This window comes from Punica granatum, chromosome 5 (assembly GCF_007655135.1).
Source record: "Punica granatum isolate Tunisia-2019 chromosome 5, ASM765513v2, whole genome shotgun sequence".
Taxonomy (NCBI): domain Eukaryota; kingdom Viridiplantae; phylum Streptophyta; class Magnoliopsida; order Myrtales; family Lythraceae; genus Punica; species Punica granatum.
This window is the reverse complement of record NC_045131.1, coordinates 24,411,493-24,516,440: the sequence shown is the minus strand read 5'-3', so window position 1 is coordinate 24,516,440 and position 104,948 is coordinate 24,411,493. Positions and strand designations below refer to the sequence as shown.

The window sequence follows — 104,948 nt, the reverse complement described above, 5'->3', positions numbered from 1 at the left end:
ATTCAATGTTCAACTCCCTAAAAATTCTATACATACAGTTATCATTTATAAGTTAAGTATAATAAAATTAGTTTTGTCAACCCATCACTTTCACTCAATAAAATATTCTCCATCCTTCCGAGCCCAATTCAACCTATTATTTTATCCAATGTGTCATCCTCAATGTGTATATGAATTTATAACTATATATATATATATATGGTTGTATATAACTATTCTCTTTATAAGTTCTATTAAATGGAATGCAATTGTTGTGTGATGAAGCTAATTTATATTTATTTAAGTATATTTTTATTTAGTTTATATATATGTTGAAAACAAATAATATCTAAATATTAATTTATGTGTAGTTTCAATAGATACAACATATGCACTTGTGCTACGTACGGAAAATTTAATACATAGTAAGACTATCATGAACATATATTAATAAATTAAAATTTACCTTTAGATAAAGTTTGATGTTTCAAAATTGAGAGATTTTCAGCCCTATTAATCTCTTTTATAAAAGTTAATTAGATATATTGTAGCAAAAATATTATAAATTTTAAACTAAAAAGAAAATAGAAAAAAGGATTGCCGGGTTGCATTATGTGAGAGCGGAAGCTTATCTGGCCACACCTTGTACTGTTCGGAGGCCCAAATGAACATAGTTGACCACAAAAGTGCAACAAAGTCGACTACACCCTAAAACCCTTGGCTCCAGTCAACTGTGTTGCATTTTACAGTCGACTGTGTTCATTTGGTCTATCCCCGGACGGTATAAGGTGGATAAATTTCCAAATAGGAATAGAAGAAAGAGTGTGATTTCTAGAGAAAATTTATGAGTAGTTTCCCATGTAAATTTACAATTATCATCATAATTTAATTAATTGATATCAGTGCATCATGCGGTAACTCTTTGTCAATTGTCATATTATATTGAAAATAGATAGAAACAATGACGTACATACAATATTTTCTACCAAGTACGTACATAATAAATATTACAAATTGTGAATGAGAATCAAGGAATTAGATATCTTGATTGATGACAAATAAGGACGCGTAATAAGCCTTATGGAAATGAAATAACATATATAGTAAAGGATAATAAACATGCAATATATAAGTACATACGAAGAGCAGGCTAACCTCTCTAGGATATAGCGAAAGACTATCGGGAACAGAAAGATGATGTATAAAACGATGTTTCATGTCTTTCATTTATAAGATATTTAGTGCATTAAACTTGAAACATATCACATATCATAAGGAGCGGTAACTCTTTGTCAATTGTCATATTATATTGAAAATAGATAGAAACAATGACGTACATACAATATTTTCTACCAAGTACGTACATAATAAATATTACAAATTGTGAATGAGAATCAAGGAATTAGATATCTTGATTGATGACAAATAAGGACGCGTAATAAGCCTTATGGAAATGAAATAACATATATAGTAAAGGATAATAAACATTGCAATATATAAGTACATACGAAGAGCAGGCTCTAACCTCTTAGGATATAGCGAAAGACTATCGGAAAGGGGAACAGAAAGATGATGTATAAAAAACGATGTTTCATGTCTTTCATTTATAAGATATTTAGTGCATTAAACTTGAAAACATATCACATATCATAAGGAGTCTTTTCAATTATCGAGAAAACTTTTAATTTTTCAAAAATTTCCATAAATATACATTATTACACAAAGAACACAAACAAATATTCGAAATATGTTTAACATAAAACAAATGAAATGCAGGAAAGTTCATTGAATTGAAATTAATCAATAGATGTGGAGCAGAGGATCTTGTAATTTGGCTTGCATGGCGCAAACACAACTCACGCCTCAGCTTTTATACATTATAATTGATTGATTGATGGTTGCTACTAATAAGTATTTTACTCATAATTTTTGAAAAACTCAAAATTACACTAAAAATGAATTTTCCTTTTATATTGGTACATGTTAATGGTTTTAAGTGAAAATTAATGATGGGATTAAAATCTCACCTTCCCAGAATGTTAAACATAAGTTTCAGCGCAAAATAGGACTTAAGATGAAACTTCAAAAAGACGCTTGAGATTGAGAATGAAAAGTTACATTTTCCACAATAGTTTTTTGACAAGGAAAAAAAAAAAGCATATCATATCCCCGATCATTAAGTATACTGGGTGCAGGCCCGCACATTTGTGAAAAGTTAATAAAATTTTTTTTGACTTGATATTTGTTTGATGAATTTCTTTCATTTATCGAGACAATTCTATTTAAGATTATTGTTAATATTAATTTATTAATCGAGAAAAATTTCCATTTTAAGAAAATATTTAATATTTATTTGTGAATTGAGAAGTCTTTTTCATTTTCCTATTTAATAATTAAATGTAACCATAAATTTGTTGATGATATTAACCAGTCAAGCAATTGAGCAAAACAATCGACCGTAAATTGAGGATCATGAAATTTGGCTAAGGTGGCGAAACTATATCTCACGCCTTGACTTTTATATATTATAGTTGATGATTGATTGGTATTCCTTTTAAAGTTAATAAATCTATTATTTCTAGTTGCAAGGTGAAATAATATACTAGCTTTGCATTATTAATTTTATTAGTATTCTTATAATTTTAAAAATACAATTCTACTTTATACTTGCACCAAATCTTCCATGCAATGCACGAATTGTCACCAACTATATAGTAAAATTGTATACTAAAAGTTTGATAGGGTCATAATTGATAAGGTTATGATCGTCAATTTACTTCAAATATAAGTTAATTCTTTCTAAAACTTTCTTATGTTATTATTTCAAAAAATAATAAAAAAGAAATTTAGATGTTGTTATTAGTTTAACTATTATAATTGATTTGTTATTCAATAAAGATTCTAGATGCAATAAACTAGGAAGTATTTCAATAATAATAATAATATCATCATCCTCATCATCATCATTGATCATCATCAAATCATAATTGAAATTAGATAAAATTGCGCTAGATTAAAAATTGACAGCGCTATTAGACAAAGAAAAAGAAAACCCACAATGAAAATGGTTAGAGTTCCGTATTTAATTTCAATAAATATCTTTGATAATAAAATTAAAATAATTAATTATGTATATTCAAATTTTATGATAAATTCCAAGTCCGTAATATTTATGAGTGAATATAATGTTGAGAGACTTTCTTAACGTAAAATAATGCTTTGGTTGTGGAAGCCGATTACTTATTAGAGTTTGTTTGGGAGTGCGGAGGGAGGTTCCATAATCACTTTTTCATTTAATTTTAAGCAAATTTGGTATTTACCGATAGTTTTTGAAATTATGATTTGGGCAAAAATTGCGGTTACAGACGTGATTTTCTCAAGCAGGTTAATAAATACTTATGAAATTTGCTTTCACTTATTCTGTTTTAATTATTAATAATTACATTTCTTACTTTCAGCAATTTTAAATTAATTTTTTCAAAACACTTTAACTTAATCTGAAATCAAAACTTATTTTTGGTAATTTTATTTCAGTACTTCTCCATTAGCAACAACACTCCTAAACCAAGCCTAAATACTCCCAAACCAGGCCTAAATAAGAGTGAGCTTGGGGATGCCTTTGAGGTGAAAAGATTGCTTTTCCACCCACAATTTTGACAGCGGTAGCGTTTGGTAGACAATCTTGAGAAAAGTACTTCTTCAAATATTTGTGGTTTCAATATCGTTACGAACTTTCTACATTAATATTGGTGAGTGCCGGACTCCGAAAAACTGGAGTTTTTTTTTTACCAAATTAGACTCCGAAAAATTGGAGTTTCTTTAAATGGCTGGTTGACACTCTCCTTTAGCATAAAGAAGGAGATTTTCTGTTTCTTATTATTTATTTATAATAAAAAATAAAACTCTCACTGCTATTCACTTGAACTAACGTGGACGATTGTGGGGTTCCTTAGAACTCTACATTTGCTTATAAGAGGTAGATCCTCCATCATAATATTGCAAGTGCCCTTGTCACTTATTTGGTATCTTTCTCTTGGACGTTGTCCAGTCAAAACAACTCATAGATTTAGGAAGGGTACGTAGCTTTTCCATGTCCAGATAAATAGGAAATCTCAAATTGCATGTAATGCGTATGCTATCAGATAAAGCTAAAGATTTGGTTTTTGTCTTATTTTTTCCTTCCTAAATTATCCCTAACTCAAATTCGGCTGAACGGAGAATTATATACATTACATATAGATATATATTATTACAGACATTTGTACATCAAACGTATAAATTGATCAATATTTTACGTGTGTGTCACAGGTCATTAGCGATATTTTTCAATTGTAAATCATCTTTTCTTCTACTATCGTTTCCATGTAGGGCGGGCGCATTCATCTATCTAGTCTCATATGGAGCCCAAACACCAGCAAAATTGCCTTCTTCATTTAACCCAACCCCACCACAAGCTGATCCTCGGTGAAGGGATTTTCAACTATATAAATCAATGTCACAGTTCTCCTGTATGGACATATTTGGTCAAACTGAGGTCTGAAGACTATCAATGATCAGAGATCTCAAACCTAAATTAGAGCTCCAACAAAGTATAGGGCTAGCTGTTCTCCAAATAAAGAAATGTCAATTGAGGTAAAAATAATTCCCTAAAATCGAAGTTACCTGGACTTTGTTTTTCGAAGTGAAGCACGGTTGCCAGTGCATGATTTGGCCACAGCTAGGAGCAATGCTCTTGGTGATTTGAAAGAGGCCGGGGGAGTTGCTACGAGTTTAAAGCAGAGAAGAAGAAGAAATTGATGAGGGCATTTACTTGTTTACGTTTAACATTTGGTAGCACACATAGGACGGACAACATCAAATGACCCAGAGAGTTTTTTTTTTATTAAAAAAGTATTAATCCACCTTTAGGAATTATTAAATCCTCTAAATGATTGTTCTGGTGTATCATGGAAATTCTTTGAAATGCAAGAATCAAATTTTAAATACTTATAAAAAAAAGTAAAAAATTTTGGGGGCAACTAGTCACCCCATAAGAATCTCTCTCTTGATAAACTAGATTGTCACTTTGGTGGCCATCTAGATAAATGCCACATGAAATAAGTAATAGAAGGTATATTAAAAATGCAATGTTAGTAGCAATATAGATAGATTAGTTCGTACCAAACACGAACCAATATAATCGAAATTTGTGATTCTTTTAAGGTAATGAATTAAACATTTTTTCGGTTATAAGGAGGTCATGAACCTTATACAAGAAGTAAAAATTATAAATATCTAATAAAGGGCACGTGCAGTTTCACTTGAGTATTGAATGTGGAACTTTTTGGTCATCAGATGAGAACGTGCGCCAATGAATTAAACATTTTCAATATCTAGCCTATTATATATGGAAAGAAACATTTATCACAGATTTTGAATTCTAGCAAGTAGCAAGTACATATTGAAGATCTAAATACAATCTTGGACTTCGACCCCTAACTCGCCTTAAAAAAAAAGAAAAAAAAAAAGAGATCCACGCACAATCGCTTACGGCAAGGGCCTGATCATGCCTCATTGAATACGTAACTTTCAAATGATAAGGCCCTTTGAGACACTTGGGAAACTGAGTAATTAATCGATAAAGTCGAATCTCTCTTGGCTTGGCAACGAAAATATTAAATTTATTGGTATCATTATATTTATTTTCTTTATTTAACATTTGGTGGGAAAGATTAGTTGTTGTAGGTAAGTTGAGAGAGTCAGAGCGGATCTTTTCACCAAATCAGTGGAACCGGCGGAGGGACCGATGATCTTGATTTTTTTTTTAATCCGGGTATCCGAGTTTTGCATAATGATTCCCGGGCTCCGTGAATTTCGGGCAACGCACGGAGCTGTTAATCACACAAAAAACACTTCGATAGTTCTAAGGAGTTTTAAATCCAGGATCAAATTGATATATAAATTCCTTTTTAATCATTAAACCAAACCCCTCGAAGTTATGGATGGTTTTGATTAATTTGAAATGAAAATAAGGACAAAGATGTCAGCAAATCACTAATCAGCGCATTACAGCATCTCACTGAGCAAGAAGATAGTGCAAACTCCTTGGCACTGAATGAAATCAAACAAAGTAAAGGATGGAGTTTACGAACTTGTCTACCACAATTGAGATGAAAGGTTTTATTGCAAAGTGTATATGTATATATACACAAGCAGGAGGTGGTGTAAGTTGCATGACATCTATCGGAGAAATGATCCCCAGTTGACAACCTTGCTACAAGGAGAAATACTCGAGTGCAGCAAAAGAAGGGCCACCAGGGATTTATCATTCTATCTTCTTCATTTCTCATTTGCTTTACATATATCTATCTCATGTTTATTTTTTTCCTTCATGAATTTTATTTGTATTCCATTCTCCAAAAAAAAAAAAAGAATCTTCAAGGAAATTCCGAGCATGCATATCTTTTTTTTTTCAATATTCGTCATGTTTCCTTTTAATCGAAGGATAAAATGGTGGGGCTCGAACCTTAAAATAATAAACTACTCGATATATTCGGTGGAGGATTTGCTCGATGTCAATTATCTTGGCGCATTTTCTATATATTTATTATGCATCGAAATATATATATATATATACATACATATATATATATATATATATTTTGCATCAAACACAATGAATTAAATATTTTTTTCGGTTCCTGAAGGAGTAACCGATGATTTTGATTTTTTTTTAATCTGGATATCCGAGTTTTATCCGACTAATTTCCAAAGTTCCGTAAACTCCTAAAGGCGCACGGAATGGATAATCACGTGAAATGCGCTTCGGTGACTCCAAGAGATTTTGAATCCAAAATTGAATGAATATATGAGCTCATATTTAACTATTAGACTAAATCCATTGGATTTGCCAATGATTTTGATTCATTTGAAAAGAAAATAAGGAAAAGGATTTCAGCAAATCACTAATCAGCAACACCTCTCTGAGCAAGAAGATAGTGCAAACCCCTTGGCTCGGTCAGTTTATCCTGTTCTTTCTACGTGTAAAGGGCGGGTACAGGTCCATAAAGTTTAGTAGGACGAAGTCTAGATACTCGTCCTGTGTCATAAAAAAAAAAAACAAGAGTACGCTACCAATACATGCACGAAACTTGCATATATGTTCAAAACTCATGAAAAACGTCCAATCCAAGCCTCGAACGAGTATCGGTGAATGGATCGGGAATACAGTGAAAAAGAGATTGATACAACACTTATCCTCCTAATATCTTATGGCCGGTTTAAATTATAAAATTTTTAATTTAATTTTAACTCAACACACTATACAATAAAAATATACATTTTTCAACTAAAAAATTTTAACTTTAATTTTAACTCAACAACACTATACAATATTTATCATTTTCTCACCCTCAAGCCCTTCCCCCACCAAGACGAGAAGTTCAAGAATTTGGTGTGCTCTCTCTCTCTCTCTCTCTAGCCCCAAGTCCTCACCTAATATTTATGATATTAATCAATATATTTTTCTTGTGACACCATGACATTCTTCCTCTATCAGTCGAGACGATGTTTGATGCAGTATAGACTCTCTCGCCTGAATAGAGGCGTTTTCAGTGAATTTTGAATCTCGATAGTACAAAGTAAGTGGTAATTTCACCTCATAAAAGCGCAATTTATTCAAAAAAAAAAGATACGTAATGTAATAAAACACGTCATTTTAAAAATTAACTAAAAAAAATAAAGAAAGTTTGTCGTTCGCCTGTAAAAGTCAAGACTATTTTATGCTCATTTATTTTAGATTTTTTATTTATCCATGTAATATAATATTTTTCATTTCTCCCACCAAACCTCTACTCTCACCAAACCTCACTTCTCAGGGGGCAGAGAGAGAGAGAGAGAGAGGAGGAAGAGAGGGAGAATCAATCAATCAATCCACAGCATCTCCCTCTCTATCGCCCCCGCCCTCTCTTCCAATGGCTTCCTCCACCTCCCTCCCCATCTCACGGTCCCTCATCGCCAGCTCCGGCGCCCGTAGTCCCACCCCCAACTCTTCCCCCTCTGCCTTCTCCCTTCCCGCGTCCTTCAACGGCTTAAAACTCTCCCCACTCCTCTCCGCCTCCCGCCTCCGGGCTGCCCTCCCCTGCCGCCGGCCCCGCCCCTCCTCTGCTATTCGGGCTGCAGCCGTAGAGACACTCGGGGCAGCCGTCGCTGACACCGCCCTGGTGGAGAAGTCGATCAACACGATCAGGTTCCTTGCCATAGACGCGGTGGAGAAGGCCAACTCCGGCCACCCAGGGCTGCCCATGGGGTGCGCCCCGATGGGCCACATACTGTACGATGAGGTGATGAGGTACAACCCCAAGAACCCTTACTGGTTCAACCGGGATCGCTTCGTCTTGTCCGCCGGTCATGGCTGCATGCTCCAGTATGCTCTGTCGCATCTCGCCGGGTACGACAGCGTCAAGGTATCTCATTTCCCATATCATCGATGCCCATTTCCCGTTTCATGTCTCTGCATGAGATCGATGTTCGAATTGAATTTTCGGGCATTAGTTATCGCAAGAGACAATTTCGCCTTCCGGCATTGTGGACTTTCGGAATGCAGGGTATCTTGTTAGTTCGGAAAAGAATGTTGGATAAGCCTATATGATTTATCTGTTGATTATGAATGGGAATTGTTACATGGCCCGTGATCCTTCATGAGAAATGGTTCTAGTTTGACCTTTAGCTGAGAAGTGGATGTTGTTGTTCATGGCACGGTTGCTTACTAGGAAGAAGACTTGAAGCAATTCCGCCAGTGGGGGAGCAAAACTCCAGGACACCCCGAGAACTTCGAGACCCCTGGAGTTGAAGTTACCACGGGTTAGTTAGACCCATTGCCCTTGAACTGCTTTCTGCTTCCCGATGTTCATTTATATGCTTAAGCTATTGGATTTCCTCTTCTGTCTTGTAGGTCCTCTGGGCCAGGGAGTTGCCAATGCCGTTGGTTTGGCCCTTGCTGAGAAGCACTTGGCTGCTCGCTTCAACAAACCTGACAACGAAATTGTTGATCACTACACGTAATGCTACTCTTTCTCCTTTCATCTTCTTAATTTTGACCTTGAATTCGGGTTTATTTTGTTCTGAGAAGTTGGGGCGAAATTTTATGTTGCTTTTTGTAACTTAAAATTAGATGAATGAAAGGTGTGTCAACTTGCATTTGGATTTTGTTTGTAAGGTGTAGAACCTATCGAGAAGTGCAATTTGATTCCTTCTGATCTATTTATTCCTCATTTTCTAGATGAGGAAAAATAAAATCTGGAGAACCGAGAACAGATCTTGGCTACTGCTCCTTATCTGTTTTTATATAGTATGCTTGTTTTCGTCAATATTACAGCTATGTGGTCCTCGGAGATGGTTGTCAAATGGAGGGCATTGCCAATGAGGCTTGTTCACTTGCTGGGCACTGGGGGCTTGGGAAGCTTATTGCTTTCTATGATGACAATCACATCTCAATCGATGGTGACACAGAAATTGCATTTACCGAGAGTGTGGATACACGTTTCGAAGGGCTCGGGTGGCATGTTATCTGGGTGAAAAATGGGAATACGGGCTATGATGATATTCGTGCTGCCATCAAGGAAGCAAAGGCAGTCAAGGATAAACCCACTCTTATTAAGGTTAGATATCCCTTCCACTGATTATGTCCACGCTACGTATTTGAAAACCCCGTTTGGTGTGTGCGCTCATGGAAAATAGTTTCTCTTTGTAATTTATTCGGTAAATATATATTTCGTATTTCCATATGTGAGAGGATGATTATTTCCTACTCTCCAGTCTTGTTCTTCCCAGATTACATAATTGAGTTTTTAATACTTGAAATTGCTAGTGTAATCTAATACATCCTTTTGTACTATTACAATAAGAAGAGTAACAAGGGAAGTGTTTTGTCATATATCGTGAAGTAAATTATTAAGCTTAGAATCGATAATTTTTCTCATGCTTACCCTGATCATTTTTGGTACTTGAGAAAAGGCAAAAAAAAGAGAGAAGCAAAAGGGAAACTCATTTTTGGAGAAGCTAGAAGCAGTTTCTATGCAAAAAATTCGTCCTACTGCTGTAAAACCGTGAATCTACTGCTTCAATCTTAAATTTGTCTTAGACTATCACTGGAGCTAATCCTCTGGGAAAAGTTACAATGGACTATTTTTGTATCATTGAAAGTGAAAAGAAGAGTATTCTCTTAAAAGTCGCATTATTGGTTATTTTGAATTGAAAGAACTTCTAATGAATGTGCGCTCACTGCAGATAACTACAACCATTGGTTTTGGTTCACCAAACAAGGCTAACAGCTATAGTGTACATGGTAGTGCACTTGGTGCCAAAGAAGTTGATGCTACCAGGAAGAACCTCGGATGGCCCTATGAGCCCTTCCATGTACCCGAGGATGTTAAGAAGTGGGCTCATTTCAGAATAACTTTACTCTCTCTTCTAGGTTATGTGAATTAATACGATCCTGATACATCTGTATTGTCCTCAATAGACACTGGAGTCGCCACATTCCTGATGGTGCGGCTTACGAAGCTGAATGGAATGCGAAGTTTGCTGAATACGAGAAGAAATACAAGGAGGAAGCTGGTGAACTTAAATCGATTATTAATGGTGAACTGCCTGCTGGTTGGGAGAAAGCACTTCCAGTGGGTTTTCTGCCATTTATTATATTAATCTCCTAAGGGCTGCTTAATTCTTACATAAGCGTTTGAAGGATATATTAAGTGAAGAGTTTGTTGAGCAAATCCATATTTCTTCTTTTCCTCAGTTATATTAAAATTCCTCTTCCTTTATTTTTCCCTTGATTAGCTTTAAGTTGGATTATTCCGACTGCAAATCATTGTTGTTATTCCACTTATTGGAAATTGCTTGCTTACCTTTGTTTACGTTTCCCTGCAGACGTACACTCCAGAGAGCCCTGCTGATGCTACGAGGAATCTTTCCCAGCAAAACCTTAATGCACTTGCAAAGGTTATTCCTGGCCTCCTTGGTGGTAGTGCAGATCTTGCATCCTCCAACATGACCCTCCTCAAGATGTTTGGTGACTTCCAGAAGGACACCCCTGAGGAGCGAAATGTTAGGTACCTCTATCAACAAATTCATGTCTGCCTAAAATTTTGATCATTGAAGGACAACTGGGGTAAAGTGACACATATTGGGTTCGACTCCTAAAAACCTCTTTAGAGCGGCATGGCTATCACTACAAGATTGCACCTAATCTCAAATTGGCTTGTCATAAGTCCATGGAATTATAGGTCCAACTGAAAGTTTGACAGGTCGAACTGGAGTTTGATCAGTCCAACCATTTATTTTAAATTACATGTAGGGGAAATCTCACAAAATGAGTATCTAAAGGCAAAAGTATATTGAACATTGAATATTTTGATGATCATTTCGGCCATGCAAAAACCGGGCAGTTCATTCGTGCTTCTGGCTGGACCTGCCACTTCTTTATAGTTTTCACCATTTGACATGTTGGGTCAATCCATTGTTGTCAGAACCGGACCGGACCGGGAACCGGCACCATGTCCGGTCCGATCGCCTGAAAACCGAAATTGCAGCTTTGAATTGTCGGGTCCATTGAACCAGCCAGATTTAAGCAAAATTTTATTAAACCGGTCGATTCTATGGGTTTTCTGTTTAATGTAAAAATTACTTGGTTGTGTAGGGATTTGAACTTATGACCTCTTGCTTCTCACACTAGCATACTACCAATCAAGCCACCATCACTTTTTTGTTCTTTTAATTCTACTTTTAATTACTTATTAAAATCAAATATTTATTTTGAAGTAAGAAATATTAAATATAGATACTTTCTTATACTATTGTTATATTTCTTTAAAATCATCATACTTTTATCTTAATTATCATAATTTTTTTAATAATATGAATATTTATTTTATTATAATTAAACGTGCGGTCTGACCCATCGAATTCCCGGTTGGATCCCATAAACCCATGAACCCGTACCCTTTCCATTTCATCATCCGGTCCGGTTCTGATAACACTGGGTCAATCCATTATGATACTTAGAGTGTACGGAAGGCCAGTTCTGCTTGAACTTGCTGATGTGGTCCTAATTTGATAACTGTGGGTGTATGTGGCATACAGAGTTATACTTGAATATATAGGCTTGTAGGATTGTTATGGGCTTTGAGGTGGCTCTCTTATTAAAAATCTCTAATAGATTTATCCAAAAAAAAAATCTCTAATAGAAAAAAAAAAGGGAATTATGATTGATTCTGATTGGCTTATGAAATTTCATAGGTTTGGTGTTCGTGAGCATGGTATGGGAGCAATTTGCAACGGTATCGCCCTCCACAGTCCAGGCCTCATCCCCTACTGTGCAACTTTCTTTGTCTTCACTGATTACATGAGAGCTGCGATGCGTATTTCAGCCCTGTGCGAAGCGGGAGTCATCTATGTTATGACACACGACTCAATTGGGCTCGGTGAAGATGGGCCCACCCACCAGCCCATTGAGCACCTTGCAAGCTTCCGAGCCATGCCCAACATCCTGATGCTTCGTCCGGCTGATGGCAATGAGACTGCTGGGGCTTATAAAGTTGCAGTCGTCGACAGGAAGAGGCCCTCCGTGCTTGCCCTCTCAAGGCAGAAGCTACCCCAGCTCCCTGGAACATCAATTGAGGGGGTTGAGAAGGGCGGTTACATAATCTCCGACAACTCCTCCGGTAACAAGCCTGACGTGATCCTGATTGGGACGGGTTCTGAGCTCGAGATCGCTGCAAAAGCTGGGGACGAGCTGAGGAAGGAAGGGAAGGCTGTGAGGGTGGTGTCATTCGTGTCCTGGGAGCTCTTTGATGAGCAGACGGAAGAGTACAAGGAGAGCGTCCTTCCCAAAGCAGTGACTGCTAGGGTTAGCATTGAGGCAGGTTCCACTTTTGGGTGGCAGAAGATTGTCGGGAGCCAAGGGAAGGCTATCGGTATTGACCGGTTCGGGGCAAGCGCTCCAGCTGGGAAGATATACAAGGAGTTCGGGATCACTGCTGAGGCAGTCATAGCAGCGGTCAAGGAACTCATCTAGAGCTTGGAGTTGTACTCATGAAAGGAACCGTTATCTGGGGTTTCAGTTTTCAGTTGGGATGATTTAGGAATGGTTCGACCCAGTGCAGGATGATGCTGCCCCCAAGCGAATCATTAAGATGAAGAGAAGTTATTAGGTCGAGGCAAGACTAGTTCGGGAGAGAAGACGGGAGAAGAGAGGATACTTATTTTGTCGCTGGATGAATTTGTTTTTACATTACAAGCACATGATTTTTAAATCATATAAGCAGTGGGTGCTAGTTCGATTCTCACCGGTGGGATATTTCACGTCTCACTGTTTCTACTCTCTATGTATCCTGTTAGGTCTGTAGGCTCTCCTTATTTTTCTAAATTCCGATTTTCCCGTGCCTGAGGTAGGGATTTTAAGGTTTATGCTTCATGTGCCGTGCCCGTCTTGTGCATGAACATGGTTTGTGTTTTGCCCGTTTTGTATCATATGCATGACCATGGTTTTTGTTTGTGACCGTAGCCCTGGCCACGCTAATGGGAAAATGGTGATGGATGAATGCATATGCAGAATGTACGGTGAAGCTATATGACACTCCTCTGGCCTATATAATTTGACTTCGCTAATCATAGGTGGGAAAATAATAATACCCCTATGTGGAGCATACTTGATTTTAGTTGTAACAACAATAAATTGGGATGATATTTGAATGCTATCAGAGGTTAGTAGGCCTTCAAGAGAAGTGGATGCGTATGGTTGATTGGTAATTAACTTGGGAAAATCAATAAAATTGGCAAGTACAGTAAATACCAAAATGACAGGTTATTGACTTGTAAGCCTCCAATCTCATAATAAAACCCCCAAATCGAGCTCTTTGGACCGTAACGGTAAAACTCTAGGTGGATAGTATCACGTTCCACGTAGGTGATATAGGTTTCTAGTTAGCCTCAATTAACTAGTGACGAATCCATGATTTCCAAATCCGATTTCAAATGTGCCCTTATATATCTATTCGGGTTTCACCTCCGACAAGCACTTCATCACTAGATTCCCCGTAATGCTTTGGGCTTCAGCTGCAGCTACCTCAGCATGTTCTTCACTTTGAGTTGGCAGATCTGTGGCTTCCACAGATTCTGTGTTCCTTCTATTCTGGTTGGTCTCCACAAACTAATCATTGGCATCCTCACTCATTAAGTCTTCTTCATTGTTCAACACCTCCTTAGGATCAACCAAATATTGATCGTCACCATCCTACCATCAATGGCATTGTCAAGCATACTATCACCCACAACCTCACTCCCAACAAAAGTATCTACCAATCCTTGTTTACCCTCATATCAGTCATTCTGTAGATATCAGCATCATGTTGATTTGTTTTCCACACGCAGGGATATCCTCATGACCAAATAAGGAAGATACATGGAAGGAAATTTAACAAAGAATATCCATACATTGCCAAATGGATGTGAACGTGCTACATGATATAATACATGGAAAATATCTTACTCACCTCCTCCATTTCTCAAGGCAAAAGACTCCAAGATGGGAATGAATATTTCCTGGACATGGAAATGAAAATGAACATGCACTTGGATTTCCCTTTTATTTTTTATTCTCTTTCCTTGCATTTGCTTTGCTTAACTACAAATAAGTGGAAGATATTTTCCACTTAGTCCTAGGGTTTGTTAGTCGCTTGTTTTTCTAGATTATTTCTCGATTTCCTAGTCTTAGGCGGCACGCTAGTGTCTAGCCTATTTAAGTCAAATCCGTCTATTGTTATTCCTCTCTCGGCATATCAATCAAACACACATTTATCTTTCTATCTTTACATTCCTTGCATTTGCACCTTCAATATCTACTTTTTTGCACCCTTTACTTATCATGCAATACCCTTCCGAGGCAATCCTATCGATTCGTCGGCATATCCTTATACTTGTCTTGGTTCCTCGATCAAGGAGATTTCCATGAGCTATGGCTCCAGACAAAGCTCACCCTTTTCGGCTTCTAATAGCTGAGACCCCTTCACGCCACTTCCGGCTAACTAAGCCACGAAGTCATACCACTCTCTCGCGAGCCTACTAAAGTCGTGAGCTCGCACATCCAAGACTGGCTTCTAGCTGTCTCTTGATGTCATCCGATTGTTAGCGCTCATATTTGGGGAGAATTCTTGCAGCCAAATCCTCGGGCTACGTGATCGTCTAACCATCATTGACAACCATTCCAATAACATTTCCCCTAAACCCAGCTGTCGACTAGACTTATGGACCTCTGGGGCTATGGGCTACTCACATTTCACTTGCCGCTACTGCGAGAATCGCTACACCATGCTCAATTTCGGTGAGGCCTGTTGGTGGTTTTGCTACCAATCCTTAGGACTGCTCTATAGCACGCCTGACAACCTTAATCTCGTAAGAGATTCACCTAGCTGCCGCTAAAAGTGAGATTACGTGATTCTACGCGAAACAACTTTTGGCATGCCTGGTAGGACCCCACCAAGGTAGTGCTGACATCGACCTCAACAACTACGGTTATTTATTGTCGCTATCGACTGGCGTTTCAACGCCGTCATTTTTTTTTAATTATTATTCATCAACCGGCAATTCTCCGTTGATTCAATCGACCGACAACTCTCTGCTATCTAGTTAATCGTCGTTTCGATGAATCATTTGACATCACCAACATATTACTAGCCATCACAGTCGCAGTCGGCTAGTAATTCAGCATAGCCAATTGTTCATTCGACATGGCCGGCTAGTTATTCGACACGACCAACTAGATATTCACATCCGTAGTTGGCTGGTTGCTTGACAACTCCGAAGAATGACTCGCAACAAGCGTCGGCTGGATACTCAAAACCACCAGTGAGTTATTTCATACCATCAGTGAGTTACTCTTTACTACAATTGATCAATCATTGGCAATCATCAACAACACAGCAAGAGATATAAAGGCTGGTCGATTCCTATCGGCCACCTTCATCGAGTTCTCTAGCAATGTCAAAGGGGTAATCATCGACGTCATCAAGTCATTCCTCATCATTGCCGACTCGTTCAACTAAATTTGAGGAAGAACAATATATCTTCGAGCAAATGCAAGCAGGTCAGTGTTCTTGCGATCACTCGTGCTTACACCAGAGCGGGCTCAATCATCATCATTTGCGAGGACCAGGTTGAGCAGCCGCTTTCGTCTTTGCAAGCAAGTGCAACCACTTCCATCACCACACGAGGGGGAAGCGTGAGGGTTCTCGATTCAACCGTGAAGGAGAAAGTTAGGTCGACTAGTAAATCGCGTAAAACCTTTACTAGCGTAAAAGTCCCCAAACCTTCGGCCACCTAAGCTATCTGTGTGGCCAAGACATCGGCTGCCCAATTCACTGCCCAAGAGGAATGTACTGTGCAACCTGTAGATTTAGCAGTTGAAGAGCATATGAGGCCGGCTACTCCGCCGCCTCAACCAAAACCAGTAGCTCCACATCCTCAATCACAAGTGGAAGATGCATTGCTGCGTTCTCAACTCCCAAAATCCAAGAAGTTCGAGGATTCCACATATGCCGATCTTGACTGAAACTGTTGCTTGATAATCTCTAGCATGTACTACATCATTGTAGCTAAATTGGAACGAAGAGAAGAAGCCCATGAAGAAAGATGCATCTTCAACCTCCTTAGCTCCATCAAATTTTAAGGTTAAGGAGAAGGCTTAGGATTACGTGCACAACGAGTCGACGAAGGGATTCGATGAGTTTCTTCGTAACTTGAAAGATGAGTGTAAAGTTTGCTTGTCTTACTTGAAACGTTTATGGCCAAATCAAGGGCCACAAATTCTGTAAGCACGACCATTAGAAAGTTGGCCACTAATTTGATCAATCCAACTCAGCTACAAGACAATAGCTTAGTTGGACTGGCTAACACTTTCACCGGTGTAGTCACTAAACTTACTAGCTCGGCTAGACTAGAAGCCGAGAGAGCTCACTTGAGGCGAAAGCAAGTTAAGCTTCCAGCCTCAACTTTGAAGTACGAATGGCGGAAAGTCACCCATCCAAGGAACTATAGGCCATTAACGTGGACTTAAAAGCGTCGTGGAGTAGACAAGCTGAAAGCGCTTTAGTTGCACAGATTGCTAACTCCTAGCGAAGGCATTCCCATTTCACGAGTGCAGTTGAGAGCTCTAACACGACCACAAAATGCTTTCAGCCGAGCGTCCATAATGCTCCGGAGGTAGAGGCCAACCCACTGGCCTTTACCAAATACAAGCAGTCGAGTGTCAAGAACGCTCGGGGGGTGGCATGCTATAGCCTCAACCAAGGTGAAGCAACCGAGCATTAAGAACACTCGAGGGGTGGCGGCCAGTCTCGTAGCTGTTACCAAAGACAAGCATCCGAGCGGTCATAAGGCTTGAGGGGTCGAGCTCAACATGGGGATCAAGCCTAAGCAGTCCCAGCTGAGTCCTGAGCGCTTGAGGAGATGCTCTGCTATTCGTCATCATTTGACTAGGATCGAAAAGTGCGCCTAGAGCAATGCTGCTGGCGAGATCAAAGGCTAGCGACTGCCTAATCAAATGTGATCGCTAGCCCGATGGGTCCTACCTTCACTTAAATTCATGTGGCTATGCATAAGTCTATAAGCAGCAACAAATCCTAAAACCTATATATGAGGCAATCGTGCCATTTTAGCTCTAAGGACTACATACAACAGTATAGTCTAGATAATGTTTATTGACAATAGTGAATATACCATGTGAACAATATCTATGCGTCACGTTTGACCCACTTATCATATAAGTGTCCACTAATCATATATTATGTTTCTCGCATTTAGTTAATACATTAAAATTGAAATTTAAATTATAATTGAACTCGTCTTGCCAGATAAATTCATTAATTATTATTTTTACCATATCTAAGCATCTATTAATATTTTCGGCAAATTTTCATGCCTGGTAGTTAATGGATGCCAAGTGGCAAAATGATGACTCACATAGCAGAGTTATATCACGAAAAACTACTTAAAATTGAAAAAACTTTAAATGACCCAAATAATTATGAACCTTTTCCTTTTTTAAAAAAAATTTAGCACCAATTTTTTAATTTAAATTCACTAATTATTATTCATTAGAAAAAGTATTTGAGGCGGCACAACTCTAGCCTTTTGTTTTTGTCTAATTTGACACGACCTTTAAAAATTACATTATATAATATAATATTTCATTTTAGCATCAAACATGGCACGCCTTGAATTTTCCATAAAAAAAAAACTAATGGGTTTGACGACGTGGCATACACGCGGAGGAAACGTGAGACCTTATCAGTGCCATATGGATAACAACCTAGTTATCTCACCTGGCCAAATGACCAAATGCCGACCCCATTACCCTTTCCCACCTCTCTTTCTCTCTCTTCTGCATATCTCTCTCTCCCCTCCATGTCGAGCTCAATCTCAGAAGTTTGAGATCATCAGCGGATGCCACCCCTTAGGATGAGGTCTTCGGCACCTCATAATATTCCTGAACCCAAATCAGACTCCATTTGGGTCTTAATTTTCGCATGCAGTGGGTGTCTCCACCAGCGACTATTGGCCCCATCGAGGTTGTCGGGGGACCTTTAAGGTAGCCGGCGACCCTGATGTGGGTGCGATTTTGACTAGCCAAGAGGCCCGCATTGCCCCACTTCCCCTTGCTTATAGTTTGAAGTCTTTTAGGGTCATTTTGAAAATAAGAGTAAAAACTGGGCTGGCTTTCTTGAAAGTATGGGCCAGCCATGCTCAGCTCCGGTCATTTGGGTAACCCAAATTTGATTTTGGGTATCGTAGAAGCCCCCATAACTTAAACATAAAGGTACTACTTACCAGAAAAAAGAAAAAGAAAAAACATAAATACGAAGGTAAAAATAATTACTATATTCTTTTAGAGTACATGTAAACTAAACGCATGCGTATCGCGATCGCTATTCATTGTGAACAGGCCAGTTGCTCATCTATATAATTTGCTGCAACTTAACTCCAGCTTGAGCATAAAATCATGAGAGGTGCCCAGCTAAATCAGTCCATTAGGGCTTTTCCAGGCCGTAAAGAATCCCTTAAACGAGATTTGAGGGCACATGTTGGCTAAGAGTTCGGATCCCATCACCATATTCTGTAGACATCTCCCCGCCGAAATCGCATCATCCAACGGCAAATAGAAGCATGATCACTTGCGGATCTCAGGGAAAAGTCAACAGGATCAACGTCCAAGATCCAATCACATCTTACCTGGTCACTTGATCTGATCTCTAAACCCCTCTGACTAGTATAATCAATATATTAATTTATTCAAAATCAAGCTAAATAATCACCATTATATGACTAAAGATATACCATTGAGTTTTTGATAGGCAGACTTTGCCAGCAATGTAGAGGTCTAAAACAGACTAGAAGCTCTTTCTGACAATGATCAAGCCTACGTCTACGCGGGAATTAGATTTACCGAATAAAATGGGAACATGGGTCGGTGGGAGAATTGTGTAGCTTGGTCAGATAGTTGAAGAGTAGGGCTTAGTGAAGCGTAAAACAAACTGAGACGTAGACCAACATCCTTGTTAAGCCATACCCACGTGGTCTATTAAATAGTAAGTCGTAGGATTGCTGCGTTAAAGGTTGAGTGTGCGGGGAACACGAGTTAGATCATGCATGCAGGTGATCCCATCAAGAGCTTCGCAGTTCGTGTGGCATGCATGGAAGTTTCGTAAATTTCTTTTGGGCATGGTATTAAGTATTTCTGAATCTACGAAATAAATATTATACGAGCTCCGTCGAGGATCGAAAGAAACATATAATATTTTAGGTCATATTGATCTGTTATGATTAGTTTTGTTTAGAATAAATGACTAATTTCTTAGAGCACAGCTTGTTTTAATTTCAAATAATATAATCCAAAGATACTCGAAAAGAAAATAAATTAAATATATCTTGGAAGTCGGCCCTCCTAAATCATAATTAATTAACACGTACGTACCAGGTGAAAATTAATCCCAAACAACTAAATGTATGTACAAGTAAAATTTGAAACCAGCTAATGCTCTGTTGAAAACCGGAAAAAAAAAGAGAGAAAAAAGCAGTATCAGTATGGAATAATGTAATATCAAAATAGAGGGCAATATGTTCGGAATAACATGTAAAACTAGCTATAAGAACAAGAAAAAAATTAATATGTTAGATTTACTATATATATACAAAATATATAATTTGGGTTAATCATGCTTACTACTTTTTGTACTTGCAATAAGTTCCTCCCACAAGGTATATGTATTTGAAATTCTGATACTATTGACCACCTTTGTCAATCATAACCAAATTTCACAAAAAAAAAATTGTGTATTTATAAAACTCAATATCGGTAAAATAGTCGTTGTCCAGCGTATTATATGTACATATATAATTGAATATACGCATATATAGAATGCCACCAACTCGTTGTTACTCGCAAGATAGATCAAATCCATCACTAGCAATAAATTGTGATTATGTGATATTTATTTATTTATATTTATTAAGACGAAGAGATGAATAAATCTGGCATTATTACATGAAGGGACGATGAGATACTGTAGACTTGCGTTTTCTAGGGACGGTCTTAACCTCTTTGACTAAAATAATTGACTAATTTAATTTCTTCCCGGAAGATACACACAGATATATATATATATATATATATATATTTGGGTGGAATATGTGTATATATATTTATTAAATATTTTGGACTACTTCACGTACAGGCTACAGCACGTTAAAGCTAGCAAGACCCCCAAGAAATAAAAAGAAAAATTTGCATGCATACCATGCACAAGAACTCCATCCTTCTATATAAGCTCCCTACCCCATGAAAATTCCCACAAACAAATCCTCATATCACTGCGTCTAATCAAATATAGTGTCTCATCAACTACCCCGATAACAGAATCTGACATTGATCTTCCAAACAAATACTTATAGTAGCACCTCATGGCGCGACAAAAGCTCAACTTACTATTGTTGCTATCCATGATTTGTGTTTCTGGTTTGCTATCCGAGCCCGTTTTGGCTAGAACTAGTAGGAGCTCGCGCTCTAGATCGAGGGCCTACATCATGGCAGCTTGCAAGCGCACCCGCTACCCTTCCTTATGTTATCAATGCCTCTCGGGCATGGCTAGCAGAGGCAGGATCGAGACGCCCCACCAGGTGGCCCAGGCAGCCTTGAGCGTGGCTTTGTACAAGGCCATGTACACGAGGGCATACATGATGAAGGTGGCTAAGGTGCTGAAGGCCATGAATCCAAAGGGCCGTGATTATCAGTCCATCCAAGACTGCACCAACCAGTTAAGTAGTGGGATATACCAGATGACTCAGTCCATTAACGAGCTACGTCGACTGGGTCATGGGCCCGTTGGAAATGACTTCTACTTTCACATGAGCAACATCGAGACATGGATCAGTACTACCATCACCGATGCCATGATGTGCGTTGAGGAATTTCCAGGACATAGGATGGGAAAGGTAAAGGCTACGATCAAAGGGAAGGTTTTGAATGTGGCCATGACTGCAAGCAATGCACTGTATCTGTTCCATTCGTTTGCCCAAAAATATGTGGCTGCAAGAGCCCTACATAAGCCCTGATAGGCAAATCACATCCTCTTAAGTACATTAGGGTTCGCTCTTTCTAGTTTTTCATTTGTTAAATCCCTTTTTCAAATGTAATAAACAAATCTAAGTTTGTTCAGATGGTCAATGTAATTGAAAAACATATACATAAAGTCATACATGTTAATGTGAAAATGGAAAGTTCTATTACTCTTATGTTGTTAAGATTCAATTCGGAAATTTCATCGTATTAGGCTCATAGGTCTCCCTTTAACCGATTACATTATTGAGATGTTACAGCGGTTGCCATCCAAACACAACCACCACGGTTGTTTTATTCTTGGTTGTCGGATTACCTGACTTAAGATCATGACCGTACAAATGTCATGTATTTTTTATCTTGAAAACCCACCCCTAATATTTTGACTATCTATAATTTCGGCAATGTATCTTGTTGTTGACATTCGGTTTCACTAGTGAACTACCGAATCCGGTTTGATATAAAACTGATCAAATTGTACCGGTTTAACCAAATTAAAAATAATTTAATTACTTAAAAAATTAAACAATCGAACAAAGGGGTGAAAATTGTGACAACGTTTCTGCAGAGACGAAGGTCATGCTCCCGTCAACAACGTTTCTGCTGGCTTTGATAATGGTGGTCAACCTGCTATCTCCCACGAACATGACGCTCAGCAAATGAGGGGAAATGGTTTACTTGTTCCCTTCTTTCTCTTTTTTGGCAAAGGATCTCTTTCCTATATATCGTGGCAGAGTAGTCTGGTTGGATGGAAATATTTTCAGCGAGAATGTGGAGGTCCCTCGGAAGACCAGCCTCATGTACGTGGGAGACGGCCGATTGACCACCATAATCAAAGCCAACAGAAACGTTGTCAACTGGAGCACAACCTTCGACTCTGCAGAAAAATTGTCACAATTTTCACCCATTTGTTCAATTGTTTATTTTTTTAAGCAATTAAATTATCTTTAATTTGGTTGAACTAGTGCAATTCGGTCGTTAACGGGCGAGACCGAATGTCGACGACAAGATATGTGGCCAAAGTTATAGATAGTAAAAATATCAGGAGTGAATCTTTAAAATAAAAAAAATATATGACACTTGTACGGTCATAATCTTAAGTCAGAGAATTCGAAGGCAAAAAATAAAAATAAAAATCGTGGTGGTTATTTTTGTGTACCAATCTTTATAGCATCACCCATTACATTATTAGATGAAAGAATTTATAAGTTTGACAACAAAATTGGTAGGCTGCGACTAAATTTTCTATCTCGATAAAAGTTAATTTCTTTTCCCGCTCGGAATATAAATTGATTTATTTGTCCTTAGGAGCTTTGGGGATCAATTAATTCGTTGTTACTATCTCCAAATATACTGTTTATGTGAGAAAAGGGATGTACGTCTGTAAACACGCCCTCGCCTGAAAACAAGTGATTTTGGAGAATTTAATAATACATTCTGTATGGTGCAATTACTTTCTAAATCGTTACGATCACACTTCCAAAACTAGATGTTCCCGGTTTCTTTTGTTTTTGTTTTTGTTTTTGTTTTTTCTAGTTACCCATTTTCATTTTTTTTACTAGGCATATGGATCTTTCTAATAACAAAAAAAAAAAAACCAACATGCATACATGTCCTATGGTAATGACTTGCTTTTGGATTCACATTCTAAAAAATAAATTGCACATCTACGTGGGCGACCCGCTAAGGAAGCATAGATCATATCACATGTGACCATTAAATATCTAGGATAACATGGAATCCTTAATTGATTAATAGATTTCGGAGTCAACTATACATTTTGCTATGTTGTTTGGAAAGTTGTATTTATCATTTTGTTTTCTAATGTATTTTCAGCGTGGAATTTAAAATAAATTGTAGAACTTGAAAACAAAGCTAAACGTGTACTTACGTTTATGAATGGTTTTTCTTGTAACCATTCCATCTCGAGTGGACTTATCCCAGCTTGCGGTTGTTGGATTTTATCCAATAATATAGTCCAACTGTCCAACATATATACTAATTAGTTATGTATTACGTGTTATCTTTGTTGTTGGTCCAATTAAATGATCTGATTAAGTTTCAAGTAATGGGTTTTCATGACATCTCGGTAGACTATGCGGTCTAATGTACATATATCAAAAATGTAATTTTTGATTCTATGATGGATTAAAATTAAAAATTACAATAACATCAGGCACCTAGATGCAATTGAGTAGTGATAGTCCGCAAGTTTTACGTTAAATAGATGCTTTCCTGAGACCCTATAACTCAGATAGGGAAACATCCCAACGTATTGATTTGTAAGACCATAAACCCGTCTCTTGCTCCTCTCTTGCTTCCACAATTAGTTCAAGTATGCTTTCGATTACTCAATCGATTTGATAATTTCAACATGTAAGATTTCTGGATTGTAATGGCCCGTTTGTTTTCAGGGTTAAAATCACAAAAATTTTAACTTTAACTTTAACTCAACTCATTACACAACAAAAATACACATTTCCCAAGTCAAAAATTTTAACTTTAACTTTAACTCAACACACTATACAACATTTTGTCATTTTCCACAATCAAAATCAAAGTTACTTTAACTCTGAAACCAAACGCACCATAAGATTTTCTAACAGCGGTCACTACAACAAAAAGGTCCTATGGTTAGGGATGGACATAGAAGGGGACTGAAGGTAGCAGTTGTCTCCCTTAGAATTTTCACTCTTCAAGAAGGTTTCCACATAATTCTTTAAAATTTGATGAAATTTCATATATTCGTCCACCTAATGAAAAAAAAAACTATCTTAAGATTTGCCCTCTCAAAGATCTCACCCTACTAAGTCCAAATATTGGGTTTGTCCTTGTCTATAGTGACGCGACAGAGGGACTATAGAGACGAGTTAGTGATGTCGCCAAACTTTGATGACATAATCGGTGATGCTAAGATCAATGTCACCATTGATGGTGTCGTCTTGAAACTGACAATGCACAAAAGGTCTTGTTGCCACAGTACGTCCTTTGGAGACAAGACAAACTTTGTCGCTAGAGTAATAATAAGGGTGTCGAGCAGCCTTCGCCACAGTAGACCGTCAAATGTGATGCTCAACCCGTCACCCTAAATTGTGTCACATGTGACACTTGGCCCCCGTCACTACATACTATATTAAACGTGAAGCGTGGCTCTCATCTCTGTAGATTCAAACATAGTCGATGCATCCTGATGCTTCCTTAGATATTGCAATGGCGACACTTTACCAGTGTCACTAAAGGATGTATATAAAGCTTCACACTTTCTCGCATCTCCTCCGGAGAATATGTGCGTATTTCTATGGATATATAAATACATACATACTAGCAAGGGCCAGAAGTACCTTCCCTAGTGCGGGCTATATGTTGCATAATTAATTATAAAAAGTGATTATAGATGATGATGATGATACTATAGTAGTAGTAGTGGTGGACCGGGACCATTGAGCACGGTGCGCTGCGAGCAACCGTGTGTATCTCATCACGGTGGATCAAGCATCATGGTAACAATGGGGAATCATAACCTTACATGTTCCCACATACGGGTGCCAATTATGTTGTTTTTTCTGATAATAAGTCTACAGAGAATCTCACTTCTTCGTGGCTGTCTTCCTCCTTTTACATTCGTTGGTCTACGAGTAGTTACTCCGTCAATTTCAGTTAGTAGGTAACTATTTGTGCTAGAAATCTGGGTGCGGCCTTTGCATCATGGGCCTTACTACATCTTTGATTATTGGGCCCGTGTGAAGAATGGGCTCCCGAATGCCGGGGTGCATGGGTTCTCAGACCTGAGTCCGTGACACTAGCCATAAAGTCGAGCTTCTTCTAATAAATATAATCTGACCATGAGGACACGTAGGATCGAAAGAATAGGCTCTATATGAACACTTATTTACTCAAATAAAGAAGGATAAATAAGTCGATCAAAACCAAAATGCTTAATTAGATCTCGTAAGTTTTGAGTTGTGATGTCTTCTATTCGAACATCACCTTTAAGAAGAAGTAGATATAACAGTTTATGGTAGACATTTTGACTATGAGTCTACCTGGAATATCATCATCCTATTTGTGCATTTGAGGAAGGAAGCACATATATCTCTCTCGCTCTTTAGCCTGCACAACGTAAAAATGTGTAATCATCACAATTTATTCAGGTATACGTATGTACTTCCACACTATTGACTAGTGTCCTCAAACTACGCGGATTATGCCCACACCGTGGACCGCCCTCGGCATAGAATTAAAATATTTCAATGTTCAATTCTCATAAACTAGACTTTCTATACATCGTAAATTCGCTTGCCCTATACTATACTATCCTATTATTAAATTCATCGTTCTCCTCTGTAAAAATAAAAAGATGCGGTCACAACTGTAATAATCGGAACTAAGGATGTATTATGCTTATTAAATAAATAAATTTTTTTTTTAAAAAAAAAAAAGGAAAAGCCGAAAGCGTTGGAAAAGTACGTACCAGTGGCTTTACGGCAGATGGAGAGAGAGACCACTAAAACAGCAAGACCGGCGACCGAGCCGACGATAATGGCCACTGCCTTTCCCACTTGATCATTGCTGGTGGTGGAGGAATCTGCACCATATCCTCATCAGACATCAGTCATCATCCCCCAATTCTTTTGAAGAATTAGCTCTGATTCTGTGGTTTAAGAATTGTTTATTTTTCTTTTGTTTGTGCTTCAAAAATGGATATCAACAAAGTATTCGATTCCCCCTCTCTATTTTTTTTTTAATTTTCTTTTCCTTTCGGCGAAAGATTCTCATTTTTTTTCGGTTACAAAAGAAGGCTCATTAACCTAGTATAATGAAATATAAATCATAATAATATCTAAAAATGGCATATGTAATTCCATCACGAAAGTCGAACTCGCAATCTTTTGGTTGACTCTTGAAAGATTCTTAGTTTAGTCTATATGTGTGTGCTAAATCTGATTATATGGAAAATTTGGATCCAAAACTTATCTAATGAATTATTGCCGTAAGCTTTGCTTATGCATTAAGGTGGCGGGGATCCCTTGGTAGGTCATCTAGCCTTAGGCATGTCTCTCTAGAATGCTTTTCCTATATAGGGCAATACCTAAAATCCTAACAAATATCAAACTTGTGAATGAGAAAAATTTATGATTGAGAGTGTTACCCATTTAATAGGCTGGTCCATCTCAAACTAGATTAGTTGGAAATTGTTGGATTTTTGAATATCAAAGTCCACATAAAAAAAATATAGTAATGAAAGAGGAATATTATTTCATTGATGCAATGCGATACTGCTGACTGCTGGGTATTCTATTATTATATCTAATATACCATGGTAGGGTATCAAGCAACCTAGGCCGGGTTGTGTCTCCAAAGACTATCGAAGATATACATATTCTCCTAAAAAATGACTTTATATGTGAAATTCTTGCTCAGGGAAAATGAGTATCACTGCATTCTTTTTTATGAGAATTGTTAATGTTAAGTGAGAAAAATAGCCTTCCTCTGTCATAGAAAACCAAAATAGTTAAATGATAAAAACAATAGGAAATGATCGATCTTCCCATGTTAAAATTTTCATTTTTTATTTTTAGAAATTATAAAAATAATAAAATATAAAATTCGGAGTCAAAATAGAAATAAACAAAATGCTGGACTACAAATGAATATACCATTAAAGAACTTTAATTTTTGCCTTCTTGTGAATTGACTTAACCAATTAATAACTTAATTTTAAGTGTTTAATTTTAAATCCAAACAAGCACATATTTAGCAGGCATAAGATAAAATGAAATTATGAGACAAAATCACACCCTCTTTGTGCTGTATCCATACATATTAGATTAAGCAATTGCTATGATTTGGGTTATGAGAAAGTGGGCTACAAAAATCTAAACCAAAGATTTAAATAAAAAAAAAGATGGAACAATGGTTTGTGGGCCTAATTGTTTTTTGCTTTTCGCTTTATAAAAAGCATGAACTCCCCTAGTTTGATGTATGTTGACCTTTGTCTTTTGAAAATTTCCTACCCTTCTTCTTGCTTTTCTCTCCTCTCAACACTCTGGCCACAGACTGAGCATGTAAAGTGATTAAGAGGTGAGAAACGGGATGATTGCAGCGCCACTCGTTCTCAATTAAGAAGCATTAGAATTCAATTTTCATAAATGAAAATTCATGTAGCTATCTATTTCGTTCTCCCATCGAGCTGAAAAAAGAAAATATATTTCCTTCTCCCTTATTCCTATACCCTCTATATAGGGGTAGTCAAAAGGGTTTTTAACATGACAATTTTGTTCAAATTGAAATTATGAAGGGCTCGAGTTATATGATGGGGGGATTCATAACAATTTAGTAATTAGAATTATTACCGTTTATCAAAGAAAAAATGATTTAGTATAGTGGCGTTCACTCTCATTAGTAGAATTCTGAATTTAATTCTCATCTCTAATACTTCTTTAACAGCTTTATTTAATTTCTCATTTCTATATCTCGTGTTAAAATATAGACTTCCCCAGTTGCGCGAAGGTAATTATATAAAATAAAGAGCTCGAAAAGGTTTAAGGCAAAGTTTTACCTTTAGAGAAATCATAGTAACCAGATGCCCAATACCGGCCATAACACTGACCCAGGAAGACATCACCGGCAGCAGCCAATCCACACATTGTCTTCAGCTGCCCGACCACTTCCGACAGGCAGGACGAGCAGTCCGCTGGGCTGAGATCCCACAAACACTGCACAAAACCCTCGACCGTACCCGAGCTGCTGACCCGGAACCCATTTGCTGCTTTTAGGTCCGCCAGGACACCGTCTCTCCTCCTAAAGAACTCTATATCGTTCTCTGAACTCTTACTGCACCTCTTATACCTGTAGTTGATCACTTATCCTAACATAATTCCCGAGCTCTAGTTCGAATTTAACAAAGCCAAATTAAGTACTGATCTGTACGTACCTTAGACTCGTGTCGAGCTGTCCTAAAAAGTTGACGTGTTCGTACCTAACATAACAGCCTTCGAGCTGCAGAGCCGCCCCATAACTATAGGGACACACTAAACTGATCTGGTTAACAGCGCTCCGGATGCATCCCGTGCAGTCAGGCACTTTCAAGTCGCCCCGGCACTGGTATAAGCCATAGATGGCGGCTTCAGGTGGGATCGAGGTCCCATTCCCGATGGCAAAGCTGTTGTACAAAGCCTGTGAGGATGAGCTCACCACCGACGCGAGGAACGAGTTGAGGTTGGATACCATGGGGGAGTTCGGGCCGGGTTGGTACTTCTCTTGGGAGCAACCTCCATAGATGAAGACATTATAAGCTTGTGAGAGCCGGGCATGGTGATAGATGGAGATGAGAATAAAGAGAGAAGAGGGGACATTGAAGATGGAAGTGGAGAGCAGTAGTGAAAGGGCTCTTGGCATTGTTTTTTCTTTATTTTGGGGTTCCTTAATTCCACATATATGATATATTAATTGATATGGGTTGCGGTGTGGGTGCCTTCTTTCTTTCTATTAGAATTTGAATTGTCAATGGTGCTTTTGGGTTGATGCCTTTTATTCTTTTATTTATGCTCCCTAAGTGAACACTTTATGCCAGTTGATCATATATTCTTTGCCTTTAGAGAGACCTATTGTTGCTTTCTACAAGATCAAGTTGACTGTGCTCGGTGCGGTGGTAGCACGTTTTCGTAGATAACCCTCGCTACCAGAAAAATATCTCATGCATTACAGCGGGTTTATGTTAATTACATTACGATAATTTCAAAATCGTTATAATTTTTCATACTTGTTGTAATCATATTATTTGTAGTGAAACGTCCATATAGATTATATTTCTTATTTATGATCATTGTACGTGTGAGGTACATCATACTATTATAACAATAAAATGATGCTGGATTAATAAAAATAGATATTGCATGGAATTAAAATAATGTAAATGTAGTTATTCATAAATACATATTATTGAATTAGCGAAGAAATATTACTTTGATCATTGTTTTACAAATCAAAATTTTAAGACATATTTGAGAATTTTTTGACTAAAGATTTCAAATGCCTACAAAATACAATTGGATTAGATTTTGAAAGAAAAAATGAAGAAAAATAAAAGTGAAAAAGCGAGGAGCAATAATCCTTGTTGGTCTATTTGTCAAACTAAGGACAAATTCCGCTTTGAATCCTCCCTAAAATTTAGTATATAGATATAGATATGTGAACTACATATATTACTATTCATCTTAATCACTTAGATATGGTCAATTGCCACTATAGTACTATATGGCTCATTCCCTCACGCCAGGTTAATCTGACATCCAGAACAACCAAAGAATTCTCTAACTTCACACCGAGTCAAGACTTGATTCAAAATATTTTGGCTAGTATTCTAGTCTCTACAAAATCGGTATTAGATACAAATTGGTATATGCTTTTCAGCAGCTTCATACGCTGACAAGTCGTGTTGTCTCATTTGAAGGTTCTTTCTAGTATATGATAATCTGTCACGGTGACAAATTGATCATCTGTGATAATATTAGATACAAATTGGTATGCTCTTCAGCAACTTTATACGCTGGCAAAGTCTTCTAGCCTCAGCAGGCTTTTTTATACTTAAATCCATGAGCCATAAAATGCATGAATCATTATCAGTTATTTATTTATTTACTTACTTACTTACTTACTTACTTATTTTTATAACTTACAATGAATGATCCATGAACCTATAATTTGCATAAAGTCAGTTTATTGAATAACTACTTGATTTCAGAGTAAGAGTTAATGCCATTGTAATAAATCCTTAAAACAATGTCTTATTAAAAAAAAAAAGGGAATTTGCCATCGATTTACGACTATTCCTTGTAACTTGCACTCTTTTATGTCCGCGGTGTCGTATCGTGTCGAATATTGCCGATTAGTGACTAATTTTACGAGATAGAGGAGGAAAAGGCAAGTGGGCTTCAATTATGGGCTTCTTTGATTTTTCCATCGGGCCCATTGTTTGAACGGCCCAAGCCGACTGTTCGTTCCAACCAACGGATCGTCTAAGATGGAGGAGGGGATATGAAGAAGTGAACAGAGGGAGGAAGACTACTCTTTCTGAAGCCATTTCATGCTGAATTTGAAAGCTCAACTGAAGCCTCTCCGATCGATCGCCGGCAGCAAGACGACGGAGTGATATAGAGGGCGGAGTGGGGGGATCTGGATCTCGAGATCCGAAATGGCGGATTCGAGCCTGGAGCTGCAGGAATCGGGCTGGGAGGAGCTGCGGAAGGAGGCGAGAAAGATCGAGGGCGATCTCGACGTCAAGCTGTCTTCCTACGCTAAGCTCGGCACCCGTTACTCCCAAGGAGGTAGGAGCTAGTGCTCTTCTTCCTCCTATGCTCCGCGTTCTGCCTTTGCTTCATCCACTTTCGCTGATTTCGCCATCTTCCGATTTTCCCGAACTCGCATTTCCCTGCTGTGATGCTCAATTCGGCTTTATCAGCAATTTTTCAGTTTGATTTCTGAGCCCAATGGTGAAGGATTAGATAACTGCTTCCGTTAATTATGCATTTGGTGCTGAGATTCTTTTGCTTATTGGACAATATTTTCTGCGTTACGTTCAGTTTGAATTTTTATGATCATTACGGCACCTGAGCTTCTCGTCGAGGGCAGAATCGAATTGAGTATCTCTGACGTAACTATGATATATATGGAACTATATTTATGTGTTTCATGTTGAGAAACTATCCGGCTTTTGCTGGAATGAGTTTCCTGACATGTTTTGTCTTGATTCATGGGGAAGTCTTTGTTTTGGCCTTTGCAACTATCTGTCTTGTATCTCTATAATGTATATGGAAGGTAGAATCATGATTCATTTAACGGTTCAGCATATCGGTTTTATGGTGATCAACTTCCAAGATAATGTCTTGGAAAGAAAATGGTAGAGTATATCGGTTGAGATTCGTATTAAAGGCTTAGCAAGATTTTCTGTTTTCAAGTGTTTCAATATAAGTTTTTTCTGTCGCATACAATTGATCTGACACCCTTCATTAAAGGTTTAGCAAGATCTATGACGTGAACTGTGATAGAGTATTTCATCCGAGTTTTGATGTATTGAGTAAGTCCTCAAACACATAGCACATCAGACATCAAGTGCACAATACTTCTGAGCAAAACAAGTTGTGCTTTTGCTTTGCCCTGACTACAACTAGCTAAATTTTGGTTTGATAGTTATGCAGTCCATTGCGAAGCAAGTGCCAAAATTGTGGATGCTCTTTGATTGTGCTTGTATACTTTCCATGTTAATACTAATTCACCGGATTAGATCTGGGGAAAAGCTCTTGATTCTTCATGGAGCGTACATATGCATCCTAACTGATTATACTTTGTTGGTTTAAACAGGATTCCATTTTTTGCTGGTAATCGTCTTGTATTTTCTCCCTTTTAATCTGAGGGCTCCTTAGGATCAAATAAAATTTAAAGGATGAACTTTCTACCTTCAAACTAAAGTATTCTCAAATACAGAGCAAACATATGTTCTGGAGAGATACAAATGTATTCTCATTGTACATGTATTGAGGATGCATTTATTGTGTAAAATGCAGATTTCTTATTTGCATCGTGTGGGTTTAAGGATAAGTCAATAAGTGAAAATGGGAAGTAGTCCCGACATTCAAGTAATCACTTAGATTTTCCATCATGCTACAGTACTTCTCCTGATTTTTGTTGTTTTAAATTAAACACGGGTGCTTTTCCCACCTTTGCAATAATTGTTCAGAGTTGTTTAGGTTATGTTGATACTGGATCACCAACAGTTGCGTCACGATCGTGGAAGTCAATGGAAATGGAGATCCAATCATTGCTCGAGAAGCTATTAGATACAAATGATGCTATGAGTAGGTGTGCTGCATCAGCTGCTCCAGCCACTTCAGTAACCCAGAAGTTGGCGAGGCATAGAGATATTCTTCATGAGTTTACCCAGGTTACTTTGTGCTTTTAAAGTTCGTATAGTAAATCATACTCCTTTGTCCCTATATTCACCCAAAAAGAACCTGAAAATTCCTTCTCTTTTCCTCATTCACAAAACCTCGCATCTTCCATTTGTTATCATCAAATCGTTATGATTGTGAAACAACAAGATCTCACAATTTTAAACTATAAGCTTTTTGAAAGAAATAACTTTCGTGTGTACTTTATGATCGATGTTTAGTCCACTCTGGTGAAACTCAATAATGCTGGTAAAATATTTTTAGGGTCCTTTTCGTGGAAGAATGATGTTTGTTACACCCTGTAAAAAGATTATTGTTGATTGATAACCAGAACATAAATCCAATGAAGTGAATAGTTTAGATAAAACTGTATACTTCACCACTGGATCATTTTCAGCTTTTGTTACATTGAATAACTCTTTGCTCTCTTTAGGAATTTAGACGAATCAAGGGAAACTTAAACTCAATGAGGGAACATGCGGAACTTCTTAGTTCAGTCAGGGATGACATAAGTGAGTACAAGGTGAGCATCTCTGGCATGATAGTTTTGTTTTCCGGCTCTTAAAGGATTTCTTTCCTATTTCAAAGGGTTCTGTATTCTCAATTTTCTTTTCTTCTTTCAGGCATCTGGGAGCATGTCCCCAAGAATGCAGTTACTGAGAGAGAGAGCTGCAATTCATGGCAGCATTTCTCATGTAAGACTTTGACTATTCTATAAGTAGTATTCTATGATTTTGAAAATAGATTCCTGCATTTAGAGCTATCCTTGAGATATTCTCTTCTTGGTGAACATAAGAGAAGAAGCAGGATATTCACGATGATTGCACACTCTGAATTAACTGATATGGCTGAAAAGAATGTATAGAGGCTGGAACTCCTCAGCAAAATCTGCATTTCTTTTAAATTATATATGCCTCCAATGATGTCTGGTTCATTTTCTTGCAGATCGATGATGTGATTAGTCAAGCACAGAGCACCAGGGCAGCCCTCGGCTCCCAAAGGACTTTATTTGGAGATGTCCAAGGGAAAGTTAAGCTTTTAAGTGAAAAATTCCCCGTAATTCGAGGTTTACTTGGTATGTAAAAAGCCATGAGCTCCTTTTTCTCTGTCTCTTACCCTCTTTATATCTTTCCCCCTGCTGATGTTCTAACTGCTTATTTAGGTTCAATTCGGAGGCGGCGATCAAGGGACACACTTATTCTCTCTGCTGTTATAGCTGGTTGCACATTGTTTCTCATCATTTACTGGCTATCGAAATGATTATTGAGAGTAAGTTATAAAGTGAGAAAATTCAGCAAGTGTATTGTTTTCCTATGAATTTTGCCTCTGTATCTCTTGAAAATGTTCCTTGTTGGACTGCTGATAAATGCTGTCTCATCTCATTTATCAAAAAGTTCTTCTTCAATGCAAGTTCGTGCAACACATCACACACGTGCACACGCACACAAACACACAGAGGGAGTCATGCACATGCACATGAATTTTATTGGAATATGAGCAGCGCAGTATTGAAGGAAAAGAACGAAGCTGACTTAGTTGCCAGTGGAAATGAATGGCATTTTATTCTTGTATCTCGACAAAGTTCAATTGCTCTGTTTGCGACATATTGTTTGTAGCTGATCCGCCTATACCCTGGTATGTGGTTGTTCTTCCAAGCTAGTTAGCCATCGACTGACTCACGTATTACAATGACAAGTCATCCAGCAAGACATTTTTGATGGCTTTGTCATATGCGCGGTGCATTTCACTGCTCTATTCATGTCTTTGTTTGTGGTCCTAATGAGAGGCAGTGCCCCAGAAGACGCAGTGAGGTCACTTTCTTGAGATTTCTCCAGTGGATTGGCCGTTCTGAAGCACTCTGTAAGTAAGAAACGCTACTTTGCATTTCTGGAGATCAAATATGATCAGCTTTTTCTCAATTACCAATTGGAAGGAGGTTCTAAGATGTCAATTGCTATGGGAAGATATGGCACTGATCTTTTGGATTTCCTACACTTCTTTTTTGCCCTTTAGTGACAGAGGAAGCCATTGGATCAACGTGAGGTAATCCCAGTTGACCCAATGGCTGGCAACTAGCAAGTGATGATTGAAGTGACCATATAAGCTCCCCCAGTTGTCACGATATTTATATAAACTAGGTGCCGGGCCCACGCATATGCGTGGGCTAGAATTATTGGGCCAAAAGTTTTTCTTGTTTTAATGTTTGTTAAATAGACAAATATGAAATCTATGAAAAAAATACAAATATATAATAGAACCCATTAATATTGCAAAAGGGGAAACGATTGTTAAAGTTTAAGGCCCGTTTGGTTTTATAATTTTTTTTGAACTTTACTACACTTTGTTGCACTTAACTTTACTTATCTTCAATTCAACAATATAATTATTATTTTTTCATTTTTCTTCAATTTTTTTAACCATTCAAATCAATTTTTAATATTAACTATTTATTACTTTTTCACTATTCAACAACACAATTATTATTTTCTCTTAATTATTTATTACTTTTTTCACAACTCAACAATACAATCATTACTTTCTCTTAACTATTCATTATTTTTTCACACTTTTTTATCATAATTCAACAACACAATTATTACAAACCAATTAAAATTAAAATTCAACTCTAGTCAATTTTAAAATCAAACACAACATAAGAATGCATGATTTCACTTTTCATTTTTAAAATAAAAATTTAAGTTTGAACTTTTAAGAGAGTTACCCACGTTCTTCTGTAAAATACATAATCACATGTTTTATCTTTTTTGCATCATAAATCAATATGTTGTATCAATTTAAGTTAAATGAATAAGTTATACCTGTAATTTGAGTAGAATTTTTTTCCATCTTCAAATTTAGAGTTTTTTTCTTCTAGCATGTTCAATCTTAAATTGCACCAGTATGCTTTCCAAGTTAGCAACTTCTGACAAACACGATCATGGATTGTTGGGAAATCAGTCCGACCAGCTCTTCATAGAAATAATAGAGGCATTCTTTTTAACCACGCGATCTTACAGAGTTGTTGATTCAATGAAGGAATATCAATTGTACTTCTATAATCGAAAGAACTAATATGGCCACAAATAATGGAGGAGGAATTCTACCCATATAATCGCGAAAAGTTACTTCCCCTCTTCAGTTAAAATAATTGTGCTATCGATCAAGTGACTCTAGCTATCGAGAAGAATTCAATCCAAAATATGAGCAATCTGACATCTTTAACACATTTAGCTCAATATACCATCTACCTAGAAGCAAAACAAAAATGCACGTCATAAATTTATCTCTGAATATTAAGATTAAGATCATGACGTGAATCACTAGACAGAGGAGACAAATAATTGTTTCATAAGTAATGCAAAATCACAAGCGAATCACCTTAATGTTAGGGAGGAGAGAAATAGCCCACATCAACAAATATAGTCTGCACTCCTGAGAGAGCAGTCCAAAGGAAACTATTTTCCAGTGACTTCATTAAGCAACAATTACCGTAAGGTTAATTTGGGAGCTGTGATAGAAAGGACCACTCCTCCAAGCAAGACCGACCCTTCAATGTCAGTATTTAAAGAGGAACTTCAACATGTAAAATGGAGAAAGCGCACAGAATATTTGTGATTCCATCGGAAAATGTTATAGATATGGATTCCGCAAATTCATTATATTTTGTTATTTGCTGATTTTTTTTTGCAATAAATTCATTATAGCATAGGCTTTTCATCTTCTCCAAGCGCATGTTATTACAGTTTCTAAAAGGGAGGAGGCATTACGACACAACAACACTTGTTAAATTGTTATTTGCGGTCATGCGAAAGGTCAAGCGACGACAGCCCTCCTCTGTCCTAAGTGGTATCATTTAATCAGTCGATCTGGGTTTTGTTACTTTATATAGATATATAGATAGATGATTTACGTAACTGGGAAGGAGAAGCCTGTTTCCAAAGGTCAGATACTGGAAGCGAGACGAAGGGGGAACTAGCCAAATCAAGGATGCTGCCTCTACGTACCATCACCATTGCTATAGGCAAGACCGATTAAATCACTTTCAACTCAGGTTGAATTGAAAAAGCTAACAGGATTAGGATTTTAACAATATGTAACATTACTTCTCCCGTTCAGATTCCAAATAATTATCAATATTTTGTTGCATCCCTTTTAGATTCCTCACCATCAAAAGTGGTCTTGGGATAATAGGACGAACTTTTGTGATCTGCCAAGATTTACGGTGGCAAGAGCAAAAGGCAACTACGATACACTTTCAGCAACTGGCCCCACAACAACTCCCTTGCTAATTCGACAATTCGTGGCTAATTTGGTCATCACAATGCAGTTTTAAAAATATCACTAGGGGAGGAATCAGAGGATTGAAAAAACGAACGAGCCAATTTCCTTACCAAGCAATCTCTTTCTTTTCCTTAAAAGAAGATTTTACATATAGCATACATTATGATGCCACCTCTCTCTGATAGCGTGTTTGGATAGGAGGGAAATGGTTTTCGTACGAGTTTCCTTGCCCTCCCTTTCCCTTCCTTTCTCTTTGTTTCTCTCCATTCGTACAAAGGGTGAAAATCCGAACTTCCTAACTGATTGAAGTACTAAAATTCCTAACTAGTGGAAGTTCGAAAGTTTCTAACTCATTAGAGTTCTAAAGTCCCTTAAATCATGCCCTTAAATCATGAAAGTAGAGAAGTTTATAACTCACCAAAACCCAAAAGGCATCAACTAATAAAGGCAAAAGCAATTTATCTAGGGACGGGTGTCTTTCCGTTGCAAAAGCGCTATATTAGTCTCAATACATCGATTAACAAAAATTGTCTAAAATACACGAAATATACAATAATATGTCTAGATACATAAATGGTGTAAAAAAGTCACACATACATTAAAAACTTAGAGGACGAATAAAACAATATGCCTAGATACATTCGAGGGCAAAATTGGAATTATGAAAAGGCGAAAAAAAATTTAAATACATCAAAAGGGTAGAGTTACAAATGAAGTTAGTCCCTATAAATCGAATAATAAAAATTGTTTAAATACATGAAATAAACTAAAATGTCCAGATATATTGATAGTGTACAAAAAAAATATTTAGATTAAAAACTTAGATGACAAATAAAAAGAATTGTCTTATATACATTGAAAGATAAAAATTGAAATAATGAAAAGTCAAGAGGCAGACTATTAGAGTGCGTTTGGTTTCAGAGTTAAAGTAACTTTAATTTTGATTTTAATTTTGATTATGCAAAAAGACAAATGAGATGGTATTATAAATTTGACTTGGGAAACGTGTGTTTTTATTGTGTAGTGGTTAGAGTTAAAATCAAAATCATGATTCTAAAATCAAACTCTGAAACCAAACGGGCCCTAAGCTCCCGGATCACCAAAGCCTTGCTCCTCATTGTCTCCACCATGACCTTTAGTCTCATTTCACACAGACAACGTCAAATGATAGAGTCAGGATTCGAGCTTTGGGTCCGGATAATCTTCACGATCCGAACCACATGAACAACACTCCAAGCTAGCCTACATGAAGGGACATCAAGGGTGTTCCTCAATTTTCCTCCGATGCTTAAGTCGGTCTTGGGCTTACCTCAATGTTGCATTAACTATAAATAATATACCTGACGTGCTTATATTGGAGGGAAGATATATCGAGATACTTCTGAGATACTTGGATGAAAATATATCATGTGAATGTTTGATTATACGAGCCACTCTGCTTAAGGAAACAACAAATATCACATTACCTGTCTTATAGATACTTGCCTAAACCCGACTTAGTCGCAGGCCTAAGCCTGTTAAGCCTCGTCATTGAGCCCTGGCCCTGTAGGCCAGCGTAACAGACCAACTTGATAAGCCTGGATTCGGGTTGCTAGGTTCGGTGTCCATCAGTCACCACACCTTTTTTTTTTATCCGGAAGCTCAAAAGACCCAGGTTAATGCAGTTCGAGCCGAATTGACCCACTAAGAGATAAATCTCTCTCAGCGTGAATTTACTATTCACAATATTCAAATCTAAAATTTTACTTAAGAGGAACACAAATCCACATTAATGCACTACATAATTTTAGTTTTCTAGTTGTAATTACAAGCCCGTGGACCCAAAAGTGGTAGGGGAAGGGATAGATGGGGCAACATGAAATTTGACTGATTGGTTAGATTGTCCAAGAACTTTGTTACTAGCTTATCTCTAATTGAACTGTTATTTGTAAAAAAGAAAATGCAACGCAGTGGCACACGCTTTACGCTGATAAACAAAAGATTTTAGTCTGATTCTTGTCAGCAAAATTATTCGAATTTTTTATTTAGATTTTTATTTGCTAATATTAGGCCCTTGGCGTCCTTTGCGACCAAAAGAAATTAAGTACTTCAATTGTATGCCATAAATTAATTCCAGAAGCATCCTACTCAGTAGTGCTCGAGATCGGTCGAACTCTCTTATCAACCGATCAAAAGTAATGGCTTTTATGTTAATTGATTTTTCACTAAGAGACGTTGACTTCTTACCCACATATTTGTTAATTCCGGCACAACAAAGTCCTTATTCGAGCTAAAAAACTCGTATAACATATCCATTAATGGAAACGTGCATTAAAACCACACAATTCCATGCCAGCTGTTCATACAAGGAAATTAATTAACGTGGAATATTTCGTACTACAACATTTTGAAATCCCCAACCTCCTTTTTTATGGATAAATTGATGGGCAGTAATAATGACAATCTTGCCACCCCGTTACGCAATGTTCGGTTACGCAATGTTCGGTTCGTGTTCAACCGCGAACATATAAGGAAATCCCCATCCTCTTTTATCCGAATTTATTCATCCTTCTTCTGGCCATTTTTTTGCTCTTTCACCGAATTACTCAATTTCTTTTGCTTTTTTTTTGGGCAGGTTGTAAATTTTCCCCTCCTCTTTCCTTTTCTCTAAGTTTCAATTTTTACTATAGCTTTTCTAATAATCTTTCCTCTTAACTTTTGATTGAGATTGATTGCCGTAGTAAAATCACAAATATAAAATTTCAATTCTTAATTCTTCTATTTCCTCCAACTAAATAAATAAAATATCGGCAAAAGTTCAATAACGTTCTATCTCAATTGTTATGCCTATCTATTGTATCATATATTAATTTCATTTTAGCAAATCAAACATAGCGTAAAGATGCATTGACCTCTTACTTCCGTGCATGATAAAATCGTTATTCAAGCTAAAGAAACTGATATAACATATCCACTGAAACGGTGCATTAAAACCAAAAATTGATGCCAACTGTTCATACAAGAAAATTAATGTGGAATGCCGTCCGTACTACAACATTTTGAAATCACTTTTTTTTTTCTCTGGTAAAACGAAATCACCATTTTCTTTTAGGGGAATCAGAAAGATAACATGTTTAGATTCCATTTCCTGAAATTGCACACATGTATGTAGCTACGGAGGGACAAGCACCATAGTACGTGGTTCCAAAGCATCTTAAACATGATGGGCAGCTTTTGGTAAAATGGTAAGCCCTTGTGAGAAAGAAGAAAAACCCTCGAGGAGGGCATGTCTGTGGATAGTGATAGTTTTCAACAATTTTAGGGCAACTGAACCCCCGGCCCATCTTTTTCCAGCCAATGTGAGAGAAAGAGAACTACTAATATGTAGCAAAGGAAAGTAAAACCCTAGCTAGAAGTCTAGCTCTATGGACATTAGCTGATGCTATATGCAGCCAAGAAGATGGTGTAGGGAGAGTTAGAGATACATATATATGAGAAAAGACAAAGCAAATTAAATTGGGATCTCTGTCATCTGTTATCACTGACAACTACGTATCTCTGTAATATATATATATCTGTGCGTGTCCCTGCGGAGAGAGACTGAGAGGTGAGAGAGGGGAGTGGGATGTGTCTTGAGTCGTCAAATCGGTTAAATATGCATGCCCCGGTGAAATTAGGGCTTAGGGTTCTAAACTTCATGTGATTTTGCTAGAAAAATTCTCTTTTAAGGCTGCAGAGTCGAGGTAAGTCATTGGAGAGAATGAATCGAACTTTTTCATCAATGGAATGACCCATGTAAATTAAGATTGCAAAATTTTTCATTAAAGTCTTTAATTTAATTAAATGAAAATAATGAAGTAAAAGATAAGGTGGCTGGCTAATTGGTACAGGAGACGTTAAGAAGCTAACCTAAATAGACTATCAATCAATGGGATTAACTTTTACGGACATTTTAAGTGATCGTTACTTTTCTTTCATTGACCATTGGATCAGCTTTAGGTACGGTGGTAGAGCCATCGTCACTCAAAATCATCAACTGTTCAAGCAATTGAAATAGCAATGTTATCTCAAGTTTGTATGCTAGATAAAACCATTCATCAAATGTATAAGTGTTGAACTAAATGACCAGAAGTGTCATGTATATAGACTAGTTTTTTTGCCCGTGTGATGTAGGGGCTATTTGTTTAGAGTGATTATTTTTAGATGAATTTTAAAAAACTTATCATAATTCAAATTTTAATTTAATTAAGTTATATATTCTTAAATTGGAAGCATTTAAATATTAGTGTATACCAAATATGAATGAAGAAAATCATATTACTCAAAAAATATATTATCTTTTCTTAAATATTAAATTGTAAAAAGTTCTAATAGATGACCTCCATGTATTTTGTACGAAATAAGGATATATATTAGATTATATATTTTTAAAAAGGGTACAAAAAAAAGATCTTATAGATATTTATTTTAAGAAATTCTATTTTTTATAAATAAATTTTGAGATTATATATTTAAAATTAAGAATGTAATAAGATTATTAAGTGGTTAAAGATTTATATGTGTTTACTAATTTAGTTTTAATTGTATATACATTTATATTTATTTATCTAGCTATTTACTTTTATGACATTATACTATATAAAATTACTTTTCTATCCCTATTTATTATAAGGGTACAATTTTATATATATAAAATATAGATTATAAGACATGCCTATGTTATCATTCCGTCTGTCAATCTGCTTGTGAGGATCAAACATTTATTGGGACAATAAAAAGTTAATTGATTGCACCTAATATTTTATTAGTTAGTTAAGCTGATAAATGAGTTCAGAGCAATCCATCGACTGATGGAAAGCCGACCTAGCTAGAGAAGAGATACCATTTTTTGTAAACTAAGAAGGGTAATCCTAATATCAATCTGGTGCTTTTTTGATTCCTCTGACTTTTCAAAGTCCGGGGGGGGGGGGGGGGGGGGGGGGGGAGAGCTGGCGAGCCCTAACTAGTCTCTCCTAGAAGAGTACAGGTTCAACGTTGCAAAAATTAACTTCAAATATTGTTATTTTAGGTGGAAATAGCTAGCTAGGCTTCCCTTATTTACTTCTTATTTTCTTGCACTTTTTGCAGAATCGGTGCCTAAAACAAAAAAAAAACATTAAATTAAATTAAATAAGCACACAATTAATTACAGTATGTCTTTGGTGTTTCCCATAATTCTTAGTCGGTGTTTCCCATGATTTGATTGATTGACAGTAATGTTGGTATTCGTAGAGGAGATAGGAACCTATGTAAAGGTTTTAGAGTAACTCAAGCTTAAGCTATGGAGAGAGAGATCAGGTTGATACAACTTTTTTCATTTTTAATCGAAACTATGAAATGAGAATAATTCTTGTTCAGGGGTTGAGATGGTTTTAGTCACGCGATCTATTTGGAACGAGTTCCGAATTCATGTACTACACCAGTAATTAATATCCATCTATGCAATTTTATCGTTGATTCATATTATCGTGATTATATAAACTAAATTGATAGACTTTAGGTACTATATTATTTTCTTTTTTTTCGATTGCAGGGGAAATTCATAAATTTAATATAATGAAATAAAATATTTAATAATTAATAACGAGGTACTAGATTACGATAATCAAATATGCAACATCTTAATTGACAAACGAGAGGATATACTACTAGGTTATACCTTCTTTTTCAGCAACATGGCATTTTCTTTTATTTAAGTCATTATTAATAAAATATGTAATAGTATATGAAAAAATTATTATTAAAAATTAGTTGTAATAATAGTTAGAAAAAATTAAATGCGTGAGAATTTATCATTAAAATGTTAGAAAAAGACAAAACGTATGTATATATGAATGTAAAAATTGAATAAAAATTTTATTATTAAAAAAATAATTGTAATAATTGTTAGGAAAAAATTAGATATGAGAATTATTATTAATTAAAAGAAAAAAATAAAAAAGTAACGACTATATTGTTAAATTAAGATAAAAATGAAGCAGAATGAAGTAAATAGAATTTAATTACGAAACCAAACTAGGCCATAGATTCTTCCAATCATATTGACACATAAACTTAAGGCACACAAATATTTTCTTTTTGTTGTCTTTTGAATGTGGGACGAAATTAAAGGGAAGATAATTATGAATGGAATTGTTGAGAATCGAGGGGAGGAAAGAGAGAGTTGCCCCCGGGGGGAGGGAGGAGACGGGGTTAATAACTGATGAAAAGAACAAATGTATGGAGAAGCTTTTCCGGTTCAAGAGCGGAACAAATCTTAAATAAGATAGTTGATTACAAAATAAATATAGTCGATTGAAGTAAAGGGCAATCAATTATGTTATATTTTTAGTCGATTATGTTACCGTGGATCGATTCCTCCGGCACTGCGATAAATTTCCGATGAATGGTGGGGGCCTAGGGATGGGTGGGGGCTGAAACCGATCCATGCAAACGTCCCTTTCTCACTCCTTTCCCCTCTGCCGTCCCTCTCACGTCCATCCATGCCGTATAGTATTGGGATTTGGGTCTTCCCATTATATGCCATTCATTCATTTTCCACCTCAAATTGTTTAAATATTTTTTCTTTGATTTATCAGGCAAAATCTCTCACAGATGTCCACGAATACGCCATAAGCCCTTAATTAATATAGTCAAATTCTCATTATTTCGGTTCATGGGCAAGAGTTAAGCAGGAAACAACATCAGTTAATTTGATAATTCATGGTCAATCTCCAAGATTATATATAAAAGGCTAAATGTTTTTTCGCGGTGAACAGGATTAAACAATTATTTAATTTAGATTTGACATCCAATATTATTCACTGAAAGAAAAAAATTTATGTAAACTTCTAAGACGATGAATCGGCAAAGCAACATGAGGGAGCCCTAATTGTTCAAATTCCAAATATATCTTATACTATTATTTATGAGAATTCCTCATATTGTAATTATGCATTTATTTTCCAAAGTCTGATATTTATTATCAACACAATTCTTTTGCTTTATATAAAATTATGTGAGATAAATATATATATGGTGCTATATTTTATCTATAGCCTATAGGACGCGCGATATGGACGTCCGGGTAACTTTCTCGTATTTGTTAAGTGAAATTACTGCAGAGAAAAAAAAAAGCATTTCTTTTGGGTAAAAAAAAGAAAGCATTTTTGCCCAAGTCTCCTTGATCTTTCTCTAGCTAGGGCTGTGCAAAATCCAAGTACTAGATTCTGTTACCTACGAGGTATCTAGGATCTATCGATTTGAACATGTACGAACCAGAAACTATGAAATGAAATTTAGAATAGCCATAGGATATTGTTCTAAAAGGTAGTCATTAGAAGATTATCGTCTTTTACCTTTTACTTAAAGGCTCACTAACGTGTTGTTTTGGGAAAATTCTAAGATATAATTGTTTAAATAATTGGGTCCTAGAATTGATATACTTCTGAAATCTTATATATCATTTAATAAATTAATGATACGAGAGTGAATGGAGTGCTCCAGCTTGAACTAGATTAGTCATAGTCCACTAGATTTCTAGATACCATGATGCACACCGAAAACAATAAATTAATGACTACATGCTGGCCTTTTTGAAGAAATTCCAAGTAAAATTTATAGTTAAGTCAGGTAAAATATGTGAAATGTTTGTAAAGTACTTAAATATCAAATATTTTATTTTCGGTTACCAGGAAAAAAATTTTAGTTTTGGAAATTACTTAAATATCAAATTTTACAAGACAATATCCATGCCTTTACTTTTTAATCCTTTAATTGTAGACCAAAACCACAAACGTTGTGTGGCTTGAGGCAATGATTAAAGCCCAACGAATTGGATTTGATCATATCAGCTAACGAAAATGCATGAGGTTTGATTTTGGATCCTAATTAATATCATCTAAGATTTTCTGTATGGACTGAGATTATCTTTTGACATATCTCTATTGAATTATTAAAAAATATATATCGTTTAAAATCTTAGGAAAAAGTACAAAAGTCCCCTTGTGGAGTTTGTTATAAATTGAACCATGTGGTATTTCGAGGGACAAATAATACAATGTGGTTCACTTGTGAGACATAATGGATTTCACCGTTAGTTTTTCATCACTTTTGATCCTCAAACGTTTCTTTTTGCCATTATTATCCTCAAACTTTCAACTTTTTTAATTTGGTCCTAAAATTCGAAAGGATAAAAGGGGAAAAGGTCTGGGGCTGCCGTCCTCTGTGGGTGTCGATGACCCAAGACCTTTCCCCTTCTTCTTTTTTTTTTTCGAATTTTAGGATCAAATTGCAAAAAGTAAAAAATTTGAGGTAATATGACAAAAAAAAAGTTTGAGGAGTAAAAGTTACGAAAAAACTAACGGTGAGGTCCATTATATCTCACAAGTGAAACATAGGGTGTTATTTATCCCTCAAAATATCACATTGTTCAATTTATCCCAAGCTCAAGTCACAAGGGGACTTTTTGTACTTTTTCCCAAAATCTTATATGACCAACATCACCTTTCATAAAACTAAGTTAGAAATTCAGGAAATAAAAATGAAAAGTCCATTGTTAAGCCCACAAATCTTTCTCGTAATTCCAAAAAAAGAAATTTATCGGAAGTAAACCCTCTAAAATTTCACACAAACCTTCGAGCATGAAGCTTACTTTGTCAACTTGGCCGATTTCGGGCCTTCATGCGAAGTCTCAGAAAAGCAAAAGTATATCGTACATAGGCACACGGACCTCAACTAAAACCGAAAAAAAAGTGTACCATACAATTTTTTTTAACCCCTTTCAACTACTAATCAAAAAACAGAAAGTACGGTAGTGTGCTTTTCAGCGTCATTAATTCTTTTACCAAAGTTTAAATACGTACTAAAAATTAATCAAAAGACAAGGCTCATTGTAAGTACTTATGCTTACCTTAGCAATTAAGCATGAGCTATATCTCGATCGGATGTCTAATTGGAACCTACTACTTAACTAGAACAGGGATTCAAAACCCGAATAGAAAGAATGAAAAAAAAAAACTTAACTTTTTCTCTCCATACATTAAGACGACCTGATAACTTTATCATATGTCTAATGCAACATGCCATTGTCAACTCATTTAGGCTAGTCCTTGGCTGAAACACATCTTGTGCATGTGCAAGCTACATCGACTATACGATAGTTGATTATTAAATGGAAAATATACTTACATAAATATGTAAAGTGGATATACATTGGACGGTTCTTTGCAGGTTTTGTCCCTCTCTACAATTTGCACTTCTTTTGTCGGCTATAAGAAATGCCCACAGATTTAATAAAGGAAAAAAAACTGCATTAAAAAGTATGAGAAGTTACACTGCAAGCAAAAATCGAAATCCTAATATATTTCTTTCACGTAAGAATGCGTGTCACTGCATCACATCCCCTTTCTCTATATCTTCCATGGTTCCATCTCTCATGCTACAACAATCAGACAATTTCGAAATCAAGGGGAGGGACAAAAATAAAATAGAAAAAAAGAAAACGGAGGGGAGAGAGAGAGGAAGAGGAGAGACCGGATCTAAAAGGCGGTTAAGTTAAGCCATTGTTCTCTCAATTCTCTCCTACAATCTGTTGGGTCATCAATCTATCAATCAAATCAAAAAACAAAAGAGAAGAGAGAGAAGAGAGAAAGGAAACAATATCAAAGGAAGGAAGCATGATGTCGTCGTCCTCCTCCTCATCATCATCTTCCTTGTCACCGGACCACCTCTCCCCCACCGATCAGCTCCGTTATGTCCATTGCAACTTTTGTGACACTGTCCTTGCTGTAACTAACCATACTCCCACTGTCCCCTTCTCATCTCTCTCTCTCTCTCTCTCAACAATTTTGTCTCCCTTCTTTACATACATATATAGACATACTTACATGCCCCTTTAGCATTATGTATCATTCTTCTCCTCCTTGCTCAAGTGTGTGCTCTCGTTTCCCTTGTTTTCGTGTCGATTGAATACATTTGTTGTCGCACAGGTGAGCGTTCCGTGCAGTAGCCTGTTCAAGACCGTGACAGTGCGATGCGGGCACTGTGCCAATCTCCTCTCGGTCAACATGCGTGGCCTGCTGCTCCCGTCCCCAGCCGCCACCGCTGCCACTCAACTTCAGCAGCTTGGCCATACTTTCTTCGCTCCTCATAATCTTTTGGTACGTTACGACTCCACTCCAACATGAGACCCAAGTAGCGGTTAGGGTTTCTCAATAAGTTTTGGCATCATCTCTTTTTCAGTTCCGAGGATCTCAAAAACCATTTGATTCTAACACTTAATATATACTATGTCCAATTATTATTTTTTGGTTAAGCGGTCCAATCGAGCTCAATATAAGAGCAGATTCTGAGATATATTTTTCTTTTTTGTGTTGGACTTTTGGGTAATTTCTGTGACAGGAGGAGATACGAAATGTGCCGCCAACAGTGCTGATGAATCATCACTTCCCGAACCCGGCCGAGTCTGTACTGCAGCTTCATGGAGGGAGTGAACCGATCCCTCGGCCTGCCCTAGTGAACCGGCGTGAGTGTCAATTCTCATTATTTATGGCTTTTTTCTTCCAATTCCTTTTTTAGTTGTTATTTTGTGAGAAATAGATAGTAATACTGAGAAAGTTGTCTTTCGTGGAGTGAACCCGACGAATTCAAGGCTCATTGCTTTTGACTGTTTAGTGTTTAAGTCGAGCAACAACAGATCTTCGCCTACTGTTTCGTCATCTCAAGATCTTCAGCATTTGCTGTCTCATCTAGACAACGAAAACAGCAAACAATTTTACTAATTAGGGTTCTTAATTATAAATTATATGGGGGGTTTTTGTTTTTGCTTCACTGGGGGGACTTGCACTTTTTTTCAAATTTGATCTTCGTGTGGTTTCTGTTAATTACTCTGTAAGGGTTAAACAGATGAACTAGCTCCATAGTTCATTACTGTAGTTAACCTAATATTACTACATATATATAAGTCTAAAAAGCTTCAAAAGCTCAGATTTTTTAGCATTCTGCATTTTGCTCGCCACTACCTACCTAAAAGATTCGAGAGCATATTTATGTTCTCTTTGGTTGTCGAATGTCGACGAAATATTAAAAGGTTACATTTGCCTTTTAATGAGTGAATAGCATGCATTTGTTCATAGATATTCATCTCAGATTATGCATTTGTCCAGCTAGCTAGCTGGTAATCAGAGCTGCCATCATTTCAAGTGCCAAAAGCAAACAAATGGAGTCTAATTATTTGGAGTTGGTTGTTAGAAATGCTTTTCGGCTTGAGGTTATTCAGAAAATTAGAACCAAGGGGAAACGAAAACTAAGTTTTAATAAAGTTTCAGTTTGTCGTTCTTATTCTTTCTGATTTTATTTTTATTTTATTCATGAACTACAGAAAAAAGTTTAGTAATCGATCTCTCGAATTGCCGGATACATACATAAAATAAATTGATTAAATTTTATATTTCTTTTTTTTTTCCCTCTATTTCTGAAAGGTTGATGGATGATAAATGTGTGGGGTTATCCGAAGGGGAGAGAGAATGAGTGGGGATTTCTCCCCCGCAAATCGAGTGGATAGGGAAGTGCTCGGGAGATAGGATAAATCGATGGATCATGATGATGTGATGATTGAGGGTTGAGATATGGAGAGTGGAGAGAGAGAGAGGGAGAGTGAATGAATTCCAAAAAGATTGAAAAATATCATATATTTTTATTTAAAAGAAAAGAAGAAGAAGAAGAGCTACGCTGCTAGGGACGACAAATAACGAGTGAATTTTAATTTGTCTTTCTGTTGTCTGTGTCTTTTTGTTTGTCTGCTCAATTTCCAGCACCCGAGAAGAGGCAGAGAGTCCCATCAGCCTACAACCGCTTCATCAAGTAAGCCCTTATAATTAAAATTTGCTTGAAAGAATTAGTTTATATAACAAAAACAAATCAACTAAGTGCCATCATTACCGTTTATTAATTATCTGTAATTCTCAATTGGCAGGGAAGAAATCCAACGCATCAAAGCTCAAAATCCCGATATTAGCCACCGGGAAGCATTTAGTGCCGCTGCAAAGAATGTGAGTTTCAGTAACTTCATGGTTGAGAAATCCAAAAACACTAAAATTATTGCGCTGCGTGCGTGGATTCGCTCGTATAAGTCAGAAAGAAAAAGAAAGTGGCAAAGCATACTCAGTCATGTTATATATCTATATATATGCATGTCGGATTTTCTCAATCGAATAATCTTTTCAAGATGCTTTAGTTTTAAATTCGGGAAAGATGCATTTTTTATATTATAAATTTGACATTCAGTCAATTTTGATTCTATAAGTTTTTTAAAAGTACCGAATCCATCCTATATATTTACTCCGTAAGACACTTTTAATCAATTCCGTAATCGGCCCTAACAAAGTTTCTAATGTGGACTTAACGTGGTTAATTTGTTCACGTGTCAATTTCTAATTGGCTAAAAAGTTTAAAAATTAAAATAAAATAAAAAATAAAAAATATGTAAATTACTAAAAAAAAGGTAAAGGGATTAGATCTAAGGCTTGCCTTCCGGCGGCCCCTCCCTTCCTTCTGCCGAGGTCCCGGGGAGGGAGGGGTGATTGGGAGGGGAGTTCCCGATCTGGTCCCCTTCTTTTTTTCTTAATTAAAAATTTATTTTATTATTTTTCTTTTAAATTTTAAAAATTTCAGCCAATTAGAAATTGTCAAGTGGACAAAATTAATTGTGTCAAATCCATATTAGCAGCACCGTCACGGCTAATTATGAAACATACCAAAAGTGTCTTACCGAGAAAATATATAGAACTGATTCGACACTTTTAAAACTTGTAAGACCAAAATTGACTCAGGTCAAATTTACAGGTAAAAATTTATTTTTCCCTTTTTACTTTACTTGATTATTGATGCTATCTTAAACAACTAAAGATAGTTGTCGTAAATGTACTTATCATTTCTCATATAAAACAACAATGACCAAACTTTAACTCGAGATGGTTGTGTTTTTCTTTTTATATTTTTTTTATCCCCCGAATTATTTTGATAAAAGTGGTTGTTTGGTTTCAATGGTTCTGACTTTGGTTTGTACGTGTGTATTGTTTCTTTCAGTGGGCCCACTTCCCTCATATCCATTTCGGACTTATGCCTGAGCAGTCCGTGAAGAAACCTACCATGTGCCAGCAGGTAAGGCCCTAACCCTAACCCTAACCAGCCAGAACCATTACTGTCATCTCATCTTTGCTCTGTCTATTTTTGCCTAACAAAATATCTACGAAAACCCTAACAAATTCTGTTTCTTCATGGATCAATGGAGCTGCAGGAAGGAGAGGACATGCTGAGAAAAGACGGGCTTTTCGCTCCTGCGAATTTGGGTGTCTCCCCCTACTAATGAGCTGGATATTATAATTAGTTCGTTTTGAACGGTTTCATTAGTCTTCCCTCTATCCTCTCCCTCTCTCTATCCTGATCTACATGTATTTGCATCTTAGTTATTCTGGCAGAAAAATGTGAATTACGACTTGAGCTCATTCCTTTAAAATGATATTGGCGGAATGAATCATCTCGGGCTTATGTTTTGTATGGTGCGGTGATGGAATAGTGGTCTGAAGTATATGGAAAATTCTACTATAGTTATATGCATGTGGGTGTTATCATATTTTTTTCAACTTACAAAAGAAGTCCATAAGTCTAATACAATGAAGATAATTTCATCATATTTTTTAGTATATTTAAGTGGCTTTGAAGTACGATTCATCATACACCTTATATATTTTCAGATAAACTAAAATAAAAGTGTAAGTGACACAGCAATCACAAGCTATCACTTTTTTTTGCCCCTCAAATCTATCGGATAATTTTTCTTGAATCATAAAATCACATGCTCCCCCATCTCTGGGTTTCTTCAGTTCTCCTCTATTATAATTGATGCATTTTCATATCAGTGATTTTGGTTTCCCATTGTGATCCTTCTCTTTGAAAGCGTTTCTATAATTCTTTAATTTATTATGATGTTGTGCATGATGAATTGATTAATTTTGGCGTAATTGCTGATCTTGAAGTTTTTCCGCATCTCTTAGCTTTATTTGTGATAAGTGATGTTCTTTCATTAATAGAAAAGTACATATAAAATATAAAACAAAGGCCAGAGCCCCCTTGCTGAAAAAGAAAACATTAGCATACTCTCTCTAACCACAGACATTAACAGAGATTCCTATATATTACTCACAATAAATAATCCACATTATGTTGCATATATATCATTTCCAGTAATGGTGGTCATGACTCATGAGTACTTTTTTTAATTTTATTTTTAATAAAAAAAACTCTATGTTGCACATATGCTCGGGGCTTTCATCTAATTTTGTTGATGTCGAGCCATGAGTCTGGAGAAAAAGTTAAAACAACTCCCAAGCAAATAGATAGACCCTATCATAGATCACGGAAATCCTAAATGATCCAACACTAAAATTCAACAGCACAATTCAGTGGCTCTCAAACAATAAGGGCTCATTGAAGAAGTCAATTTCCAAGAGTTACAATTTAGCATTGGAAGAAGATCAGACTGCTGGACGAGCAAAAGGAGAGAAGAGCATCAAACTGCCCCGGTATGATTGGCCTCGAAATCACGATTGTCGAGGGTACTCAGGGAACATTGCCTATTTGGGGAAGGAGTTGAATTAGGCTGCCAATCTAAATTGAGATCAGATGTAAGATAACAGCAGGGAGCGAATGGATGGATCCAGCGCAGTCAGAGGTTATAGATGGACGGTTATCTTCATTTTTGTGGCAAAAGAGTTCGGTTTATTTCAGTTTCAGCTTTTCTAATCATACTTCTTCACTATAAACATTTTCAAATAGTTCTTTTAAATTTGTGTTAGTTAAAGATAAGAAGATATAACGGCAATTATGATTGGTTTTTGACACCACTTCCATGAAGAAAATCTTATGCAATATTTACAGGCAAAAATATAAATACCATGAAGTGTTTAATATATCCACAAAGTACATGCGTATTTTTTAATTTATAATTATTTATGTCATATGATTTCATTATTTATTTTCACTTATACAAAAATTAATAAAAATTACCGCCTTATAGACTAATATCAAATACATGTTTCTTGTTTAGAGTAATTTTAGGCCGCAGTGGAAAATAGAAATATTTATTAAAAAATAAATTGAAACCGGGTTTAATTCTAATGGGTTGGATGTTGGTTTCCGTGGCCCAATTTATAGATGGGCCTTGCTTTCTCATTTAGGTCCATATATTGGTTTAAAGTTTCTGTCCAATTAATTCGGCACCTTTTTTTAATAAAAGCTGAACAATTAATTCGAGAAAATAATTAAAAAGGCTAAAGGAAAAGAAAAATAAAATGTGATATATAAATAAAAAAAAGAAAATAGGGGTGTTTGATGATGATGGGAGGGTTGGGAAAGGATTTTCGCGCTTTGGGTCATCAGAGGACGAAGAAGGGAAGAAGGAATCATTCGGGCACAAGCAAAGGGTGAGTTAAAGAGTGACTCAAACTTTTATAAACAGGTAAAAGTTGAAAAGCGCAAGGTAAATGCGCACATTTTTTTAAAATGTTTTATTTCACGGATAATTTACCGCTGCTTGAGAACTAATTGTTTCTTTTAACTGTTTTTTTTCCTTATTTCCCGTTCTTTTGCAATACGTCCTCACCATTATCGATTAACATGGTCAAATTGTTCTCACCTTAATTAACATAAAATATTTGACTTTGATATTTCTATTAACATAATCATTTATGAGATCATAATTATAATAACCGCGCGTAGCGCGGACGCATAATCTAGTTAACGTTAAAAGGGCACGTAGACCCTTAAATTCTAAATATTTTCAGTAAATTCCTGTAATTTAACTTTAAATAATCAAGCTCCACAACGTTTTTAAAATTAAGTTAGACGTCCTCTATTAGCATATCGGTGAGTTATTTTACAGCGGTATTATCTACAAATCTATATCAGCTTAACTTCTTATAATACAAAAGTGTTTATAAAAATAAAAGCAATTACCACTCACTATATTGTAAAATAAATATATCACTATATATATATATATTTTCAATTATGATACTCTGAACTTGAAAAGTTATCTTACATAAAACAAGTAAATAAAGTTTTTATTTTGCTCATTTTAATCCTCAATTTCAATGTAAAAAACCATGAATACTTGTGTTTTTAGAAGAAATTAAGATTACGATATAAGAGTAAAGAATCTCCACATAGTAATAAGCCTTAAAGAAAATCCTTTCAAATTTGAAATTTGAATAAGTAATATACTGAAATTGGAATATTTTTCACAAAAGATTGTACTCTTGGAATTTAAACATTTTTTCAACCAAAACATAAATTTATTACTAAGAAAATCAGGCACATAGAACAAATGAATTTTGAGAAATGTGTAATTTCACACTGAATAGATTTAACCCTGGACATAATTTTGACTTTTTTTTTCCAACTCTAATACTTAAAGCAAAAGAAGTTATTTTATTTTAATATAAACTTTGACAAACAAATATATGAATAAATTATCTTTACGATTATTTTCTTCCAACCGAAGTATATTACATTGCATCATATATATATATGTATATATTAATTAAAGAACATGACTATAAAATGTATAATGCGATAAATTATATTTAAGTTTTTCCAAAATCAATTAATTAAGTAGTTATCCTATATTAATCCTAAGTTGATGTGATGTGAAATCCCATCTTGATAACTTTAAAGTCTAAAACTCTTTAAATTTTTTGGTTTAAAATTAAATTAGTTACATTTTACTAAAATTACGGCAGTTTATTTTTATGTTGTAAATCACAAATAACTTTAAAAGTTTTCTTAAAAGAGAAAGTTGGAAAAAAAAAAAACGAATCACACACTTTTATTATTTTCCTTACGCACCCGCACAAGTGCCCCTTGTTATAAGGAAAATGAGATTTCGTGAGGCCCAGGTCTACCTCTAGCCGCTTTATGCAGTTTTGTTAAAATATCACATGTAGACCCTCGAATTCAAAAACTTATCACTGGATCCCTGTACTTCAACTTGAGTTAGTCAAGCTCCACAACTTTCTAAAAAATTTGTTAGACCTCCTTCTACCCCAGTCAATTGCTTTACCAGTCCTGAGAAGGTACTAAGTACAATGGTATATCACGTGGCACTATGTCATTAGATATACAAAAATATTTAATTTTATCAATAGTAAATTTTTTTAATGTTTATGAATATCAAGAAAAAATGATGAATCCTTATTAATTTGTAATACTGTTACGTGTTAGAGCCATTACATTTAAAACTTTCTTGTACCATGGCTAGCATAGTCAACTTCTACAATCGAACTATTAATTGAAGATCAATCGGTTGTCAGATTAAGGTAATTAAATAACCTCGGTCGATGCCACTTGCTCTTCCTCTCGACTTAGGTTCTTCAAGGGTCAATCAAGGACCGGGAGCGATTGATGCCCGGGTTGATGAGATTAATCACGCGTAGGCGAAATTCGACATTTTTCTTAGCCTAAAATACGTATAAGATGGCTGGTCAAATTCCTTTTAATAAAAAATAGGGGTAAAGTGGCTGGGCTTTTGTATTGATACCCGCTGTCATATAACAACCGTCACCAACTGCTCCTCTACCGTCCGATTAATCTCAAAATAGCGGCGGCCGCGGGATTCTGGGCCCCGGCCTCTAAAAGATTCCATGGTCAAAGTCCACTCTCCCCACGTCAGCGCTCGATCACAGCCGAATTATGACTCTAATTCCTGTCTTAATTTTTTTTCCTTAATTTTAAATTGATAAATTGTTTTCTTAAATTGTATATTTTCCTCTGATTTGATTTTCCATCTTCGTTTCCGATGCTGAAGTCTCTGCTGCTTCCACCCAAAACCCTAGGAAAACTCTAACTAGGAACCGTCCCCTTCGTCTGAATCTCTCAATTCGGCCATGGGCACCGGTGGTCTCCTCAACATTCATCCCAGAGACCTCAAATTCCCCTGTAAGTTCCTCCATTGACGTCTCTCTCTGTAGTACGTTCGCTGTTGAATTGCTATTTCTGGATCCTGTGGATATCCTGTTTCGCGACCGAATCGGTTTTCTTCTCGCTGCTGCTGTTTTGGGCACTGTTTGCTGATACGATCTATCCCGTGGTGGTTTTTGTTGGCTTGTGGTCGGAAAAAGTTGAACTGGGGAAGCAGAGTTCATGCTCTATGCAACTCACCAACAAGACGGACAAATACGTAGCTTTCAAGGTTTTCTTTCTATTTCTATTTCTTCCACCCCGTCTCCACCCGACCCACCCCCCTATTCTCCTGCTTTGATTTCTGGTGTAATTTTCATGTTGGGTTTTGAGTACGTGTATAATTTGGATGGAATTGTGAATGAAACAGGTGAAGACTACCAACCCGAAGAAGTACTGTGTCCGCCCTAATATGGCCGTTATTCTGCCAGGGGATACGTGCAATGTCACTGGTAATTTTCGATCCACGGTTTTTTTGGATATGGATTCAGGCAAAAACATTTGAAATAGTGTGGTCATATGTCGAAATTTTGTCAGCTTTGATGGTTAGAGCTCATACTTAGAGATAGAAATGAATAATGTTTGTTCATGGAAAACAGAACAACCTTACTTCTCTGTAATGAGAAATGCATGTGTTCTGATGTGGAGAATACTGAGGAGTCCTCGGTCTTACTTCCTTCGCTTTCCCAATATAACTTTTAAAAGCAACGATGACTTCTCTCATTTCAAATTAGAAAAAGGGTCCTTCTCTCATTTCTTGGTTGTTTTCTTCCACAAGTCTGACAAGTTGCTTCGTGTGTCAATATGGATAAGTGGAAATCTTTGTATTCATACGATACTTGCATGTATATATTAATTTTCTTGTGCTGGCACATACATTGTAGTCACGATGCAGGCGCAAAAAGAGGTGCCCCCAGATATGCAGACTAAGGACAAGTTTCTCATTCAGAGCGTTCCTGCTCCATATGGTGCAACTACTAAAGATATAAAACCTGATATTGTGCGAATTTCTTTTTTGCTTTATTATCGTTTTAGTGATCCTGAGTGTGTAAAATCTATTTTCCGTTATGATTTGTCGTCTGCTCTGCCTCCATGCAGTTTAACATGGAGGATGGGAGGGCTCTTGAAGAGTTCAAATTGCTGGTCATTTATATTCCTGCTAATCCTCCCTCTCCAGTCCCCGAGGAACCAGAAGAAGGATACTCCCCAACAGCATCTGCAATAGAGAATGGCAAGAAATCTGCCAATCTATTTGATGCAGTGAGTTATTGGTTGCTGTTCATAACCTTCTGCTATTATTTCAGCCCTTCTTTTTCCTACCTTTACCATTGGAAATATTTAGAAGGGGCTCATAGTTGTCTTAACTGCTAATTAGTTATGATTCTATGATTATTCTGTATATTTCAGGTAACTACGTCATTTGAGATATCAAAGAAAAAATCTTCTGAGGTAAATCTATCTTGTAAATAATATCTTTATCGTGGAATTCTCTCTGCTTATAAGTACTCGTAATATGATCTATTTCAAATGAACGGTTTACTGAGATCAACCTGCTTATTTGGAAAACAATCTCATACAATGTCTTTAGGAAGTGCGTGAGGAAAGGTAGGCCTAATGCGCTCGCTTAAGATTCTCAATGCATTCTGTCTTGATGCTTTTAGGGTTCTTCATACATACATTCTATATGATTGTATGTTACCTTATTAATGTAAGCTTCGATATTATACTATAGGCGTGGACCATAATTTCCAAGTTGACTGAGGAGAAAGCAGCAGCCTTGCAGCAAAATCAGAGGCTTCATCAGGAATTGGTTTGTCTTGCAAAAAGATTCCACCAATTATTTATTCCTTCAATCCTATGATTCTGTTGTCGATTCTTGTGATACACTTTGAAACGTTAAACGGTGCATTACGACTTTCAAATTGGAAATGATGGGGACAACTACCCTTCCCCATTCATGTTACACGAAACGTGTGGATTCAGTTACTTGCTTCTAACTTTTCCTCAATGGGCCATGGTATATAGTCTTAAAGTGTGGGCCACGATATCTAGTCTTAAAAATTTAGCTTTCCCCCTGTTTGATTCTGTTTACCTGTGTCATTTCTTCCTCAGGATTTGTTGAGAAGAGAAGTGAGCAAGAACCGATCAAACACGTCATTACTCTTTACAGCATTCATTGGTCTTCTGGGTATTGTGACTGGCTACTTAATGAAGAAGTGGGCCATAAACTCGTAGTTGATTGGATTTCTACTGGCTTTTTTCCGTCACTTGCGTTTGTCCATCATTTGGGAAGCCATTAGTTGTGACATAGAGATGTAAATTGTTAAGTATCTCTTAGTGGACGATGACGAATAATTGGTGGAAGCGCGTCATTCTTTATCTTGTCTGTCTAAGGGGGCCGTCCTGGTTTCAAGTTCGTCAACATAGAAAGATTGATGTAACGTTGTTTTGGTCAATGAGATGACACAACGAAAGCATTTGCTGACATTTAAGGATCAAAAAATGAAGGTGTGCCAGGTTCGAATACAACCAGACTGAATTATCTGGCGAAATCACTGTATCGAGAACTCTGTTTGCCTCAGGTTCTTTTGGGCCATATTCTTGCAAAAGTGGATTATGTGATAATAGGCTGCCTTCACCCGCTTGAGTCGCCAGTGCCATTTGAGGCTGTCAGCGATCTTGGACGGGGGGGTGGAGGCCGCCATCTACAGACACCTGATTTTGATACGAATGCGTGCGTGGGATAAGGGAGGATTGGAAAACAACATATCATGGAAGGCTGACTACTTTGTTTGAAATGGTGTGGTCAAATGTAGAAATTTTGTCCGGTTAGAGCTTGTTCGGAGAGATAGAGATCACAAGGAGTGCTCAAAGCGAAATGAGATCACAAGGAGTGGTTGTTATTCCTCGAAGCGAAATGAGATCACAAGGAGTGGTTGTTATGTCCATCTACTATTCCCTATTATATCTGTTCATTGAAAAAAAAATGCTATCTGTAATGAGAAATTCCGGTGTTCTGATTTGGAGAATAAAAGGAGTGCTTGTTTTCCTTCCATTGCTTTTCCAATATAATTTTAAAAGCAACGGTGAACCTTCTATTTTAAATTTAGAAAAAGGGTCCTCAGTCACTCCCTTGATTTCTTCGTTGCTTTTTCCACAAGCCAGACAGAGTGACTTTGTGTTTTAACGTGGATAAGTGGAAATCTTGGTATTCAGAAGATACTTGCACTCATAAATTATCTTGTGCTGGAATATACGTTGTAGTCACAATGCAGGCGCAGAAAGAGGCATCCTCCGGATATGTGCAGACCAAAGCACAAGTTTCTCGTTCAGATACGTTATTGCTCCATGTGGTGCAAAACTACCAAAGATACAAAACCGGACCCCGTTTGGATTGAAAGATAATTGATTTTAACTTTAACTTTAACTCAACACAGTATACAACAAAAATACACATTTTCCAATTAAAAAATTTTAACTTTAACTTTAACTCAACACACTACACAACAAAAACACACGTTTTCCAAGTCAAATTTATAATCACATCTCATTTGTCTTTTTCCACAATCAAAATCAAAATCAAAATCAAAATAAAAGTAACTTTTAACTCTGAATCCAAACGGCCCCGTGACATATTCTGAGCATTTCGTTTTTGCTTTACTGTCATTTTTAACCATCCTCTGTGTATCAGATATGATTTGTCATTTTGCTGCGCCTCCAGGTAGTTCAACATGGAGGATGGGAAGGTTATCGAAAGAGTTCAAATTGCGGGTCATTTATATTCCTGCTAATCCTCCCTCTCCGGTCCCTGAAGTACCTGAAGAAGGATACTTCCCACCGGCATCTGCAATAGAGAATGGCAAGAAATCTGCCAATCTATTTGATGCAGTGAGTTATTGGTTGCTAGTCATTGGCTGCTCTTATTATTTCACCCCTTCTTTTTTTTTTTCTTCCTACCTTCTCCATTGGAAATTTTAGTATGGATTCATAGTTAACTTACCTGCCAATTAGTTATGATAATATGATTATGCTGTATACTTCAAAGACGTTTGAGCTGTCGAAGAAAAAATCATCTGAGGTACATATATGTTGTGAAAAAGTATCGTTATCTTTAAATGCTCCCTGCTTGTAAATACTCGTAAATGAGCAATTTCAAATTAACGGTTTACTGAGATTTATGTTGCGTTTGGTTTCATAGTATGATTTTAAAATCAAATTTTGATTTTGAAAAAGAATTGTATAAATGAAGCATATTCTTTGACTTTGTATGAATCATGTTATATTGTTGTGAAAAAAAAGTAGCATAAATATGACCCACACTTTAACTTTGTATGAGTTATTTTGTTTTATAGTGAGTAAAGTTAAGTTAGAATTGTGATTCTAAAATAACACTCACAAACCAAACAAGGCATTACTTGCTTGTTTGGAGAACTCTATTGTTTTGTCTATGGAAAGCGCCCGAGGAAAGGTTGATTTGATGGACCCAAATATAGTTCTCAATGCATTCTGTGTGCTTTAGGGGCTCTTATATACTTGCATACATTCTGTATGATTTTACAATACCTCATCAATGTTAGCTTCTGTATATTACAGGTATGGACTGTATTTTCCAAGTTGACGTAGGAGAAAGCAACAGGCTTGCAACAAAATCGGAGGCTTCATCAGGAATTGGTTTGTCTTGCATGAGATTTCACTGACATTTATTCTGACAATCCTATGATTTGTTGTTCATTCTTAGGATACACCCTGAAACATCAAACGGCCGTCAAAGACTTTCATATTGGAAATGCTAGGCACAATCTCCCTATTAAGTTTCCTCATGTTACCTTGGATGTTTGGATTCAATTACTCGCATTTTCTATTGGGGTTGCTGCTGAAAGCGGCTTCTAATTATGCATTTATATTTCATCATGTTTACCCGTCTCATTTGTTTGTTTCTCAGGATTTGTTGAGAAGAGAGGCGATGAGCAAGAACCGGCCAAAAACCTCATCATTCTTTACAGCAGTTGTCGATCTTCTGGGTATTGTGACCAGCTACTTAATGAAGAACTGGGCCATAAAGTATTAGGTGATTTGATTGCTACTGGAGTTTTTGTCACTGTTGATACATAGAAACTCTGTCTGTGTTTTCCAGATCATATATATGGGAAAAAGCCACTGTTGTGACGACTTAGAGGTGTAAATTGTTAGCGTTCTTGTGGACGATTATCACTGACAGTTTCCCATGTTCATCAACATAGAAAGATTGATACAATGTTCCACTTTGATCAATTTGATGATACACCACTGGACATCTTCATGAGCCCTAGTTCTCGAAGTATTTCCTGACGTTGAAGGATCAAAAGAACGATGCAGCAGGACCGAAATCCTCATGTAGTAGAATAGAAGCCGATTTTACTACTACAGTATTTCATCAGTAAGGACCGAGTCCCTATGCAAATCAACATATTCAATTATAGCAGTAACTAAAGACAGTAGAGCTAAGTTTGAATGAAAATGCTGTTCTCAACAAAACATGGATTATGCCACCACAGAAATGCCAAGCTTGTAATGGGTAACGAAATCCTTACAGCTACCACTCTGAGAAAATGTGGAGAAGATACAAGGGAGTTGACATTGATTAGCTTGGTGGCGGCAAGCGGAATCAGAAACCGGAGTAGCCGAAAAGGTTACCAGCATATTAAGATGTGGCTACTTGTGACCTCAGCACAGGCTAGGAAAGAAAATAACTGCCAAATTGATTTGTAAAATCTAGTCTAGCGGCCTCCCTAAACTCGGAGAGGAAAGTCTTGCTCGATTTGGGTTGTTGCTTACAGAACAGTCCAGGTGGATTTGCGAAATACTCAAACAATGATGGATGAAATGGCAATAGAACTCAACAAGCTGCAGGGTTCAGCTTCTCATCAGAAAATATTGCATTTCTGATCTTGAAGATCGCCCATGCTGCTTCTCCGGCATGCCGTGCAGCTTCCAGCAGCTCCACGGTCGCCTGCCCCGCCTACTCTCCATACCTGTGAGCAGGAATTGAGTAATTTTAATGAGTAAACGTAAGAACTGGGCGTTAGAATAGTACTAACCTGACTTGGAAGCGGTCAAGTTGTTATTTCTGCAATGAAATATAGTGATATAACGATATGAAAATTGAAAAAGGCCATTAGTAAATCTTTAACCTCTTCCGGACTATTTCCACAGTCACAGAGGATGCTTTCGCGATGGCGTCCTTCCTTCAGTGGTTGATAGCCTTGGAGACCCTACCTGCACAATAGAAATAACCACGGTACATTTGGGGATCCCTGAACAAATAGAAAATATACAAGAATGAAGAAGAAGAAGAATGTGGCTTACTGAAGCCAACAATCAATGCAAGCACGATTTGGTCAGCCATGAGGTGGTTGAGTTCTCTGGCAGGTTCGGAGGTCCTTATCGGTTGAATAAAAAATCTAGACACTTGAACGGTTCCGGAAAGTATTGCCTTGGGCATTTCTCCACAATCTCTGTAAGGTTTCTGACCCTGCAGGTGCCACATCAAGAAAAAAAAGAAGCACAAAGAAACGGAGAAATTAAGAACCAACAAGAACACATACTTGCTTAAGGATAAAGAAATGAATCCAAGAAAAGGATCGAGAAGCACCTTTTGAGGTTTTTCATGGTTTTGGGGCTGACTTTTGCTTCTTCAGATATTGGGATCACCCGATCTAGTACAAACCTTCCCCCAAGTTGACAAGATTACATATCGTCTGACAAGATTATAAGCGCGTGCACCACTACACTACATTTTCTTTTGATTAAATAATTTATTTGAAAATGTAATTTTTAGTTGATATATTTTTTATGAATTAAATTTTCATTAAAATAAAATATCATAAAGAAAGTTCAAAAAGGAATTTTTAGTTGATATATTTTTCTCTGAATTTATTTTTCATTAAAATAAAATATCATAAAGAAAAGTTACAAAAGTAAATTCAACTTAAAATAATCAACATAAATATTATTTTCATGATATGATATATGTATGAATAATAGGAAGTTGATAATTAATTTAAAAATAGTATAAAAACTTTTAAAATAGAGTTAATAATATATTATAGTAATTAAAAGTAAAAAAATGGAAAAAATATAATATTTTAAATATTACTTTTAAAGTATTTTTTCTGAATTTATTTTTCATTAAAATAAAATATCATAAAGAAAAGTTACAAAAATAAATTCAACTTAACATAATCAACGTAAATAGTTTTTTCATTAATGCTCTTGCAATTTGGAACAACTGACTTAGATGGATCCAAAATATCGAAAATCAAAAGCCTTGAGGAATTTGTTTGGGTTTTCCCTTCAAATTTGGGACTTGGGTCTGGTGTGGGTTTTTTTAGTTAAAGAAGACTTAAAGGAAATTAACCAGAACGGAGTTTACACACACACACATATATATTATAAATGTTTTTTTTTTCCAGTCACATATATTATTACAACTTTCACTTAACTAATAAGATAAAAGATATAAACAATATACTTTATCTATAGTCAAGGCACAAGTAAATATAATTTATATTTCTATAATTTAATTTATTTGTTCTTGTTGGAAATTTGGGATAAGTTCAGTTGATAATTCATATTAGAGAACTTATCCCGCTCACGCCCGTGCCCCCGAGGACTGAGAATTAAAATATAATTGAATTTCGTATAAGGAGCAAGGAGGAGTCTAACAACCTGAGGACTCTCAGCTTGTGCAATGTTGGCATTAAGTGGTGGTAGTACATAGGCACTATAGTGGCGGTGGATACGACAATAGTCAATGCCTGTGGATAGAAAGAACCTGAGAACAGAGGGAAGAAATTGTAAAAAAAAAAAAAAATCAACAGTGTGTTGTTCTTTTCTCTTGATGAAAGCTATCCGACTCTTTTTCCTATTGTATATTTCCTAATGTATACCTTTGTATTCATGGAATCACATCAACAATTCTTTTTGGTGTTTTCAAAAAAGCATTTTCAATAGCAAAATGTTTGTTAGGTATTCCGTGAGAAAATTCCGGTTTGTAGAATAAATGTTTAAAATAAATCAATATAAATTTTGAAAAATATTACAAAAAATTGTTTGCATTTCATTGTAATTTTAAAAGAAAATTCCCATGGAATATCCAATGGCCATAAAAATAATATTTAAGAATTTTTAATATAAATTTAGAAAATTCATCAATATTTTTTTTGTCTTAATATGTACTTAAATGTAAAAGGAATATCTTAGACAATTTTGTTAGTATTTTCTAAAGGAATTATAGACAAATGATTGGTGATACTTCGTCACAATGCTTGTACAAGGTATAAATCGGAGGAAACTCATAATAACGGCCACGAGAAACAGTAAGAGGCACCTATCCAAAAAGAAAGAGTTAAGAGGCATTAGGTACCTGATTTTGGATGAGATGATGGTGCAAGAAAACGATTAAGTCGGTTCAATCATTGAATTCAAATTTGATTAGGAAAATCTGCAACAGAGCATACAGTTAGACTAGAGTGCATGGAAAAAAACTCATACATGAAGGAAATCATTGATTTTATTTTTTGATATTATATGGGAGGCCCAAAACACAGTATAATGAAAGAAAAATCATAAATAATTAATAAATGGACACATTTAGTTTGCATACCTATCAAACCAGTGACTTTTAGGTCAAAGGGCGAGAGTGTGCGCCACTATAATGTATTCTCTTTTAAAAAGAAATTATTGATTGAAATTATAAAATGAACATAGTAGAAGAAAGAGGATGTGAAAAAAAGAAGTTTTTCTAGATACTTACAAAAGACAAAAAAAAAAACTATTAAAGAGGAGAGATAGAGGAACCATAAGTGTCGAATGCAAAAGTTACGTCATATCTGATTTGCTTGACATAGTAAATAATTATGAAAAATAGTGTAATAGGTAGTTTTATAGTGAAAAATGAAAGGTGTCTTGGTTCTCGGAAAGAAGAGGTACAATGGTGGGTTTTTTTTTTTTTTTTTTATTGTAAAGCTATGAAAAGGTACCATAATACTAAACAAGCGTGTTGTTTAGTAGTACTCTAATGATCATGTTGTACATATAGCATAGATATACGCTACTGGAAAAACCACGGGTAACATACATGGAGGATATATGAAACTATATTTCGGATAAAGTGGTACTATATTCATCACTCAAAAAAATATATACAAGAGACCCCGTGACTCCTTTGCTACCCATATATATATATATATATATACACATATACACACACACAAGAGACCACAAATCCAAGTAAAGGATTCACACTTCAAAACGAATAAATCAGAAAGCCAAGGCTTTTGCAACATTTGAATGTATAAAGGAGAAACGAGGCAAACTAAATGCCTTGGATTTTGCCATCTATAACACATCCTGTAACAAACCAGCAATTCCCTTCTGTTTCTTCTAAAAAACGTGCAAATTCTTTTCACTCCAAACTTGATATATAATGCACGCGTATAGTAGCTTCAAGAGTATAACATCCAACTTCCGTCCTATCCAGACCAGCTGGCGCTCGCTGGTGCTCCAAAATTGAAGATTTTTCGGTTCAACCACTACGTTCTTCAAATTTGCAAAATTAAACCCCGACTCCACTTTGCCTATAAATAGGAAGGGATTTTCAGTCATTTAGGCCTTTTGGCCACTGCTCATGTGCAGAGAGGTTGACAAGTCCCCCTACAGTTTGGAAAATACCCTTAGTTCACTAAGATATAATAGGACTTTGAAGAGCCGGGGCCGATCTCAACATTTACAAGCCCGGGGAGCCTAAAATCTTGCTCGAACTAGGGTAATAATTGGTTCATGACCTCTGGACAGACCCCGATATGGTGCTATTTAGCTCTTGTTTTGAGTCCTATGTGATTATTTAGTATATTTATGTGTAGCGTCAATGAATAGTTGGATAGTTTGTGTGTATTAGAGCTTAATTAGGATTAATCATGTAGTATCATGTCTAATTACGAGCAAACTTGATTAGTTCAAACCTGCTTGCTCTCTGAAAAATACTAATTGCATGCTAATGGTACTTAATTTGGTGCTAATTGAGTCAATTCTTTTTTAATTAGGTGTAATTAGTGGTAATTAGCTTGTTTAAGTGTAAATAGACGCACATAATTAGCTATTTGTAGTTAACTGAGCACAAAATTGAACTTTAAACATGCTATAATATTCTAAATTATGTTAAAATGGGCTTAGTTAGGTTAATTAGTGGAATTTTAGCTTAATTAAGCTTGATATGCAATTATGCATGATTAGGCTTAGATATGTTAAAAATATCGCCAAATCCGTCTGTAGTTATTGATGTTTTTCTCTATCTTGAAGTTTCATATGATTCCGGACATATTTCTCATATGGAGAAAAATTTGCTGTCCAAGCTTGGATAGTTGTAAGTCGCCGTTAGGGGCTCATCGTACAAAGAGGTTGGGACGACGTTGACATCATACGTTTCCCTCATCCTCAACAATCATATTATGCTATACAATACAAGCTCTTATAATCACTTCAAGCTTCTCCTAAGACCACATTTGAGTAGGGCCACGTATAATTGCAAAGCAAGACTTCAAACTCCGAATGCATGCTCCACGTTTTTTTGTGCTCTTTCTTATTTTTTGGCAAACAACATACTCTTCTCTAACTGTGGTCAGGGATTGTTTTGACGAATGTTACCCATTGAGGGTATATACCATCTTAAATAATATCTCATGATATAGTTGTTTTCCATTTATAGTGAAATTTACTTTTGGAACACGACCTTATAGCACATCATCAAATACCTTTGACCGGTCAAAAACGTTAATGTCGTTGTTCGATCTAGCTACTCCAAAAGATCATGCCATGTCCAGATGTGAAGTCCCGCCTCTGCATCAAATATTAAACTTGGATTTTGGGGACAGTTCGAATTTGGCATGTAAAACCTAGGAGCATTCGAATTTTGTGGAAATTAATTTTGATCCGCCATATTTTATTTTTGCTCGTATAAGAAGAAGAAAAATATTGTGAGTCATTTGGGATGAAATTGAAGTATGTAGGTATTTATAGGAAAATATTTTCGAAAAAATTACAAAAAAATAAAAATAAAAAGCCGATATTTCCGACCGTTGGCTGTACCGGCCACCTTTCTGGCTGTTGCAGCCAATGGCTCATTCTAAAAAAAAAACAAATGAAAAGGGCCAACGGCTACCACGCCTCATCCGCTTCTGCACAAAGACGTGCGCGACTACTTCTCCCGTAGCGCGTCTCTCTAACTAGAGCTGGAAGATGCGCTCGGTAGACCGATTTGAGTGGATCGTCTGACACAACGGCGAAAAAGCTGCCTCAAGAGAAAGACGCTTGGGCGGGGGAGGGAGGGGGGCAAGAGACAGTGGAGTGAGAATGGGGCACCAATAGCTCCAATGGAGGATTTATAATTTATAATTTATAATTTATTATAAATAATATAAACCTCGTCCGTTGGGTGGAGAGGGCGAGTGACTTTTTGCCACTCTCCCCCTGTCTTTTTTTTTTTAAAAATTTTAATTCTTTTTTTTTATAATGGGATAATCGGGTTTCACCGGATTAATTTTATCATGTAAGACTTTGTTTTTTTGGATAATGGGACGTTCGGGTTTCGCCTGACTAATCTCACCATATGAATGTTCTGTAAATCCTCAAGACATGTAAGTTCAATTATAGACCGTGTAGGTGACCTAATAGGGACTATTCTTTTATATCGCTTTCAGAGAATTAATATAAAAGAATTATGATGCAGTGGAATGATGTATTTTTTGAAGAATATCTCCACTACAATTTTGGGCAACTGACTCCATCAACGTATGGATTTCAAGACCCATATTCGAAATCGGAGCCGAGTTGAATGACAAATTAATCGATATCTATATATAATATATAATTATTGGGTCAATCATCATGACCCACCACATTTGCAAATTCGGCGAAATTGGAGCTTCTCATGCATTTGTAACCGACAACCTAATTAATTAATACAATTACAATGAATGTAGTTGAATTCCACTATTACTCTAATGTAACATCAATTAATCATTTCTTAATAATATACAAGAACTTCTTATATTATTTATATTTACACTTCCAATTTTGAAAGATGTTAATAATAAAAATAATAATACCAAAAAGAATAAACTAGAGAGACAAAAATAATAAATGTTAATATATAAATATAAATATAAATATATACACAGCCTTCACCGAATGGAATAATTGCAAGGCAATTTTTTTAAAAAATTATTATATACATCAACTAGGGAAAATAATAATAATAATACCAACAACAACAACAACAACAACAACAACAATAATATCATTAATTTCACAAAATTGGAAAATTGCTAGAGAAAAATTAATGATTTCACGAAAATATTGGAAGATCTTTCCAATTTTCAAAAACTTTTGAAAATTTTAAATATATTAAAAGCGATAAATAATTTGATGAAAATATCAAAAGATCTCCCCAAATTTTGAAAATTTACGATTATCAACATTGAATGCACTTAGAAATATTTAAAAGAAAAACTCATTATAATAATCAATCAACTACATTGCGCTCATATATTGCTATGTATAAACAAATTGATTTTCAACTTGGACAAATATAGTAAGACATATAATATCTTCCCATCTACTTTTTTATATTATGAATATCAGATTATATATATATATATATATATATATAAAGAACTTTAAAAATATAATGTTAGAAATAAGGCACTGAGAATCTTCGAGAAATTCAATTTAAATCCAATTACTAGTAGGAGGTTTTACTTAGGTTAAGATTTTGAACCAATTGTTCTCAGATTTGGTCTTGACTTCTTATCCAACGTAAAGTGGTTTTAATTTAAATTTATAAATTAATTAAAAATTATATTATACGAAGTTATCAATTGAGAAACTTCTTGAAAATGACTAAGACAAAACCGCGCAATGCACAGGCTTATAGGCTAGTATATATATAAACTTGAAAACGGAGTATTAAATAGTAGCATAAACGTAAATATACATCCAACTGATCCACCTAATAGAATATTCATCAAATAAAATAAATATATATTCAATCAATATACATATATTTATGATTTGAAGATATACATATATATATATACACACACGTCTAAATACAATATAAATTGGGGTAAAATCCTTGTTTGGTTTTAGAGCAATTTTTTTACTCTACTTCACTTTAATTTCACTTATCTTCAATTCAAGAACACAATTATTATTTTTTCATTTTTCTTCAATTTTTTTTATCTTAATTACCATTCAATTCAATTTTTAATACTAAATTCTCTCAACTATTCATTATATTTTCCTCAATTCAACAACATAATCATTACTTTTTTATTTTCTCCATCCACCTTATTATTACAACCCAATTATATATATATATATATATACACATAGTTGGAATGGAGTTGAGTTTTAACTCAACTCCATTTCCAAACAAGGAATAAAACATTTATACAATTTTGTCCAGTTAAAACTTATTCATTTTTTAGGATTCTACGCATTTTCACTACCATTGTAATTGTAATTACAAAAGAAGTAAATCCTAAAGCCATTAATTATGTTAGAGAAAAAAATTTAGTATAGTATCTGTAAAAAAATTATCATATATGAAGAATTAATAAAGCATACACAGTCGAAGTGGGATTTTTAAAATATAAATTAAGATATAGATATTTTTAATTAAAGAAGACCAACTATTTAGTTAAAGTGTCAATTATCATATTTTTCTGTTGAATTGTCAATTATGATATTAAGTTACTAAAATATCATCAAAAATAAAATACCGCAACTAAAAGTCCGTGCATCACATGAGCCAAAAAATCTAGTTAGTATAAAAGAATATCAGAAATGTTAAATCACCTAAAACCAATTCACTTTAATAAAAAGCCTTTTCAACTTATCACAAATTTAGGTAATTTCTTTTATTTGTGATATTTTTTTCTGATGAAAGGCATTCTTTTTTAGATATGGACTTTATTGTTACAATGATATGCTTCTCATGAATATTGAGCAACTAATATGTGTAAAATTCGTTCATTTGAAATTAGTGGACCGCTTAAAGCGCATCATATTATGATCTTAATTTTTTAATTTTTTTTTAATTTGAGGAGAAACTTTTGTACCATATGAAATATAAATTAGTAAACTCTTTTAAAAGTACTTTTGGATAATTTAGTATCAATTGAATGTTCATAATTTTCACATATAAATAATTTTATCATTAGTTTTAATTATACTCTATATTAATTAATACATAAACTATTACAATAAATCAAAAGATTGACACAAAAATTTTACCCGCAGCAACGCGTGGGAGTTGCATCCTATATGCTATAATTTTAAAAATAAATTATATATTTTAATTCGTACGGGATAGCACCGATCATGCTTTTAATTAAAATCACTCTTATTCATAAAAAAATAAATTAAAATCACTCTTTCAATAATTGCTTGAAATTCATGAGCATGATATCACCTTGTGTCTTAAATTATAATAAGTTTTCAAAAATTGAATCTAACCTGTCATTAAAATTTGCAAATGACCTTTTACCGACCGGCGGCAATGCCGCGGGCATTGTTCTAGTGCCAATGATTAGCCACCCATATGATTGAGTCTTTGAGTTCCCAAAATAGCATTTTACCAAAAAAAAAATGAAAAGAAGGGCTTCGCACCTTGCTATTTGATTTGGACGTGTTCTATACATATGGAGGCATTTCGAATAATTTGTTCACGGGAAAACTCTAAAATTATTTCACGATATTTTAGAATAACTATATCCTCCGTTTTGGCAAATCATCTTTGTTAAGGACCAGAAAACTGGACCTATTTACCGGCACACTAAATCGGGAAGACTAAATCTTCTTACACTTCGTTTGGGATTAATTCTTGTAAGAAATGATTTTAATTCAATTGATTTCAATTCAGTTCAGTTCAATTCAATTCAATTATAAATGAATCAAGATATTTCTCTATCCACACCTCTTAAATATTATGTAGATATTTATCGAATTATCATACGAGATATTATGGTATCTCTAACATTTTATTCGTTATTAAATATCTTATATAGATTCAAGTATATCCAAATAAAGATATCCTACCGTCCCTATAAATATCCTCTAGGTACGGCTAAAACCCATAAATTCAATTTTCTCCTCTCCCCTACACTCTTTTATTAAACCATGAGAGAGGTAAATCCGCATTCGTGACTGATTAAGACTGGATTTTTCGGGACTCCAATTATCTTACACCTGCATGCATGTACCCTCACCTAAAGAAGGAAGCCAGTTCCAATATTTTCTGTTGGAGAACTTATGTTAATTTGAATTATGATATCAGATAGATGTATTCTCAGTACAGATTACTGGAGATGTATAAGAAAGATCAAGGGTTATGTGTGTGTGTATACATATATACATATATATATATATACACACTAGCTAATATGGTTCTCAGTTTGACTTTTATAAGTTATATTATCATCAGTCGTTTGTCGATCTTCCACAGTGGTTTCTGAATTGATACTTTCCGAAGGAGAAGACAAGAGGAGCAGCGCCAGATCAATCCCCGATTTGGTCCTTTTTGAAATACTTATTAGGCTTCTAGCGAAATCGCTTTGTAGGTTCAGATGCGTCTCCACCTTCTGGCTCTGAATGATCTCTGATCCTTATTTTATCCATCGCCACGATGTTCACGCCGAGACCTGTCCAAAGCTCTTTTTGCTGAACACTAGCTTAGGTCTGATGTGGAGGTGGCTCCTTTGTGATCGAGACCAGTCGGTGCCTGAGACAGCACGGAAATTACTGAACCACCTCCCAGCATATCATCTTTCACCGTCGATACAAAAAGTGACCATATGGAGATCCTTAATCCGAGCACCGGAGAGTGCGTATCTGTCCCAAGTGGTATTAGAGCACCAGATATTCACTCTCGGCAGTGATCAGAACTGGAGGAGGATTGCAGTCTTCAATGTTCACAATAGGTTCCAGTATCGTAGAGAGGTTTGCATCAACGGGGTCATATACTGTCTGGCTCGTGGACGTGGTACTGATCCCCAGTGGCTCTATCCTGGGCCCTGTTTGGTCGCATTCGATCTCGTGTCAGAGATTTTCCAAATTGACAGCTCTCTCCTCTGGGGACTTGGAATGAGGACTTCTTCTGCTATGACAGCAAGCTCATAGTGTTCCATGGCTCTGTAGCTCTAGTAGATAGCCCCTTTTTCGATAGACATTGGATGCGCAGTAGCGAACGAGGAGTTCTCAATTTGTGGGTATTGCAGGACGTCACAAGCAAGTGTGAAATTTGAAGAAATCAATTCAGCCTTCGCATAAGTGGTGGGATGTGGTGGATGGCCAGAGGCTGCCACTAGCAGGTGCCATCCACGATGGCGAGTTGCTGCTTTTTGGGCCGACTAAGCTGGTGGCACCCAGCAGCCTTTTCTTGTTCTTCTACGATGTTGAGAGCAACAATTTTTGGAGAACCGAGATTGGTGCTCCGGTCTTTGTGTTGCGCCTAATATACGATAGTGGAAGACAATATGAGCGAAAAGCAGAAGGGACGCACGAAATTGATTACCCAGTTCGTCCGAAATTCTGACTACGTCTGGGGGCGCCGCCAAGCTAGGTATTCTAAGGTTACAAGAGATATAAGCTGCTACTTATAAAAGGAACAAACCCTAATTACATCACCAATGGACCGAATAAAATATGGCGCTGCCCCCCTGCAACCCCCAGCCAACTCACCGGCGAGTTGGATCGCCGCTTTCGATCTGGAATCACAGTACTTCAGGCTCCATAACTTAACACTTTGCCCATGAATGGGCAAGTATTAATGGTATGATCTGCTTTGATCATGTAGATAGTTTGATACTGTTGAAAGGCCTAGCGATGCATGAAGCCCAGGAAGCTATACTCTCTACACAGGATAAGGATGAGCACAGGGAAAGATATGACATGAGAAGCTGAACATTACACTCGATCAACAATTAGATGGATATACATCGGAAAAGCATACTGTCTAATTAAATTAATATAGGCCTTTAGTCGTTTCTTTACATGACTCTGAATCTAAATGAATGGATTGTCTCTTGGGTTCAATTGATTTCTACTCTTTGCTGCTGCTACGTGTGCCTAGGACTCTCCTTGATTCAGCTTGTCCTCGCTAATGGTTGATAGTCACTCAATGCTTCATATTATGATACATATGCTTACTTACCTTCGAAAGGTTAAGGTTGAGCTTCCACATTGGACAGAGACTTTCTTTGTTCCTTGAAAAATTTTCTACAGTTTAAAGCCTTATTCACAGTGCCCTCATTCAAGCTGTCTATGTCGTGTGATTAGCAAAACAACTTCACTTTTCTATAAAAATCTAGCTATCTAAATTTTTCCTCAACTGCAAAGTTTGTTGCTTTAATTACCGTTATTTTGCGCCATCACATTGGTCAGTTAGACCTTTTCCTTAATCAGAAAAAGAGAGTAGCATAGCATCCACGGTGACCGTGGGACTTCGCGCTGAATATTAGGTTAGCTATTTCTCAAATGCTGAAGATCACTAGCTACTTAGTTGTTTGTTTATATTTTACCATTGGTAAACATGTTATTTGGGTCAGGCTTGATCAAGCATCGAGATTAGGGAACTCATGACCTGCTTAGTGAAAACCACAGCAGTAACTAATGACATTAGAGCTAAGTTTGAATGAAAATGTTGTTCTCAACAAATGGATTATGCCACCACCGAAATGCCAATCTTGTAACGGGTAACGAAACCTTTATAACTACCACTATGAGAAAATGTGGTGAAGATACGAGGAGTTGACAATGATTAGCTTGGTGACGGAATTAGAAACCGGAGTAGTCGAAAATGTTTCCAGCATATTAAGATGTGGCTACTTGTGACCTCTGTACAGGCTAGGAAAGAAAATAACTGCCAAATTGATTTGTAAGATCTAGTCTAATAGCTTGCCTAAACTCGGAGTGGAAAGTCTTGCTCGATTTGGGTCGTTGCTTACGGAACGGTCCAGGTGGATTTGCGAAATACTCAAACAATGATGAATGAAATGGCAATACATCTCAACAAGCTGCAGGGGTCAGCTTCTCATTGGAAAATATTGCATTCCTGATCTTGAGGATCGCCCATGCTGCTTCGCCAAAATGCCGTGCCACCTCCAGAAGCTCCGGGTTCGCCTGGCCCGCCTCCTCTCCATACCTGGGAGCAGGAATTGAGTCATTTTAATAAGTAAAACTAACTAATCGTTAGAATAGTACTAACCTGACTTGGAAGCTGTCAAGTTATTACTTCTGCATTGAAATGTAGTGATATAAATATCTGAAAATTGAAAAAGGCCATTCGTAAATTTTTTACCTCTTCCGGACTATTTCCACAGTCATGGAGGATGCTTTCGCGATGGCGTCCTTCCCTGAGAGGTCGACGGCCTTGGAGACCCTACCTCCACAATAGAAATAACCACATACATTTTGGGATCCCTGAACAAATAAAATTTGCTGCATAACCGTTTCTCTTTCAATGGAGTTGACATGTCTCATTGTTGATCATATAATATGAGTATCCTACCTGCCTTATACATGTAAAATGTCATGACTATATGCAATATAAATGAATCGCCATTGACTAGAAACAAGGTAACAACACTCCCCATCTAATAGTAAAAAACCAATTCATCACTATGTTATATTTCACTCCCCAAATGGCTGATGTGGACCCTCCAATCAAAACTAGAACCGTCAAGCCCAAGAAAACCACGAACACTGGGGCTTCTTTGATGTGGATGGCTGGTGCAATGAATGCCACCGAAGGTTCGCCAATCATGGGCGAATATTACAACATCAACTGGATGCTCACGAGAACTGTAAATTTAAGTGCTATCATCCTAACTGTAAGCGCTTATATAGCACTGAAGAGGCAAAAGTCAGCCCCAGAACCATGAAAAACCTCAAAAGGTGCTTCTCGATCATTTTCTTGCATTCATTTTTTTTATCCTTACGAAAGCAAGAAGGTGTTCTCGTTGGTTCTTAATTTCTCTGTTTCTTTGTGCTTCTTTTTTCTTGATGTGGAAACTGCAGGGTCAGGAAGCTTACAGAGACTGTGGAGAAAGTGTCCAAGGCAATACTTTCCGGAACCGTTCAGAAATCTCAACCATCTCATGGCTGGCCAGATTGTGCTTGCATCGATTGATGGCTTCAGTAAGCCTCATAACCATTTCTCTTTCAATGGAGTTGACATATCTCTTATCATTGTTGATAATGTAATATGAGTATCCCATCTGCCTTATACTTGTAAAAAGTCATGACTATATGCAATATAAATGAATCGCCCATTGACTAAAAACAAGGTAACAACACTCCCCATCTAATAGTAAAAACCAATTCATGACTATGTTATATTTTACTCCACAAATGACTGATGTGAACCCTTCAATAAAAACCAAAACCATCAAGCCCAAGAAAACTAGGAATACTGGGGCTTCTATGATGTGGATGGCTAGTGCGACGAATGCCACCGAAGGTTCACCAATCATTGGGCGAATGTTAGAACACCAACTGGGTGCTCACGAGAACTGTAAATTTAAGTGTTATCATCCTAACTGTAAGCGCTTATATAGCACTAAAAAGGAACACCGAGAGCACTACGAAAGAAGGCATTGGAAACATGCGAGAGACTTGATAAGAAGACTTCAAGAGGATTGTTCTTTTTTTTCTTTTCAACCCCAATTTTTTCTTTGCTTTTATTTTTATTTTTTGAAATTGCATAAGAATATCGTGCGTGAGATGCCTCTGAAAAAAAATAGGGGTGAAAAAAAAAGAACAATCCTCTTGAAGTCTTCTTATCGGGTCTCTCGCATGTTTCTAATGCCTTCTCTCGTAGTGCTCTCGGAGTTTCTTTTCAATGCTATATAAGCACTTACAGTTTGGATGATAGCACTTAAATTTATGATTATCGTGAGCATCCAGTTGATGTAGTAACATTCACCCATGATTGGCGAACCTTCGGTGGCATTCATCGCACTAGCCATCCACATCATAGAAGCCCCAGTGTTCGTTATTTTCTTGGGCTTGATGATTCTGGTTTAGATTGGAGGTTCACATCAATCATTTGTGGAGTGAAATATAACATAGTGATGAATTGGTTTTTACTATTAGATGGGGAGTGTTGTTACCTTATTTCTAGTTAATGGGCGATTCATTTATATTGCATATAGTCATGACTTTTTACACGTATAAGGTAGGTAGGATACTCATTACATGATCCACAATGATAAGAGATATGTCAACTCCATTGAAAGAGAAACGATAATGTGGCTTACTGAAGCCATCAATCGATGCAAGCACAATCTAGCCAGCCATGAGATGGTTGAGTTTTCTGAATGGTTCCGGAGAGTATTGCCTTGGACACTTTCTATACAATCTATGTAAGCTTCCTGACCATGCAGTTGCCACATCAAGAAAAAAGAAGCACAAAGAAACGAAGAGATTAAGAACCAACTAGAACACCTTCTTGCTTTTGTAAGGATAAAAAAAAATGAATGCAATAAAAGGATTGAGAAGCACCTTTTAAGGTTTTTCATGGTTCTAGGGCTGACTTTTGCCTCTTCAGATCTTGGGATCACCCAATCTAGTATGAAACTTCCCCCCAAGTCGACAAGACTACAGATCATCTTGCCACTCCACAATATCTCTCTGGCCACATCAGGAGGCTTTAGTTTGATCAAGTCTGCAAATTTGATGTTATAAGCCTTGATAGGCTGACCCTTTCCCATCATACTTGTGGCAGTCTCAACCATCTCCCAACCATTTCCAATCGACTCGTTCATGGGCTTAAAACAACTATACATCTTGAGAACATTGTCTAGTTGCCCTCGTTCTCGACATCGTGTATGTAAATCCCATAATAAGGACAATATATCAATCATCGGTTGGAGCTGGATCCTCTTCCTCCACAACATTCGGTAATGCGGACCTCACGAATATTTGTGAAACCCGACAAACAACTTGAATTGACTCCTAGATCGCCAAATACAGATTCAGATAAAGATGACTATTGACCCGTTGTTTATAGAAAAACAAGAACCAATAATATCAAAAAAGGATTATTAACCCGTTATTTATGAAAAAACAAGAACCAATAATATCAAATTGTGCTAAACCTCACAATCTATCACAGTTGCTCGTTCGAAGGAGTTCAATGAAGAACAAAGGAGAAAATTTCACCAAAATAGTCTAACTTCTGATAAGCTACTCAGCCTCCTTTATATAAGCTTAGGAGCAATTAGAAAGAAATAAACTTGACAACTAGATTAAATTTAGTTTCCTAAAACTAGAAACAAGAAAGGAAATTAAATATATGCCACCTAGAATAGCTAGCATTTATTTTCGTCCAAATTCAATACCTCTCCACTTTCCTTATGCGTCTACTTCAATTTTGGGTGGGTTATCGACTATTTCATGGCAAGTCAATTGAATAAAACCCTTTGGAGGCCCAATTGAATTAGACTCATCTTGGCCCTAAAAGTCCATCATCAAGCTCTCCATAGCTTGTTGGATTTGTCTTGCCTTCGCTCGTGTGATTGGTCCACTCGAAACATGCAATTCTCTAGGATCTTGTACATCAGCTCCCTTTTTACGAATTTGACTTCCAAGCTCACTTGCATTAGCCTCATCATCATGCCCACAATCCTTATCATTCCCCCTCTCCTCTTCCATCCATAGGAGAAAGATCAAAAACATTAAAAATTGGGCTAACATTATATTCACCTGGTAAATCTATTTTGTAAGCATTATCATTGATTTTGGCGAAGACTTGGAATGGTCCAATTCCTCATAGATTCAATTTGGATTTCCATTGGTTTGGAATCTTGCCTTCCTCATATGAACCCACACCCAATTTCCGAGTTCAAAAGTCACTTTTTTACTTCTCTTGTAGGCAGGATTAGCATATTGCTCATTCTTCTTCAAGATACGTTACCTTGCCTCTTCATGAATCATCTTCACCATATTTGCCTTTTTTTTTCCATCAAGACTAGAAATCTCACTCATAGACAAAAAAATTAGAGTCAAAGGTGTTAATGAATTAAAACCATACACAGTTTGAAATGGTGAGAAGTTAGTAAAATAATGCATTGTATGATTATAGGCAAACTCAATAAATGGTATGGAATATTCCCAAGAATTCAAATTCTTTTTTATAACAGTATGAAGAAGAGTGGACAATATGCTATTAATGACATCGATTTCCCTATCCGTTTGGGGATGACAAGTAGTAGAAAACAACAATTTAGTTCCTAACTTTCCCTACAAGACGCGCTAAAAATGACTCAAGAACTTAGCATCCCGATCACTAACTATGCTCTTTAGGTATCCCATGCAATTGCACTATCTCTCTAAAGAACAAGTCAGCAACATGTGTGGCATCATCAGTTTTGTGTCATGGAATAAAATGAACCATCTTAGAAAATCGATCCACAACCACGGAAATGGAATTCTTGACCTTTACTAGACCTAGGCGATCCTAAGATAAAATCCATGGATATATCAGCCTAGGGCTTATTAGGAATAGATAAAGGCATGCTCATTCCATGGGGTTTGACTGTAGATTTTGCCTTCTTACAAGTAACACATTTATAGCAAATTCTCTTAACATCTCTCTTCATATGCGAGCAAAAGAAATGTTTTCTCAAAATATCCAAAGTCTTAGCTACCCCGAAATAACCCATAAGACAACCCCCATGCTACTCAAGTACAAGTAATTCACACAGAAGAATAAGGAATGCATAACTTATTCTCCCTAAACAAGAATTCGCCATGCTTATAGAACTTATCAAATGCTCCTTTTTCACATTTGTTATAAACAACACCGAAGTCAAAATTTTGCATGTACAGCTCCTTAAGATGCTCACCCAAGAAATTTAGCATTTAGAGTATAGATAAGCACATACCTCCATGATAATGCATCAGCTACCATATTTTCCTTTCCTTGTTTGTACTAAATCACGTATGGAAACATCTCTATGAATTCGACCCACTTGGCATGTCTTCGATTCAGCTTGTTTTGTCCTTGCAAATGCTTCAATGATTCATAGTCCGTGTGTATGACAAATTTCTTCGACCACAAGTAGTGTTGCCACATCTCCAATGCGCGTACCAAAGCATAAAGCTCTTTGTCATATGTCGAATAATTCGAAGCAGCTTCACTTAGCTTATCACTAAAGTAGGCAATCAGTTGTTTTTCCTGCATCAAAACAGCACCTATACCAATCCCTGAAGCATCACATTCTATCTCAAAATTTTTCAAAAAATCAGATAAAACCAATAAAGGTACAGAACAAAGCTTAATCAAATTAAATGCTTGCTCTTGCTCTACTCTCCATTTGAAACATGTATCTTTCTTAACCACTTCCGTTAATGGTACAACCAATGTACTAAATTCCCGCACAGATCGCCTATAAAAGCTGGCTAGACCATGAAAACTTCTTACCTTGGTTACAGATTTAAGCGTTGGCCAATCCTTGATTGCTTTTACCTTTTCCTCATCAACTTGAATACCCCTGGCACTCACAACAAATCCCAAGAACACAACTCGATCTATACAAAATGCACATTTCTTCAGGTTCAATGCTTGAAGAACACACTGCAAATGATGGATATGATCATTCAAGCTCTTATTATACACCAAGATATCATCGAAATATACAACCACGAATCTTCCAATGAAAGCATGCAAAACATGATTCATGAGCCTCATGAAAGTACTAGGTGCATTAGTCAATCCAAATGGCATAACTAACCATTCATACAAATAATGTTTTGTTTTGAAAGCCGTTTTTCACTCATCACCCTCTTTCATCCTAAAGTAGAATCATGAGAATAAAGTCTACTATCCACTTTTCAAGTCTATCTTTGAGAATAAAGTAGAATCATGCAATTCATCCAACATATCATCTAGTCGAGGAGTGAGATGTCGATACTTTATCATGATTTTGTTCACAGCGCTGCAATCAACACACATATGCCAAGTACCATCTTTTTTGGCACCAACAATACTGGAACCGCACAAGGACTCATACTCTCACGCACATGCTCTTTTGCTAACAGCTCGTCCACTTGCCTTTGAAGCTCCTTTGTCTCCTCCGAATTACATCGATAAGTTGGCCGGTTCGGAATCGCAGCTCCCTTATTGGTGGCAAACCTTTGGGTAACTCCTTGGAAAAGACATCTCCAAACTCCTGCAAAAGAGAGGTAATACAACTTGGCAAAGAAGAATTAAAATCAGAGAAATAAGCCTCTTTGTAAACAAACAAAATCATTGGGCGATTAGCTTTGAAAGCACTATTGATCTCTCTTTCTTTTGCATAGAAACTCATATTTTCTCTTTTCTCTCTACTAACTCTTTCATGTCATCTAAACCTGAGCTATATTTCTTTTCACCCTCTCGATTTTCTTCCTCTCTATTATTGCCATTTTCCTTACTCGCTCACTCTTTTTTTTTTCTTTTTGAATATCAGCATCTACCTCACTTTTCTCACTTTTCTCTCAAATAGATCTCTTGATTCGGAGCTGATCCCTCCCATCCTTGACAAAAGAATATCGATTATTATACCCATCATGTATTGCTTATCTATCAAATTGCCGTGGTCTCCCAAGTAACATATGACTAGCATGCATGGTCACTATATCACTAAGAACTTCATCCTTGTATCTTCCAATTGTAAAGAAAATCAGAACTTGTTTGTTCACCTTTACTTCTGCACTTTCATTCAATCATTGCAGCTCATATGGCCTAGGATGCTTCAATGTAGGCAATCCCAACTTGTCAACGAGTAACTCACTAGCCACATTCACACAGCTGCCCCCATCAATGATCAAACTACAAACCCGATCCTTCACGTGGCATCTAATATGAAGTATATTCTCCCTTTACTCATCATCTCTCTCTTCTTCCTTAATTTGTGCATTAAGAGCTCACATGATTACTAAGACATTTCCTTCAGTAACATATTCATAATCACTATGATCACCATGTGTGGGCATGGAATCACTTTCCTCTTCTTTGGTTTTAATCTCCCTACTATCTAGCATGATTATTGCCCTTTTATTTGGACATTGAGGAGCAAAATGCCCAGACTCCAAACACCAAAAATATTTGATATCCCTATTTCTTTGAGGTTGGGATGTAGAATTACCTTTCTCCTTGTTGTCCCATTGGCTCTTCCTCATGTCCCTTTCAGCATTTGATTTGGGTTTCTCCATTAATCTTGAACTTGCACCCCATTTCGATTGCCAATTTGAAGAAGACCCAAGTAAGAACCACTCTCTTGCTTGACTGGTCTCCCTCTCTTGAGTTATCATTCTACTTTCATGGCCATACTAACCATCTCTTCCATCTCCACATAATGTTGCAATTCCACCACATTAGCAATTTCTCAGTTCAAACCACATAAAAATCGAGCCATATTCGCCTCTTGATCTTCCTCAATGTTTGCCCGAATCAAAGCTATCGCCATCTCCTTGTAGTAGTCTTCCACGCTCTTTGTCCTTGCCTTAAACTTTGCAATTTTAAATACAAGTTCCGATAGTAATATGAGGGAACAAATCGCCTCCGCATGACAGCCTTCATCTCATCCCGTCTCAATAGGCCTTTCATGGTTCCTCCCATTTCCTTGACCAATTTATCCCGCCAAACAATAGCATAGTTGGTGAACTCCACTGCTGTAAGCTTCACTTTCTTCTCTTTTGAGTAATTATGGCAATCAAATACAAGCTCCACTTCCGCTCCCATTCGATGTAAGCATCAGGGTCATTCCTCCCTTGAAATTGTGGTATCTTTATTTTAATACTCCCGATATTCCTATCTACTCTATCTCTAACTCCTTGATCTTGCCTATCATGTTTTCGTCCCTCGTTACTAACTCCTCTGGCTCTCCTCACACTACCCATGGATTCCACTTCATCTTCTTCATCTTGAGGAATCGGTGGCTGGCGGTTTTGTCTTCTTGCATTGGGCAATTGCACATGCCGCCAGGTTCGCTCCCTTTGCATTTGGTCAATTCGTTCATCTTGCCTGTCCATTCTATCACGGATATCTCCAAAAACAACTTTCAATCTCTTGAATTGTCGCTGCATGGCTTTCAAAGTGAAAGCAACATCTTGTTGGCCGGCATGACTTTCATCTCCAGTCGTAGATTCAGTGCCTTTTCCTGCGAAGCTCATGTTTGCACTATGAAGAAAATTGGTGTTAGGACCTCACAACCACTCACTCACATGTTTGCCTTCAAATTAATGTCACTCGACACTCGTGTTTCGCTCAATTCAATGGCTTTTTCCCTCTTATACACTTTCCACTTTTGCCTCTTTTCACTCTAATTTCCTCCTCAAAGTTCTTTAGAGACCTCAGCAACTCACAAATCAAATGCAACTAGCTTGTAATAATTCAAAACAACAATTAATATATTGGCCCTAATTTAAACACAAACTAACAAGGAAAATAAATGGTCAAAGGAAATTTAAGAAAATCAAGAAACAAGAGAAAAGGAAACTAGTAAAAAGGATGAAAAGATTTTAGAAATGAAGAAAGAAATATATCAGAATTTTATAAGGATGGAAAGATATGGAGGATTATATAAGGAAGGGAATATGGGAGAAAGAGATGTTATGTAATTATGAGAATAGAATCAATATTGATCAATAAGAAAGAGGACATAACAACTTTAACATGGTCTAATGCAAAGAAGTTGGATTAAATTGACACCGACAAACTACTTTCTTCCTTTCGATATTTTTTTTCCAGCTTTTTTTTGTCCAAACTTTTTTTTTCTTTTTCTTTTCTCTCTTACCGGAACTTCTCTTTTTTTTTTTCCTTTTCTTTTGCTACTAACAATTGACGAAGGAGAAACTAGACGGAATGAAATTCAGCAAATTGAAACCTAAAGAATAGGATAAACCTTATTTGGAGCCTAATGCTCTGATACCAAAATGATGCGGACCTCACGAAGGATTGTGAAACCTGATGAACAACTTGAATTGATTCCCATATCGCCAAATACAAATTCAGATAAAGAGGACTATTGACCCATTGTTTATAGAGAAACAAGAACTAATAATATCAAATAAGGATTATTGACCTGTTGTTTATGAAAAAAGAAGAACCAATAATATTAAATTGTGCCAAACCTCACAAGCTATCACACTTGCTCGTTTGAAGGAGTTCAATGAAGAACAAATGAGAAAACCTCACCCCAATAGTCTAACCTCTTATAAGCTATTCAGCCTCCTTTATATAAGCCTAGGAGCAATTGAAAAGAAATAAACTTGACAATTAGAATTTAGTTTCCTAAAACTAGAAACAAGAAAGGAAATTAACTATATGCCACCTAGAATAGTTAGCCTTTATTTTTGTCCAAATTCCGCACCTCTCCACTTTCCTTGTATGTCTACTCCAATTTTGAGTGGGCTATCGACTATCTCATGGCAAGTCAATTGAATAATTTCATTTGGAGACTCAATTGAATTAGACTCCCCTTGGCCCAAAAAGCCCATCATCAAGCTCTCCATAGCTTGTTGGATTTGTCTTGCCTTCGATCGTGTGATTGGTCCACTCAGAACATGCAATTCTCTAGGATCTTGTGCATAAGCTCCATCTTTACGAATTTGACTTCCAAGCTCACGTGCATTAGCCTCATCATCATGCCCGCGATCCTTATCAATCCGGGGTTCCAAACGCTAATACATAGCGATTTTTGTCGATTTTTATCACCGTCTGATCAGCAGCAAGAGGACATTTCCCCTCCCTTTTTGCCAGGAAAGCTAGGACAGCGATCGTGTGCCAGCCCTTTACTAGCGAAGAAATGCGCAGCTCCCCAGCCCCAATTTCCAGGTCGTACGCACCTTCATCATCGAGGATGTACACGAAGCACTTTGGGATTGTTAAAACAGTTGAACTCTGGCAATTATTTCCGTCGTCGCCAAGATCATCAACTTAGTGGAGGGCAATCTTCTCAATTTATTCTTCCGGGTGAAGGGAGACGGCAGATGGAGAAGTTATTATTGGGGTATTTTCTTGGTTCATCGTTTAGAGATAAAGAGAGAGAAAGAAAGAGAAAAAAGGGAAATTAAGTTGGGAATTGAGGATTTATCATGCGGGGGAGACCATTAAAGACTTCAATCAAGCAGAGCCTAACTGAATTTCGACTGATTTCCCGCCTATGCTAACATAACTAACTTACTTCGTCTTTTTCATATACTGCTCTCACTTGTACTATACTTTATGTACGGACTCGAATGTGGACTCTCGTCGGGGCCCGCATGCCCACGACCTAAAATCGCGTGGCTTGGGAGTGTCCACCTTCCCGTGGGGACGCGTAACGGACACGCGTGAGAGAATGAGTCGCCACTTATCATTTTACAACCTGAAAGTCGAGGGCCGATAAGTTACCCGAGTCTAGGGGTATGGAACACCTAGTTGTTGTTAAGGCATTGATCTGTGCGGAATCGGAATGTCCGAGTTCGGGGGTTCATGTTACTTGCGGGCCTATATCCCGCACGCTCTTTCGGTACTCTTGTTTGCTAGGCTTGCATGTTTTATTATTTACCGCATGAATTAAGTTGCGCTCAGCTCGCACGTTTTGACACCGAAAATTCGGTGAATTAAACGATATTGGTGAAGAAGTTGAGAGAGAAGTAAACCCGTGTGTCGGGGAATTGGTTTACAATCTTGCGTTACAGGTCATCGAACCATGGAGGTTGAATCCATGCGTGAACCGAAACGCGAGATCTTGGATTTACTTGTGTCTGGGCAAGCATTATACCGATTTGATTAATTCGACTCTCGGAACGTTCGCTCACCGACTGGAATTCTTACAAAATGAATGTACAAAATAAAATCCTTACAATGCTCTCGAAATCAATAAAAACAAATAACAAATAGGGTCGAATTCCAGTCGATTCACATTCAGTTATTATTCCGCACTAACTCACCGTGAGTTTAGGGAAAAGACCGAAGAACTGAAATTCAATGTACGCTCTCACTGAATAGGGCGTTGGACCCCGTGAGTGATGATTAGGGCGTTGGACCCTATTGTACGATGATTAGGGCATTGAACCCTAATATTATTCGACCTATGGATCATGCTCGACCCATATGGCAAACAGGTGCAGAAAGGTAACATACAACATGCTAATAACAGACAAAGTGTTTGTTACTGTCAAGCGTACGTGTTTTAACAAATTGTTAGCCCGAGATATTTTGCAAGCAAATCCTACCCTAGACAAACAAACGTGCCAATGTTTTAGCATTCGGCTTTGGTTTGAGAACCTGACATATCGGATGTTCGTAGTCAAGTTTCCTGTGTGTGGATTGCTTTTACAGTGATTCGGTGTTGTGACACTGAAGTTACACTAAATTCATCTAAACTTGTGTTTTGATTCTAGATTTGGAACCTAGAGTTCTACCTAACCATTTTCTAGCATTTGGTTAGATCGAATGAAATGATTAGTCAAGTTATTGTATTTTGATACAGAATACTTGACTAGCACCCTGAACTATGCTAGGATGACAGAAACTCATTAGTGGGAATAAGAAAGGTTATGCAGATGAACCTGCGCCTGAACAGGTAGCCCGTTCCTATTCCGATACCATCGTGTTTCCATCAAACTAACCCCTGGGGTATCGCCAAATCACAAAATGATGTTATTGCCCTTGACTTGAAAATGTATTTTCAGAAAAGGGAAACAACGCAATACGGGCCACCTCGGCTTGTAACCGGTGTTGACCAATTCCTTGGATCTTTCAGGGTTATGCGAGAACCCCGTTAAAGCCAAAGATTTGGTCGATCTATCCGGAAGTGGTCTAAAAGGAGCTTCTGTATTCCGACCTGAATTACCTGAAGTGAGGTGAAACTCAAGTTAAAACACACAAGTTTCTCCTAGATGTCCATGTTACTTCGTATTGCATATCTCGGGTTTGGAAGTATGCATATTTTGAAAATGACATTAACACTGTTTTGTAATTCGTCGACGCGAGTTACAGATTAATGTCCAATTCGTGCAAAGTTGTTTAAATTGAATGAATTAACCGTGTGAGCGTCCCGATTAACCCGTTCGTGAAATTAATGCTTAAGGGTTGTGCCGAATGCATTAATTATGAAAACGATTCGTGACTCGGCGACCAAGACGATTCCATAAGGATCGATGATAATTTGGTCCAATGACCGAAAATACCCTCATAACCGAATGGACCCAAATGAGTCATCGATACCCGAATCCATGCATGTTTTGTTTGGAAAAGACCTTTTCATGCGATATTGCGACAATAATGTAGATTGCAAATTAGACAAAATTCGAGAATGGACTTAAAACGGGGAGAGGAAGCCTCGTGCAACCCGTTCGAGTCCAAGAGACTATCGGCCATTTTTCCTTGGAGAAAACCGAGAGGTCTCATGGCCCACATCGAGTTCCACGAGTTTTTCCCGTCTCGTTTCGAATCATTTCTCGCATGCTCAAACAACAAACACAATAAATGACACGATTAACAAAGCCTGTATTGCCAAGAGTTTGGAAAACGCATTCAAGCATATAAACATGCACAAACACGTTATTTACGGAATCGATAAAACAATACCGGCTCCATGGATGCGGGAAAACATAAAAATTCGGGAAAAAACTCAAATCGGGGCAAGGAAACCGGTCTTGACCCAAAAAGGTCAAGAATACCCTCGGTTACCACTCCAAGAGGTTAATTTGAGAGGTATCTTGGCTTTTCCGGGTTGATATAGTTCCCTCAACTTCGATTTAAACATTTCCCGACATGCTAGCACGTATTACGATAATAAACATGCATGATATAACATTGAAATTGCATAAAAATTAAAACTTGCAAGTAAAACATGCATAAAATCAACTTACAACTCCGTAAACACGACGAAAACGTAAAAGTTCTAGCTCCTGTAAGTCGGGAATGGTCATACCTAGTCCCGGGATACGGGATGAGACTGTTAGAGGTCGGGTTGGACTGTTGGTGGGTTGGGTTTGGGCTGTTTTTCGTTGAACAGACCCGGATGGCAGCAACAGGCCCGTCCGGAGGAATTTGACCCGGCTGGGCACCCGGTAGAAAATAGGCCGGTTCGGGCCACTCAGGTGGCTTTTCAGAGAGTTCTCAACTGTTCCAGAAAGCTAAGAGGATGCTTAAGATCCCTGTGGAGGTTTCGGGAGGAGAGCACACATGGATTTTCCGGAAATCGAAAGCAAATTCAGTCAGTAAATAGAAAACAAACCCAACTGGGCCAGAACAGACCCGACTGGCACAAGTCGGGTCGTACGTCGCCACGAAGGCTCCCGATGGAATTTTGAGGCAAGGCCAGCGTCCCTGGGTAGCCAATGGAACCCTCTAGGTGACCATGGTGTTCGTTTGCTCCCAGAGTTATCGAGTCAACCCGTATAGTCCTGCAAAGATCACGGAAAACAGAGTGCGTCCTGGAAACTGGCCCGATTGGCAGTTTTCGGGTCAGAATTCACCACGGTGGACGCCGATGGAATTTTGATGCAAGATCAGCGCTCCCGACTCCTAACTCACCTCCGGAGGTGATGGTGGTGGTCGTTTGGCGAAAAGGGTCTCATATCGACCCGATATGCAAGAAAACCGCACAAACAGTCAGAAATTTCGACCCGACTGGGCAATCGGGTTGTTTCTTCGTGTTGGGCTAAAACCAACGGGTTTTTCTTGGATTTCTTGACTCCTTGACATCCTAGGGTTGTGTGGGGAGGTGTTTGATGGGTTTTGACAACTCAAACCGACCCGGAAGGGCTTGAAACCCGGGTTGGAAGTTTTGACCCGACAAGGACCACAACAGGATCCGATTCTGTGGTTGCTTGTTCCGATGGGTTGGAGGCTCCAAAACTAAAATCTAAGCCCAGAAATGGATAGAGGAGGTCAAAATCATGTGGGATATGGAGTTTGGTGAAGTTTTGATTTAAGCCGGGATGATTCCGACTTAAGTCTTGAGGGTTTTTGCTGAGTTATGCTAGCTGCGGTTTTTGCTGAGCTTCTTGGGAGTTTGAGAGCTTCTTGATGAGTGAGAAAGCTAGTGAGATGATGTGTGATGACTTGTGATTAAGTTAATGACATAAAAAGTATATATAGGCTATGCTTAATGACAATTAAGTGTGAAAAAGTACAATTAAAGCATGCTTAAGGGGAGGGGTGGTTGGCTTAAGGAAAAATCAACCCAATCCTCTTCCATTGCATTGATGAGGAAGGGATAAGAGCATTGATGGACATTTATGAAGATGGAGTATAAGAATGGAATGGTAGGCTTGATATTTCCATGGAAGGATAAGGCAAGTTGCAATGGAGAAGAAGACAATGGACATGGACGGCAATGGGCATGGGTGAGGCGGCAATGAGTTGGCCGTGGGTCCCACGGGTCGTGAGGTAAGTTCGGGCCAAAGTTCGGGTCTCGATTGATCGTGTGCTCGAGGTTCGTGGATCAAACGAACATCGAATTGTCATTGTGCACGTGAAAGCGATTTAATCGAGCCCGAAATCCTCCATTTTGCCCAAAGGAAGATTTGTGTGATTTTTGGCTCGGAAGCCAGTTTTGCTCATTTCAGGCGTTCAGAACAAAATTAGCCATTTTGGAATACGCATCTCGTGTCTGCATTCTGAATCGGTCGTTTTGACATGCATTGTCAATCAGACTGAATTATTGACCAATAAGCCAGTATTGTCAATGTGAAGCCGGAGACGTCCTAAGAGTCCGAAGTCAAATTTCTCAAAATGCTTTATGAGTTGCTTGGGCGAGCCGGAGATCACTGTAATCTCTGTTTGTTGAGAACTGGGCTCGAAGGACTGAAAAATTGCATCTGAAACACTAAAACGGTGTTTTGAGTGTCTAGATGGGTTTTGAGATTCTGTCTGAGAATTTCACGTTGAGCAATGAGATGAGTAGCACTGGGTTTGCCAACCATCCGGCGTCAAGTTTCCACGAAAATGACCTCCATTTATGAATTTCCGTTGAAAATGAACTTTTCTGCTCTTCGGAGGTCACTCAGGAAACTGAAAGAGATATTGTTGTCTGATTTGCACAATTGCATATGTCCGCTGCAGTTTTTTGGACAATGCATGACTAACTTGGTTTGCCGATGTTCTGTCAGACCAGTTTTCGGATAAGGTTTTCCGTTGAAAGGTATACTTGTTCTGTCGTTTGGGAGTCATTAGAGGAGTCTGTATGACTTCTGAAAGACATTTTGAAGCAATGATCATGCTCTGCATAATTGTTGGACATGACTGTAACTGACTTCGGGCATTAACTTTTCTTTGATGAACTGGCATTTTTTGACTTCCACTGCAAAATTGTCTGTATTCTGAAATTGCTTTGTATGGAGCAGTTGATTTGTGAAATGTGTTCGGAGACACTTTTCATCTGTTTGACATCGCGAGGGATTTTTGCAGTCCAATATTGACTATTTTCTGATGGTCGAGCGAACCAGTAGAAAATAGTATTATACGTGTTGTATTCCGAAAATGCCGGTTTAGATGCTGTTAAGGCTCTCTGCTTGCTCCGTATGCCACTGGATGATTCTGTTTGTTATTCTGTCAGGTGCTTGAATTATCTGCCTATCTCTGTTAACTTGAGAATGAATAGTAATTTGCTGCTCTGTTGAGCCTTCTTCTGTATTGATGCTCAAGTCATAGCCTGGATCGCTGTTGAGTGGCATTGCCTGGACTGATGGACCAAAATGGGGTGTTGACACTTTATATTCTTGCAAATCAAGAAAATTCACTTGACGAGAGTTTTACTACTTAATGAACCGATTTATGCTTTGATTTGGATTAGTTGGGTCTCATCATGGACTTACGAATATCATAGTACAAATCAAAAATTTGTAAGGCAAATAAGAGCAAATTTATCAATAATTCCATTGATGAGTGAATAGCAATCTTTCATAACAGGTCCATGATAGGTCCAACTCCTTTGTAATTAGTAACTTTATATTAGTTTAGATATGGGTCAATGGCAGGTCCATTATGAGTTCCTATTTTATCCCGCTGGCCGCGTAAGTGAGACTAGGGTCGGTTGTCATCGTGTTATCATAGTACTGAATCCTCATTGAAGATCCATGGTCCATCCCAAGTAGGCTACTCTCTAATATTGCTTTTTATCTTAGTGAAAATTGCTCATGACGACCCTTTCCTTCCATGAATTTCCACCGGTGTGCTAAATTAACAAATGTTAGATTGATCGGTATTGTTTTGCTCTCTGTCCTGTTACATCGGTTTTCTAACGATTCCCCTTCTAATTCTGTCTCTCCCGAATTCTTCCCATGTGAGTGCTTCTTGTGTAGCAGCTGCTGAGAATAAGTAGCTTCACTGGAAAATGTGATGACAAGTTGTCACTTTCTTTATAAAATAACCTCACGTGGAATTGTTGAAAATGTTTTCTTTACAGAGCAATCTCCTTTGTTTAATCATAGTACATCCACTAGGACATGCTCCAGACAAACTTGGCCGGTGTTGTCTTATTACTTGAGAAGCCTAATGAAGAAAGCGCCTCTTCTTAAACAAGCTGTTAAAGGCTGTCTGTTTTTTGTTTTCTGCTGGTAAGTTCGAATGAGTCCAGTAATCTCCGAGGTGTAAATCACGGCTTATTCTCCGATTCGCGCAATGTGCTCACATGCATGTATGTTCTCTTCCACTCCATTACTTAATTCCTATTTGCGAGCATCATCGCCTCGGAAGTCTATATAAATCAACGATTATTGATCAGTAGTGCACCAAAAGCCTTCTGTTCTTTCCTCAGTTTTCAGAAAGCCGAGTCCATTGAGATGGCTTTTAAGGTCTCTGTAGCTGCTGCTCTCCTCCTCAACCTTCTTTTCTTCACTTCGGTCTGTTCGACTCATGTACCCTGCCCGCCACCGCCGCCAAAGCATCCTAAGCACCCTCCGCCTCCGGCTGCTCCAGTCAGCTCCAGCTGCCCAAGGGACACCCTTAAGCTCGGGGTGTGTGCAGACCTATTGAACGATCTAGTGCACCTTGTGGTCGGGACCCCTCCAAAGACCCCATGCTGCAGTCTCATCGGGGGCTTGGCAGACCTCGAGGCTGCTGTCTGCCTCTGCACTGCCATCAAAGCCAACGTGCTCGGCATCAACCTTAACCTCCCAATCTCCCTTAGTCTGCTCCTAAATTACTGTGGGAAGGATGTCCCAAAGGGATTCCAATGTGCTTAATTGCTCGGTTCCTTTCCGTTGCATGCTCTTCTCCGTGTCAGCTTCAACTCTTTCTTCCCTGATGTTTCGCAATGTGAGGTGATTCAGGCTCATTTTCAGTTTTTTGTTGCAATTGTATCGCAGATGGGATCTTGTGATGAGTTGACAATCTCAATAAAACTACGCTCTCTTGAACTGTTTCCTCAACAAGTTCATACTGGTCATTTTCGACCGAGAAAGATCATGTCTCTCACTTGCATTTCAAATTTAAGGATTCCTTATGGATTATGATTTATATAAAGAACATTGGCGGTAAATATACGTACACGTTGCCTTGCAAGATATGATATTCTACATTGTCAGCGATTGTTGTTACATGTGCTTCAATTTCTTTAGGAAAGTGACATGAAATAAGACAAACTTGCACAGTTGTGTTGGCTAACATGAACTCGTCATCGGGAGCCATCCGCTAGTAGTTTCTGTTAGAAATATAGATCCACTATTTAGGAAATGGTTGATTGGAAAAATAAAATATAGATCCACTATTTAGGAAATAGTTGATTGGAAAATAAAATTATATAAGATAAAATGAGTAGTTATCTTTGAAAATATTTTCTGTGATTTGATTTGTTTGATTATGATATCTGGATATTTTGTTCCTTAAGTATAGTTATCCATTGTGCCTATAAATATGCGTACTGTTTAGTGCTTCAGAACAACTTTGTGGTTTGGCCTATGGCCACCACAGTCTCTAATCTCTTCTCTCCTCTATTATCGTTCTATTATTTTAAAATTCCTCTTGGTATTAGAGCGTGTCGATCGGGATAAGTTCACTGCAGCTTCCAATTGAAGTCGATATTTGAAAGCATGCATTGATCACGCATATAGCCTCCGTCAAAAGAAGAACAACGGAGAGTTTTTGTTGGAGTCAAAGAAACTCTTTTTTTTATTGTTGCCGCAAAATTTGGTTTTAGAAGAATTATTCGATTGATTGGATTAAGAAATTATGGAGATCAAAATTATATGCAAGATGAACATTTCGGTGCATTAGAGATAAAGATCCACTACTTAGGAAATAATTGATTGGATAAATAAAATCATATCGGATAAAATGAGTAATCTTTGATAATATTTTCTATCATTAAATTTTATTTTTCCAATAAACTATTTCCTGAAAAGTGTATCTATATATCTAACACGCCCCTCAACATGAAGATGAAGTGCACCGAAATGTTCATCTTGAGGGGGTGTGTTAGAGATATAAATCCACTATTTAGGAATTAATTGACTGGAAAAATCAAATCAAATCATAGAAAATATTCTAAAAAATAAATACTCATTTTATGTGATATGATTTTATTTTTTTCAATCAACTATTTTCTGAATAGTGGATCATATCTCTAACAGTTTCCACTTGCTACCTTGGATATTTTTATATAATGGCTGCTGCCTATGCATGGTTATCTTCACTATTTCACATAAATCTAGAAATCGATTTAGTATGGGTGGATGCCACTACACAACGCGCTTTTCTCATATGATGACATTTATTTCATTTGATTGAGATCAAGATTACTGGTTACATCTATTTTCCATTACAACTCAAAAAATGGTACACACAAGAACTAGTTTGAATTTCATACACAAACGAATCCCTCGGGGACCTTCTTCCCACAAGCATTGACAAGCAAACTGATGGCGACCGGCACTTCCACCTTGACAAGCCCAAGCACATTTGCCTTGATTGCGGTGCAAAGGCAGAGGGCAGCCTCGAGGTCCGCGACCCCAGCGATGACAGTGCAACATTCCTCGCTTGGCTTCGCCCCAACATTCTCCTTGATCAGTCCTAACCAGGCCCCACACACCCCGAACTTTAGGGTGTCTTTGGAGCACTTCTCGGTTTTCTTTGGGGCAGGTGCGAGAGGAGGGGAAGGACTTGGCTTCTTCGGGGTACACGGGTCACAGGAGGAGACGCAAGTGAAGAAGAGGATGTTGAAGAGAATAAGAAGAGGGAGTAGAGCAGGGGAAGTCCTCTTGGAAGCCATTTCTTGGTGGGCAAAAGGTAGGAGGATAGGGAGATATGTTTATAGGTGAAGATGTGAGGTTAAGGACAGAATTGAGCCTACCAAGCTAGTGGTCGATGTTATGTAAGTCTATAAGATCTTCTTATCAACGAGCAAAGAGTTCGGTCTAACAATAAGAGCATCCGCGACTTACATAATGTATGGTGTTGAATTCATGTCAATAGGCGGATGTGGTCCCATGCAAGCTCAAGGGGCCGTACCAACCGAGCGTGCCTTCTCTCTCTCTCTTGTTTGAGTTCTATTAATTAATTAGATGCGATTTCACAACTACTCCTTGGAAACACTAGTCTAGGATGCTTATTCAAGGACCGCCCACTATGGTGATACATCACCTGGCCCAACATAGGCAAGTCTACGAGAAATGAGCACTTATCTTCAATTTAAAGTCATCAAGAGATTTCAGTTTCGATCCTCATCTGTGGATGTTGATATCCTATTTCTCCCCTCTATTATTCCCTTCTAAGCCAATAAGGTAACCGCAAAGATATAAGAAAGTCCTAATTATTAAGTATAATATATTTCCTACGTGTAGAAGTGGAACTTAGAAGACATGGTGAATGAATAGGGAAATTTGATCATATCGGGCCAATCCAAAGGCCAGATTGTGGCTGAGAAGGCTGGTTTCTGATTCTCTGCGGATGATGAAGCAAGCAATTGCTCTCCATAGGGCCCCACTGCTCTTCTACTGCCTGAGTAAACTTCTTTTGTTTGTCATCATCCCATGCATTTCAGATGCTTTAACAAGTGCATAATGTCGATTGATTTCGGTGCTATATTCTTAAGGAACTGGAATCGAATCAGAAATAGGTCGCGAACCTATCTCTTTTAAACATATATATTAGCAAAGGTTATGCTAGAATTACACATCCTGTCTATAGACATCAAAAAATGGTTTAAGATAAGATATTACCTACATGTCCGTCTAAAGATTTCTAACTCCACAAAATCCTTTATTTTGTGAATGGCATATGATAGAGCTCACCCGAGCTCCGGCGATGGGGGTGAGGGTGGGAGTTATGGCTAGAAGCAGCGGAGGAGGCACGGTGGAGCCGCTGCGAGATCGGGAGAGCCAAGGTTCGTTGGGAGATAAGGGAGATGGAGGAGAGGGATGGTGTTGGGCCTCAAGCCTTTGGGCCTAGAGACAGAATCCATTATGGACTTGTTAGAAGAAAATTGTGATCTGCCCCCATTCTTTGGGCTTTGGCCCTACTTATAGAAGTCTAAGGGCTAGTCCCCCAATAATACCATTATATTATAATATATATACTTATTTATTTATTTATTTGTTATTATTATTATTATTATTTTCCCTTGTCCATTTCAGCATTATAAGAGCAGGTTGTTCCTTATTTGACCATCATTTACTGGAAAATAAAATATTCAAGCACTTGAGTAATTTAATAATTAAAAAAATTTCATGCACGCCTAGTAGGTAGTGGCTCAATTTGTGTATGTAAAGCGGATGCATTTGGTTCCACGAAACGGAGAAAATTTAAAAAATGAAAGAGGGTGCATATATGGTTATGGAAGAATTATCTACTCTAGCTGTGCGAACCATCGGGATTTAATGAATAAGTTATAAACCATGCCGACATATTTTTAATAAAGATAACCTTTAATTTAAAGGAATAGATTATAGTTATTTCAAGATTTTCATATGGATCAACAGATATTCGTTGACTAATTCTATCATATCTCGGCTGTCAGTAACTATTACATTTCAATTTTTGCACTCTTTTAGTCCAACAAGGAATAATTATCAAATTAACTAAATTCAGCTACATAGTACAGCTTGGACAACAAACAAAATTAAAAGAATTCAGTTGTCATATCTATTTCTGATGCCATCCGACGTTCGAGAAAGCACCATAGCCAAAGGTTCGATTTGGAGACTCTCCTATTTGATATATATCCAAAGGCTATCATGCATGCACGTATCTGGTACTTTGGACTGAGTCATACGATTATTTTTCGGTAAGTGCCAACTTTTTCTGTAAGTAGTCATGCGATTATTACATCATCCTTAATTAAGAATTAATATGAAGCTATCAACGTGAATTGATTATGTTGGTTCGGTATTTATATTATTTAAATAAGGTTTCTGGTTCGGGTCCTTGTGAATTGAGAAAAATAAAATCCATGATTGAGAAACTTTTTTTCCTGAATGAACAAACCTTACTCGAATATGAACAGATCGGGGTTCATTAGCCTTCTCGATATAAGATGACGCATATCGAAAGAAGAAATTAAAATAAATATCAAAGTATAGAATTCGAATCTTGTTAATAAAAAAAATTCATGTTGAGAGAGATTATAACTTTAGTGAGCTGATCCAGCTCAAACTAGATTAGTCGAAATGCGTTGGATACAAATCGGAGAAATATCAAGCTTTTAGTTGATTTCTTGCAACGTGCAATTGAAAAGTCATCATATATGACGGATAAGGAGCTTGACTTTTGAGGCTTGGAGAAGGGGCCTTCCCAATCCCTTGTGCGTTTGACCCACCTATGACTCGATCTTTCTCTATAACAAATTCCTTGTGCCCTACGAAACCTTAAACAAAACAAAAACCAAAAGCAAAAGCAAAAACCAAATAAATTTTGATCAATTATCGCATGGTTTATTATAAAAGCCCCCATTTCCTTTTTCGCTTCCGCCACACTGCTAACTTCATACTGGTTTTCAATTTCACGTCCTGATCTTGAGTTCCGACTCCCACGGAGTCTATATCGATACATCAACGGAGTCCAATAACAGCATGAGCACCAGTGCGCTGAGGACCGGTGTGACCTTTGCTCTGGGAGCGATGTTTGGGTCACTCATGACCCAAGGAATGTACCACTGTCGTCACCGTAACCATGAACACGGACGAGAAAGGCCATGGTGTCATTGTCCACGCCAAGCTAAGGGTCAAGAGTCGTCATCTGCTCCGATGAACCCTAGAACCGAGGGACCCCATGCTTCGACCCCAACGGTGACAAGCGGTCAGTGAAATGGGTCGTGCCCTGTAATATCGTTTATCCTGTTTAATGTGGTCTTATATTTGTATCATTTTATTTTTTTTGTGGGAGGAACTTATATGGTATATTTGTTACAACGGTTATTCTGTCTAATATGGTGTTATATTTGTATTTTAGATTTGCACTGCTCTTTTTATTAGAAAAATATATGGCGTTGATGTCTTTGCTCCCCCTTTCCTTTTATATTTAATTGTTCAATCGTTGTTTTTTCGATTACAAGAGCGGCCTATTATGCTTATTACAAGTAAAATGTAAATCCTAATATCTAATAAAAGAGTACTATTAGTCCGACAATATGTATCGAACCTAAAAACTTTTAGTTATTAAAGGAAAACGCCACTGCATTGCGTCCTTTTCTATTTGCTACTTTTTTTTCTTTTAATGAATTATGTTTATTGCTAGCTGTGATGAGAAAGGAGTAATTTGTCCCGACCTAAAATTTCAGTAGAGTTTCTCCTATATTTCCATCGATATCCATTATCACATAAATTATTCACATAAAAAAAAAAGCATACTTTCCATAAATTTCCCAATATATATATATACACACACACACATACATACATATATATACATTACAAGAGAGTCATATCATCACATCTATAACAATCAGACCAAACAAACAATATACAGCACAACCAATCAATATAAACATAGGGGTGTATTTCTTCGCAACAGCATTATAACCGGTACAATGACCCTGCACCTAAGCTTAAATCTTCATTACTCACCTTACCACTTCTCATAACTGGGGGCCACCCATTATCAAATCTCCACCCTAACTTTCATTTTATATCCCGCCGGTTCAGCGTCTAGACATCCATTTATATCCCGCCAGATCAGCGGTCTAAACGTCCATTTTATATCCCGCTGATTCAGCGGTCTAGACATCTATTTTATATCCCGCCGAATCAAAGGTCTAGGCGTCCATTTTATATCCCGCCAGTTTAGAGGTCTAGGTGTCCATTTTATATCCCGCCTGATCAGCGATCTAGGCGTTCATTTTATATCTCGCCGGATCAGCGGTCAACCACACCCCCAATCCTATTCCGCCGGGTCTGACAGTCCCATGGCTATAACAATTAAACAATATCAATATACACAAGCACAATCACAATGCTATTACAATTGTATCATATTATCATCACATATCTCGTACACAATCCGCATACACAATCACATCACATATCTCAAGTCAAAATGAAACATAAGAGGGCAATATCTCTTAAATCCTTTCATACAGCATAGCAGAGCGATTTCTTAATCTCTAACTATCACAGTATTCTTCTTAAATAATTTATATAACTATAATATATTATTTCAAAAGGGAATAGGGTACTCACCTAACACCAAAAATGATTCACCAACTTGACCTTCAGGGTACACAATCGATGTATGTCCTCAGCTACTATTAATCATAAATATAGCATATCAAGATCGCCGAGCCAAGCCCTCCTCTCTTCTTCAATTTGTCTCAGCCCAGGTCACCTCTATCTCTGTCTTTGTCCTATATCACTCTTCCATGGAGAATAACAGAGCATTCCCTGTCCCTCTCTTCCTCTTGAACCGTTTCTAGCTTGCTCTCCTTCGTTCTCTCTCTATATATATATCCCCCCCTCTGTTTCCTCTTCGTTTTTCCCCCGCTGAAACAGAACAGCACAAGGAAGAAAAAGAAAGAAAGTCAATGGCAGTGGAAATGGGGGAAGACTTTGGGCCACGTGGAGCTCATGCCTTCGTTCTTTTTTTTTTTTGGTTAATGTCAGCAGCATAAAAGTCCCATATATATATTACATATATATATATATATAAGCATATGTGTATGTACGCATATTTAAAAATATGTCGGGTCTCACATAACTCTTGTGAACAAAAGTAAAATTTAATATAGATAGATACGAAGTTTTATATGGCAAACTAGGTTATCCATATAGTTCAATCACTCAATTTAATATTCAAAGTTACGTATATATTTTTTTCTTTTATCGATTATAATGGAGGTTCATGAATTTAATACAATAAAATAAAAGTTTTAATAATTAATTATTAATTATTAATGAGTACGGATAATCCCACAATAAGCATTAAACTTAGAATTTCTTGAAACGCATCATGTCTAAGCTAGTATGGGAGTTAGTCCATGGACCATGATGTTGTATATATAGACCTTTTTCAAATGATCAAAGAGTTCTAGATATAGGTGTTATTCATAATTTCGAATTACTCTATTCAGTTTCCATCCTTGAAAAGGATTTGATATATTTTAGGCCTTCCACTCTACCCCCGTTTGATTGAATGAAGTCTGATGACAAAGATTCTTGAAAGCTGGTACGACGGCACATGGTAAAGACTCAATTTCAAAGGGGGAAAGGACCACACTGGACCGGATCGGATCGTACTTTTGGCGTGTTTCTCTTTAGGACCAAAACATTGTTATCTTTTTCTAAACAAGGTCACCGAAGTTGAAAATTTTTTCTGTTAAGGCCTTGCTTTGAACATTATTTCGATTTCAGAAACCAAAAATTAGAATTCGGAAAACGACTCAAAGAGAGGAAAGGGGACAATGGTGGGTCTTCATCCGACCACCATTGTCCCAGGCGAGATCTCACCACTGCTCTAGGTGAGGTAATTAGAAGAGATGCTTGAGATCTTTGGCTACCTTACTCTTCCTCTTCCCCGCTGGCGACTAAGTTGCTCTTCTTTTTAATTTTTCAATCTAATTTACTTCTCAAATTAAAATTATCTTAAAAATAGAAAATGCCTCATAAAATATTTTTTTGGGTGGAAGAAAATATTTTAACCTAATAGCGTTATGCAGAGAAAATATAAACGTATTATAGTCTAGCCAGGAAAACCCTCAAAACATTCTTGAAATTATATAAGTACATTGCACATATGTTGCACTTGATAATGAGTACGAACATATGTGAATGTAATCATAAAAAAATGAGAAAAACAATGAATATATATCAACTGAAACTATACGTAATTATTCATGCCTTTTAATGGTTCAAAAGAAAGAGAGAAGATAATGCAAATACATCACAGAGAGCTACTAATAAGTATTAGAAAGAATTCCTGAGCACAATACATAAATTAAACTTCCTTGCAGATGATCGATGCATGCCATGTCAAGTATGGTTAAAACTTGATCTTTGCAGCATGATATGACATGAATATGTTTTGATTGCACCATGTTGAAAACTCTAAAGTACTTCATATTTAGCACATTAGGGATAAATGCAACCAATTGCATTAAGAATTGCCAAAAAAAAAAAAACCTCACATGCTATATCAGTCATACAATTTAGCGAACAACTTCGCAGAACAGTAAAAAGAGCATCTATGATCATTACAAGGTCTCATTTCAAGAAGATAAACCGACCAAATTAAGATGTCCAGTTTGAATATGCATCGAGATCTTTTGCTCCCGAAAGCTTCCTCTCGATCGACTATCCATCATTCCAATTACTTCATTGTAAATGTGTCATCTAAACTGACCTTGTAATTAAATTCTCTATGCTAGTTCGTTTCTAGCATTCAGATTGGAATATGATAACGTATAGAACCCACATATATGTATATAAGAAGTGCAGTAGAAGATGATATACAAACTTTTGAGAGAATGAATTATCCCAGTACTAATAAAGCTAATTATAATCATATACATATATATATATATATATATATATATTGAGGTTTTACAAAGATGTGCTGGATTAAGATTTCAGCCGGCGTTCATGATTTAAGAGGCTCTACAAGCATGTTCTCGAGAAATTACTTGTGACAGATTCCTACAAAATTGATTGGCATTGCTTCCAGTTCCATGACTGACAAATGAAGATATAGAGATGATCTCTTTCAAGCAAAAGTACGTAGTATCTAGGCACATCAATTGTGAGATGGAGGATGCGTTTTTGGCGGGGAATAGTCTAAGTTAAACCCCGGATGCTTTTCGCTAGTCTTCTGACGAGGCACACGCCAAGATACTATGACAAGAGAACCGTCTTGAGCATTACCTGTCGATGCCTTTGTCTTCGAACCTATCACTGTACTCTTCGTGCCCTCTGTAGTATATATTTCTTCAGTTTTCACATCAAAGGGAGAGCTCTTTCCAGTACTGTCTGCTGCATTCATTCCCTTTTCTTTTGGGAGCGGCTTCTCCTTCCGAGTCACATTTCTATGAGATTCTTGAGATCTCATCTTCTCTCCCACCTACAAAGTTCAAGAGATTCCTTATACAGTTAATATTTTAATGAATGAATATTTTTGAGTGAAAACAACCTATCATAAGATAATACCATGCGATAAGTAGAAAAGAACATTAAAAATGAATCTGATAGAGTGAAGGCAGATGAGAAGTGCAAAGACATAACAAATTAAATAAAAAAAGGAGGGAGCTTTCTCATTCCACATCAAATAAAAAGGATGAACAAATATGTATGCTGTTGTGCATATGTGAGGCAGCACGTAATATTATATATAGCGATACAGGCACTTCGAAAGAAAAATTACCCTAATTAATACTTATGTATATGTCATGATCTAGAATGATGATGATACCACTCAACGTTTTGCCCAAACCTTAATGGATGAAGTGGCAGATCTTTTCAGGTGCTCCTTCTGATCAGCGGATCCGAGCCGGCGGCTATCGACCACGAGCAAAGAAAGTAATATCAAGGAGAGAAGAAGATAATATGTCACTGACATGTTAGAGGCAAAATGCAGAGAGTTCAGATATAGTTTTGATGGAGGGTGCGATATATTGATAATGGAAAGAAGTAACAAGGTGGGCTGCCAAGCTAGAGAGTGGTTTTACGGTTAGTTATATGGAGGCTAAGAGTGTATATATATAATTATAGAAGATATAACTATAAGCATTGAATGCTGGCAGATAGTCGTTAATGGAGAGATTCAAGAGAGAGGAGGGATTGACTGGAGAGAACATGGGAATGTTTTTAGTGAGGACAAGCTATATGTATGAGCATGAAGGAAAGTGAAGATATGGAATGGCTCTCCTCTTGTCTCCCAGAGCAAAGCTTTCCCCCATTTCTTGAAATTGGGTCGTCACACACAACCCTTCCATCGTAAAGGGAAGCAACTCCATGGCCTATATTATTATTATAATAAGGAAAAATATATAAGACAAAAACCAGTATAATGTTTTTTATTCTTATCACAGAGACCAAATTTTATTATATAAACAGAATCATATTAATCAAGAGCATCTGATAAATTTTTGTTTCTTAGTTTTTCTTTCATCACTTAACTAATAAATAACTGAGTTTTTTGGATTGTAATTCCTTGAGTCATAGCATATATAGTAAATATTTTTAGCTTCTGTGAGTTTTGATCTTCAAGCCACCTTCTACCGGATCACCTCTAACAAATATATATGACTTTACACAAAAATACAACTAGTTAAAATCTTATGCAAATTTCTTTGCAGCTTTATAAAGCGCAAAATCTATTCAAAAAATTATGCTAGTTAAAAATTAAAATCTTATGATTTCACAAAACCTTATGAGAAACTTAATTTGTTTTTATCTTCTCCAATTAATTAATGACCATATAATTTATTATTTAGAAAACAGAACTAAATGCAGTGATGTTCAATCAAAGTTCTAAATTCGATTCTTATCTTGAAACTTCCTACTCGTCTTGATATTCTTTGAGAGAGAAGACCAAAAAAATAAAAAACTTATTTGGCAGTGAGAGAGATGACGAGACAAACATTAGAATTAGGATGGAATGGTAAATGTTTCCCATATAGAAATAGAGCTCCATATATCTTGTCTATATGTTCGGTCATGGTGGGTGCATGGCTTCACTACCTTGTCTCATTCATATGGGTGTATGGCCATTATCTTGATTGAATCACCCTGGGGTGGGATACAAATAAGTCCAATGGAGAGATTTGATTAAAATTATGAGTCTAATGGGCAAAAAGTAGGAAGGCTTTCTAAAGGGGTTTTGGATGCATTCGAGTCCGTTGGGCATTCTCATCGGGAAATGTAACTTAAAAAGCAACCAAATTAAGATTTCTATGTCCGCGGGATTTTCGAAGGTTAGATTTTCAAAGTAAGATATTGATCGATCGATCGATCTTGCTTGAGATTCATAAATTAAGAATATAATTTCACTTTGGGGGTGGATTTGAGGAGTCTTTTTTATGGGAAAATGTGGATTGTAAGTCCCTTCCCTCTGTCCGACATGTTCGAGCTAGTCAGCCTATAAACCGAACATCCCCTCTCGCTCTCTCACCCATCCCAAGTTGCCCTATATGAATGGTATTGTAATATTTGAATTTTTACTTTGTCAAGTTTTGATACTTTATACAAATAAGATGTCTCGAACTTGGGAAAAGGTAATAGAATAAATCAATACAACATTTTACAACATGATTAACTAAAGATCAGGACCAGCCAAAGTACAACGCATAATGTAATAGTGCACTATCTTCGCATGCTTGAAAATATTAGAGATTTTGAGTTTGAATAGCTTTTTATAGCAGAATGTCCTATCCCTCCTTTAATTTAATTCCCTTATCTCTTTAGTAAACCAATAAACTTCCTTATAAAAAATGAAACATGGAAAATTACTCTAGAAGTCAATTTAATTGTACATTGAATGCTTGTTATTATGTGCCTTTATTTTATGTTACACTAGTTCTTAATCCAGTGCATTGCACGGATTCATTTACTTATGGCAATTATTCACAATCTCTAAGATAAAATTACTTCTTATGACCGATAAGAACTTTCAATAATTAATTTTCAATCTCGAAGTCGAGACCTTGCTTAAGTGAAATAACCGACGAACCGCTTGAATCAACCCATATTGGTGATTTTAGACTAATTTAAACGATTTAGTGACAATTTTATAACTAGTTCTCATATTTAATTATTTGTTTATTATTCGAATTGTTAAATATATTTGGTTCAAATATAGGAATATGATTTTGTACTTTTTTAATATAATATTTTCTAATAGCAGGTTGTGATGTTCTTACTTAAAATACTTGATTTAAATCTTTTGACAATAAAAAAAAATAAGGGACTTCTAGTAATTTATATTTCAATTATATATGTGAAATTGTATAGATGATACGAGAATTTTTTTGTATGATATACTTATTTTTATTTATGTAAATTTTTCTCCAACCTATATACAAAATCAGAATTGGTGTATGCAATAAGCAACAAATATAAATATAAATATAGATACAAATTCAGGGTGTAAATAAATATCAATATAAATTTGGGGAGTGAATTGTAAAATAAAAATTGAAAGAATTGAAGAATAGCAAAAGAAAGAGCGGCAATGTCACCTCATTAGGCCGTACATCCTGCAACTGTACATTAGTATATAGAAGATATAGATAAATTTTTATATTATTCAATGATTTTCTAGTAAAATCACTATGGACAAAGAATACAGGAGGGAAACCAATTCAGAGATGTTTAATAAAAATATTATTGGCCAAAAAATTGCTAAATGAAAAATAGAATTTAGTGCAATGGTATTGGTCATCAATTTGGATCCAAAAGATATATGTATATGTTTTCAGGAAAAAAAAACTTTGCTCCTTGATAACATTTCTATCTTGTGTCACTTTAATTACTGACCTTTACTCTGTGTTGGTTTGCCCTTTTATTGTTACAAAAATAGTGTTAGTTCGTACGAGCCAATCTCTATCGTTTAGGGCATTTATATTTAATTTGAACGACGGTAACAATTAACATTTAAACGTGTACCAATTTGATCCTTATCACTTGTAACTTCTAATTTATATAAAAATTATTTATAAAATTATCAAAATTTAATATTTTAAAGGATATATCTTTGAAAATTCATAAGGTAATAAGATTTTAAAATGAAAAAGACAAAAAAAAAAAGAAATGCAACCTTGCTAAACGGTGTTAGTTCAACATCCGCTACCACCGAGTTTGAAGAGAAAATGCGGTACATGAAGAGAAATGGGGTGCATCTATCAATGGTAGTTCAAAGGCGTCCACCACTGGATCATACGAGGTTGTGGGCAGTCCACTGGATTTATTTCGACTATGCCTCGAAGAGGAAAGGAAAGACAAACTCGGACTTGGTAGCTTGTCTTGAATTCTCGTTATTTGTCTCTCTATTGATTATCTACAATGTAATTTTTTATTCAATTTCATGAAATTTTAAAGAATATTTAATGACAAAAGTATGATTTTGGGACTTTTTATTTAACATTTTGCATAGAGATTCAATCGTGTTAAGTTTGAGGACCAAATTGATATACTTCTATAGATGCTAACGGTCAAAGTGACACAAACTAACTACTAGTTGTCAAATTGATGCTGCACAATAAAGTCTGAATTTTTTTCGGTAGAGACAATAATGTCTGACTTAACTGACACATTCTGTGAAAAGCGAATCAATAATGTGAAATAAACTAAGCAACAGCGAGCAAAGTGATACTAGAATGAAACATTAGGGGGCAAACTGTCCTTTTCCCTATGTATTCAGTTCTCATCACTAATAAATTCCTTTTTGGTACATAGAAATAGAATAGTGAATATCATATACTTCCACTTCATTTCTTTATATAATCTTAATTTTAAGAGTCAAAACGAACATTTCATTTGAAGAACGTTTTCTTTAATTTTAACAGAATGATCTGTCCTTCAAAAAAAATCTAGAATTATATTGGATAAAGAAATTCATTTATTTTTATATTCTTTTTTCATGGGTGTCCATTTATTTAAACATAATTGAATCACTATATGAAATTCATTCCGTTTTATTTTTATCTGCTAAATGTAATGTAACCTTTCCCATTTCCTTTGTTCTTTACAAATCTTATATTGTCAGATTTCAGCAGAATCAATCTGCCAATATTACAGAAGTCAATTCATGCATTTGGTGATTTAAGGGGGGAAAAAAACAAAGGCTCAGCTTTTATTCTTCATTGATTTCACACATTCCAAATCTGGTCTAGGAATTCTCTAACATATAGAGAGACACTGACACGGACATACACATGTTGTAGTCTAACTTTGTCTTTTGATGGCCTGACATTGACCCTTAATTTAATATATCAACAAACACGCAAATCAATCGAGTTAAGCTAGCAATATATAATATACATATATATATATATATATGGTGGCACATAACTACCATATACATATGCATGTGTAGACTAACATTATATATTTATATTGACTACATATATAGACTTTCTTTTCCCTATGCCCATAAATGAATATTGAAAATTATATTATTTGAGGAACAAAAATGCAGTTACACTGTGTAATAACTCGATATAATTTTCGTCAACATTTCCGCAAACTATATTGTTCCTCGAACCCAATAATTTATCCGACATATAGGTCGACAAGCTATCATGTAAATTTGTCAAATGTCATTTTAATCAGTCCTCAGCAGAGACATACATGCTTGATATATAGTCTAAGGTTTATAAATCGTCTCAGTTGACTGTGATATCGTATGATCTCGGACTAGCTAGACGTCTCGGTCTTACTGCCCATTTGCTTGCGGATCCAAGCATGTGCCTTTAACTCACACTTTAATTTCTGTGCAGCGTTTGAACTCGATTGCTTTATATTGTTGTTAACTTTGATTAATCCCTAATAGTTACAAGATACCACGTGCTTTTATGATGCAAGGAGTTCCCGCGATGACTGTTCAAGCGATCCTATTCCGTTATAAGGTCATAACTTTCGAAGACCAT

General features: G+C 36.7%; 10 protein-coding genes and 1 long non-coding RNA gene across 13 annotated transcripts; 6 read left to right on the top strand and 5 right to left on the bottom strand.

The window, feature by feature from the left end:
- Nucleotides 1–7,931: 7,931 nt before the first annotated feature.
- On the top strand, nucleotides 7,932–13,511 carry LOC116209286 (transketolase, chloroplastic). The gene is made up of 8 exons (XM_031542880.1): nucleotides 7,932–8,423; nucleotides 8,730–8,820; nucleotides 8,912–9,017; nucleotides 9,335–9,617; nucleotides 10,246–10,394; nucleotides 10,481–10,634; nucleotides 10,888–11,069; nucleotides 12,256–13,511. The coding sequence occupies exons 1-8, from the start codon at nucleotides 7,932–7,934 to the stop codon at nucleotides 13,031–13,033; spliced, it is 2,235 nt and encodes a 744-aa protein (XP_031398740.1). The 3' UTR covers nucleotides 13,034–13,511.
- Nucleotides 13,512–20,845: 7,334 nt separating this feature from the next.
- On the top strand, nucleotides 20,846–21,789 carry LOC116208877 (pectinesterase inhibitor 9-like). The gene has a single exon (XM_031542446.1). It carries the CDS (start codon nucleotides 20,971–20,973, stop codon nucleotides 21,619–21,621), a length of 651 nt encoding a protein of 216 aa, XP_031398306.1. The 5' UTR covers nucleotides 20,846–20,970; the 3' UTR covers nucleotides 21,622–21,789.
- Nucleotides 21,790–25,539: 3,750 nt separating this feature from the next.
- Nucleotides 25,540–29,080, bottom strand: LOC116208452 (plasmodesmata-located protein 8). Its single transcript, XM_031541908.1, has 4 exons — nucleotides 28,560–29,080; nucleotides 28,185–28,474; nucleotides 26,097–26,210; nucleotides 25,540–25,735 (listed from the first exon to the last, which is right to left on the bottom strand). Exons 1-4 carry the CDS (start codon nucleotides 29,021–29,023, stop codon nucleotides 25,731–25,733), a joined length of 873 nt encoding a protein of 290 aa, XP_031397768.1. The 5' UTR covers nucleotides 29,024–29,080; the 3' UTR covers nucleotides 25,540–25,730.
- A 1,585-nt stretch (nucleotides 29,081–30,665) lies between these two features.
- LOC116208453 (Golgi SNAP receptor complex member 1-2) lies at nucleotides 30,666–33,993 on the top strand. 2 transcript variants are annotated; one of them, XM_031541910.1, is made up of 6 exons: nucleotides 30,666–30,951; nucleotides 32,398–32,564; nucleotides 33,005–33,094; nucleotides 33,195–33,266; nucleotides 33,517–33,646; nucleotides 33,734–33,993. In XM_031541910.1, the coding sequence occupies exons 1-6, from the start codon at nucleotides 30,819–30,821 to the stop codon at nucleotides 33,829–33,831; spliced, it is 690 nt and encodes a 229-aa protein (XP_031397770.1). In that variant the 5' UTR covers nucleotides 30,666–30,818; the 3' UTR covers nucleotides 33,832–33,993. The 2 variants fall into 2 exon arrangements, with proteins under 2 accessions (XP_031397770.1, XP_031397769.1); XM_031541909.1 differs by having other exon boundaries at nucleotides 30,668–30,951; nucleotides 32,371–32,564.
- Nucleotides 33,994–46,294: 12,301 nt separating this feature from the next.
- On the top strand, nucleotides 46,295–50,466 carry LOC116206624 (axial regulator YABBY 1-like). 2 transcript variants are annotated; one of them, XM_031539400.1, is made up of 7 exons: nucleotides 46,295–46,637; nucleotides 46,839–47,009; nucleotides 47,251–47,374; nucleotides 48,663–48,711; nucleotides 48,824–48,899; nucleotides 49,936–50,010; nucleotides 50,141–50,466. In XM_031539400.1, the coding sequence occupies exons 1-7, from the start codon at nucleotides 46,527–46,529 to the stop codon at nucleotides 50,213–50,215; spliced, it is 681 nt and encodes a 226-aa protein (XP_031395260.1). In that variant the 5' UTR covers nucleotides 46,295–46,526; the 3' UTR covers nucleotides 50,216–50,466. The 2 variants fall into 2 exon arrangements, with proteins under 2 accessions (XP_031395260.1, XP_031395261.1); XM_031539401.1 differs by having other exon boundaries at nucleotides 46,298–46,637; nucleotides 50,147–50,466.
- A 4,194-nt stretch (nucleotides 50,467–54,660) lies between these two features.
- LOC116208870 (vesicle-associated protein 1-3-like) lies at nucleotides 54,661–57,390 on the top strand. Its single transcript, XM_031542439.1, has 8 exons — nucleotides 54,661–54,843; nucleotides 55,026–55,096; nucleotides 55,235–55,316; nucleotides 55,749–55,864; nucleotides 55,963–56,124; nucleotides 56,272–56,313; nucleotides 56,597–56,674; nucleotides 56,977–57,390. Exons 1-8 carry the CDS (start codon nucleotides 54,792–54,794, stop codon nucleotides 57,097–57,099), a joined length of 726 nt encoding a protein of 241 aa, XP_031398299.1. The 5' UTR covers nucleotides 54,661–54,791; the 3' UTR covers nucleotides 57,100–57,390.
- Nucleotides 57,391–60,387: 2,997 nt separating this feature from the next.
- Nucleotides 60,388–61,367, bottom strand: LOC116208873. Its single transcript, XR_004157148.1, has 3 exons — nucleotides 61,210–61,367; nucleotides 61,035–61,119; nucleotides 60,388–60,875 (listed from the first exon to the last, which is right to left on the bottom strand). It is a non-coding gene; the product is annotated as an uncharacterized LOC116208873 (long non-coding RNA).
- Nucleotides 61,368–77,896: 16,529 nt separating this feature from the next.
- On the bottom strand, nucleotides 77,897–80,160 carry LOC116209085. The gene is made up of 4 exons (XM_031542643.1): nucleotides 80,094–80,160; nucleotides 78,931–79,136; nucleotides 78,389–78,541; nucleotides 77,897–78,142 (listed from the first exon to the last, which is right to left on the bottom strand). The coding sequence occupies exons 1-4, from the start codon at nucleotides 80,158–80,160 to the stop codon at nucleotides 77,897–77,899; spliced, it is 672 nt and encodes a 223-aa protein (XP_031398503.1).
- A 9,501-nt stretch (nucleotides 80,161–89,661) lies between these two features.
- Nucleotides 89,662–90,347, top strand: LOC116208872 (14 kDa proline-rich protein DC2.15-like). The gene has a single exon (XM_031542441.1). It carries the CDS (start codon nucleotides 89,728–89,730, stop codon nucleotides 90,127–90,129), a length of 402 nt encoding a protein of 133 aa, XP_031398301.1. The 5' UTR covers nucleotides 89,662–89,727; the 3' UTR covers nucleotides 90,130–90,347.
- Nucleotides 90,348–91,636: 1,289 nt separating this feature from the next.
- Nucleotides 91,637–92,247, bottom strand: LOC116208871 (putative lipid-binding protein At4g00165). Its single transcript, XM_031542440.1, has one exon. It carries the CDS (start codon nucleotides 92,151–92,153, stop codon nucleotides 91,746–91,748), a length of 408 nt encoding a protein of 135 aa, XP_031398300.1. The 5' UTR covers nucleotides 92,154–92,247; the 3' UTR covers nucleotides 91,637–91,745.
- A 6,681-nt stretch (nucleotides 92,248–98,928) lies between these two features.
- On the bottom strand, nucleotides 98,929–100,018 carry LOC116209083. The gene is made up of 2 exons (XM_031542642.1): nucleotides 99,794–100,018; nucleotides 98,929–99,424 (listed from the first exon to the last, which is right to left on the bottom strand). Exons 1-2 carry the CDS (start codon nucleotides 99,917–99,919, stop codon nucleotides 99,101–99,103), a joined length of 450 nt encoding a protein of 149 aa, XP_031398502.1. The 5' UTR covers nucleotides 99,920–100,018; the 3' UTR covers nucleotides 98,929–99,100.
- Nucleotides 100,019–104,948: the final 4,930 nt, after the last annotated feature.

Excerpts from the sequence above, each read along its gene's own strand:
- LOC116208877 (XM_031542446.1), top strand. The coding sequence starts at position 20,971 with ATGGCGCGACAAAAGCTCAACTTACTATTGTTGCTATCCATGATTTGT.
- LOC116208453 (XM_031541909.1), top strand. The coding sequence starts at position 30,819 with ATGGCGGATTCGAGCCTGGAGCTGCAGGAATCGGGCTGGGAGGAGCTG. Across the intron at positions 33,095-33,194 it reads ATGACATAAGTGAGTACAAG|GCATCTGGGAGCATGTCCCC; the intron begins GTGAGCATCTCT and ends TTCTTCTTTCAG. Across the intron at positions 33,267-33,516 it reads TTCATGGCAGCATTTCTCAT|ATCGATGATGTGATTAGTCA; the intron begins GTAAGACTTTGA and ends ATTTTCTTGCAG.
- LOC116209085 (XM_031542643.1), bottom strand. The coding sequence starts at position 80,160 with ATGGAGAAACCCAAATCAAATGCTGAAAGGGACATGAGGAAGAGCCAA. Across the intron at positions 79,137-80,093 it reads ATGGGACAACAAGGAGAAAG|GAGTTTGGAGATGTCTTTTC; the intron begins GTAATTCTACAT and ends TCTCTTTTGCAG. Across the intron at positions 78,542-78,930 it reads TGTTGGTGCCAAAAAAGATG|TGTGTTCTTCAAGCATTGAA; the intron begins GTACTTGGCATA and ends CATCATTTGCAG.
- LOC116208452 (XM_031541908.1), bottom strand. The coding sequence starts at position 29,023 with ATGCCAAGAGCCCTTTCACTACTGCTCTCCACTTCCATCTTCAATGTC. Across the intron at positions 28,475-28,559 it reads CAGCTCGACACGAGTCTAAG|GTATAAGAGGTGCAGTAAGA; the intron begins GTACGTACAGAT and ends GATCAACTACAG. Across the intron at positions 26,211-28,184 it reads TTACTATGATTTCTCTAAAG|ATTCCTCCACCACCAGCAAT; the intron begins GTAAAACTTTGC and ends GATATGGTGCAG.
- LOC116206624 (XM_031539400.1), top strand. The coding sequence starts at position 46,527 with ATGATGTCGTCGTCCTCCTCCTCATCATCATCTTCCTTGTCACCGGAC. Across the intron at positions 47,375-48,662 it reads GCCTGCCCTAGTGAACCGGC|CACCCGAGAAGAGGCAGAGA; the intron begins GTGAGTGTCAAT and ends CTCAATTTCCAG. Across the intron at positions 48,712-48,823 it reads GCCTACAACCGCTTCATCAA|GGAAGAAATCCAACGCATCA; the intron begins GTAAGCCCTTAT and ends CTCAATTGGCAG.
- LOC116208872 (XM_031542441.1), top strand. The coding sequence starts at position 89,728 with ATGGCTTTTAAGGTCTCTGTAGCTGCTGCTCTCCTCCTCAACCTTCTT.
- LOC116209083 (XM_031542642.1), bottom strand. The coding sequence starts at position 99,919 with ATGTCAGTGACATATTATCTTCTTCTCTCCTTGATATTACTTTCTTTG. Across the intron at positions 99,425-99,793 it reads CTGCCACTTCATCCATTAAG|GTGGGAGAGAAGATGAGATC; the intron begins GTTTGGGCAAAA and ends TGAACTTTGTAG.
- LOC116208870 (XM_031542439.1), top strand. The coding sequence starts at position 54,792 with ATGGGCACCGGTGGTCTCCTCAACATTCATCCCAGAGACCTCAAATTC. Across the intron at positions 55,317-55,748 it reads GGATACGTGCAATGTCACTG|TCACGATGCAGGCGCAAAAA; the intron begins GTAATTTTCGAT and ends CATACATTGTAG. Across the intron at positions 56,314-56,596 it reads CAAAGAAAAAATCTTCTGAG|GCGTGGACCATAATTTCCAA; the intron begins GTAAATCTATCT and ends ATTATACTATAG.
- LOC116209286 (XM_031542880.1), top strand. The coding sequence starts at position 7,932 with ATGGCTTCCTCCACCTCCCTCCCCATCTCACGGTCCCTCATCGCCAGC. Across the intron at positions 8,821-8,911 it reads TGGAGTTGAAGTTACCACGG|GTCCTCTGGGCCAGGGAGTT; the intron begins GTTAGTTAGACC and ends TCTGTCTTGTAG. Across the intron at positions 10,395-10,480 it reads GTACCCGAGGATGTTAAGAA|ACACTGGAGTCGCCACATTC; the intron begins GTGGGCTCATTT and ends TGTCCTCAATAG.
- LOC116208871 (XM_031542440.1), bottom strand. The coding sequence starts at position 92,153 with ATGGCTTCCAAGAGGACTTCCCCTGCTCTACTCCCTCTTCTTATTCTC.